At 48.3% G+C, this 137419-nt stretch overlaps 1 protein-coding gene and 2 long non-coding RNA genes across 6 annotated transcripts; 2 read left to right on the top strand and 1 right to left on the bottom strand.

Moving 5' to 3' along the window:
• Positions 1 to 15743: 15743 nt before the first annotated feature.
• On the bottom strand, positions 15744 to 88272 carry TSPAN11 (tetraspanin 11). 4 transcript variants are annotated; one of them, XR_008511886.2, is made up of 9 exons: positions 88173 to 88267; positions 58225 to 58319; positions 48331 to 48522; positions 33711 to 33785; positions 32669 to 32773; positions 29670 to 29828; positions 29210 to 29296; positions 16589 to 20434; positions 15744 to 16480 (listed from the first exon to the last, which is right to left on the bottom strand). XR_008511886.2 is itself a non-coding variant. In XM_054527068.2 (9 exons), exons 3-9 carry the CDS (start codon positions 58306 to 58308, stop codon positions 20375 to 20377), a joined length of 762 nt encoding a protein of 253 aa, XP_054383043.1. In that variant the 5' UTR covers positions 58309 to 58319; positions 85959 to 86066; positions 88173 to 88252; the 3' UTR covers positions 15744 to 20374. The 4 variants fall into 4 exon arrangements, 3 of the variants coding, with proteins under 3 accessions (XP_054383043.1, XP_002823123.3, XP_063568171.1); XM_054527068.2 differs by adding an exon at positions 85959 to 86066 and having other exon boundaries at positions 15744 to 20434; positions 88173 to 88252; XM_002823077.6 differs by having other exon boundaries at positions 15744 to 20434; positions 88173 to 88272.
• On the top strand, positions 23698 to 25587 carry LOC129049095 (uncharacterized). Its single transcript, XR_008511888.1, has 2 exons — positions 23698 to 25294; positions 25434 to 25587. It is a non-coding gene; the product is annotated as an uncharacterized LOC129049095 (long non-coding RNA).
• Positions 31878 to 34279, top strand: LOC129049094 (uncharacterized). The gene is made up of 3 exons (XR_008511887.2): positions 31878 to 32571; positions 32924 to 33049; positions 33671 to 34279. It is a non-coding gene; the product is annotated as an uncharacterized LOC129049094 (long non-coding RNA).
• Positions 88273 to 137419: the final 49147 nt, after the last annotated feature.

The raw sequence follows: 137419 nt of genomic DNA, 5'->3' as shown, positions 1-137419 counted from the left end.
TCACTAGCCACCAGGCACTGTTTCTTATGTTAACTTAGTTTTTCTTTGCAATGATCTTGAAGGGATACATTTAACATATACGAAAAATGAGTTGCAGATGAATTGAGTCGCCAAGGACTCTGTTTACAAGCATGCCTCCTCGCCATCCTGTCCTTAAAATAGTGATTCCAAGTTAGTTTTCATTAATGATCCATGAGTGATGGCCAGCATGCAGCACATAGTTTCACGTGGACATTTCTCTCTCTGGTTTATGACCACTGCATGGGGTGGATGCATCATGCACCATGTGTGTTGACTGTTGAGTGAAATGTGTTTATTGGTTTCCAAGGGGCAGGGGAGAGGCTGGAGGGAGGGCAGCAGCTGTCCCGCCACCAGGAGAGCTGCTCTGGCGCCAGCCTCCGCATCCTGGGGGTTCCCTGCTACAAGTCTTCAGCTCTGCTTTGTACCCCAGAGGCCAAAATAGCGGTGCACAGCCAGGAGAGACAATGAGGAGCAAGGCACATGGCTGGGCCGGAGGGCTGATGGTGCAGGGACAGTCAGCCTTGGGCCCTCAGGCCTGGCTCTGTCTGTCCCTCCAGCTCCGGGCTTTTTATAAAGAGGCTGTGTTAGGTGAGCCTGGAGTGAGCTGTGCATGGACCTCATCTGACTGTGGCATGCCAACCCTTTGCAGAGGTGGTCTAAGGAGACGGGGATCCCGGACTGACCTGGGCTTGAATCTCTCCAGCAGCTGACTGGCCCTGCCCACAGCCCACATCAAGTAATGGGAGAAGCTGATCAGGGCAACTGAAAAAGGAGCCCAACCCAGCTCTGTTAAACTTTTCTCTAGCACTTTCTTCCCTCTCAAGCCTTGGCCACCATATACCTGAGATTGTCCCTGTGCCACCCCAAAGGCTTGTGGCCTTTGTAAGGTGGTATAGGGAGGACAGCATGGGGGCCTGTGTTAGTTTCATGGAATCACCAATGGGTTTTCCTTTTTTTTTTTTGGTGGCACAGGGGTCCTGTGCAGGTGTGGGCAGTGTGACAGAATCCCTGAGGCCAATGCCATAGGCCTGGTGCCTGGCATGCGCTGTGATGGGAGGTGTCTGGTTCCCCGCAGGAGGCGAGTGGGTTGTAAGTAGCTGATGCTGGGCTGCAGTGAGAGTTGCCTGTAGTGTAATTTTTGATTTTGGGAGTGCCTTGGCTAGGGCTGGGAGGGATGGAAGTGGTTAAATGTGGCCTCATTGGCTGATTGGCATTTCTTGAGTTGGATACTAATTCCTTCAGGAGGTCAGAGAAGCTCCCCAGCGGCACCCCTGATCTTGACTTTGGAGGCCAGGTTAAGTCTTTCAGGGGGACTACATAAGTCATGACTGTTCTGCATTGCCTAAAAGACAGCCTACTGAGTAGCTGGGATGACAGGCATGCATCACCACACCTGGCTAATTTTTGTATTTTCAGTAGAGATGGGGTTTCACCATGTTGGCCAGGTTGGTCTCAAACTCCTCACCTCAGAGGGTGATCTGCCCTCCTCGTCCTCCCAAAGTGCTGGCATTACAGGCATGAGCCACAATGCACCTGGCCTGGTTGTTTCTGTTGAATAAGCAAGAGCAAGAACAAATGTATTCCTCAGATCTCATATGAAAATGTATAGTAAGTGTTTCTTTTTGCTGTTGTCAATCTATTTCTGTTCTGTTCATTGAACTTTGTTCTTAGCTCCTCTTGCCAGCTCACAGTTTAACGTAGGTGCTCTCCTGACCCCTCTGTTCAATCTTTATAATACAACATCATTTCCTACCTCCAGGTCTTGGTGGTGGGAGTGCTTATCTTTATCATGAAGGGTTGGAGGAGTGGAAGGAGGGCCTGTTGGGATCTACTTTGATTTTATTTACTTTTTTGAGACAGGGTCTCACTCTGCCACCCAGGCTGGAGTGCATTGGCATAATCATGGCTCATTGCAGCCTTGACCTCCCAGGCTTAAGGGATCCTTCCACCTCAGCCTCTCATGTAGCTGGGGCTACAGGCACGTGCCACCACACCCAGTAAATTAAAAATTTTTTTTCTTTTTAGAGATGGGGTCTCACTATGTTACCCAGCCCGGTTTCAAACACCTGAACTCAAGTGATCCTCCTGCCTCAGCCTCCCAAAGTGCTGAGATTACAGGTGTGAGCCACCGTGCCCAGCCTGAGATCTGCTTTAAAGCTGCCCACCTTGAGCCTACCCCAGCCTACACTTGACCAAAGGCCTCACACGACTCTGTTCACTCCACATATGGGAAGTGCCTGAACTCAGAAGTAATTGATTCTGATTTATATCCAGGTTGGGATATAATTAGCAGTTGTGATTTAATGTCATTGTGGCCTGAAACTTTGCCACCTTCTCCGTCTCTGTTTGTGTGTATTTAAATGGTCAGCTCCCATGGTAGGGTGGTGAATTGGCATCAGACCTTGACCCTGGGGTCCCTGAGCAAGTCACATCTCTGAGCCTTGGTTTCCTGCACCAGGGGATTTGGATCATGATGTCATCTCACAAGGGGGTGAGGGGCAAATAACAGCACTTCTCAGGCCCAGCTCACATAGCACTTTGTGGACATCATTTCTTTCCTGCACCCTTCCCTGAAAGAAGTGGGGCCACTCTTACGGAGGCAGAAGTGCCTGGTTCCAGCTCCTAGCTCTGCGGGCAAGTCACTTAGCCTCAGAGGCCTCAGCCTGCTCATCTGTAAAATAAACTAATAGCAGTTGTCTTGAGCAGTTGTCTATGAGCCCCTATCTCATACAGCTAGAAGGAGGACTAAATAGAAGAGCAGTCATAGGCTCTTAGGGCTGGAAAGGGCTTTGGATATTATTAGTTTCAACTTTTTGTTTTATAGATGGAAAAACCGAGGCTTAGAGGAGTGAATGATGCCCAGGATGACGCGGCCCGTTAGCAGCATGTGGTCAGGGTGCCGTGCTGTTTGGTCTCATGACACTGCTTCGTCTAAAGGCCTACTTGTCTGTGAACTCATCAGCATATGCAGAGGGGCTCACCTCTCTGTGTGTGGCGGTGGACGGACAGATGGCCCCTCTCCTGCCATCTGCTCTGGCCTGTACAAGCCGGGCTGAAGGAGGTCATGTATCATTGCACCAAGGTGGGGAGGCACTTCTGTTGCTGGGCTGAAAACGTGTCTCGCTTGCTGCTGCCCTCTTTCGCGGCTCACACAGCCCGTATCTGGCTGTTTATGAATGAGATTCGCTCTGCGCCCAGCATCATGCTTGATGTTAGGACACTGCACAGAGAAGCCTGAATAGAGGCTCCTGACCTTGTGCAGCCATCTGGAGGCAGAACAGGTACCCAGCAAAATGTCAGTGCTCACAGGGCGGGAGAATGCTCTGAGGCTGATGAGGGGTACAGACAGTCAGAGCCACTGTAGAGCAATAGGGGGTTGGCAGGCCTGGAGGAGGAGGTGGGGCTTCAGCTGGCCTTGAAGGCCGTGGATTGGATTGAGAACAGGGCAGAGAAGACAAAGAAGGCTTTTTGGGTAGGAAGACGTGCTGTGAGCAGGGTCTGGAGGCAGAGGTGTGGAAGGCGCATTTGCGAGAACCAAGGTTCATGCTGAAGAGTGAGGAGGCGCTGGGGGAAGAGCATTTTGATTTGCAGGGAGGTTTTACGGTGTTAGTCATTGGGCAGGCAGTGTCTGAGTGACTTAGCTCGTCTAATACAGCGATTGGGGTCATTATTTTGGCTCAGAGCATTGCTGAAAGCCTGGCTTACCTGTCACTGTGACCTTTGGCTTACCCATCTCAAGTATGTAATGGGGCCAGAGGGAGGCAGGTGACCTTCCGAGTCTCTCCTTCTCTTAGAAGCCTGGGTCGAATGGCGCACAGGGAACTCAGGGAAATGGGTGGGAACCCAGTCTTGCTTTAGATTCGCATTGGCCCCTTCTGTGTTGCAAAATAGCTTCCCATCTCAGTCACTATCTTAATTTATTGATGAAAACTTGTTTTATGGTCCAGAGCACAGATGGCAGCAGCTCCCTGCCAAAAGAAAGCATGCCTGCAAATCGGAAAAGTGGGTGGCCTCCCAGGAATATGGTGGAGGGAGTAGAGCCTGTCTGGCCAGACGCTGCTGCTGGTCCTGGGTGGATGGGGCTCTGGGAGGCCAGCAGAGTGGCCCCCTGGTGTGCAGGCTGGGGCCGGAGCAGCCGGGGCAACTGCAGGACCTCCTCACCTCTCTCCACTACCAGCTCCTGACTCATGGCTGCCCTGCTTCAGCCTGGTCTCTTTAGCCTGGGGCATTTAGCCTGGGGCTGCAGGCACCACCCACAGCAGCACAGCACCAAGGAGGAAGGACAGGGAAGGGGGCTCTGGCTGCGGGGAGCAGGCATGGCTGTACCACGAGGAGCTCTGTGACTTTGGACATGTTTCTCTGGGGAACCTGTGGACAGGCAGCTTTCAGCAGAGGAACCTGAATTGTTCCATGCATACCTTCAAATATTTAAAGGCTTGTTTTACTTGTTCTTGGTAGATTTCTTGGGCAAACTAGGACTGATGTGTGTTAGCCACAGGGAAGTAGATTCTTGAGTTAATAAGAAAGGATTCTTGACTAAAGTTATGCAAAAAAAAAGAAATGGAATAAGTTGTTGGAGGGTGAACACTCAGATCCTGGGAGACCCTGTGTGGCCACCTGCCCCTCTGGAGCTGCGGCCCTTCTGCCTACAGGGTAACTTTGACAAAGATGTCTCTGCCCCTTCATGTCTCTCCATGCGGAAGTGGAAGCACCATCCCGTTCTCCCTCCTCCCTGGCCCCTCCCTCTATGGCTGTGAGAATGAAAGAGCTGTGGGGTCCCTGGGGGCAAGGGGCGCTGAAAGACAAAGCAGGGGCACTTCTGGAACTGACATGTTGTCCCTGCTCCCCGAGATGAAGTTCTTGGCAGGTTCATTACTAGCAGGCATGTCAGGCTGTGAAATTAAAGCCTTAAAAAAAAAAGTCTTCCAATTCACTAATTTATTAAATGTTATTAAATGTTGGGCCTGGCCCTGGCTGACAGAAAGCATCAGGGAGTGCTGAGCCCTAGCATTTGAAAATCTCCTGGAAGCAAAGAGGGGATGAGGGTGGCAGAGGGGCCAAGGGGTCGGGGTGGGGGCCACCAGTGACGCCCAACCCCAGGAGACTGGTTGTCTCCACAGAGAGGCATGAGGCAGTGGGGATTAAAATAGCCAGGGGATATGACGGGCTATGATGGGGTCTGGGGCAGGTAGGGCAGGCGACCTACCCCAGGTCAGTGAGGAGCCAAGGGTGGCTGAAAGGGGAGTAATTTGGGGGCCCTGGGGTTTCTGGGAATGGGGAAAATAGGGTGCACAGAGGGCTTTCTCTGTGGGTTTGTGGGTCTGGGTGTGGCCCTGTTCCTGGGTTGTGGTCTGCTCAGGAACCCCCACCTGTCCCCATCACTCATTTATTCATTCCTCAAGCAAATATTTATCTGGTATTCCAGGCATGTTCTAGACCTTACAGTGGGGAAAAAAATGGGTAAGATATGAACCCAGGTCTTGGAAATGCTTGTGTTTTTAGAGAGGGTGGACAGCGAGTCTACACAGAAGCCTAGGAGGGTTCCTAATGTGCTGCTCTGGGCCCAGCCCCAGTACAAGAGGTCACCCCTGGGGAGGGGCCACCCCTACACCGATGGGAGACTGGTGGCAGCTATGAACGGCTATGGGCAGTGGCTGTCCATGGGTCCTAAGCAGTGTGCAAGTGCGGGTAGAAGCTCAGGAGGGAGGGTAGCTTGAAGGGGAAATTGTGGGCCCCACTCCCAGAGAAATGGGATGTCTGCATGAAATATGCATATGGCAGAAACATATTAAAACTGCAAGTCAATATGGCTCAAACAAAACAAGAAAAAAAATGCCATAGGGATACTAGGCTAATTACAAGAATTAATAAATGAGAAGTCTGAAGCGTGGGCTCACTATACAGCCATAGCCTGACTGGCCTCAGTTTACCTGCTGTGCATGTGTTGAATGGGCCCGTGGTGATGAGGGAGACCTGAGATGCCCATTGGCTCAGGACTCCTCTCTATGCCAGGGGCCTGCACCTTCTCCTTCCTGCAGAGTCAGGCAGGGCCCAGACAGGATCATCCTAGGAGGACAACCCAAAGGCATTGCGAAGGGTAAGGCCCCAGTCCGAGGATTTAACCACAAGTACAACAGACAGAAATCCTGGCCCTTGAGGAGGCCATCAGCAAATGCAAGGATGGGAGTTCATCTTCTCAAATTTTGACGTGGGTCTGTCTGGAGCCCTGAACTAAGGTTAGTTTGAAATGCCCTCAGCTGGGGAAGTGGACAGGGGAGGCTTGATACTCAGGCCGGCCCCTAGGCCTGCCCCTGCTCGGAGAAGGGCACTGATCAGGCCTGGACCACACCGGGGTGGTTGGCGACTTCTGGCTGGTTGGTGCTGACATTGGCTGGGGCCTGATCCCCTGAGTCACCCTGCCTCGCCCTAGATTCTCCTGCCATGGACTAGATGATAGCTCGGCCATGTCCACTGAGACAACTCTGTGGTTTTGAAAGGGAATTTTCCTGAATGCCACCATCTAAGCTCTCTGGCTCTGAGCTTTGGCTGTGCTACCACAGGCCTTGCCTCCTTCCTGTACTGAGCGTCCTCCTGCCCTGTTCCTCCCTCTCCCTTCCTGCCACACCCAGGGTGACCTCTGCTCACCATTTTCTCCATTCCATAGACATTTTCCCACCACACCAGTAGCTACCCCCACTTGCACTAGGAGCCCTGTGACACCCCAACTCGTGGGGCGGAGGTCAGACCCAGAGTGCTGAAGCTCCTGTCCAAGGCCCTTCCGTGTGTCTTTCAGATCCTGGGCTTGGCCTTCTCCATAACCATCACCCAGCACATCCACTGGACTGGTAAGAAGTAGGACGCGTGTGTGGGCTGGCAGGAGTGTCCCCACAAGCCCCTCCCCACTCCCCGCTCCTCTACTGGATGCTCTGTGGAGGCAGAGGATTTGAGCTTTGTGTTGCCAGCCTGCATTCTCCAGATATGACTCCTGCGCCCACCCACCCCTGCCCCAGTCTCAGCCTTCTCCGTGGTGGAGAGGCAGGGAGGAGTTGTCGGCACACGGAGACCTGGGGCACGGGGCACCTGGATGCCTGCATCTGTGTCTGCATATTTGCCAGAGATGATGGGGTGGGCCGGGGGTATGCTCTGGAGGAACCCCCCAGCACTGATGGGTGTCTGTCCCCTGCCCTTCCTCACACTGACACTTTGTCCCCCCATGGGGTAGGGAGCACAGTGCTTCCACCTGTGGAGAGACTACCCTCGTGGAGGCTGCTGCTGTCCGTGGCCACCGTGGGGGAGTTGGTGGGGTGGAGTCTGCCTGCCACCTGGCAAGATCCCTGGAACACCTCGCCAGGCTTTTTATACCTTACAGTGTAACTTGTTAACTTTATTTTACTGTGATTAGTTGTTCAGGAATACTACCTCTGAGGTAAGTTAAGGGTTAGTGCTCTGATTGATAACTTTTTACTGTGTTGACTTCTTTAATGGTTTAATTTCTTTTTTCCCTAAGTGTGGGGGATGGGTGGGAATACAGGACACCCATTCAGTCTCAGTCAGGATAAATCACTATGCAACCCCCACAAGGCTCTCAGATGAGACTCACCAGCCTTCTCTCAGAATGCGTGGAGAGGACACAGGGGTCCTGCCAGTCCTGGCATCTGTGGACAGGAGCCTGGGAGAGGCAGGTGGAGAGAGGAGTGGGAAGGAGGCTGGAGGCAACTCATCACAGGGTGATGGTGTTTGCTAACAGAGCTCAGATGCCAGAGCAGTGGGGGTCCCCTGGGGGCTGGTGAAGCGCTTTGCCAGAAATGCAGCAGAGCTGGCAGGTCCCTGTGCTTTTCACTGAGGAGCAGTTGTTGGGTTTTTCCTTCTTCCTTCCTCCTGCCCTCCACTGCATGGGAGGCGCCCGTTCCACCACATGCGGGCCGTCTCGAGACAGGCTCTGCACGCCCCAGTTCCTTTCACAGACATTCCTGCTAGAAACTCTCAAATTTCTCTCTAGTGTGGATGCTACTCACTTTCTCCCCTTGCTTCTGGGTGGGGAAGCTGTCCTTAAGTTTTGCTACTCGGACAGCGACAGAGGACCCCAGTGGGCAAGTGGAAGTGGCGCCCCTGATTGTTCCTGCCGGCTTCACCGAGCCATAGGTTGCCTTGCTGGGAGGGAGGGAAAGATGTCCAGTTTGGTCCTACGATCTCTATCTCCTTCCCAGCATTCATCGACATCAGCAGTGGGTGGGTGGCAGTCACATCCTCTGTGATCTCAAAGAGAAGAAATACAGAAAGCCCAAGAGAGATCAGACTGGCCCTAGACTACCATAGCCCCAGGAAGAAAGAGCTGCAGTTGTGGCATGCACACAACCGGACGTGTGAGATGAACAGGCAGGGTCACTTTTGATGTGTTCAGGATTCATATTTTTGGCAGGCAGGAGTGGAGAGTAGGCTGGTCTTAGGGTGCTGGATGGGGTAAAGACAGCTTCTCTGAGACAGGAGCCATGGTGCTGATGGAATATGAGAGAGGCACACATTTGAGCAAAACTGCCCTTCCCTAGTCCTCTGGCCGGTCTTCCTGGTAAGGAGTCCTCCCCGGGAACCCCAAAGTGCAGATTCCAGAGAAAACACACTCCTGTAGACAGATGCTCACCAAACAAGTGCTCAAGTCACCCAGTGGGACCTGGAGCATCATGTGTTTCTGATGTGGGTGGGCTGGGTAGGTTTGTTTATGCAATTTTTAGTTTTTGTTAATATCAACAGCAACAGTCCAGTGCATTGGGAGACGTGTGGCCTCCCTGAAAGTCTTGTCTCTGGAGTGCTTTAGGGGTGTCCTCTGGCCCCGGAGCCTTTGCTGCAGTGTCTGCTCCCCCGGCCACCCCCCACCTCATCTGTCTGTTTGCAGAGTCTTGTTCACAGGTCCTCAAACTGCCTTCTTGGCTCACCCAGTGCTTGGCAGTTTCATCATTTGGCCAAGTCTACACTGGGTGGAAGTCTCCATGCACAGAGGAGATGTTCCTCCAAGCTCCTTGCCTGTCCTGCAGAACGGTCCCCACACCTCCCAGAGGGCCACATCCTGTGATGCCAGTGAAGGTGGCTAATGTCTCTCCTCAGTGTCTCCTGACTATTATCTCATTGGGGCAGAATTCCCGAGTGAATTCCCTCACTCTCTGCTTCCCTTGCCAACATCAGAGTTAGTTCAATCAGGTCTGATGCAAGCAATTTACAAACTTGTCTCCGAAAATCCCTTTGAGTTTGTAGATGATCACAGTGGGATGTCTGATGTGGACTCAGCATTTCTTTGCAGCCATCTCACAGAGGGGATGAGCAGGCAGGGGGTGAGAACTGCGTCTGCGCGGCTGGCAATGGGTGTCAGGGTGCAAGTCTCCTCCCCGCAGCCCCCAGCTGGAGTGGTGTCACCGTCTCTCCTTCCAACATGGGCCTGCATCTTGGGCTCTCTGGGGAGGTTGCTGCCCTGCCCTAGAACGTCTTGTGGATGTTCTGGTTTGACTTGAAACTAGATGACCATCCCTCCAGGTTTTGGTGGTCAAAGAGCAGTTCAGGTGGATGGAAGTGACTGTCCCTTCCTCTCCGGCCCCTATATAGGTGGAGGTGCTAACTAGCAGGGACATGGCACAGGATGGGAGCTGGGTGCCGGTGCCTGGGGTCCATTCTTTGTCCCGCAGACCCTCAGAGTCCGGCCTGCCCCTCTGCTGCAGTGAGGCAGTAGTCCAGGATTGGTCCCTGCTCCAAACGGGCACTCTGAGGAGGCGGGGCCTGAGAGGCATCCCACTGCCCTACTGCACTAGAAGTCTCGCAGTGGCCTTGGTTGGGTCCTGGTGTATGGGGTTTCCTTGGCTGTCACAGTCACAGTGACACATGGTAGGTGACAGCAGCTGAGAATTCCCCTTGTCTTGGGTCATTGCTAAGCCATATGTCCCCGGAGAGGAGGCAGGCATAAAGAACGAGTGTGCACGTGGGTCTGACAGCAGTTGGAGGTGGGCATCTTGAAACCCCTCTGCGTGTGGAGGTCTACCTCCTGTCCTCAAGGGGGTGGTCAGGTCCACATGGAATTGTCCCAAGGCATCAGCCTCCAGGGCCCCATCCTGCAGCCGCCATGTCCCAAAGCCTGCAGAGACCACTCTGTGTCTGAAGGGACCCTCTGACACAGGTCCCACTGGAGCAGGGTCCCTGAGAGCCTCCCCAGGAGATCTACCGAGAGAGACTCAGTGGCTGCAGGATGTGGACTGGTTAGAGGGGCAGGTGACCCCCATCATCTGTGGAAGACCAACCAAGTCATGGGAATTTTGGTGGAAGCCACCGTCTCTGCTTGTTCTTGCTTTGGCTCCTGCCACCAGGTCTGTGGACCCACCTGTGTGCTTGTGGCTTGCAGGGCAGTGGAAAACATCGGCCTCTCTCTTAGCACTGGGCCCCAGTCACACAAGCGGAGCCGTGGAACGCAGGCTGCATTGGCTGTATATGAGAGGGTCATCTTCCTTCCCTGGGAACATCTGGTGACTGGGCTAGAGCCTTCTGGGATGGATCCAGGCTCTTCAGTCCATGGGAGTGGCTGGGATGACTCTGGGAGCCCCCTCACTGTTGTGCGATGTGGTGGGGGAACTGCCTCCCCACTGGTGCTCAGCAAAGCACAATTGAGAAAGGGTGGCTCATGAGCTGTGGCAGAACCCTGCCAGCCCTTCAAGTGGCTAACACTGGTGCCGGCACACACAAATGTCTATTGGCTCAGACTTACTGAATACTCAAGTAACTCATGCCAAGCACCTAGACAACAGTCAAGGAAGATGCAGACACAGTCCCTGTGCTTGCAGGGCCAACTGTCCAGTGGGGACCCCCACAAGAGTGAATATGATTGCAGGTCAGTGCTGATGGTTATATTCACAGGATGCTGGCTGGCTGTGTGGGAGAGGCAGTGACTCAACCTGGGGAGAAGGAGGCCCTTCAGAGGAGGTGATGTTGATGCTAAGAGCTGAAGACAGGATGTGTTAATTAACCTGGCAAGGAGTGGAAGGAGATGTGTCCTGTGGATGGACGTGGTCCACAGAGTTGAAGCACAGAGGGTGAAGGGGGACGATCTGGAGACACTGCCAGATCACAACCTTGAAAACCTGGTCAAGGAGCTTGCAGTTTAGGCTGAGAGCAACAGGAGCCATGGAAAGGCTTTCAGCCCAAATGTGATGGGCTCAGATCTGGCCTTTAGAAAGTTGGCTGCAGCTACAGTGTGAAGAGTGGTCAGAGGGACAGGGGAGGCTGCAGGGATATCAGGCACAGGCGCTGCAGTGATTTAGGTGAGACATGATAGAGCCGCAGGGAAGGGCAGTGGAGTGGAGACAAAGCCAGCAGATCTGAGAGATGCACAGCCTTTGTGGTTAACTAGATTTATTGGTGGGAGAGGGAGCATTTTTGCTATTTATCCAGCATAAACAGGAAGATGACTTATTGTTTGTACCCAATGGATGGATGAATGGATTTTCTGGGCTCAGTGCTCCTGTGCAGGAGAGGGCAGAGACCAGCATGGTGTAATTAAACCTCTTCTTTTGTGTGTATTGAGCTCCATAGCTTGCAAAACATTATCGAGGTTCCTCCAGACAAAAACTATCTTATCAGCCGTCACCACCCTTGAACTTTCACCATTAGACATGAACTGTGGTATGGATGGAAAGGGCACTGGTTTGGGAGTTGGAGAACCTGGGTTAAATTCCCACTCTGCCTTTGGTGTCCATGTGAACCTTGGGCAGTCATTGAACTTGTCTTGGTTTTGTCATCTGCAAAATGAGAATAATGCCTATTTTACAGAGTTGCTGTGGGGATTAAATAAAAGCATGTGTATAGAGGCATCCAGCTTGTTCCTAGAACAGGATAGTTCTTGGCAAGACATTGGTTGGACATTGGTTGGACATGAGTCCCTAAAAAATTAAAATCAGGTCCCCAAGGAAGAGCATCCTCCAGGCTGAAAGCCAGGGATACAGGAGAGTGGTGTGGGAAGCGGGTGGTCAGGGAAGGGGAGTTGGTGTATGGAGGTGGGTGAGCTGCTGCCTGCAGGAGCTCAGGGAACAAGCTTCCCCATGCCTCAGTTTGCTCTGGGTTAGCTCAGCAGCAGCACTCAATATTCCACAGAAGCAAGGGGGAAGCCAGATTAAATAAATGCCATTTTGGACTCAAAGATATTGGCATTGGGATGGTCCCTTCTTAAAGCATTCATCAATTGGGAGGCTATTGATTTAGCCATCTTGCTTTTGCTGAGTTTAATGGCAGCCATGAGACAGCCTATTGTCTCCTCAAGCTAACAAAGAGTAACAACACTCCACAGGGCACACTTGAGCCAAGCTCTCCTGATTGATGCTGCTATTCGGAACTTCCCCTTTGTGGCTCCAGAGACTATCAGATAGCGGAGAGCCAGCGGAGACAGACCTGGACACTGCCTGGTTTCCCTTGGCCCTGTGAGAGGAGAGAGGTGAACTTGTAGAGGAAGGCTGCACAGTGGCCTGTGGTTAGTACCTGTTGCTGAGAAATTTTTCTTCTGGTTACTGAGTTCTGGAACTTACCCATGTCCATCATCCAGAGCAGGGCCAGTCCAACCAGTGGGCAAATTTCTGGAATCCCAAGACAGATGGTCCCCTATTTATGATGGTTCAAATTACGATTTTTCAACTTTATGATGGTGTAAAAGCCATATGCATTGAGTAGAAACCGTACTTTCAGTACCCATACAAAAACCATTTCTGTTTTTCACTTTCAAACTAGTATTTAATAAACTACATGAGACATTCAACACTTTGTTATAAAATAGGCTTTGTGTTAGATGACTTTGCTGAAACGTAGGCTAATGTAATTGTTCTGAGCATGTTTAAGGTAGGCCGGGCTAAGCTATGATGTTTGGTAGGTTAGGTGTATTTAACATGCATTTTTGACTTTTCTTTCTTGATATTTTCTTTTCTTTCCTTTCTTTCCTCTTTTTCTTTCTTTCTTTCTTTTTCTTTTTTTCTTTTCTTTTGGTTGACAGGGTCTTGCTCTGTCGTCCAGACTGGAGTACAGTGGCACACAGTACATGGCTCACTGCAGCCTTGAACTCCTGGGCTCAAGCAATCCTCCTACCTCAGCCTCCATAGCAGTTGGGACCACAGGTATGTGCCACCATGCCCCGCCAATTTTGTTTATTTTTTTATAGAGGCGGGGTCTCCCTATATATATGACATGAGTCCTAGATATATATATATATCCCTATATATATATATGACATGGGTCCTAGAACTCCTGGACTTAAGCAATCGTCCCACCTCAGCTTCCAAAGTGTTGGGATTACAGACGTGAGCCACCACGCCTAACTTAGTTACAATATTTTTAACTTACGATGTATTTATCAAGATGTAGCCCCATCATATGTTGAGAAGCATCTGTATATTCTCAATATATTTCTTTTCTCTGGCGAGACACCCCAGTTCCTAAAATGACCCAACCTTCTTATTTGCCAACGGGCAACTTGGGGAGAGGATGTTGAATTTGACCTCTGGCCCCTAACTCAGGGTTCTTTGAAGTAGAATTTGGGCTTCGTGAACTACAGTGTGTTTTAAAAGTCCAGTGGAAGTTGCTCCTCGTCCCCATCACGGGAACATTAATGTTCTTGCCTCTGGCTGGCTTTGTTATGTCCTTACTGCAGTGACATTCCTTGCTGATGGAAAGGGCTGGATTCCCGCTTCACTCTTTCCCTCTTGTCCTCTGGCCTGATGCAAAGGCCCCCACCAGGTGCCTGGCAGGATCCTCCCCTTTCTGCTCAAGTCACTGCCAGACAGGGTTTCAGCTACAGACTGAAGCCAGAGGGAAAAGGAAATAGCGGCTTCTCATGCATTTGCTTTTAAGAAGAAAATGGCTCTTTGCCCCATGTCCTCTCCTTCCCATGGGCAGCCTGTCTCTCTTCAGCCGTGGAGAGGCAGTGGCAACCAGCGTCCCCACCCAGAGGCAGCAATGACAACTTGGTCTTTGGGGCTGACATGAGGCATCAGCACTTGCTGGGAAGTAGTGGCAGCTGGCAGGCCAGCCAGCAGCCACCAAAGGCACAGCTTCAGCAATGGCATCATGCTGCCTGCCTGGCTGACAAGGCTCTTGTTGGCTGTTGGGGCTGTGTAGGCAGCAGTTGTAAGCCAGTAACAGCACTGCCTATTTGCCGCAGGAAAGGGCCTGGAGGTCACCTGTCCCTTCTTGGTACATTCGTGTTGGATGATTTGCACACACACACACATGCACACACTCATAGTGATGGTGGAGGGGAGCAGGCAACTCACTCCAGTGGGACAGATGACCGTGAGCATGCCCTAGGCTGGCTCCATTCCCCTGCCTAACATCTAAACAGTCAGAAGGCCGCTGCTATGACCTTTCAGTGAACAACTGGACCTTGACCAAAGAGCGACTGGAGCTCCCCTGCAAAGTGGGTCCCTGCCTGGGGACCTCCCCGGGTGGATCAATGTGCTTACACCGCAAGTGGCAGGGCCCTGTTGGGTTCACAGCAGCTGTGTGGGTCGGCTCTCAGCTGCCTCCCTGACCACCCCCATCCCTCTGTCTGGGGATCCCCCTGAGCCCAGACTACCTGGGTACTCTTCAGGCTCCTCACTGCCTGATATGGTTTGGTTCTGTGTCCCCCAAATCTCATGTCAAATTGTAATTCTCAATGTTGGGGGAGGAGCCTGGTGGGAGGTGATTGGATCATGGGGGCGGACTTCCCCCTTGTTGTTCTCATGAAGGTGAGTGCTCATGCGATCTGGTTGTTTAAAAGTGTGTGGCACCTATCCCCTCACTCTCTCTCTCCTGCCGCCACGTGAAGAAGGTGCCTGCTTCCCCTTCACCTTTGCCTTCTGCCATGATTACAAGTTTCCTGAGGCCTCCCAGCCATGCTTCCTGTTAAGCCTGTGAAACTGTGAGTCAGTTAAACCTCTTCTCTTTATAAATTACCCATTCTCAGGTAGTTCCTTTTAGCAATGTGAATACAGATGAATACACCACCTCTCAAGCAAGTTTTCTAGACAGAACAGTGAATGAAATAATATGACCGTTTTATATCATAGAAGACAAAAACATGTACTTCCTTTTAGCTCTGGACTGGGCAACTACTGGTCCCCTCAGCAAAGATTCATCTTTCTGCATTTGCAATGAGAATGTGTCCAACTCCAGGTTTGGGGATGAGGACAAATCAGCTGGTCCACGGTGGAGAAACCCTGTCACAGTAGAGTGAGTTGGTCTGGGGGTGCGGCTTGCAGTAGGAGTGTATGTCTCAACAGACAGAGCCCCCTTGCTCCTGACTTTTTGCCACACTCTGCATCTGCTGCAGCCAAGCAGAGGGTGGCGCCTGCAGTGGTAAGAGCTCACTGCAGGTTCATGAACAGATGCTGGTTGTGCGTCATGGTAAATGGTATGAAAACATGGACTGACCGAAGGGAGGAAGCCTGAAGAGGAATACAATTTAAGTACATGTGTTTGAGCCTGGCTGTCCTTTGCAGCCAGGAGCTAATGACACTTGTGAGCAGGAGAAGTCAGTTCAAACACATCAGTGACGAGGGCTGACAAAAAAAGGGTAAGCAGGACCCTATCCAATGTGGCCAATGGTTTACTCATAGGGGAGCCGTGGCTAACACAGCAGCTTCACGATGTAGCAGTGGGTCACAGCGCATTTAATGAACTGATGGCCTGGGGGTTCCTTGCAGAGGAGAAAAAAATTCAACAGAAGGTAGTCCTAGATACAATTCCTTTATTAGCATTATCATGCCCCCTAGCACATGAAGCTGGGCTTCCACCGAGATCAGCTAAGGACAGGGGTATGTTTACAATGAGAACAATTTCTCTATACGCATTAGGTTAAGACATCTTCTCTGTTTCTAGAATACTGTGATGACTCACATCCATGGGCCAGCTGCTTCCAGGAATCCATCTGGCCTCACCAACATTGGGCTGCCTGGAATAACGGCTGGCACTTGCACAGGGCAGGGTATGGGGAGCAGGCCTCAGGTTTATGAGCAGGACTGGGCACTGCTGAAATAGGGGAAGGGGGCAGCCAGAATGTAGCAGGTTCTCCCAAGGCACGTAGAAGTTGGTGGGAAAATGGGGCTGGGGTGTGTAACTTGTCCCATTCCAGGAAGGGACCCAGGCACCTGGTCTCCTGGCCAAGATCACAGGCGATCCAAGAGTCCTCCAGGGAAGAGCAAGAACTGCACAGATGCACAGCAGAGAGGCTTTCCTGGCTGGCCGTGAGCTGACCGTGGTGACATGCTTCACTCCCGGCCCCCAATGGTGGAGTGAGTCGGGAATCTCGGCTGCTGCAGGTGGAGCTCAGCTGGACAGCCCGAGGTACTCGTGAACCCTGAGCGTTGTGACTTATAAAGGAGGGTGGCTGCATCTTCCTTTGGGGTTTGGTCTAAAGCAGTGGTTCTCAAAGTGTGGTTCCAGGGCCAGCAGCTGCAGCTCCTGGGAACTTGTTAGAAATGCAAATGATTGGTCTTGCCCACTCCTGATAAGAAATTCTGAGGGTGGGGCCAGCAATCTGTTTGGAAAAGCCCTTCCAGGTGATTCTGATACTCACCGAAGTTTGAGAACGACTGGTTTAGACGCTTGATCACTATACTCTCAGTGGATGTGAGCCCAGCCCAGCATGGCCAGTATATCAAGAATGTTTTCCAGGTGGGTGACAGGGTGGGCGGTGATGACAGCGACTGTTCCAACTCACTTCTCCAGCCTCAAAACCCTGAAGAGGGCCCAAGTAGCAGATTCTGAAACAAAGCTGGCTCCAGGGCAAAAGGGCCCCGAGGCACATCACAATGATCTACCATATTCCCCCCACACCCCACAGGGCCGTGCTGGGCCCTTCTGGATGTAAGCACCTCTGGCTATGCACAGCACAAGCTCCCTGACAGAAATCACACAGGGTCCACCCCAGAGCCCCAGCAACAGCAGGTGCCCCATGCAGGGGGCTAGAAAGAAGGCAGAAAAGGGCCTCACCTGAAGGGGAGGTGGTCAACACCCCCCCCAGGGTGCCCCTCCCTGCCCTGGGTTGCTCTGGGAGTGGGTGTGACCTGAGGGGTGACCTCCATGTGGACATAAGATTCTGCACCCTGCATGAAGGCCCTGAGGGCTGAGGGACAGTCCCTGCTGTTGCTTTGGGGTTAGTGTTGGTACCTGGGGTGATGGGCTGGGTGGTTGTCATGGGCCTTGGCCCTTTAGGATCCTGGCTGCTGCCTGAGCCCCTGCACCCGGAGGGTCCAGCTGTCAGCCTGAAATGAGCCAGGCTTCTGCACCCCCGTCCCATGTGCCACGGGTGCTGCTTTGTGACAGTGCCCCCTGAGTGACACTCTGTTCCTTAATGACAGCCCGATGTCTCATTACGGAGATGGAGAACTGGGGGACACTGAAGAGAGGGGTTCCAGGCCCAGCTTTCCTTCCTTCTCCCCAGCTGGGGGTGGCAAGACAACAGCCGTGACCACTGACAAGCAAGTCTTAACTTTGCCCAGCCTTAATTTCCTCATTTATAAAATGGGGGAAATAACACCCTCTTGCTGGGGTAACTGTGAGATAAGTATTTATGGTGACAGATTCTAAGTGCATAGCAGGACCTTGGTAAACACAAAAAAATCCCTGGACACACTCCCCACTTACTCTGCCTGAGGGGCTCCTGGAGGTGGGGCTAGGGTGCCAGGGAAGCAGGAGAGAGAAAGAAAAGAACAGGCACAAACATTCCACCCCCTCAGCCAAGGCCACGTTTCATTCTTGCCTGCTGTCCTGACACAGTCACCCGGGGGACTCGGGGACGCGCCCTTCTCTCTTGGTGTCTGCCCCTGCGAGCTTAGGGAAGGGCAGCATGGTGTGTGCAGGGCAAGGAGATGCCCGTGGCAGCTGGCTGGGATCCCAGCACCTGATACTGCTTTCCTGGGGCCCTGGTGTGCAGGAGCCTTTTGCCCGCACAGGACTGATGGTGACATTCCACAGGCGTGTCCTCTCTCTCCAAGGAACTCAAGGCTGTAGCAGCCTCCAAGCAGGGGCCCGGGAGGAACTGACCTGGGTACGGATCTGTACCCTCATCAGCAGGAGGGGCACACCCCGCTAGGGACCGCATCACTGGCTCTGGACTTCAGCCATTGTACACTCCCAGGCAGAACCTGCCCTATCCTGGGTCTCTGTTTCCTCTAACCCTGTCTCATCTCCCAGGCTGTTGGCATGGACAAGGAGGTCAGATTTCCAAGCCCTGGGTTGTTCTACCACTGTCTGCAGCTTGGACAAGCCATCTTTCAAGAGGCATTCTGGCTGGACGACACACAGGGCAGGAATTGCAGCTAATCCTGCCCCAGTCAGGCTGGACCAACCATCCCATGGGGCTAGGGAAGATGGGGCAGGCTGTCCTGGGCCTGCCTTCAATGGTAAGGCTGTGCACAGGGCACTGGCCTGCCACCTGTCTTTCATCCCCACCAGGGCAGACAGGTAAGGCCCCAGCACCCCCTGCCCACTGCCGCCTCCCCCTGGCACCTCGGCAGGAAGAACATGGTTCTAGCCCAGTATCCTCTCTCTCTGTCTCCACTCTCCTTCTGTACTAAGAGTTGTCAGTTGTGATCTCATCCTTCAGAGAGCCTGGGAGTCATAGTCAGTTTTTGATTCTCTGCACGAATCCCAGGAGGTTGGAGGGCAGCAACGCTAATCACGCACTACACCATTTCTCTCGGCCTCCGTGCAGTCTGGGATATCTGGTCTTCCTTTTAATGAATTTGCATTGGCAACTCCAGGGCCTTTTAGGCAGGGGAGATAAACCAGCCTAGGCTCCAAGAAGCCACTGGAGAACACCGAGAAGAGGAGGCAACCGGCCCCGAGGCTGGGCTTCCCTCTGTCCATGTGGGTACTTCCTGTGCTGAGGATGCAGTTTCTGGGCAGTTCAGGGCTCTGCTGGGGTCAGCACTGGGTGCCCTTGAGGCCACTCCTATGTATGGGAGAGAGAGCACCCCTGCCCCAGGACTGGCCTAGGTCAGCAATATGCTCATCACAGTGCATTCTGGATCACGCAGGGAGGTGAGCTGGGACCTCGCTCAGCCTCGGCCTTAGCACAACAAGCTGCCCCCCTTCATAGGGGGGAAGTAAGAGGGTCCCGCTCTGTGGGCTGCCCCCTTGTAACAGCCATTTGGGGGGGTCCCTATGGGTGTTGTACAAAAAGCTGCCAGCATGGATACTCTGTATTTTCTAGTATTTTCTTTCTGTTCTCCCTTATTACTGGGGAAAGTTCTTCCTGAAAATTCTGAAAATTCCCTGCTGAACTTAGTGATGCAAGAGAGAACCCGAGGAAAAAGCTCTGTCCACTCTAGGACGGGTGGAAAGGGAAGCAGAGCGGGACCCCCTGGAAGCAGTGTGGTGGTGGCCATGGGGTCAAGGACAGGGCCCCAGGAAAAGTGAGTTTCAGGCAGATGCCCCTCTATTCAGAGCTGCCCCTTCTCAGCGGCTGCGACTTTGCAGGGTTGAGAGTTGGTCCACTCCAGGAGATGTTTGACACCCACCAACATTAGGAGCTGAAGATGGTCTGAAAACCTGGTGTTCCTGAGAATCAGGCCCCGGAACACGAGATCCCTGAGGGGCATATCACTAGAGGCCAGGGCTTGGGGCCATGGTCTCCCAGGGAGGTTTCTCCCAGGAAGGCAGCTAGGCAGGTGCAGGGCTCTGCTCCTAGTGCAGCATGTGCTGGTATGGCCACCTTACCCCCTGCTTCCTGCCAGGGTGACTCTACCCAGCCTGTGGCTGCCCTACCCAGGCCTCCCCACTCCCAGGCCCTGCAGGAAGGAATGAGGCCAGCAGGACATGGCTTTCCAGGTGAGGCAGTGTGGAGAGTGGGTAGGTCAAAGGGCAAGGTCTTCTGGGGGAAATGCCAGCCCTCCCTGCCCCACCCCATGCTTTTTCCAGAAACAGCAAGGTCAGGGCTTCTGAGCATGGGTGGGGAAATCCCATGCTGAATGCAGGAGGGCTGGCGTTCCTGGGTTTTCTGCCGATTGTTCCAGGTTCAGGAGCTGGGAGGGGGCAGAGAACCCAACCGCCACCCTCCCGTAGTCCACGGGTGCCCCCGTGCCTGGTGAGGGGCTCTGGTTGTCACCTGAAAGGATTTTTCCCTGCCCAGGATCTGGCCATGGGGGCTCAGAAATGGAGGAGAGGGGCTGAGGGTCCCTGCCTGGGTGGGTACAGTAGAAGCTATGGTCTCAGGCACTTGGTGGATTTGCAGGAGCTGGGCACAAAGGAGGGGGCATCTATGGCCCTAGTGGAGTTGGTGCTAACTCTGCAGGCCTTGCAGATGGTATGCGGCCACCTGTTGTCCTGAGGGGCAGTTGGAAGAGGAGGTGGTTGGCCATTAGTAAAAATGCCGCTGGAGCCTCTGGTGCAAGCAGCAGGTGAGAACCATCCCGCAGATCTGCCAGGTGGAGAGAGCAGAGGAGCAAAGAGAAATCAGAACTCCTGGAAGCTGCTGGCTCCCAGGACCCTGGAGCAGTGCTGCTCACTCGAATCCCCTGGGGCCTGGACAAAGGGCAGATTCTTGCTCAAAATGTCAGGGTGAGGCCTGAGGTTCTGCATTTCTGACAAGCTCCCAGGTGATGGTGGTGTGCCTGGGGGAGTCACATTCTGCCATCTACTATCCAAGAGCAGGGCTTTGCACACTTTAATGGGCATGAATCATCTGGGGACCTCCTTATTACAATTCTGCAGGCCTGGTGGTGGCCTGAGAGTCTGCATTCCTAGCAAGCTCCCAGTTGATGCTGCTGGTCTGTGGTCCTAGATCTTCTCCAGAGATGGCCTGATTTAATTAGGCCCTAAGAGTAATGTTTCCACTCCCTCATCAGAGCTGTCTGAAGTGGACTGTCTCTCTAGGAAAGAGTCTGCCTGTGTTTTGCTGTCCTTAAGACTCCAGAGCAAAACTCAGGTCCATCTTCGATGCTCTGGCTGGTGTACAGGAGCCATGGGGGAAACTGAGACTCTGGGAAGAGCACCCTGAGCTGTCACCCTGTCAGCATAGAATAAGAGCTGGTGAGCTCACCCTGTCAATCAGTGTAGAATGCAGCACCAAGCCCAGGCCCCAGGAGTCCTGTCTGCCAGCCCTTCTGTCGGTATCCACAGCTGAACAAGAAGGGGCTGGAGCATCTGGTCCAAAGCAGACACAGGCCTGGGAGGATCACCCTGCACACCCCCTTCTCACTTCTCTCACTTCCAGAATGTAGAGGAGCTTTATTCTCCCTCCTTGCTCTTCATGGGCCCTCCTCTGCCTTCTTCCTCCTCTTCCTCTCCTCCCTCCCACCCAAGGATGCATTGAGGGTAATGTGATTATGATCCTGATAATGACGATGACATGTTGTTGGATCTCGGCTCTCTGCACACAGGAGGGGGCACTGGGCTAGAGCAGCCCCATGACTGTACCGTGATACCTGGGGTGAAGGTGGCTCCCCTAAGTATTGAAACAGTGTCCTGACTTTCCTAGCAGCTGCTGCTGCCCTGACCTTGCCAGTGCAAACCTGGACGCAGGTGGAGCTCTATCCAGTGGGAGGAGAGCAGGCTGGTGGAGATGTGTGTGTCCTGTACCGTCTCTGACAGGCTAGCTGGGGGAGGTAGTGTGGAAGGGGCCCATCCTCTTTCCCTCCCTCCTCCTCTCCATCCCTCCCAACCTGGAGGACAGCGTGGAGCGTGAACACTGCTTTCAGCCTGCAGACTTGGTGTTAATCCACCTGGGGCCTCAGGCTGAAAGGCGGCTTAGGAGGTTATCTCATCTCCCGCTAGCTTTACCCAGGCGGCTGTCATACCGTTCCACCCATGCAGGTGTCCCTACCTCATGGTTTGATGATTTTCCTGTGGGATTTTCTGGATCTTATCTGTGCTAAGAGGGAGGCCAGAAGGGAGCTGTTTGACCAGAACAGGTTTGTGCTGGAAACCATGTCTGCATCGCCTGCAATGTATGTCTCCTGCTTTGGGAGGACTGGAGGGGCCACGCGCCCCCAGCAGACAGGCTCCTGCACGAGCTGGGTGTTCCCAGGGAGCCTCCCAGGACAGGCACAGTAAGGGGCAGAGGTGTGTGGGCCAGACCCTCATCACTGCGTCCACATGCACACACACACTTGCGCACACACACACACACGTGAACACCACGCTGAAGCATGTGGAGGGGTACAGGATGCCACCCCGTCTGGTTCCTGAATAAGCATTGCCATCTCCCTCCTGACAGAGGACACTAAGAAACCAGCACGGATGGCTCCAGCAGCCAGCAGGGGGCACACAGAGACAACACAAGGCCAGCTAACCGCAGGTGCTGGAGGTGGCAGAAGGGGTTGGGCCCGGCTTGGAGGCCCAGCCGCACGGTGCCTGGTGCTATCTTCTGGCAGCTGCCTATGTGTGACACTTGGCCACACATGGAACATTTTTAACAGGGAGGCCGTCCTGCCTTCAGCTTCCTCTGAGGCTTCTGAGTCAGCACCTGGCTGTCAGCAGAGAGCATGAAGGAAGGGCCAGGGAGCTTCCAGGAAGTCATTCTAAAATGATTGTTTGGTTTCCCTTTTAATGACCTGCAGATCCCAGTCTTGACTGTCTTATGTTTTCTATGCTCTGAGACATGTTTCCATCTTGCAAGGTGAGCATGTTGGAGGTGGGCTAGGTTCTACTTGAGGCTGCGCCAATGGCCTGTGTGATCTTGGGTAAAGTCACCTCCCTCTCTAAGCCTCAAATCCCCCTCTGCCAATAGGAAAACATCCGGTCTGTGCACTGGTCTAGGGTCTTCCTTGGCGAGATTCTTTAAAAATTAGAATAACAGGAACCAACAGCACAGCACCCAGTCCTTCCAACACCCCAATCCTTTGAGAGGCCAGGCAGGATAAAGACCCCTACTCTCCGCCTGCAAGCCAGGGCTTTGCACATGCTATTCCCTCACCCTGGCTCTTTCCCCTCTGTCACTGCCTATCGGGCTCCTTCAGGACTTAATGAGATATCACTTTCTCCAGGAAGCCTTCCCTGACCTCCCGTGACTGGTTAGGGCCACTGATGTTTGCTTCTTAAACCCCAGGACTCCTGCTAACACAGCACCTAGCACTGCACTGTGACTGCCATTCACTTACCTGTCCCCTTCCTTCAAGTAAAATCTCCCAGGGAGAAGGGATGGCACCCTGCCTGCAATGGGGCCCTGGCACTGGGGACAGCACCTGGCACACAGCAGCTCTGTTCCAAAGTAAACACAGCCTCCTCTGCCGGCTCCCTGGGCGGAGGCTCCCAGGAAGCTGATGTGAGGAGGGCTGCAGGAAAAGGGCTGGGCTCCTGTGACATTTTTAGTGAAATGTTCCCCAGCCAGAATATTCTAGAAATTAGCTTCTAAAGTTATCTCAAAGTGGAGTGCCTCCAGAGTCCACCCACAAGAGGGGAAGCTGGTGCAGAGGAAGCAGGCCTGTGAGCTGGAGGCCTGGCCAGCTCTGCCACAACGGCTGTGTCACCTTCAGCAGGTGACTTTCTGGTGAGGTTTGATATCTTCAGATGTGGATGAATAAGATGAGCCTGGGGACTCTGAACCCTGAATGTATGTTTGACCCAGCTGGGAGGCTTAAAAATACCCGTGCACAGACCTCAGCCCAGCCCAGACAATCCGAGCCAGTCTGTGGAGGGGGCGTCAGAGCAATGTGTTTTTTTTTTTTTTTTTTTTTTAAATGGAGTCTTGCTCTGTCGCCTGGGGTTGGAGTATAGTGGCACAATCTTGGCTCACTGTAACCTCTGCCTCCCGGGTTCAAGCAATTCTCCTGCCTCAGCCTCCCGAGTAGCTGGGATTACAGGCATGTACCACCATGCCCTGCTAATTTTTTGTATTTTTAGTACAGACGGGGTTTCACTGTGTTAGCCAGGCTGGACTCAATCTCCTGACCTTGTGATCCACCTGCCTCGGCCTCCCAAAGTGCTGGGATTACAGGCGTGAGCCACTGCACCTGGCCACAATGGTATTTAAAAAACTTGATTCTAGCGTGCAGCCAGGGCCGGTGGCACTGGTCCAGGTAGCCTGTAAGGCCTTTCCAGGCGGAAGAGTCTGATTGGGTGGTACCTCAGCACTGTGATGATCCGTCCAGGTCTGAAACTGCCTCTGGTGTGCTGTTCCATGACTGAGGTGGGTGAGAAGCCTGGGGGGCCCCTGCTGAGGGGATAGGTGCACTCCCGGAATGCAGAACCTCAGCGTGGAGGGGCCTCTGCCGATCAAGTGCAGGGGATTCTCCCTTCAGCATCCCTGCTGGCCCCCAGCCTCTGCACCAACCTGCAGCCACAGGGAGTTTAGTACTCTGCAAGGGCCACTGTTTAGCAATTCAAATTGTTAAAAAATTCTCGAATGTGTCTCCTTGAAAATAATTCCACCTACTGTTCCCCTTCTGTCCTCTGGAACCTCCCAGGAATAGCCCCTTCTTTCCCCACATGACTGCCTTGGGCAGTTCAAGACCACGAGGATGCTGCGTCTGCTCCCCATCTCCTGACCTCTCACTTCTGATTTCTGGGCCCCACACTCCCCTTGCCACTCCCTCTGCATCGGGCCGCACAGTGGCATCACTAGAGAGCTTCACAAATACACTGATGCCCAGGTGCCAGCCCCAGACCATTTTGTTTCATTTTGCTGTGGGGAGTCTAGGCCTGGGGTATTTTTTTTTCTTTGAGAGGGAGTCTCTGTCGCCCTGGAGTGCAGTGGTATGATCTAGGCTCACTGCAACCTCCGCCTCCTGGGTTCAAGCGTTTCTCCTGCCTCAGCCTCCCGAGTAGCCGGGATTACAGGCGCGTGCCTCCACGCCCAGCTAATTTTTGTATTTTTAGTAGAGATGGGGTTTCACCATGTTGGCCAGGATGGTCTTGATCTCTTAAGTTCATGATCCACCTGCCTCGGCCTCCCAAGTGCTGGGATTACAGGCCTGGGGTAGTTTTAAAGCTTGTCAGGTGATCCCAATGTGTAGCCAAGGTGGAGGACCACTGCCCTGGGGCTCTGCGGAGGTCTGGTTCCACCTGGAGGGTGGCCTGAGCTGGCACCTCCCACACCCTGGCTCTCTCCATGATTTCTACCAGTGCAGTTCCAGGCCACATCTTTGTGGGCAGCACCCTATCATGTAACTCAGGCAGATGCCCTCTCTCTGTTACAGGCTTAAATGCAAAACAAAACAAAGCTCAAGTGCAAGGACTTTAACTCTATTAAATGTTTTACCCTTCGTTTCAGCACATCTTCACATCCAACAAGCTCTTTTTTCAGTGCTGGCTTTGTCATACAACAGACCAGAAATGCCAGGTAAATAGTTTAGCATGCTTCCTGGGTCTTTGTTGAGATCACCAAGAAAAATGAAGAGACAGATCTGAGGCTGAAGGCCACGGCCCGCTCCTGAAGACTTTTCGCCAAGCTGACGTGAACTCTCATCTCTCTCTCACAGCGTGGCCATCCAGCCTGCCCTGATTTCTCCTGAGCATACAAGTGCCTGGTCCACACGTTCACAAGGCAACAAGGAATGCATTGCCAAATACCTGGCTGAAATCAAGGTGTGCTCCCTTCATTAAATATTCTGCTTAGTTTTCAGTGTTCACAAACCATCTGCTTTAACACTCCAGGTGTTGCAGGACATCAGTCTCAAGGTCACTGGTTCCTGCGATGGGAACCTTACTGAAAAATCATAGAACGCTAGATCCAGAAGGTTCCACAGAAATGGGCTAGACCCACAGCTTTCAAGCTGTATTGGAAACCCTAAGTGTAGCTCAGGGCCACCAAGGGCAATGAGGGGAGGCCGTCATGCTAGGCTTGTCCCTGCCTGAAACAGCTCCACCTCCTATGGTTTATGTACGGGGCTCCTACATGAGATTTCCATTGAAAAGAGGATGCTGCTATTTAAAAAAGGCTCCCAAATATCCAATCTGTCCATTTTACAGGTAAGGACACTAAGGGCTCAGAGAGGGAATGAGATTTCCCTGAGGTCACACAGCAAGAGGTGGGGCTATGTTTAGAAATCAGGCCCTGTAATTCCCAAGCAAGATTTCTTGCAGTAGCTGGGGGCTGGGGAACATTATGACACCATGTTGGACTGATATTTCCTGAGCCTTGGGGGTCTTGGAAGTGCCCGGCTGGGTATGTAGGGGAGATAAATGCCTGGTGTCTGCTCGCTAGGAGGGAAACTATGACCCTGGGGAAGAGACTGATATGAGCCCTTTCTCAAAGCTTAGCACCCACCTGGGACTTGAGCAGTGTAGTGCCCAGTGTCAGCTGGCAGAGGGAGCACTAACCCGAGGCTTGGCCGCTGCAGGGCTGGCTCAGTGGGCCACAGCAGAGAAAACTGGGCAAGAGGTTGAGAGCCACCAAAAGCCATTCCACAGCAACGGCGAAGGAACGGACTACGTGGTGGGGGTTGTGAGTGGGCAGGAGGCGTGGCAGACCTGTAGGTCCACTGCTCAACAAGCTGACCTCTTCAATATCAGACTTATGCAGCAGTGCGGTTTACCCTGACCGTCGGCGCTGGGCATCCGCAGCCCCACTCCCTGCCCTCGGCCTCACTGCCCTCGTCTGCAGCTTCTACAGGCTCTCAAGGCCAGAGAGGTGAAGAAGAAATGGACAGAGTGGCCCAGGCCTGGTCAGTGTCCATACAGAGCAGGCCCCCTCAACACCTGGAGTAACAGGTTTCTGGAAAGTTCAACTGCTCTATGCTGCTGAGCATCCCTTCCCGTTCCCACTGACTACTCCCCTGGGGTTCAGCACACAGGACAGAAGCCCTGCCCTGGGGAAGTGCAATAGAGGGGCAATGCTCATGCCACCTGGGCTCCCTGGCCCTGCAGCTGAGTGAGGATGATGGGGAGCAGGCTGGTCTGGCCAAGGAACAACTAGAGCTTTTTTTTTTGAGAGACAACGTACTAATGCAGAAATCATAAAAATGATGGGTACCATTTATTGAACACCTGCTATCTTCTCAGCCATGAGCCAAGTGACTTACATGGATATTGCTAATTCCCACCACCAGACAAGCAGATAAGGTATAACTAGCTCCATTTTACAAATGAGTAACTGAGGCTCAGAGGTGAAAGAACTAGCCCTAGGTCACACAGCTGTAGGTGCCAGAACCAAGATGGGTGTCCCTCCAGAGGCGACGGACCCTCCTCCCAGTGTGTTAGGCTGCAGCTAGACCCTCCAGGCCCACAGATGATGTGAGTAGGTGGCACCATGGTCTCCAAGGACCCTGCACTGGAAGTCTCTCCAAGCCAGCCAAGGCCACTGTCCCCTGCTTCTCTTTCCCACAGACCTCTGTGTCATGGTAGGGAGTTCGGGAAAGCAAAGAACCATAGCCAGGAGACCTGGGTGCTGGTTCAGGTTCAGGGTGTGAGGCCCTGGGTAAGTCACCTCTCTGGGTCTCAACTTTCTGATCTGTAAAATGTGGAGAACAGCTGGGTGCCATGGCTCATGCCTGTAATCCCAGCACTTTGGGAGACCGGGGCGGGCAGATCACCTGGGGTCAAGAGTTCGAGACCAGCCTGGCCAACATGGTGAAACCTCAGCCTCTACTAAAAATACAAAACTAGCTGGCGTGGTGGTGTGCGCCTGTAATCCCAGCTACTTGGGAGGCTGAGGCAGCAGAATTGCTTGAATCTGGGAGGCGGAGGTTGCAGTGAGCTGAGATTGCACCACTGCACTTCAGCCTGGGCGACAGAGGAAGACTCTGTCGCAAAAAAAAAAAAAAAAAAAAAAGCGAAGAACACTGCTCCTTGTCTGGCCTGGGTCTCAGGTTGTTGTGTGGACCCAATGAGAGGAAGTATCAGAAATCCTCTGAAGTCTACGGAAAACTGGAGAAAGACAGCTTCCACTTCCGGAGGCCTTCCTATGTGCTTCCTATGTACTTCGTAAGTGGGTCACAGGCATCGCCTCATTCTTAGACCTTAAGAGCTGGGGAAATGGTCCACATTTTGCAGATGAAGAAGTCAATGGACAGGGAAGTTAAGTAGCTCAAGGTTACCTAGGAGCAAAGCCAGGACTGGACCCGGGCCTTCTGAGGCCAAAGCCTCTGCTCCTCCCCTTCTCTAGACAGTGCTTAGCCCTGGAGTGGGAAGGGCTGCGCAGGACAGCAAGACTCCTAGAAGGACAGCCCACACTTAGCTCCTGCTGAGCGGAAGCAGGCGTGTCCATGAGCTGGGGACTGCAGAGGCCCTTGCCGCTGAGGAGGCCTTCCTGGCTCCCCTCCGTCAGACCCTTGACTAGAGTAACCTGAGAGAGTCACCCTGACTTCCTGGGTGGCAGCTAGGGGAGAGGGTACAGGGAGAAATGGGAGCTAAGGGCATTGCTCATCCTCAGGGAGACAGCTGGATGAGGACGTGCGCGCGCGCGCGCACACACACACACACACACACACACACACACACACACACACACACACACACACACACACACACACACACACACACACACACACAGAGTCACTGCCCTGGACACCAAAATCCACAGATGCTCAATTCCTGATATAAAATGGTGCAATATTTGCATATAACCTATGCACATTCTCCCCTATATAATACCTTAACTCATCTCTAGACTACTTATACTACCTCATACAGTGTGAATGCTAAGTAAACAGTAGGTATATCGCATTACTCAGGGAATGATGACAAGGTTGTTCAGTACAGATGCAATCATCCATTTTTTGGAATATTTTTGATCTACAGTTGGTTGAATTCACGGATGCAGAACCCATGGACGTGGAGGACTGACTATACACACACACAAACACACATGCACACACAAAGGAATGAATGCAGATACGTGCACACTCACACACACATGCACAAGCACCCCTAAACACATATACGTGCATACAACCCCAACCACATGGACCCAGAAGCATGCAGACACACGTACCACAGATGGCTTGCACGCTCGCCCCCACGTGCACACACATGGGGTGCATGCACATACCTGAGCCCACACTCACACTCCGCCCAGGTCCCTGTTCCTGACAAGTTCATGTTGTCCCCCAGCTATTTTCCTTCATGTTCTCTGGGGGAGAGACTGACCGTGGGATTCAGCCTTGGTTGCAGAGGGAAGGGGAGAGAAGAGAGCAGGGTAGGGCGCGGGTGTGCAAAGGGTCAGTTATTTCAGCCCAGGTGGTTACTGAAGACCTGTGTCAATGGGAGAGGGGTTCAGAGCCCTTCCACCCCCGCCAGTTCCCGCACTGCAACTCACCTGCAGGCAGGCCACCCCGATGCCCACCGCCCCCATGAGCAGCAGGTGGTCGGCCAGGAACTGCTCCAGCTTGGTGAGGCAGCCTCCCTGTAAGAGATGGGCAGGTGATGCGGCCATGGCCCAGGAGCAGGCATGGGTGGGGACGGAGGGCAGGCTGTCACTGCAGCAGAGGCTGAGGACAAGCCAGAGGACTCACAGGCTGGACCCAACCTTGAATTGCTCACTGGCTACTTGAGTGGCCCCAGGGGCATGCCATGGTGTCCTAGACTCTCCGGTATGAGCTGCTTGTCCCAGGGCTTTGTAGAGACTCTGGAAAGCCCCAGGCATTGTGGGCTCGTGGCCAAGGAGCACATGTGTCCTGCTTTTCCCACACCCACCTGCCTGACCCAGCCTTTCTGGGGCTCCTGAACGGCCAGGCCAGGGCCCTCTCCTCACCCCCAGCTTGAGCTTGGGTGCTCACCTCCACCTTATAGATGTTGGAGGGGTGGGCCCGCTGGCCGCAGCGCGCCACCACTGTCTTGCAGCAGCTGTCAGGCACCTGGCGGCCCTCGGCCTCCCGCGACAGGATGTACGTGCTGTGCTGCCAGTCGGCTGAGCTGTTGCTTCCGCAGCACTTGAACTGGAGGCAGAGGCAGAGGCTGGAGGTGAGAGGCCTGTGTAGGGTTCCAGGCTGCAGGACACATTATTCAAATACTAACCCAACCCCTATTTGTCTACCCGAACCATGGTTAGTTAGTATTTGCATCATGTGTTTCCCCTTCCCATGCTTTGAGCAGAGAGCTGGTCATGCCAGGGCCCTTTCCAGACTCATTGCTGAATGGCCTGCAGGATACCTGCTTGCCAGCTTTTTAGCCACCCGAGTCCTTTAAGGAGATTATGCTGGGTGTCTTGGGGGCAGGCTGGGTCTGCGAGGTGGGTCCCCAGAGAGTGAGGCTGTGTACCACTGGGTGGCAGAGCCCAGGGTGGACAAAAGCACAAGGCAGGGGAGTTTCCTGGTCACCCAGGGGTCAGGACGTGGGGACAGAGATCTAGCCTGGCCAGAGGCTCCCAGGCCCCCATTCAGGCTTTGAAGTCTCAGAGCCCCAGACCCGCCCATGGCACTGGGAGACCAGTGTCAACCAGAGGGGTTGTCATGAGTGCTAAGACCTGGGGTCATCTGCACCACCCCAGGACAGGGAAGCGCCAGCCCAGATATAAAATGATTCCAAGACAGTGGACATGGGTTGCTTCTTGCCTTTCCCACTTGCGGCACTGAGATTCAAAGTTCCTACACAAGACAGAGAACAGGGCTGCTGTGAGGCTGCCGCTGGTGTATGTCTGGAGGTGGGTGGGGTGGAGGTATGTTTAGCTCAGCTAACGAGAGTTTGCTAGGCAGCTACTATGTGCCTGGAGCGAAGAAACTTGAGTTAGGCATGGGGCCTACCTTTGGGTAGCTTAGCATCCACTGTCACGTAGTAGATGACAGAAGCTTGTGTGTGGCACAGAGGAGGAAGGGGTTAATGCTCTGTCCAGGGCCAGGAACAATCCACAGGGATGAACAGGGGCCCCAGGAGTTGAGGAGAGCATGACAGCACACAGAGCAGGGACTGGCACAGCGCGCAGAAGGAGTCACGCGGGAACTGCACATTCCACGTGACTGCCGGTCTGTGCTGGTGCCACCTGATGGCTGTGTCATTTGTAAAATGCGGACAACAAAAGTACCTCCATGCCATGCTGTTGTGAGGACTGAAAGAGGTGATTCATATAAAGCACTTAGAAGAGAGCCCAGCGCCGAGTCAGTGGTGAAGGAGAGACACCTGCTTCCACCATCACGCTTGTGTGAATACAGCTTTGTGTGTCTCTGTCATTTATATCCATGTGCTGCTGCTGGAGGGCCGGATGCTGGCCCTGGCTCTGCAGCCACTGCTTTCTCAGGGCTCAGTCTCCTGCCTGAGACGTGGCCTGGGGTTCTAAGTGTTTCTGGCCTGTGTGAGGGCCGTGTCCGCATGCACAGACACCCTGCAGGTCTTCGTCAGCGACACAGCCTTCGCTCTTAGCTGTACCTTTCCTCATCTGCCCCTCGCCCTGACCTGCCGCTCCTCTTCACTTAAGCAAACCCCGCCTCTGCCCATGGAACCCTCCCAACCTCCGCTGCTCTCTCTTCTGAGGGTGGCCCAGCCTTGCACTGCATGCACATCGCCTGCTGTGTGTCCAGCTTCCCCGAGGGCAGGGAAGCTGCCTCTTTGTCTAGCACAGTTCCTCACAGGTGAGGCCCAGTGAGTGGAGTGCACACTTAGTTTTGCACAGGGCTGGCCACCAGTGTGTGCTGCCTCCTCCTGGTCCTGAGCTAAGCCCATGGGGTGCAAGTGTGTCTGTGGGTGTGCATTTGTGTGTACACGCGTGTCCTGGGCCACTATTTCAGAGAAGAGACTCCTCCCTGAAGCACCCACTGGGAGCTGGACCTGAGTCTTGGAGAGATGGGGAGGGGCCTTCCAGTTGATCCATGACACCCCTGGGGCTCACAGCTCCCCACATCTACTTCCTCTACTTGCCTGACATTCCGGGGCCAAGACCAAGCCAGGTCCAGGGGGTGGGGTTGGGGAGTGGGGTGGCAGAGAGAAGGGGGACCAGAGTGGGCAGGTGGCGCTGCCTTGAATTTTCTGACATGGACACATCCGGATCCTAGAGCAGTGCTGTCCAGGAGAACTTTCTGCAATGAAGGCAGCGTCCTACATCTGTGCTGTCTGATCGGAGCTCACTAGACACATGGGCTAATGGCACTAGAAACGTGGTTGGTGTGACTGAGGAACTGAATGTTGTATTTAATTGAGCTGGAAATAGCCACATGTGGGTGGTGACTACCGTATTGAACAGGACAGCTCTGAGGTCCATTTGCCCATCCCTTATGTCTGGTCAGGCCAGTGGGTGTCCCTGGAGGGATTTGCTGCATCTCTTCTTAGGAGAAAACCTTTCTGTCCCCCAGCATTCTGTCTGATGGCTCACGCTGGAGGGTTCTTGCGGCAGCTTAACTGAAATACCTCTGCTGGTTACAGCTCGCTCTTACGGAGCCGCAGCAGCCAGCTCCCCGGGGAAGGAGGAAGGCAGCCCCACGGATATAAGCAGCCTGGAGAGGAGCTTCCTGGCCCAGATCCTGGCAGGAGATGGAGTTCTCCTGGCACAGCCGGCTTCCTGGCCCCAGAGGCCCCAGAACGGGAAGGCAGCAGGGGTGGGGCCTGGAGGAGGTGGTCGGGGAAGGAGAGGAACCAGGCTTCAACAGGTACTTTTCATGGCAGGGGGGACATCTACAGATGTGACCGTGTTTAATGCTCCTATGCCCTAAAGAGGTTTCATTTCAAGGATGTGACATCTGAAGCTCAGAGAGGGTAAGTAACTTGCCTAGGGTCACCCAGAAAGGAAAGAACAGTCGGGATTTGAACCCATGTGGGCTTGGCCTTCAAGGCTATATGGGGCATGGCTTACATCCTGCTGGAGCCGGTCTACTGAGGCGGTGATCTGCGTGGCTCCGGGCTGCCCGTAGTTCTCAGCCAGAGTCCGGTTCAAGTGCTGCTTCAGTTCATCACTCAGCTGAGGAGGGTAGGAGCGAAGGCCCCATCAGCGGGACCAGCCCCACCCCTGCCCTGGCACCGGGCCCACTTCCAACCCCCCGCCGCCCACCCCAGCTAATTCTAGAACACTGCAGACTGTGGATGGTGTGATGCGGAGGTTTCTCAACAGCATAAGGGACCATCAGTCAGAGACAGTGCAGAAGACGGCTATGGAGAGGAAGACACAAAAACTGAGCCCCAACTTAGGGCAGAGGTGTGATGGGCAGAGCTGAGAGAGGCTGGGGAGGTGGCTCAGGTAAAGGGTCACATCCAGAAGCTGGTGGGAGACGGTGGTGAGGCCAGACACAGGGTGCTTTGAAATGTCTGTGGATCTTAACTGTGATCATGAGGTGATGTTGAAAATATTTATAATTGTTACCCTGTGGGCATCATAGCAGCACTGGCTTGAAACAACCAGCAGGGTCGCACTGTCTCTACCAGCCAAACATCACCGTGGTCATGACCTCGAATCCCCGGTTCAGAGGGCTCAAGGGTGGGAGTGGATAGGACGGACTCTAGGACTCACTCCATCCTTGCTCAATCCAGGCAGGCAAGGCCTGATCCTGTTTCGGGGTCTGGCATGTGACCCTGGCCCAGGCCTTTCTTCTTGGATGTGTCTGACAGATGGATTCATCCTCTAGACCATTGGAAGGGGAGAGGGATGACCCAATGTCCCATGGGAAGCCCCGGTCCCCAGCTCCCATGTGGAAGACATCAGCATCCACAGATGCAGCACAGAACTGCTGGAGCCAGGACCAGCAGCTGGGATGCAGACGTGTAGGGGGATTGCCAGGGCCTGGGAAACAGGACCACCCCTGTGCCTTCCTCAGCTTCCCTCATCACAGTGCAAACCTCCCTACACCCACTGCTTCTTCAGGGCACTGACAGAGGATGCAGGAGGAGAAAACGTCACTTACCCTCTGGTAATACACATGGGCCAGGACTCCCGCCACCAGCTCAACCAGGAAGATGACGAGCAACAGGCAGAAATACTAGCAGCAAAGAGAGAGGACTGTCACCACTGGGATCGGGATGCTGCTATGACAAATGTTTCCCCACAGTGGTGGCGGTGGTAGAGATACCTGCTGGGACCCCTATCATCCATGCCATCTTCCTCCTGGATGTACCAGCCTCACTGGCTGCTGGCACCAAGTTCCCCACTTACTCCTTCCCTCTTTGGTCTGCTGACAATTCAGTACCGCATGTACCCATCCAATATGTATTAAATACCTGCCATATGCCAGATGCCAGGTAGCGTAAGTGAGACAACTATTGCTCTCAAAGTTATTGATGGTGGGAAGACAGACGAGTGACTGCAATGCTGTGTTACAAATGCAACTATAGGGTAAGCTCTAGAAATGGTGGGAGGCTCCTGGTAGGGTGGGCAGTCAGAGAAGGCTTCCTGGAGGTGGTGACACCTAAGTAACATCTTTAAGGACTGAATAGGCATTTGCTAAGTGAAGGAGGGAAGCACATTCCAGGAAGAGGGGAGGACAAGTGAAAAGCCTGGAGCCTGCAGGAAGCATGGGGCATTTGTGTTCAGGGAGTGGAGAGAGCCCTCGTAGTTGGAGTGCAGGGACCAGCGTGGACTGTGACAACCAAGGCTCAGGAAGAAGCAAATCAGAGATCCAGGGGAAGGTGATTCCTGTGTTGTCTTTCAGCCCTGATGCCCATTTCCTGTTCTTCATGGCCCTGCAGGGGTTCTCATTCCCCTAACCACTGCTCCTCCCACCTCACAGCCCTGCTGCTGCTGCTGGCTTCCCAGCCCTGCACTCAGTGTCACCTGTAGAAGGACGTGGGCCCTGCTTCCTTCTCACTCCCACCTGGTTTGCACAGTCAGGGGGGCTCCTGAGACCCTACTTGACCAACTCTGCTTGCAGGAGCCAACAGGCCTAGAAGGCATGTTGGGCCTCCCTCTCTCCCCACCCTGGAGGAGCACGGAGAGGGGGATGAAGCTGGCTACAGGCAGCCACGGAGCTCACAGGCGGGGACAAGGAGACAGAAGAGAGAAGAGAGGGGAGAGGGGGAGAGAGGGGGAGCACTACTGATGGAAATCGGCCCCACTGTGGGGAAGCTCAGCCAGACTCATGAGCACCTGCCACCCAGGCTGCCCCCAGGCATTGCCCGCCCACCTGGCCACAGCAGGGCAGCTACCCATGGTCACTGGGATGGCTGGATTCTAGGGAAGGCCCAGCCTGTGGGTGAGACTGAGACTCTAGGGCTCACCCAGCAGGGAAAGGAGTGTGGGCAGGAGGGATACGGTGGCGGGTGGCGGGGGTGGGTGGTGGGCAGAATAGACAGAGCATTTCAGAGGCAATGCTAATCCATGGGCCCATGGGCCTTGCCCAACCGTCTCCTGCACCACTCAGCAGGGAGCCTGGCATGGGCAGGGGATTAAGGAATACAGAAGAGGGGCCATTTCTTTTCGCAGGAAAAGAACTGTGGTCCAAGAGCAAGGTTTCCTTTCAAATGAAGTGCATTACCCACCTCCTCATTGCAATTTTACTGTGTTCTATAGGCTCCCAGCATCAGGGACACAGAGTTTCCAGTCTCAGAATAACAGTGTCAGGCCTAGCCCCATCATTTGTGGGGCCTGAGGCCAAGAGCACAAATGCAAGGTCCCTGCCCCTTCCTTTCCTACCCCAGGCTCTTTGCTGCATCAGGAAAAACCTCCAGCTCTGTCTGCCCCTCCCCCAGGGTCAGATGCCCCTTGCGGGATGGGGGGTGTGTGGAGAGGGCTGGGTGTGGTGCAGGCTAGGGGCACACATGCCAGGGGTCTAGTCAGCCTCAGGACATGCTTGCAGATGCTGCTTGCAGGCACAGGTTGTCTGGACAGAGGATTCACTCTCCTGGGTCCCTGGGAGGAGGTCAGGAAGTGGCGGGAGGGAGTTGCAGATTCCACAAGGGCACATTCCCTCTGCCCTATGGACTTTCCACTCCCTAGGGAGGAGTGTGGTTGAAGAGGGCCTCAGGACAGGGGCCTGAGTCTGTGTGTGGTACTGAGTGGTATGCAGGGTAAGCTGAGGCAGGAGGCTGAAGAGAGCATCTGTGGATGGTCCCCCTGCTTGAGGAGCCTCTGAGAAGCAGGGCTCAAACACTGAGGAAGGCTGGGGGAAATGTCAGTGGACTTGGGTTGGGTCCAGGCTCCACCACATGCTGGCTTTAGCTGGATGGCTGCTAGTGCTTAGGTGCAAATTAGAAAAACGTGGCTCAGCAAGAGTTGCATGGGCTGGATTTCAACCTTCTTTGGTCCCCTCGTGTAGGACGCAAAGTTTAGGGCCAATGAGGACCCAACGAGAGGGGAAATGTACTTTCCAGTGATCTGACCTGCCTCCTGCCCTCCCAGAGCTCCAGGTCCCACAGCATGAGGGGTGCGGTCCTTGTCAGCCAGTGGCAGGCGCAGCCAGCCCAAGCCAGAGTGTGATCCCCCTGGGAGCGGCCCGGCCCATCAGACAGAGCATGGCTACACATTCACCCTCACCCCACCCAGGGTGAGGCATCCTTGTTTCTGAGTCTCCTTGACTCAGGGGCTCTCCCCTGCCATGCGCTGCTGGGCCCTGCGGCTCCTCTCTGACATGCATGCCCTTCCTGCCTGCTCCAAACTTCCCTCCACCATCCCCAGCTATGGTGCTGAGGCCAGCTCCTTCCTGCTGCACAGGACCTGAAGGCATTGATGCCAGTGGCTCCCAGAGACCTCTGGGGCATGGGAGGAAGAGGTGATGGAGTGCCCCTAACTGACAGGAGCAGCCAGGCTGCTGGCAGCTAGGAGAGCCGTATCCTGGCATCTCTCCACCTTCCTTCCCTCCATCACCACTGTGAGCTGTGAGTCAGGCCTGTAGGATACTCCTGGATAGCTGGCAGTGTCACGCCGCTTCTCGGGGGAAGCCACTGCCCCAGTTACTGTTGAAGACAGGGTGGGGAACAGGGAGGATGGGGAGGTAGAGATACTGAACCTCACCCCTTGGTTTAGTGGCTGGCTAAATTAGTACATGCTACCCCTGCACAGGCTGGTTCAGAGGCATCAAACAGGCTATCTGACCTGCTGGAGTGATCAGGAGGAGGGGAGAGTGCTTGGCAGGGGCGATGGTGTGTGGGGATAGCCTTCTCGAGCTCCAGTGTGTTAAGATGCCTGGGAGGGGAGTGAGGGCCTGGCCTGGGGCTTCGAGGGGACTGAGGCCGGGTGCTGGTGGGCACAGGCGCTGGCTCCAGGCAGCAGCTTCCACAGCAGGGAGGCTCCAGGTGTGTGACTCACCTGGGCAGGTGTGTGACAGGCCAGAAGGCAGGCGAAGGGCCCCTCATCAAGATGCTGGGGCTTCAGCCGTGTGAGGTCATGGGCTCAGACAGACCTGTCACCTCTGCCCCTCCACCCTGTACCTTACCCAGCCTTTCCTGACTCCCTGGGTCTGGTGCGATTGTCTCAGGGCCCCGGTGGCACACGCTGGCTCTGTGTGCAAAGCTGAAAAGTGTTCCTGGTGTTGCTGCACACAGTTCTCTTCACACAGGCCAAGCGTCCACCCTTCGGGCCTTTGCCCTGCCTGTCCGCCTGCCTGGAATGCTGGTGCCTACCCGTCCTTCCACACCCGGCTTGGCTCAGTCTTGGCTCCACCAGGCTATCCTTGGGCAGGAGCAAATGCCACTCCCCACCGTCTGAATGCCTGCAGCGCGTCATCTGCTGTCTCCTGACACCTGCACTCTCTGCTTTGCCCTTCTCTCCTCAGCTGGACTGGGCTTCACCTCTGTGTCCCTCCCCTTTGCCTGCCGTGCGGTTCCTCAGTGTAGGTCATCACCGGATGAGTGACACAACTTTACCCATTGCTCTGTAGCACTGCTCTTGCTTCAGGTGTTACCACTCTGTCCCCTAGAATGACTGTGAGCTTCGGAGAAAGAGGGACCACATCTGAGGTTGCTTCTGGCTCCTCCACAGTGCCTGGTATGGTGCTGGGTCTAGACATACGCTCAGCAGACATCCCTTGATAAAGACGCAGGAGTGCACTTTCTAATAAAGTACGCCTATGAGACAGCAGAAACTGGCTGGAGCATAACCAGCCCCATGCTGGGGGCAGTAGCTTAATCTTTTTCTGATCTGAGAGTAGCATAGCACAGTTACCTTAGTTAAATTTACACCAGTGGTTCTCAACCTGGCACAATTTTGCACCCAGTGGGTATTTGGCAAAAGGAGTATCTAGAGGGTCGAGACCCGGATGCTAAGCACCCCACTGGGTGCAGGGCCGTCTTCCGCAGTGAAGAATTATCTGGCACAAAATGCCTGCAGTGCCGAGGTTGCAAAACCCTGGGTCACACATTTACCTTCAGGTTCTCAGGCTGATGCTGGGACTTGATTTGCTTATGTGTCCCTATGCACTGTGGGAGCCACAAAAATAAGATCCAAGGAATGTTACCTAGCTCCCGAGGAGCTGGAAACGGAACATGGACAGAAGCATGTGCAGCACCGTACCTGCCTGGAAGGGCACCTCTGTGACAGAAGGCTGCTTGCCTTGACAAAAGGAAGGATCAGGAAGCCTATATTGCTTCAGCTCACATCCACATGGGACCCCGGGGCTGGAATTCCACGAGGCCAGGTATAACCCAAGACTTCTCAATGTTTCCTTGGGGATCATCTGTTTTCTGATGCAGCTGTGGATTCCTCCGGTAGCCTCAGTGAGCTGGGGAGGGGTGTGACGCCATAAGGTTTGTGTTAGGGGTTGACTCTAGGAAGCATCAAGAAGGTTCTGGAAACACCTTTTGCCTTAAGTTGGGTTTGGTATTGCTTTTTGAATTATTATACAAAAGTCAGTAATAAGAAATTCTCAGCCCATATTTCCATGTGGTTAGAATTCACAGGACCTCATGGTGTCCTGCTTTTCCTAGCTCATTGTGCCAGAGAGGGCCCCCGCTCCACCAATAGAGCCCAGAATTCTCTGTAGGGAGCCTCCAGGATCACTGGCCCATAGCTTAGGAGGCAATACCCCAATTCAGGGCAGGCTGGCCTTGCTTCTCAAAACTTAGTAGAGGAGCAGAGGGCAGGCAGGTTTTCTGTAGTGGGAGCAATAGACAGGCATCCCTTCCAGCAAAAGAAAAAAAATAACCCTTTCTTGGCAGAGGCAGTGACTTTCTCATCTGCACAGCCCTGGAGCACCAAGCCTAGCCTAGCACATGGTACCCACATGTAACAGTAACAGCCCACATGTACAAGCTTTCCCAGGTGCCAGCCCCCCTTGCAAGCACATTGCATGGTGTCTCCTGTCCACTCTTGGAGATGAGTACTAAGCATTGCTCATCACATTGCCACATGGGCACGAGCATCAGCCTCGCTTTATAGATGAGGACAGGAGCTTGGAGACTCTAAGTAGCTTGCTGGAGGTCACACAGCAAGTACGTGGTGAGCGAGGAACAGAACCCAGGAGTTCCAGCTGCAGAACCTGTGCTCTGACCTGCTGCATGGTACTGTCCCCACTAAATGGGGGAGGGATGGATGGATGAGCTCACTGGGCTCACTTAGGGTAGATTCAGCATTTTAGGGCAGGTGTGGTTCAGGTGAACACAGGGGTGTCAGTGCTCCTCTGCAAAGGACAGAGTGTCAGGAGAGGTGAGGAATGAGTAGGTGAAGATGGAGAGAATAGAAGGAAGCCCAGGGAAGCCCTCCCTGGGCGCATAAGCATCTGTCACTGCCCTGTGCTCAGTCCCCTGCCAGCTGTCCTGGGCACCAGTGGGGCAGGCAAGAGATAATCTAGGTGGCCCTCTCCCCACCTCCCCCCTGCGCAGCCGGCCTTCCTCTTTGCCAAGAATGGCACAATAGCAACTTTTACCTGCTCCTCCCTGCTACTCCACCCCTTGGCTCATCCTGGGTTCGTGGCCATGGATTCTAATGCCTGTCTCTGCCCCCTCTGCCCTTCACTTTATTCAACCCAGCCTGCTCTTACCTCAGAAGCTAGACAAGGCACTGTTGTACAAGCCTGAGAATCACTCCTGTGTGTGCACACAGAGCCGTGCACAGTGAAGCCTCCAGCCTCTGTGCCTTATGCTCTCGCTGTTCCTCCTGCCCGGAATTCCCTACCCCGACCCCATTTGTGTTCTACTTATTGGCTGCTCAGCCACCAACACTCTCAGCTCAGGCACAGCCTCCATGAAGCCCTCCCTGAGCCAGAAGTTTCTGAGCCATGGTCTCACTGTTAGCATCCTTGTTTCTGAGCCTCCCTGACTCTGGGGCCTCCCTGCTTGTCTTGCTCCCTGGGACTGTGTACACGCGGATCCCTGCTTGCCCTCCTGGCTCTGATCTTTACCTGGTTCTGCCTTCATGGTCCCTGTGCCCTTGGTGTGACGTGAACCGACCCCACTGACCTCCAGCTCCACTCTGGTTTCTGTGACTGGTCTGCCCCCTGCAGGTCCAGGGCTGCTGGTCCTTCCAAAATCGATCCCCTATGCTCTGACAGAAACAGGTAACGAGAATTCCAAAGAAAGCTCCTGTAGCATCTGCCCCAGAGTCCTCCATAAGAACTATCCCATTTCAAAATATGCCAAGCTGGAGCAGTGTGTTAAGCATAGAATGGGATCCAAACATTCATCTTTCCCTGTGTAGCAAAGCGATTTTACTTCCTATTAATTCTTTAATGGAACAGTTTAAACTAGAAGCAAAACTGGGTATTTTCTAAAACTATAGATCCAAAATGAAACTAGAACAGCATAGCACTCTCTGAACCAAACCAATGTTTTTTTGTTTTTTTTTTTTTACACGAGGCCTTGCAGGAAATATGCAGAAATATTTCACTGTGACATTAAGGTGAGTAATTAGATAGTGAGTCCTTTTTAATTTTTTTTGAGATAGGGTCTTGCTTTGCCACCCTGGCTGGGGTACAGTGGTACAATCATGGCTCACTGCAGCCTCGAACTCCTGGGCTCAAGCGATCCTCCCACCTCAGCCTCCTAAGTAGCTGGGACTACAGGTGCATACCACCATGCCTGGCTAATTAAATTTATTTATTTATTTATTTGTAGAGATAGGGTCTCACCATATCGCTCAGGCTGGTCACAAACTCCTGGCCTCAAGCAATCCTCCCAGCTTGGCCTCCCAAAGTGCTGGGATCATAGGCATGAGCCACCATGTCCTGCCAGAAATTAAGGGTTGGACTTACATCGCTTGGGGGCAAGCTGAGCCCCAGATAGAGATTTTGGGGCAGATTCACTGGTGCATAACAGATAGGGCAGCTCAGTATCAGCTGGTGCCATCTTTGAGGTAAGTTTGAAGAACTTTATAAAACTGGAATTTCAAAATTTCTCCATTGGATTGATTCTGCCACAAAGAAGGGAACCTCACTGAAGCATTCCTCTTCTGTATCTCCAGCCATTCTGCATAATTAGAGAGAGGGTTTGTGAAGCTTCCTGCCAAGCCATATCCAGTCAAGGCAGTCCAGGCAGGTTGGGATGAGAGGCAGGTACTAGCCTATTCTCAGAACAGGGCGGCAACAGCCAAAGAAAACCCAAGACCCTGCCAAGGTTAAGTTGCAGGGAGGAGAGCCCAGCCCGAGGCTCCCAGCTGGCTGTGTGTGTGAGAGGATTACAGAGGAAGCCGGAGGAAGGGTCAGGGAGCTCAGAACCACCCACCAAACAGGAAAAGTGAAGCCAGCTGTTTCAGTGGCAACGGCCTCAGGGTGAATTATTTTCTGGCAATTAACCATTAACTGCAGCGGGCTCAGAGGTGCAGCTGCCCGGCCCATTTGTGCAGAAAAGAGAGGATGTGGATTTGGGAGCCTTCAGCCATTCCCGTAACCAAGTGTCACTGTTAGAAGGATGGAGGTAACCTCTACCCCTCCTGGCCCCAGCCCAGGGCTCAACGCCTGGGTTGTCCAGCTGCAACCACGCCAAAGGTTGGGATTCAGCCATTCCACCTGGAAGTGGCTTTACAGTGAGGGCTCAAGAATGTGCTCTGGCCAATGTCTGATACTGACATGTGGTTCTGGGAGCAGAAAAGGGGGCCAGGGCTAGGGTGCAGAGAGCCGGTGGACAGAGAGAGGGCATGCTGGAAGAGGCAGGGAGGGAAAAAACTGGGTCTTGGGGAGGCAGCAAGTCTCCTAGAGGCACATCAAGAAAATGTGGCTGAGGCCCTTCAATGTCCCAGCCCAAATGTTGGGGGTCTAAGGAGATCACACTGTGTGTGTTCCAGTGGGCGGGGAGGATCATGGAAGGAGAACATAGTTTCAGAACTCCAAGCCAAAGACAGGCATTTACTAGGATTCAAGCTGGGACTACTGAGAGCCCAGTCTGAACAGGCTGAGTGAGAGCAGCCCCCAGATTGGGCATTAGGGTCTGGCCAGCTGGCTGGGGCAATGAGGGCCAGACCCCCCACAGGGAGACACGGCGCAGGGAACTCAGAGGATGCTGGTGTTCAGTGGATTCAGGCATGAGGAAAGTGACCAATTGCTACTTCCTCCCAGTGCCCTGGAATTACCCAGACTTTCCCGTTGGCTGTCTTCTTGCAGGCTGTGGGAGAGATAGTACAGCCTGAAGGCACCCGTGCAATGGGCAAGGGTAGGACAAAGAGCAGAGGGTAGGACAAAGAAGAAGAAGGAAACACCAGGCTCCAGGGAACAGGGCAGCCTGGAAGTTAGGGAAAGCCCAGAGAGGTCAGAGCCTCTGACCAAATCTAATACAAATTTAAACTGCCCGCATGGTCCTTTGCCTTTTAATACAGGCGCCTCGTGTTCCTCACTAGACTCTAAGCCTAGAACTGGGTCAGAGTCCCTTTTTCCCTCCTCCCCTTCTCACCCTGCCTTGTGCCCAGCAGAGCAGGACATGCCAGGAATGTGCTGGAAATGCTTGTTGATGCTGACGAATTAGGCAGTCCCATCAATGCAATATGGAGCATCCACTGCAGAAAACTGGAGGGAGGTGGTGGTGGAAGCTAACTGGCCATAGAACCACCCCATCAAGACAATGCTGCTGGATTGTGGTGATCAGGTACACCTGCTGCACCCCGAGAAGGGTGGATGTCAACACAGACCCTATGAGTCTCTTGAGTGGTCAGCTTTTGGGGATGTTTGCATCCTGCTTCCCAAGGAGCCTTCAGGGTTCTGAGGTCCCCTGGTCCATTCCCCTGCCTGCACTGCATAAGCCATGCTGGATGAGGAAAGGACTCATGCTGGAGAGGGGTCGGGGTTCCCCAAGCCCTGGCTATAGAATGCTCCCTTTGGAGCATGGTGGGGGCAGCTGACTCAAAGGTTAAAGAGCCACCAAACAGATGAGGCAAGGCCCACCCTGGAGCTGGGTGCCTGGTGGAGCAACATAACAGAGCACGTCGGTAAGAAACGAGCCAGGGAGGACACAGTCCAGTTCCCAGGCATGGGGACCCAGGCTCTCCTCACCCTGAACTTCCCACCAGCACCAGCTACTTCAGAGGATGTGGCCCAGCTCAGGCTGCAGGGCCCTGCGGGCCATGGCCCTCAGAATAACTCTTATTTATTTAGGTTCCTTCTTAAGGGAGCTTGGTCATGCTGATGGCAATAGTGATGTGAACGTCCATTAGAGCCACATTTTTACCATCTTTTTATAATGTGGTGACTTGCTTCCCAGGACCTGAAAATACTTCTTCGTTATCCTCACACATCATCCTGTATAAAATGGCAACACAAGGAGGCAGGCAGAAGCTGAGTGACTTCCCCGAGGTCCCAGAGCAAGCTAGGCAAGGTACCCGAAAACCAGCTTTTGAACCCGAGCCCATATATTTTCACCTTTGATTGTGGACTTTAGTGCCCTGGTTGACCACGTCTTGGCCTATTGGATGGAGGTGTGGCAATTCTGGAGCCCCTTGTTTTCAGAAATTGGTTTTTAGAACTTCTTACTTTTCTATCCATCCCCTAAATAGAAAAGAACCCCCAATAAAGACCCAGTTTAGTCTGAATCATCCACCATGATCTTCATTGGCTTAGCATATAGAAGTTTTCAGAGCCCGCATTCACAACTCCAAAAACATCCCTTTCTTTTGATCTAGGTGGCCTCTGTTCCGGTTACTGACCGTAGCTCAGATGGCCTGAATTATCTCTCTCATGCAGTCTTTGCTAAAAAAGATCTGGTGTGAATAATTTAAGCCCCACTCCTGTTCCTGCTCGGCAGATTTCCAATGCCAAGCTGATCCTCATTTCAGCACCAGCAGAGATGTGCTATTTCTGTTCCCGATGGCCACATCCTTCTTGGGAAAGTGACCTTGAGGGGTTTCAGATGAGCTAGGAGGAAGGGCTGTGCCAGGACAGACATCGTGCCTGTGTGGAAGCTGGATGGTCCCCCTCTGGGTCATTCTTTGGGAGCTCCTCCCCCGCTCCTCCCGATCCAAGGTAGATGCACATCATTCAGATGCCTGGTCTTCCATATTTCCCTCTCCTCCTCAAGGATCACTTTGTCTAGTGATAGACTCACTGCCCTTCTCCTTTGGAGCTTCCCTCACCTGTCAGCTGATTCAAGATTTCAAATGGAAGTTAGACATGGAGGGGACAAAATGAAATGAAACCAAGAAGGAACTGCTAAGAGCTATAGAGAGCACTTTTACACTGCCTTAACCACACCACTTGACTCTAAACGGGAGCCTGGGTTTTAAAATTCCTACTTGTGTTAGCCCAAGAAAGGTTGCACAGGCACCTTCTTGGTTTAAACAATCAAGTGCTCGATGTTTAAGGGGCTGTTGGGCCAGGATGTGGATTACTCAGGATCCCCAGCTTTACCTCCTACTCTGTCCTTGGGCCAGTTCTGTCATTGGTTCTTTCATAGAGGGCAGATAAAGCAAAGAAAGCAGATTCTAGGCCATGGAGATTGCTGTTTGCTAGCGCCCTGGCAGAGATGCCTGTCTCCACAGTCTTGCGTTGGTGGCTGAGTGCATGTGAGGTGCATATGCATGTGTGTGCATGAATGTGTGTGCGTGCATGCACACTTTTTTCTGACCTCAGTTTCAAGCTGTTGCCTCCTTGATGTGTCTGTTTAGTGACTTGGACCAGAGAGATCGCCAGTTCTGTGTGGGATGGGAGTGAACACGGGCAAGTCTCTACAGAAGAGGGTAAAGTGGAGCTAAGAAGAGGCAGGGAATCTTGCACCAACCTGTCCAACAGCTGCTGTGCCCCTCCCTGCCTCAAGCCCCAGAGGGATAAGGCTCACTGTCTGTTGACTCCCCGAAGTGCAGAAGGGTAGGGCAAGAGGTGCCCAGCAAGCCTTTGGGCAAGCACAAGGCCCTGACCTTCACTGACTCTCCACATCTCTCCCACACGCCCTGGGCAAGGGCTTGGTTCCCTCTGGGCAGGCCATCCAGACTAAGTGACAGCCAGGTTGAGATGCAGAGGCTGAAGACATTCATTCTTCATGGATCAGCCTGGATGTATGGACAGATCTCATGAATAGATGGTGTAAGAGGAAGTGTGGAATGGCAGGCTGTGATCAGTGGCTTGGAGAGCACAGTGTGGTCAGGTGCTAAAGCTTAGGCTTCCCTTCTGGCCTTTGAGATGGCCAAGGGGAAGCACTCCTATGATTACACTATTCTCCAAAAAATCCAATAATTCTGAGTGTCTCCCACTAATGCCTGGGTGACCCACACACTCACCCACCCAGTGTCTTTCAGCCTGTAACCTTTGGATGGAGCACTGGAATCTGTGACCCTCAAGGTCCCTTCTAAGCTGAATATGCTCTGACCCAGGTGTGCTGTTCTTTCCTTACTATAATGGGAGCAATGAGGCACTGAGATGCCTGAGGCTTCTAGGGTCCCCTCACCACACCCCTGTCTCCTGCCCTAGGGTTCTGGGCTAGGTGCTGGAGGGAGCCTTCCCTTGTTACCAGCCAGATCTTCAAAAGCCACTGCTCCATGAAGACCTCTCCAGAGATGGAGGGCAGGGTGTGCCCTGCACACATCCTCCCCCTTGGCCTCTGGTCCCTCTTCCTCCCATCAGGCTTGTCCTCCTCCCCAGGGAAGCAGACTCTTAGAGGTGATTCCAACAGACTGCAATGCATAGCCCAGCTCTAGCCATTACTTGCTCCACATCTCAGCCCAGTTTCTTCATCTGGAAAATGGGGGTGAATATGACCTCTTTGGTTGCAGAAGAGTGTGGTGGGTCAGAGCGTGGGCTTGGAGGCAGACCGCATGCCACTCACCAGCAGTGTGTATCATGCATTTTAAAATTTCGCATTTTTCTTCTGCCTCCATAGCTCTACATGCAGGCTGTGCGCACCTGCTGGGGTGACCAGGTGCACCAGTGTGATAGGGCTGGCTCTGCTACAAGTTCCCCTTGCTACCCTCCCCTGAGTGTGACCTAGTGACATTTAAATGCACCAGTGGAATCCCCTCCTGCCTTTTCTTATGGCTCTACCCTGACCCCCAGTGAAAGGGTCTCACCCACTCTCTGTTCCTTGCCTGCTTGGGGAAGCCCTAGTCTTTGGCTCTCTGCCCGTGTGACCCCAGCCTCCTGGTGGAGTGTGCAGTGAATCTGTCTAGGACAGGGCGTCTGATCTTTTGGCTTCCCTGGGCCACACATAAAACACAGTAACGACAGCTGATGAGCTAAAAAAAGAAATCACAAAAAAAATCTCATAATGTTTTGAGAAAGTTTACGGATTTGTGTTGGGCCACATTCAAAGCTGTCCTGGGCTGCATGCAGCCCGTGGGCTACGGGTTGGACAAGCTTGGTCTAGGACCTGTGAATCTGGTAAACTCTGTTGTCCTGTGCCTCTCCTGTACCCCCTCTTGTGGCCACACCTGACTGACCGTCACCTAAAAGAACACAACTGCCAGGTGACTCTGGGCAAATTGCTTCACCTGCCTCTGCTCTCCGTTTCTTCCCCGTCCGTACACAGAGTAAGAGTTGCTGCTCTTTGGGGCAGGGCGAGGACTGAGTGAGTTGATGCGCAAGAATGTCGAGCACAGTGCTTGCTCGGCACAGAGTTCAGATTACCGGGACTTTGCAGGTTGCCGTAGTGAGGATAGAGGGAGGTGGCTCTAGTGAATAGTGGCCATTTGTGTTCTAATTGGGTTCTGGGAGGAATGCAGAGCCTGTTTCCCAGTGCTGCAGGGGATCGCTGGCCTTTAGTGGCTCCACAGAAGCAGGACAAATGGCTCTGGGTCAGAGGAAGGCGCTTGGTGGGGGCTTCTGTATTCCTTCTTGGGCTGTCCAGAGGTGAGTCCTGTCCTCTCTAAACAAGATGACCCGACGGAAGGAAGGAGGCAGGTGAGAGCACGTGGCTCGGCAGCCTGCTCATGGGCAGACCTCCAGGCGTTAGGGCCAGAGGCTCAGCCTGAAGCCTGAGGCTAGGCTGAAGGCCTTGCTTGCTAACGGGTGCAGAGCTGGACAGGACACAAACAGGCTTGCCGACACTGCAGAGGAGAGGGGTTCTCTCTCTGGGCCCAACTGCACTGATCCCCGTAAGCCTCATGGCTGGTCAGTGCCACACAAAGGGAACATCCCCAGGCTGCGCTACATGCCTGGTTTTATTCAGTCACGTCACGTGCCTTCATCCAGCTATGTTGGTCAGACCTGGGATGTGCTACGTGGCTCTCAAGGATCTCAGCTGACCGACCTGCATCGCCCTGCTGGAAATCCTCATGGTAGGCCCCATGTGGGGGTGGGTGGTGGCGTGGTTGGCTCTCAGCACACCTATCCCACCTGCTGGAAAAGAGCTCAAAACCCAAACTCTGGGGGCCTTCACTTTAGGAGACATAGGAGATAAGCAACCAATTTTAACACATGAGCCTAATTTAGATTCTAACTCAAACGTAAACACAACAACAACAGTTTATGGTTCAATTGGGAAGATGTGAAACTGCTTGGTTATTTCATATTAAGGAATGACTCTTAATTGTTTTAAAGTGTGATAATGGTAATGTTATCATGTTTTCTAGAAGAGGGTCCTTAAGTTTTAGAGATACACACTGAAACACTAACAGATGACATGCTGTCTGGGACTGTTTCAGAATCCCCCTGGGGTTAGGAAGTGGGCAGGATGCAGGTGAGAGAGTGGATGGAACTAAGATCAGCTATGAGATGGTAATTGTTGAACTCTGGGTGAAGGGAAGATGGAGCTTCATGAAAAACACTCTTTATTTCTGCATATCTTTGAAAATTGCCATAAAAAAACCTAGAAAGAGGAAGAGGAAGAGGAGGAGGAAGAGGAGGGAGGAGGGAGAGGGAGAGGAGAAGGGGAAGTAGGAGGAGAAAGAGAATAAGAAGGAAAAGGGATAAGGAGGATGGGAAGGGTAGAGAATAGGTGAAGGAGAAGGAGACGACCAGGAAGAATAGGAGAAGAAATGGAGGAGGAGGCAGAAGGGGAGTGGGAGAAGGAGACAGAGATGGAGATGCAGAGAAGGAGCTGCCACTGCAGCTACTGAGATGCCTGCTTGCTTGGGTCCTAAGAACCTGGAGACTGTGGCAAACACCAGACCCAGGAGCAGCCACCCCCTCTCTGGCTCTCCCACAGCCTCAGCCCCTCCCACTCCAGGGCTGGGGCCCCTCTCACTTGCTGGAAACCTGACTGGGTGGTGCAGGGCTCCCCCTCCCTGCAGAGCACAGGGTGGGCACTGACCGTGGAGAGGCAGCCCTTCTGCTCCCAGAGGATGGCACCGAAGCCCAGGAAGCCGGTCACCATGACAAGTACGCCCGCAAAGATGAGGATGTAGGCGGAGGCGGCAAAGGTGCTGGAGGCCAGGACGCTGAGGTAGCCACTCTTCTCCACCAGGGTCCAGATGCCCACAGCCAGGACGGCTGCTCCCCCGACCTGCAGGAGACCACCGGGTTAGAGCAGGGGGTGGCGGGGGCCTCGGCAGCTGCCATCCATTCAGTGCCCACAGGGTGCCAGGCACTTCTCTTGCACTGGCTCATTCAGTCCTCCAAAGGAGGCGAGAATGGTATGGTTACCCAATTTTATAGATGAGGAAATCGAGGCCGAGAGAGGTTAGACTTGTCCAAGGTAAGCAACCTGCAGAGCCAGGTTTTGAATCCAGGTCTGACTGTGAATTCAGTGCTTTTTACCATGGTGGCCTATTGAGTATCAGGCCGGGGGAGAGGACTGCAGTTTCAGGGATGACCAACGTATCTGAGTCCCTTTTCCTCCCCAACTTTTCACCTCACCACCCCTGGCTCCTCTCCCCTCAGAGCACTCCTTCCCTCTGTCCACACTTCTCCAGTGGGGCTCGTTCGAGCACTGCCCCTTGTTTAATCCTTATGTTTGCCCATTGGGGAAGCACAGCTGGGCTTTTTATCCCTACTCTATGAGGAAGAAACTGAGACCCACGGAGGAAAGGTAAATTGCCCGAGGTCCTGCCTCTAGTTGGGAGCAGGGTTGGGGCAGAGACGGGAGGAGAACTCAGAGCCCAGGGCCTGCCCACTCAGTCACGCTGCCTCCATGATTGAAGAGTCAGGGTGCTTGACAGGCTGGAGCTGCCTGGGACTGCAGGAGGAGAAACTTTTTTGCTAATTGTCTGATTCCCCTTTGGTCCTGAGAAGAGGGGAGGGATAGGACCCTCCTGATTTGCAGATGGGGGGATGCCTCCTTAGAAACTGGAGTACTTGGGAAATATAGCAGGGATGGCTCGGCTTGGCTGGTTCTATTTGCAATGAAGCCAAGTAACTCTTTCTGTGACTGTTGGACCCAGAAGGGCATAATGTGTGTGTATGCACACACACACACACATCATCTTCAGGGTGCCAGATGGGCAGTATGAGGGTGTTTGCCCAGGATTTGGAGACAGGACCCCTGGGACCTCTGACCGTCTCTGCCATCTGCTCCTGGGAAGGTGGACTTCTGCCCGCTAGTCTCCCTGCCCCCATTTAAGGATGGGTCTCTTTCCTCTAATGGGTGATGCTTCCTCAAGGGGTCCTGGGTGTGGTCAAAGCTAGAGAAGTGCCCTGGGCTCTGTCCATGCCCCCTGAGCCTTGTCACTGAAAGGAGCTCCCCATCTGCCCCAGGAAGACTCCATATAACCTACCCTGTCATTTCCCAGTTCTCTGTTCTGGGCAGTCACAGATATCCGTTGAGCAAACGAACATGTATTTACCATTTTCTCTTCTGAGCTTTGCAACAGCTCTGTGAGCATGAGGCAGGGTGGCAGGGCACATATTCTGCATTTTGCAGATGAGGAAATTGAGGCTTGAAGAGAATAAGACTGTGCCCAAGATGACACCATGAGTTTTAGAATTGAGATTCAACCCCATGTCTCCTGAGGGCAAATCCAGGACTCTGTCCCCAGATCCCACAGACTCTGCTGGGCCTGCTCCTCTACTCTGCATTTTTAATAGATACTATTTCTTCAAAGTGCCATTTTATCTCCATTGGCACCTCCACCAGGTGGAAGGACACCATCTGGGCTATAGCAAACAGAATGGGAGTGGCTATCATGCAGATTTCTTCAGTTCCATGATGCACACATTTTTCTCTCACATTTTAACATCTCTAAAATTGGGATGTATCTTATGACTGATGGTATTTTATAATTATACTTGACAGTAGTTTTTCTTAGTGGTACAAAAAACAATAGTGTATCTTACCACTGATGATATCTTAGATTCAGTGAAATCCTAGAATAGGGTTTAAAATTATCTGTGGGTATAGGTTATCTGTGGCTCACACAACCTCCACGACCAGTGAGGGATTTCCTGAGTTTAGGTCAACAAAATTGTGTAAAGTGAGGGTTTGCAGCCAAATATCCTGCACAGAATTCCTTCTGCCCCCTTCAGCATGCCTAGAAGGCTTGGGTGAGGGTCCCAACTTTGCATAACTAGCGGTGTGACCTAAACATAGTCCCTTAACCTCTCTGGACCTCAGCTTCATCATCTCTTAAATAAGGGAGTTGTATTAGACCAGTGGTTCCCAACCTGTAACTACTGGGAACCCCTTTGATTACTTTTCCCCAGGATCTAATGTTTTGAGGGCCTCCACCCCCGCCCAGTCCTTAGGCTTAGCTGTAAGGAATCAGAGGGTTTCATTCCTTTGGAAGACCTGCTTGGGACATGGTCATCTCTTTAGAAAACAAGCTTTTCTCTGGACAGGAAAATTAACACTGCTCACTGTTGGATGGGTCACCAGAGGGGGTCATGGGAGGGCAGAAGTCAGCAGCCTGGGTTCTAGTTCTGACTGTGCCCCTGACTAACCACATGATTGTGAGACAGACATGCAGCCCCTCTAAGCCTCAGTTTCTTCATCTGTAAACTGGGGGCACTGGATGGGAACATATCTGAGGTCCCTTCCATATGGTTAAACTGTCCCTGCTGGTACCGGAGGTCAAGCTTCTGTCAAAGAACCTCTGGCAAGATGGTTCTGAATCAGTGGCTCATGGCTGTCACTCAAGCTGCCTGGAAACTGCCTAAGTCAGCAGAAAGCAGCAGAAGAGGCAGGAAGAGGGACTTGATGGGGAGGGGAGAGATCTGACCCCAGTGAACTATTCAACAACCATTGGCATACAGTTGATTCAACAGTATTTGGCTCTTTACAGAATCTAGCGTGGTTTTCCATGAGGGTAATAACTACATTTTTCTTTTTTTTTTTTTCCTCGCTCTGTCGCCCAGTCTGGAGTACAGTGGTGCGATCTTGGCTCACTGCAACCTCCACCTCCCAGGTTCAAGCAATTCTCCCACCTCAGCCTTCTGAGTAGCTGGGATTACAGGCATGCACCACCACGCCTGGCTAATTTTTGTATCCTTAGTAGAAATGGGGTTTCACCAAGTCGGTCAGGCTGGTCTTGAACTCTTGACCTCAGGTGATCCACCTGCCTCGGCCTCCCAAAGTGCTGGGATTACAGGCGTGAGCCAGCGCGCCTGGGCAATAACTACATCTTTCAAAGCCATAGCCTGTGGCCGACTAGCCAGCAAGCCCTGCAGAGGGTGAAGCCAGGCGACAAGGATGCAAGCCGGCCAGGAGGGGCGGAGCAGGTCACCTCTGTTGTGTAATTTTAGGAACTTTCTATTCATAGGAAAGAAACATGATGGGGTGAAGCATTAACCTGAGTGGCTGCACATGCCTGAGGGGCTGAGAGAAATAAGGCAGCAGACCTGGAGGAAAGCAGGCAGAGGATATAAAAGTAATTGTAGGCGTTTTTCTTTGTCTCGCTACCATAGGGCTTCTGCAATGAGGGAAGGAAAGGGATGGGGCAGGAGCCAGGAACACTTGAATTCCAATAAGGAAGGATCCTGTGCGGAGGGGAGTTCTCCACCCTCAGTGAGGAGGAGCCCATGGCTCAGGACGCGGGAAATGCACAGGGTGACGGGAAGTGTACAGGGTGATAGTAGACTTTGTGTTTACTGGCCACCTGCTACATGCCAAGTCCCACACTGGACTGAAAAGCCTCTGGGTTGGACAGGAGCTCACCCATGGGAACCACACTCATCATCTCTGCTCCTCCTCCCTGCTCAGTCTCATACATGGTGCCATCACCCACCCACCCACCCAGACACCACAGGGTCACTATAGGCTCCTCCTTCTCTCAACGACAACCATGTGCCAATTCCCCTCTGCCCTCAAACCTGTCTCCATCTCACCGCCACACTGTCCACCTCGGTTCCCCACCACAGTTGGCTCCCGGATCCTGGCTCCTGTTCTGCCCACAGGCTGATCCCCCAAGGTACCCCTGGCTGAGAAGTCCCCACCAGCTCCCATGCCCAGGGCACCAAGCCCAAAAACTCTTTCGCATGGCCTCGGTGCTCTTACTGTCTGGCCTTAACCTGACTTTTTGGCATCATCTTCTGGTACTTTCTTCCCCCAACACCTGGGTTTTTTTTTTTGTTTTTTTTTGAGACAGAGTCTCACTCGGTCGCCCAGGCTGGAGCACAGTGGCACGATCTCGGCTCACTGCAACCTCCGCCTCCCAGGTTCAAGCGATTCTCCTGCCTCAGCCTCCTGAGTAGCTAGGATTACAGGCATCTGCCACCATGCCCGGCTAATTTTTGTATTTTTTTCCTGGGTTTTAATCACTTTGAACTAAGTAGTTGCTTTTTCTTGAAAACAGTGTGGTTACCTAGTAACTCAGGCACTATTAGCAGAGTGGTAAACAGGGTGAACTCCGGAGCGCGGCGCGGTGTCCGAGTCCAAGCCTCTCTGTTTACTGGCTGTGTGGATTTGGATAAGCAACGCAGCCTCTGTGGGCCTCAGGGAGGCTCTCTCTTTTCCCTGCCCACCTTTCACGCATTGTTCTGTCTGCCCTTTCTCTTCCGTTGAACTCCTACACACCCTCTAAGGCCCACTTTGAGATTTTGAGTGTGGCACCTGCTCTGTCCTGGGCAGGTGAGTTCATCCCTCTCCTGCATGCCTGCGGTGCTGCCCGCCTCACAGCAGCCCTCGGCACTTGGGGCAGGGGGAATTCCCCTCACTCCCCTCAGAAAATGGCCCAGCACATGGCCTGGCACCCGGGAGGTGCCCCAGTGAGCGTGGGACTCAGTGGATGAGGCTCTGTAGAGGCCTGTGGAAATGGCATCTGCTCCCCTACCTGCCTCTGTCTGCTGAGCTCCTGGAGCAACAGCTAGTGTTTCTCTTTCCTGCTTTATGGCTGTTTTGATTTTTAAAGGGGCAGTCCACAAAGTCCCAGCAGTCCCAGAGAGGAATAGGCTTTTTCTCTGGTCATTAAGAAGAGGCTCCTGGAAAGGCTGGGGTTGCGCCCTAGGTATCTTAAGGTCAGAATGATGCTTGGTTACTCTCATTCTTTCTTTCAACCAATACCCACTGTGCACCTGCTACAATGATGCCAGGCTCTTGGGCCATCATGGGGCCCATGCCTGACACTGCCACTGCCCCTGCCCCAGGATCACTTGTAGGACACTGGGTCAAAAGACCTGACTTAGTATCCACCAGGGTGACTTCTGCTGTGAAGGAGAAGTGAATGGGTCTAATTTGGGGAGCAAACACAGCATGGGGGCTCAGGAAGAGGACTGGGAGACCAGGTCTGAACAAGACTCAGTTTCTTTTACAGAATGGCTTCCCATTCCCACATCGGAAGAGTCAGCTGAACCTCAGGCTGCAGCCCCGATAGAGCACGGCTGAGCCCTATACCCACATGCAGGCAGGGTGACGGCACCCCAGTCCCACACCTGAAATGCCGAGCTCTCCAGGAGGGCACACGAAAGCGTGCATCAGGTGCTGCTGCTCACCCTCCTCATGAACGACCTTCTCTGAGTGCCAGGCATGCAGTTCTCCCCGGCTCTGCCCATGCTCCTGCTGCCTTGGTTTATGGAATCTTCAAGGATAGGCTTCTTATGCTAAGGGCTATTTCCCACTTTGAGGCATCCTTGTTTTTGGCTCTCTGGCTTTAAAGAGCCCTTGATAAAATAAATCAGAACACTACCTCCTCTGCTGTCTTCCCCAGTCCCATCTACCCCTATAACAAGAGCAAAATCTCATGAGTCTTACTGAGGGGTGGAGCTGGGAGGGAACAAGAGATCACCTGTTCATCTTCCAAACTCAGCTCAGAGCCCAGAGGAAGCCTTCCTTGGAGCTGTCCCTGCCCCTCTCCCAGCAAATCATTCTGTCCTATGTACCAACTCCAGGTCTTGCACGTTGCAAATCATTCTGTCCTATGTACCAACTCCAGGTCTTGCACGTTTCCATAATTACAGTCATAGTCTATTTATTTTATTGGTTACCTTGTGTGCCTCCTCTTTTAGCCTCTTGATTAAACCTCATTCATCTTAATATCCCTAGCAAAGGGCTACACATATAAGGAAGCAAGGAAGGAAGGAAGGAAGGAGGGAGGGAGGGAGGGAAGGAGGGAGGGAGGGAGGGAAAGAAGGAAGGAGGAAAGCAGGGAAGGAAGGAAGGGAAGAAAGGAAAGGAAGGAAGGAGGGAAGGAGGGAAGGAAGGAAGGAGGGAAGGAAGGAAGGAAAGGAGGGAGGGAGGGAGGCAGGATGGGAGGACGGAAGGAAGCGGGGGAGGAAGGGAGGGAGGGAGGGATTGATTGACTTCAACCCCTTTTATATTCTGGATGGAGAAACCAAGGCCTGGAGAGAAGTGACTTTTCCATAGTCACACAAGAAAGCCAAAGGAAGCGTGGAGGGCGGAAATTAAGAATCCTAATGCTCAGTTTAGTGCCCATTTAACCAACTGGGCTGCTGACCCACAATGAAGCTGCTTGGCCTGGGAAGCAAGTTATTGGTGTCTGGGCTACAGCAGGCCTAGAGTCCTGAGCTACAGCAGAGCAGCTAGAAGGGGTTACCCTAGGCTTCATCCTGACTTGTCTCACCCGCCATGGCACTGTGCAGACCAAATGCACATCCCCCTCGACTGTGACCCTGTCTCCCAGAAGATCCTGACAGCACAGAGGGGCAGAAGACCATGTGGGGGGGAGTCCCAGGTCATTCAGCATCTCAAAAAGGGGTGCAGCAGAAAAGCCATCACCTGTTCTTTCTTAGATGGCAAGCCTGGAAGGTGGGCAGCGGCCATGTTCAGTGGGATGTCGATGTACGAAGAGAAGGGCTTTGAGCCTTGGCAGAAGGTGCTTCCCTCCCACGGCCTCCCTGACTCCTGAAGTGATGCTCTCAAGTCATCTCACTCCCCTGCTGGGGCTCGAGTCCTCCGTCTTCTCTGCCACCTGTCTTAGCCCCATGTATCCCTGTTCCCCGGGGAAATACCAAGGCCTCAGCTAATGCTCAAGGGCGGGGCACAGCTTCTGGAGCAGAGGCAGCCTCTCCAGGCAAGGGAGCAGCTGCTTCCTCAGTGCTCCCCATAGCCTGGCAGAGTGCCTGGGAGGCTAGAAAAGTTTTGATTATTAACACAGCCAAGCAGCTGAGTAAAATAATAAGTTAGAGAACACCATTGCAGGGGCGATGGGAACTGCAGGGAGCGATGGAAGAAAAGGGAGGGGAAAGAAACATCTCCTGGGTGGCCACAGAGGAAACCCTGGACCACATTTTCTTTTATGGTCCCAAAGGAGGCATGAAAGTGTCAGCGTTTTTGGTTCCTTCCCTGCTCTGTAGGATCATCCAATCGACATCAGCTTAACTGAAATTCTAGGTGGCAGGGGCCGGGGGGAGGTGGGAGTGAGGGACAGGGTGATGGGGAAGGATTGCCACCTGAAGTCTGCCCTCATTCAGGTGGAGGTGAAGACGGCTCTGAATTTTTCAAACTTTGGAATGTGACCCATTAGGGTTGTGGTATAAGTTTAGTGGCTTGTAAGCTGCACTAAAAATGAAAAGAAGGAAAGAATCAAAATAGAAAAAAAAATCTGAGTGCATCACACACCATAAGGGTAAAGCTTACTTTGGTGAACAATGTTCCACGTAACTATTTCTTATGCTTCAGTGTATATCTTACACGGGACATGATCCCAAAAGTCTTAAAGCCAGCGCTATTGGAGACTGAGGCTGAACCTTGGTCTCTTGTTTACAATGAAGAGCTCTACCATCCACCATCCACATGTCCCAGATGCCTTTTTAGGTTAAGGACCCAATCTTGACAATTTCACCTTATAAATCCCTTCACTCTCTGCAAATATTTAGATCCCCATTGACACTCTCACAGTGCAAGTCACCACCATCTCCTGCCCTGATCAAAGCAAAGCCTAGAGGGAATGTCAACAGAGGCTGTTCCTGGGGTGGCCAGTGGTTTGGGTTGGACTGGGTCCCCCCAAAAGATATGTCAAGATCCTTACCCTTGGTACCTGTGAATGTGGCCTTATTCGGAAATATGATATTCACAGATGTAATCAAGTTAAGATGAGGTCATTAGGGTGGGCCCTAATCCAATATGACTGGTGTCCCTGTAAGAAGAAAATGTCATGTGAAGACAGAGACACACAGGGACAACAGTGTGTGATGACAGAGGCCTTGGAGACTGTAGTGATGCAGCCACAAGCCAAGGAGTGCCAAGAATCACCAGCCACAACCAGAAGCTGGGATGAGGCAAGGAAAGATTCTATCCAAGTCTTATAGGGAGCTTGGCCCTGTGACACCTTGATTTTTTACTTTTAGCCTCCAGAACTGTGAGAGAATAAATTTTTGTTGTTTGAAGCCATCCAGTTTATGGCATTTTGAAATGAACTTAGTGAGATAAGAACAATTTTCATTTTATGATACTTTTTAATATTTTAGAGGTTATCTGTAGTGGATACATAAGACTTTTATAATCAGGAAATAAATAGTTATCCTTAAAAAGAAATGCTTACTTAGCAAGAATCCTAATCATCCTATTGGATTTGTCTCTCAGAATGGAAACCATCTCTACCACACAGTTTACTATCCACATCAACACAGCTTTATTATTGCACCATCTTCACCATCACAACTTCACTATTGCAGGAAACTCTTGCCCAGGAAGATAAAAGTGACAAATTATTTTATTATTCCTTTCAGGAACTTTGCAAACAACATTTAAACAAATAGCAGATGCACAACTTTTTAATAGATAGCATCTAATGACTGGTGTATTCTCCAAGACTCTTCAAAACTCTTGCCTTGCCATGTCTACCCATCCTAAACTCTCACATCACGGTCTTTTCCAATCTTAAGCAAGCCCCTGCAAGAAAGACCCTGAAAACTCAGACATGTCCCCCACTTTTGCATTTGCCTTTCTGAGATGCTTCTAAGACTCTGTCAAGTGTCTTCTCCCTTACCATGGTAGCAGGACGCCCAGCTATGCCTTATCATGGCTTGATTTGGTGGTATTTTCAGACATTTGACATCTAATATATTCAAAATACTGCATTTATTGAATGCAACCCCAACAGGCAAGAAATTATCATTGAATTGTAGCTGGGGAAGCAGATTCCTTGAAGTTAGGTAAGTTGCCCAAGGCTCCACCATTAGTAGTCAGCGGAGCATGGGTCCAGCTGCCTGCAAAGCCTGCACACTTGTCACTCTTCTACCTTCTCAAATTTAGTGAGACTGTAATAACAAATATATATATTCCAGTGTCTATTTTTAGGAACTGATGGTATTCTGCTCCCAATTACCCAGATGATTGCTTCAAGTGGACAGACTACACTCCTCTGGAAGACCTCACCCAGGCAGGCTCCTGAGGAGAGTTGCCATAGAGATTATTTTCATCACAGGCAGCAGTAGTCGGAGCCTCCAGGACTTCTGTTTCTCTGCCCTGGGCCTGGAGAATGTTAACCATGAAAGGCAAATGGACTTCAGTGGAAAACAAGTTATTATTTCAGGCAGTCACATTTTCCAAAAGGCACTGGTGCAACAAGTTAATGGGGAAGAAAGAACTGGACCCTTTGTACAGCAGGGCTAGAACACAAAGCCTATTGTTATGTTTGTGCCTCTATTTAGATGCCATGTGGTATGAACTCCATGCCAGACTGCAGACCCAATTCTTTTCTTCCTTCTCAGTAGCAAATGTACATATTTGCTTTAAAGTGGGAAGAGTTCACCCACGGTTGATCGTTGATCTTTGATTTGGAAGATATTAACCTCAAAGTGGTGACACAAAAAAACAAAAGGTGGCTTGACTCATTCAGTGCTCGGGGAAGAGGATGTGTGTGCAGAATTCACTCACCCAGAAGAAGAAGTTGAAGACAAAGAGTAAATACTTCAAGTAGATGATCAGCCAGTCATCCTGCTCAGTCTTATAGTGGGCCATGGCTGCTGGGCCTGCAGAGAAGACACATATGCTGGGCCGGGGAATCACCAAGAACCACCTTGTCCTTCCCAGAGCCAAAGCATCTTGGCAAGGTTCCCTTCAAAGGGCTCATTAACCTATCTGCTGGGGGCTTTGAGGCTCTGCGTGTGCAGCATGGAGCAAAGATGTGGGAATTGCTAAGGACACCAAATAGAGGTGAACTGGGGCAGAATCTTCCAGACCTTTAGATGTCAGTTTTGTCCTCTTGACAAAGGTCTAACCTACAAGTCTCCCACAGACTTTGCGCTGATCTTACTGTGTTCTTAATCTCTTTTCCTGTCTCCTCAGGGTTGCAGGACACAAGTTTACCTGTCCTACACACACACACACACACACACACACACACACACACATTCAGCATCACTACTTTGCATAGGAAACTTGCACTCTGCATCATTTGAACAGGACTCTGCATCCACAGGTGTGGCCTGAGCCCCAGAGCAGAGCACCTGTGTTGGAAAGGGCCCCAGTGATCACCGAGTCCACCCCACCTGGCCGCTGCAGCTTGACTTTTCAGATGAGGAAGCAGGCCCAGACAGGCCTGGTGGTTTGGCAGGAAGAAGTACAAGAACCTCTGGAGTCTGACTCCCTGGGTTCACACCCTGATCTGTCACAAGATGTGTGATACTTTGGGCAAGTTACATGACTTCCCATCCCTCAGCATTCTCATCTGTACATGGGGATGATAATGACACATATATCGTAGGGTTGTTTTGAAGATTAAATGAAATAATCGATGTGAAGTGTTTAACATAGTCCTTGGCATGTAGTAAGTGTTCAATGTTAGCTATTGTTACATGTCAAAGAACTGGGACTAGAGCCTAAGACTCCAGTCCTAAAACTCCTGTCTTTACCCCAGCACCATGCTGTCCCTCGCTCTGATGCCCACTGATGGACTCTCTGGGAAGTGTGACATCAATGGTGGTGATAAAGGCAGAGAGGGCCTACTGTGCCTGGTAATCCTGTTTGCTTCTCAGTCTGAACCTCAGCAAGTCTGAAGCCTTTGTAGTTTCCTCTTCTCCTCGAGCTACATGTGCCCCTGGGCACCTGCACACCCACACTCACAGAGTAGTTGCTCTTTAAGAAATTACCCCCATTTTGGGAACCTCTTTTTATTTCAGAACCATAAGCAATGAGGCATGGCTTATGCTTATGCAGGCAGACGATCAGCCAGTCGTCCTGTTCAGTCTTATAATGGACCATGGCTGCTGGGCCTGCAGAGAAGACACACATGCTGGGCCAGGGGAATTTAGCATTTCCATCTCTTCCTCCATTATTTCCAACCCCCAATTGGACCATCCTTTCATCCTATACTTGCCTCCTGGGCTGGTGCTTGACCACGCCCCAATTATTTCCTCTGAGCCACTGTTCTGCCCCTTATTTCAAGCTCATGGGCTCACTGACACAGGAAGAAAGGAAGAGGGAAAAGACAATGTGGCTGACTTATTTGTGATTTCTATTTGCAGACGTTGAAGAAGGTAATTTAAGACTGCTAATCTTCTCGTTAAGAAAAGACAAAACTCATTTTTCTCCAATTCAGTTTTCGAGGTAGTGTGGTGGAATAAATATAGAAGGAGGAAAAAAAGGAAGACTGTAAGAAATGGCCGTGGATGGGGTCGGCCAGGGGATCTAATGGGAGCGATTTCACGGTCATTATGCAGTCAGTCCAGACAAGAGACCAGGTGCAGCGTCTCCTGGGCCAACGCAGACCCTTAGCGAGTGGCAGAGTTTGTGGGGCCTGGCCGCTCCTGTCTGCAGTCTCTCTCCCCTCCCAGGCAGGGCCACTGGACTTCTGCCCCAGAACTTTCTCTCTACTTGCGGCAAAGGGGACTGATTCACTCACACAAACCACAGTGTCAGGGCCCTGCCCTCTAAAGGAAAATTGTATTTTTGAAAAAGAACTTCAGGCAGAAGACAAGGCTTAAGGAAAAGAAACCATTCTAATGGTAAAATTTCAGTCATTAGTGGTGGGGAAAATAGAACCACAAAATGTCAGGGTCAGGGGAAACCTTTGGGCTCACTTAATTCAATCTTCTGCAGAAAGAATGAGGAATTTTACATATTTAAGATGCATATTTAAAAATGACTTTTCTAAGGTCACAGGGCTAATTTGTAGTTGAGTTTCCTATTCTCCACCGTTCAGTGCTCCTTTCCCCTAACACCATATGTGGCGCCCCGTGCTGGGGGTGGCAGAGGCCCCAGAGAAGTGTCAGTACCAGCCTGCAGCCAGATGACTGGATCTGAAAGCTAGCTTTGCCATTTTACTGGCTGTGTGAACTTGGGCAAGTTATTTAACCTCCCTGTGTAGCTAATATTTGTGGAACACTTACTATGTGCCAGGCACAGAACTAAGTGCTTTACACTCATTATTTTGGTCCATCTTCCCAATACCCCTATGAAATAGGGTTATTCCCATTTCATAATATAATCAAGGTTTAGACAGGTTAAATAATTCATCCAAAGTCACACAGCAAGTAAGTGACAAAGCCAGAGCTGAATAAAGAATCTCTGTCTCTGGACTCAAGCTTTTACCCACTGTGCAGTACTCTCAGGACCAGCTCTACCAGGGCAAAGGAGGAAGAGGAGGGACCAGAGACTGCTGGTTCCCCTAATATTTGTTAGAATATTTGTTAGAATAGAACCTCTCAATTTTAGTTAGATACTTAGTCACCTGGAACAGACAACATTTCCCAGCCTGCTGTCCTGCTAGCTATAGCCAGGATTCACTGCTGGCCAGTAAATGGTATGTAAGAAGTGGTATAGGCAACTTCTTACAAGGATCATTTTTTGAAATATGTTTCAAACGCATTTGAAAAGAATGAGAATCCTGTCATTATAGGGTACAGAATTCTGTATGTGTCAGTTAGATCAAATTTGTTAATTGTACTTTTCACGTCTTCTATATCCTTACTGATATGTTCTACTGGCTATTGAAAAAGGTATATTACAGACTGCCACTATGATTGTAAATTTATCTATCCCTCACTTAATACTGTTAATTTTTGCTTCATATATTTTGTAGATATTTTATAGGTTGTAAAGAAATTTGGAGTTGTGATATCATTCTGGTAGATCAAATTCTTAATCATTAATAAATGCCATTCTTTATCTCTAATAATCAGAGGTATCCTCAATGTGTGTGTGTAGGGGATGTCTCTCTTCACCCTTTCTTTCTGTTGGTCGGAATGCTGATGTTATAGCTGGAGCTCAAGCAGCCATCCTGGGCCATGAGCTGGAAACCATGGGTTGAAAAGGGCAGGTCAATAAGTTCAAGGAGTCTGGGTCTCAGATGATTTTAGAGCTGCCATACCATCCCTGAGCTGCTTACCTCCACACTGAGTTTACATGAGAGAAAGACAAACTTGTAGTTTCTTTCAGCTACGTGTTTGAATATGCTATTGCTCACAGCTAACATCACCCTGATACAGCAGAGGAAGCAGTGGGTACTTAGGGGTGTGAGAGCATCCCATGCTGAGGCATGGCAGGTCTTACACAGCAAGACCAGAGACAATGCCGTGCAGTGGTGGCCAAGCAATTCTGACTGTACAACTGCCCCCACTAATTTATTGATAAATATTATTCATGTACTATTGTCAATCCATAGTGCAGATATTCAAAGTTTAATTCTGCATTGTTTAAAGGAAAAAATAATTAGGGATACAGATTCTAGTAAGTCCTCTCTGCACCCCAGTGTACTGTCTGTCTCCACTTTGGAGACCACTGGTACAGAGTATGAGTGGAGGGAGTGAGAGCTGAAGGGTATGTAGGGGGCCAAGTCAAGAGCGACCTTACATGCCAAACTCAGCGACTTGGATTCACATCCTGAAGGTGATGCCGACCCCAGAATGGTGGTGCTTAAGTCCAAGAAAGAGAAGGGGGTGGGGGGAATGGAGAGTAGGGGACAGACGCCCGAACAGCATAGAGAGGAGGTCCCATCAGGCAGGCAGTGTGTGTAAGAGGCAGGGGAGGAAAGATTCTGAGGAGGAGCCCTGCTGTCTAAAAAGAGAGCCAGTGGAGGAAGAAGAAACCAGGCAGCAAAATGATGTGCGAGGGAGAGGGTAGGAGAACCAGGGGAGTGCAGGGTCCTGGAAGCCAGGGAAGACAGGGTGGCCCACAATGCCACATGCAGTCAAGAGGTCTCAGTCAAATGAGGACTAGCAAGGGCTCACTTTCATCTGTGGAGGACAGGTGGAGGGTTAGGGGTGCCCCATGAGGTGGCAGGAAATGAGACCTGGAGGTGGATATTTTCAAATGACAAGGCCAGGAGGGAAGCAGCTAGGAGGCCTGGGAAAGGAAGCTGATACGGTTTGGCTGTGTCTCCACTCAAATCTCAACTTGAATTTATCTCTCAGAATTCCCATGTGCTGTGGGAGGGACTCAGGGGGAGGTAATTGAATCATGGGGGCCAGTCTTTCATATACTATTCTCATGTACTATTCTCATGATAGTGAATAAGTCTCACGAGATCTGATGGGTTTATCATGAGTTTCCGCTTTTGCATCTTTCTCATTTTCTCTTGCTGCCACCATGTAAGAAGTGCTTTTTACCTCCCACCATGATTCTGAGGCCTCCCCAGCCATGTGGAACTGTAAGTCCAATTAAACCTCTTTTTCCTCCCAGTCTTGGGTACGTCTTTATCAGCAGTGTGAAAATGGACTAATATAGTAAATTAGTACCAGTAGAGTGGGATGTTGCTGAAAAGATACCAGAAAATGTGAAAGCAACTTTGGAACTGGGTAACAGGCAGAGGTTGGAATAGTTTGGAGAGCTCAGAAGAAGACAGGAAAATGTGGGAAAATTTGGAACTTCCTAGAGATTTGTTGAATGGCGTTGACAAAAATGCTGATGGTGATATGAACAATAAGGTCCAGGCTGAGGGTCTCAGATGGAGATGAGGAACTTGTTGGGAACTGGAGCAAAGGTGACTCTTGTATGTTTTACCAAAGAGACTGCCGGCATTTTGTCCCTGCCCTAGAGATCTGTGAAACTTTGAACTTGAGAGAGATGATTTAGGGTATCCAGTGGAAGAACTTTCTAAGCAGCAAAGCATTCAAGAGATGACTTGGGTGTTATTAAAGGCATTCAGTGTTATAAGGGAAGCAGAGCATAAGAGTTTGGAAAATTTGCAGCCTGACAATGCAGTAGAAAATTTCATTTTCTGAGGAGAAATCCAAGCCAGCTGCAGAAATTTGCATAAGTAATGAGGAGCCAAATGTTAATCCCCAAGACAATGGGGAAAATATCTCCAGGGCATGTCAGAGGTCTTCATGGCAGCCCCTCCCATCACACGCCCAGAAGTCTAGAAGGAAAAAGTGGTTTTGTGGGACCAGTCCAGGGTCCCTCTGCTGTGTGCAGCCTAGGGACTTGGTGCCCTGTGTTCCAGCTGTTCCAGCTATAACTAAAAGGGGCCAACATAAAGCTCGGGCTGTGGCTTCAGAGGGTGGAAGCCCCAAGCCTTGGCAGCTTCCACGTGGTGTTGAGCCTGTGGGTGCACAGAAGTCAAGAACTGAGGTTTGAGAACCTCTGCCTAGATTTCAGAAGATACATGGAAACACCTGGATGCCCAGGCAAAAGTTTGCTGCAGGGGCGGGGCCCTCATGGAGAACCTCTGCTAGGGCAGTGTGGAAGGGAAATGCAGGGTTAGAGCCCCCACACAGTGTCCCTACTGGGGCACTGCCTAGTAGAGCTGTGAGAAGAGGGCCACTGTCCTCCAGACCCCAGAATGGTAGATCCACCAACAGCTTGCACCATGCGCCTGGAAAAGCTGCAGACACTCAATGCCAGCCTGTGAAAGCAGCTGTACCCTGCAAAGCCACAGAAGCAGAGCTGCCTAAGACCATGGGAACCCACCTCTTACATCAACATGACCTGGATGTGAGAGCTGGAGTCAAAGGAGATCATTTTGGAGCTTTAAAATTTGACTGCCCTGCTGGATTTTGGACTTGCATGGGCCCTGTAACCCTTTTGTTTTGGCCAATTTCTCCCATTTGGAATGGCTTTATTTACCCAATACCTGTACCACCATTGTACCTAGGAAGTAACTAGCTCACTTTTGATTTTACAGGCTCATAGGCGGAAGGGACTTGCCTTGTCTCAGATGAGACTTTGGAGTGTGGACCTTTGGGTTAATGCTGAAATAAGACTTTGGGGGATGGATGGGAAGGCATGATTGGTTTCGAAATGTGAGGACATGAGATTTGGAGGGGCCAGGGGCAGAATGATAAGGTTTGGCTGTGTCCTCACCCAAATCTCAACTTGAATTGTATCTCCCAGAATTCCCATGTGTTGTGGGAGGGACCCAGGGGGAGGTAATTGAATCATGGGGACCAGTCTTTCACGTACTATTCTCGTGACAGTGAATAAGTCTCATGAGATCTGATGGGTTTATCGGGGTTTCTGCTCTTGCTTCTCCCTCATTTTCTTTTGCCACCACCATGTAGGAAGTGCCTTTTGCCTCCTGCCATGATTCTGAGGCCTCCTCAGCCATGTGGAACTGTAAGTCCAATTAAACCTCTTTTTCTTCCTAGTCTCAGGTATGTGATTATCAGCAGCATGAAAACGGACTAATACAGAAGCACTTTTGTGTTGTAAGGGAGGGAGGCTGGAGCATGCCTAGTGCACTGGGAAAGGCTCCAAAACCCACTTAGCTCTGCTGCCTCCAGGGAAAGGGGACAGGGCTGAAGGAGGAGCTACTATTTCTAGCAACCACTTCCAGCCCTCCTCCTGGCTGTCCTAATGGACTCCCCTGTCTAGGACCTTGTTGTACCCCACAGTTTTTCTTTGCCTAGAGAGTGACACACGAGATGAGCATGGTAATGGCTGCAGTAGCCCCTGGACGGAAGCAAACATATGCCACTTGATGTGGGCTTATCTGCCCCCGCCAGTGAACAGAGGGACCTGGGCTTTGGATAATCCCCTGAAATTGTTTTCACTGAGCTTTGGGGAGTGTATTCTGATTTCTGGGAAGCAGACGGGCCTTCCTAAGTAGGTTATTTCTGTACACAGGAATTGGGCTTCTTGAACCAATGGGAGGAGGTGTCCCTAAGGGGCAAGAGCCAGACAGTAGGGGGCAGGCAGGGCAGAGACTCCCACCTAGGGGTGGTAATCAACACTGGACACAGAATCATGGACAGGCCCAGGAGGACAAAGGAGAGGGACCGTACCCCCAGACCCTCCACCTCCGTGAAGCTGGTCTTTTCTTTGGCCTCTGAAAGGCCCTGCTGCATCCTTGCTCCGGGCTTTCATTCATGCTGTGATCTGAATCAGAAACACCTGCTCCTCTCTGCCTGTCTGAATGCTCCAGGGCTCAGAGGAATCCCATCCTCTCTGAAGGTGGCTGTCCCCACCTTCCCAGATCCCCAGAGCAGCACCCAGTGCCCAGGAACCACAGCAAGTGATCTGGGTCCTTTTCAGTACCATATTTACTTAGCAGGCTGATGGAGTTTGATTGGGTAACCCTCTGAGCCTGTTGGCTTGAGCTGGGGCAGCTGAACCACATGGTGCAGTCAGGACCCTTTCTCTGGGTCTGCCCTTCTTTGCTGCCTGTGCTTGGTAAGGCATGTTACTGTCTTCTCGGGGTGTTTGTTTTCCCAGCTATCAGTAGAGTGGTTCTCCTGAGCAAGTCTCAGAATTATCTGGAGTGCTTGTTAAAACACAAATTGCTGGGTCTACCCCCAAAGTTTCTGATTCATTAGGTTTAAGGTGAGACACTGGAGAATTTGCTCTCAGAAGGGTGACTAATGATACCCATTTGCCCAGGACAGAGGGATTTCTTGGAATATGGTAGTGCTGTTCAGTGTTAAACCAGGATGGCTGGCCACTGCTCCCAGATGCTGCTGGTCTCGGAACCACACTTTGAATCAATTTTCTTCAAGGCCCCTTCCAGTTCTGAAAGTTCAGGATCCTGCAGTGTAAGTATCCTTCACATCTGAAACAAACTAACTGAGTGGGGCGGAGCACAAGGGTGGCCCTGTCCTCTCATGCAAACTCACATTTAGGACACAGTTCCTGTTGAAATGTCAAGGATTTCCCAGATATCCTGGTAATGGGCCTCAGCGGGCCTTCTTCCAGGCTGAGGTTCTGACTGCAGAACAAAGCTGGGATTCAGGGGGAGCCAGCAGGCCCTGGGGGCCGTTAATGTCATAGGCAGGACCCATGCCATAGGACATCTCAGAAAAGCAACCGCAGATGCCTTGATGGTGAGGTGATGGATTTTGGCAACTTTCTTCAGGGCCGGATGTGTAATGTCATGGGCTGTGAGACTTGGGGATTATTGTGTCTTCGGCTGCATCCCCTCTTCCCTAAGTGAATGAGGCTCAAGCACCGAGAAGACAAGGGACATGTAGAAAGGGCCCAGCTGGCCGGCCAGATGTGCTGGGAGTCCTAGTGAACAGGGGAAGGCTCCATCCAGGGCCAGCGACCAGGAGCAGAGGGACCACAACTGTCGGCTGAGGGGCAGAGCTGAGTCCTTTAATGGTGATGGGTGGCAGAGAGTTGGGGAGTGCTTAGGAGCTGATTTTTATAAATCAGACATAAATACAAGGCATTTTCAGGCCCTGGGCCAGCTGCATCCTTTACACACTCAAACATGTATGGAGGCCCCAGCAGGTGCCAGGCCTGGTACTTAGAATCACTGGACTTACTCCTTCAGGAGCTGACAGAAGCCATGGAGGGTGGGCCATAGGCATATAAACAACTTCCAGACACTGGGGAGCGCTTTCAAGATGCTGGCCTGTGTTGATAATGGGAACACAGAGAAAGGGGTGTTCATTCATGCCAGACAGGGGTGGTGGGGGCAGGGGGATGGCAAAAGGAAGGGGCATTTAATCTGGTCCTTCTGAGGGCAGAAAAGGAGGAGGGGCTGCCCAGTCAGAGGGGGCAGTGTGAGCAAAGGCCTGGGGGAATGGCTGGGCAGCATGGGCCAGTGCAACAGGAAGCACTGGGAAGTCAGGTTCGGGTTAGGGCCTGGAACAGTCTGGTTGGCCTCACTTAGTTGTGACTTTCCTCCCTTTCTCCACATCCTCTACTCTTAGGATCCTACCAGCTTTTTAGCAAAAGCTCCCATTAACAAAAGCTCAGGTTGGGGGACTCTCTGTATTCCCTAAGAGGGGAGCACCCCATACTCAGGGAGCACCCCATACTCAGGGGAGGGCTTCTGGGGAACTTGGTGCTTCTAAAATAAAAACAAAGTTGGCATATTTCACTTTAAATAATGTCTTCCAGGTTCAACCATATTGTCACAAGCAACAGGATTTCCTTCTTTTAAAAGACCAAACAGTCTTCCATTGTGTATATACACACATTCTCTTTATCCATTCATCTGTTGATGGACACTTAGGTTGATTCCATATCTTGGCTATTGTGAACAGTGCTGACATGGACATGGGAGTGCAGATATCTCTTTCACATACTGACTTCACTTCCTTTGGATATAGACACAGAAGTGGCTTATGTTAAGCGAAATAAGCCAGGCACAGGAAGACAAATAACTCACATGTGAAATCTAAAATCGTTGATCCCATGGAAATAGAATGGTGGTTCCTAGGGGCTGGGGGATTGTGAGGGGGATTAGGGAGATGATGGTCAAAGGGTACAGAATTTTTAGACAAGAGGAATGAGTTCAAGAGATCCATTGTACAACATGATAACTACAGTTAATAATATATTGTATTCCTGAAAAATACTAAGAGAGTGAATGTTTGCTCTCACCACAAAATGATAATTATATGAAGTACTACCTTTGTTATTTAGACTTAAGTCATTCCACAACGTATATATGCTTCAAAAATCATGTTGTACATGGTAAATACATACAGTTTTATCTGTCATTTAAAAAAAAAAGAAAAATCCCCACAAAACTAGTGCGTTTGCTATGGGGGTAAGCCAGACCCCACTCCCCACCCCTTCAGTTAAATAAGTGCCAGTTTCTACCTCTGAGTTCTTGGCCAACAAGAGGTCATGCCTGCTCGATGGCCAAAGACAGCTGGAAAGGAAAAAACAGTCTAAATGGTTTTTAGGCCTCTAATGAAACTTGGTTACAGCCCCTGCATGGTGGATATTCACACCCCATGCCAACAGCCTTGTCCTTCTGTGCCTGTTTCCCTCTTATTTAATTTTCACTTTCCTGCTCCATTCCCGATGAGTGGACACTGTGACTATCCATCTTCCTGAAGCAGTCATAGAAGTGAGACTTCCTCACACTCTTGAAATGGGGAAGCTGGAAGGAGCCAAAAGGATCCCGAGCTCAGCTCCTTTGTGTAAGAATCAAGCAAGCTTGGTGGAGCTTGGGGTAGGGGAACAGGAGGTCACACTGTGGCCAAAGTGCAGATGAGTGGCAGGGCAGGATCTGGTTTCCTGTCTCCCAGGCCAGTGTTCTTTCCATAGCTACCAACAAGATTTTGATTGGCGGATACAGTAATTATAAACATAAACATTTACTAAATGCTAACTACATGCTAGGCAGTAAACCAAGTGATGCATGTGCATTAATTAATTTAATCCTTAAAATAATCCCATGATGGAATTATCATCCCTTTTTATAGAGGAGAAAACTGAGGCACAGAACAGTAAGTGGAGACCCAGACACATGAGAGCAGATGTTTGAGACCCAGTAAGTGAGACCCAGACACCCAGAGCAGATGTTTGACTTCTCCTTGTGCAGATCTAGTTTGGGTTTCTTGTAGCTTCTTCTAGCTTGGTGGTCTCTGGTGGAAGCTAAGAATGAGGGCATCTGCCCTGGGCAGAGACCCCAGTTGGGGCTGTGGGAGGCAGCAGGGCCAGTGTTCTCTGACCCTTAAGAGAACCTGAGTCAGCAGTGCCATGATGGCTGTCACTGCAAAGAAACCAACTGCTTGGAGAACCCTCTGGAGGGAATCACACCTTCTCCCTGGTCCTCTGTCTCCTTGACTGAGGCCAAGAGATCCAGTGGCTGCCAGTGCCACAGTGAGGCACAGGCTGGGCTGGGGTCTCTGAGCAACCGCTGGCCTTTTCTATCACCATGTTCATTGTGTGCAGGTAAATGAATTCAGGCAACCCTTCTGGACCACACTTAGGGTCAGATTGCTAACTAGAGTCACGTGGATGGTGCGGTAGGCAGAACTCGAATGAAAACCCTAGCACTAAGAATTCTTTGTCTCTATGCCCTGAGAGACATGTTTTCCTAAGTACATGACTTCTGTACATGACTTTTTTTTTTTTTTTACTTCATTTGCAAGTAACAAATTGCATTCCATGTCTTAGTCAGGACTCTGCTCCTATCATTAGGCAAGTGGTTTGGCTTGTCCTTATTCTCCAGATGCAGACATACACACAGAGTCCCTGGATGGTTTGCTATGTGTGTTTCTTTTTCTTTTTTTGTTACATTCCAATGCCACATGCATGCTATGTTTTTCCTAGATCCTTTTTTCTTTTTTAAAAGCTGTAGTCTGACCTACGAAATGAGAACTTCTTCAGTGCTTGTGACAAAAATCAGTGACGAAGCAAACAGCAAACAGCCCCCAGTTGGCAGGTTTGAAGATCTGGGTGTGAGTACCAGCTGCCACCTACAGCAGTTTGACCCTGGACAAATCCCATGACCCCCGGAGCCTCCCTTCCTCCTCTGTAAGATGGAGATGATGCTGGGCCGGCTTTGTCTCCCTTGCATGGTGGCTGTGAGGACCAAATGGGATGGAGGATTTGTAAGAACAGTGTGCACTTCAATTTTACGGCGTCAGTGCCAGACAAGGGTAAAGGAATGATTAGACCCAACTCTCTAAGAGCTTCTCGATGAAGGACAATGGGAAAAGGTTGGGTAACCCTAAAAATACATCATCCAGAGCCTGAATCTGATGGCTGGGATGCAGTCTCAGCACCTCTGCCCCTCAGCCCACCGGCCTGCTAGTGCACTCTATTCCGATGGTTGTGAGGGAAGGCCCTGTTCCCAAGTGGCCATGAAAAATCTACTTGGAGAAAACCAAGACCTCAGTTTAACAAAGCAAATTGGTTCCGACAGGAAAGTCTTTTAAAAGAAGTGGGAAGAAGGCAATGGCTATAGTGATAAGCTCTGTAGAGTGAGAGAAGCCCCTCATCTCTGTTTTCAACATAGCAGCAAGGCGCAGCAAAAGGAGAACCCTTGGTGGGGTTGGAAGAGGTGCCCCCAGGCAGGACTACATCTGGGGTGCCCCGTGGGTGGGGTTCCAGGAGGCAGCACCAGCAGGGCCTCTGCCATCCCAGCAGGGCTAGTGAGGTCAAGTCCAGAAGGTGACAGCTGTCTTGGTGCTTGGGTCACCTCTACACATTCCTTCCCTTCTCAATAGGCCCCCAAACACTATTGCAACTTAAGGGAGGCTAGGCCTATACCTAGGGACCTGGGTTCTAGTCCCAGTTCTGTTTCTAACTTGCTCATTGCCTTTGGGCCTCAGTTCTTCTCACCTATAAAACTGGAGTGACCACCTTCCTTACTGGGTTGGGTAAAACTGTGGCCTGATTCCAAGACTTACTACTGGCACAGTAGTTTTGGACCATTTTTGCATTGCCTAAGGCTCTGTGTATTTTGTGTGCCTAGGAATAACCGTGGCTAGTGTTTATCATGTACCATGCATCAGGCATGGTATTAAGAGCAGTTGTCCTGCAGTATATGCAGGGGATTGGTTCCAAGATCCCCAAGTATAGCAAAATCCACGCATACTCAAGGTTGGCAGTTGGTCTCGCAGAACCCTTGCATGTGAAAAGTCGGCCCTCTATATATATGGGTTTTGCATCCTGCAAATACTGTATTTTTGATCTGTATTTGGTTGAAAAATATGCACAAATAGATGGACATACACAGTTTAAACACATGCTGTTCAAGGATCAACTGTACCTTGTAACAGTGGTCCCTAACTTTTTTGGCACCAGGGACTGGTTTCATGGAAGACAGTTTTTCCACGGATGGTGGAGGTAGGGGGAGGATGGTTTTGGGATGAAACTGTTCCACCTCTGATCATCAGGCATGATATTCTCACAAGGAGTGTGTAACTGAGATCTCTCACATGTGAATTCATAATAGGGTTCGTGCTCCTATGAGAATCTAATGCCACCACTTATCTGACAGGTGGCGGAGCTCAGGAGGTAATGCTCGTTCACCTGCCACTCACCTCTTGCTGTGAGGCTGGTTCCTACTGGGGCATGATCTGGGGGTCAGGGACCCCTGCCTTGTAAGCATTATCTCTTTTAATCCTCACAACCCCATGAGGTAGGCATGCGCATTGTCCGCATGTTACAGAAGAGGAAAGGGAGACAGAGGTTAACTCTGGTTTACTGTGGACATAATTATGAGCAGTGCTTCTATTCATTTAAAAAACATCCCGAGTTGGCTCTTTACCACCATGTTATGCTGCTTGTCAACAACATTCAATACTCCTCAAGCCTCCAAATCTGTCGGATTCCCTCCACACTGTATGTATTTCTCCAACCCACTTCCTGCTCTTACATCCCAGGGTCAACAATCCCCATTAATGAAGCCTGAGGCATGCCCCTTAGCTATATTATCTGATAAAATATGAGTTGAGTTCTGGGACCTGAACACCCAACAGAGTACCTGATGTATGGGTGTCGGATGCTGAATGAATGAATGAAGGAAGGAATGCACTAAGGAGCCATGTGAACGCTCATGAACTCTTTGAGAATCACATAAATATTTCTCATCCCACTCAGGCTCTCACGTGGTTCCCCAAGGAACCTAAGTCAAAGGTATTGGAAAGGAGAGAAGTGAAACTCAGGCCATTGCTTCTATGGCGTGCACCTGTGGGAATGTGCAGGATGCATTTCTGTGTATGGCTTTAGTGCAGGCACCAGCCAGTTCTCCCAACAGGGCCCTTTGGGAGTCTTTCACAAGCCAGCCCAGGGATTTCCCCTGTCTTTTTCTCCCTGAATTTTCTCTGCACTCTCCACAGTGTCTTCTCTTTTCTCTCGCTTTCCAATTTCAGCCTCAGATGAGAGATACAGACCTATGTCCATTGTACATCAAAGTAAAAAATCCTTTTGAAAATAATCCAAACAAGGCACCAATCTGAACAGGACAGTTCCATTGATGGGAAACACCTGAGGGCATAATCAGGCCCCTTGCTTAGAGGAGTGAGACCTCAGAAGAAACCCACAGCAGAAGGGGGCAGCTCTGACAGGGACTGAAAATGAATAAGCAGTCTCCTCACTTCTCCTAACCCTTGGCCCTCTTTTTCTTGCCTTTGCTCCAGCCCTTAAAAACGGACCCACAGCAGAGGCTGGGAAAGCCCAGAGCCCCTAAAACCCACCACTAGTGTGATCTCAGTGTCGACAGACACAAGTGGCTCCCTTCTCCTGCTGTAGAACCCAGAGTCCCAAGTGGCAGAACTGTTAGAGATGGAGCGCGTGCATGTGGTTGAATTAGAAGGTAGATCATTACATAAACAAATGCCAGATCTGAGGAAGGCGCGTCATCCTGCCTCTGTTTCAGAAACTATGATTTCCTAGTTATGAAGACAGGTGTTTTATGGCCTCGAGAAACCACCTCTGGCCACTGGCACCTCTCCCAGACTCTGGCCAGTAGTAAAAAACCTAGCCCCCCACAGCTTCAGCACAGTGGTCGGGCCCTCATCTGGCCCAGGTTTCTTACTTGTCTCAATAACTCAGTGAGGCAGGTGACATTCCTTCTGGATTTTTTTTTTTTTTTTTTTTGATGGAGTCTCGCTCTGTCGCCCAGGCTGCAGTGCAGTGATGCAATCTTGGCTCAATAGAACCTTCACCTCCCAGGTTCAAGCAATTCTTCTGCCTCAGCCTCATGAGTAGTTGGGACTACAGGCATGCACCACCATGCCCACCACACCTAGCTAATTTTTGTATTTTTAGTAGAGACAGGGTTCACCATGTTGGCCAGGCTGGTCTCGAACTCCTGGTGTCAAGTGATCCACCCACCTCGGCCTCCCAAAGTGCTGGGATTATAGGCGTGAGCCACCACACCCAGCCCGCTTCTGTTTTATAAACAAGGAGGCTGAGGCTCCTTTGGCAGACCTGGGAATCGAGCCCAGGTGTTGCTGATGCCAAAGTCAAGGTCTCTCAGGGTTGGGCTTTTAGTAGGCTTTGAGGAGGGAAGATAAGCTGTCCCCATCCAGAATTTATTTCTCTGTCCAGGCTTGGTCCTTGTAGCACTGAGATGCTTCCTGAGAAGCTGCCCAGAGCAAGGATGGAAGCTTCAGGGGTGACCCATTCAGGGTGAGCTCAGGATCTGTAAGGCAAAGAGCAGCAGCAGCAGAAGGCCCAAGACCCCAGGGTGCTGGGGTTCCCCTGAGGGTAGGCCATGGTTGAGACACATGAGAATGGCTGCCCCTGGAATTGTGCAAGGCACAGTCTGTGCAGGTGTGAACAGCTGCCCTGCAAGTGCCCAGCTGCTCATTGGACAAGCAGCTTATCTTCTTTCTAGCTCTCATTTCTAGTAAACCAGCACCCCTTCTAACTACCCATCCTTCCCTGCCCAGCCTGGGTGCCTTCCTTCTAATGGGGTCAGCTGGGGAAATCCTGTTTATTGGAAGTTACCAACCAGGGACTTGGCAGCACAGTATATAGTGGGTCAGCAGTTGAGGCAGGTGTCTAAGGGCTGGGCTGCTCATGTCCAGTGAGGGTGGACAGACATTTGGGGGGGTGGTACATCCAATAAAAGATCCCCATGGATCTCTTTAAACAGACAAGCCATAGTGATCTGTAGGTAGATATCTTTTCTTCCTTCTAGAGGATGGGATGTGGCATTAAACTTCCTTCAGTTTGATTCATAAGGGAGCCAAGACTACTAATGGTCTCCCAGAAGATTTTCTCCCCTTCTTCCATTAAAATGGAGTCACAGCTGGGTATGTGTCCACCTAACAAGTGACTGCATTCCCCAACCCTTCTAGCAGCTAGCTCTGGCCATATAGTATTCTTGACAATGGATGAGTGGAAGTAGTACTCCACCCCTGGACCTTAAAATACTGCCCATGCACATTGCCACAATCCTTCCCTTTCCAGTCTTTCCCTTGCCATGGATGTGTCTGAAATCAGCTTCAACCATGCAGACAAGGACAGCACCTCAGAGCGGTGGTTCTCAAAATCAAGGGTACATTAGAATCACCTGGAGGGCTTTCAAAACTACAGTGCTCCCCTATTAGAGATTCTGAGTAAGTCTGGGGTGATGCCTGAGACTGCATTTATTTTATTTTATTTTATTTTATTATTATTATACTTTAAGTTTTAGGGTACATGTGCACAATGTGCAGGTTAGTTACATATGTATACATGGGCCATGCTGGTGTGCTGCACCCATTAACTCGTCATTTAGCATTAGGTATATCTCCTAATGCTATCCCTCCCCCCTCCCCCTACCCCACGACAGTCCGCAGAGTGTGATGTTCCCCTTCCTGTGTCCATGTGTTCTCATTGTTCAATTGCCACCTATGAGTGAGAACATGCGGTGTTTGGTTTTTGTCCTTGCGATAGTTTACTGAGAATGATGATTTCCAGTTTCATCCATGTCCCTACAAAGGACATGAACTCATCATTTTTTATGGCTGCATAGTATTCCATGGTACATATGTGCCACATTTTCTTTTTTTTAAATTAATTATTATTATAATACTTTAGGTTTTAGGGTACATGTGCACAATGTGCAGGTTAGTTACATATGTATACATGAGCCATGCTGGTGTGCTGCACCCACTAACTCGTCTTCTAGCATTAGGTATAACTCCCAATGCCGTCCCTCCCCCCTCCCCCCACCCCACAACAGTCCCCGAAGTGTGATGTTCCCCTTCCTGTGTCCATGTGTTCTCATTGTTCAATTCCCACCTATGAGTGAGAATATGCAGTATTTGGTTTTTTGTCCTTGCAATAGTTTACTGAGAATGATGATTTCCAATTTCATCCATGTCCCTACAAAGGACATGAACTCATCATTTTTTATGGCTGCATAGTATTCCATGGTGTATATGTGCCACATTTTCTTAATCCAGTCTACCATTCTTGGACATTTGGGTTGGTTCCAAGTCTTTGCTATTGTGAATAGTGCCGCAATAAACATATGTGTGCATGTGTCTTTATAGCAGCATGATTTATAGTCCTTTGGGTATATACCCAGTAATGGGATGGCTGGGTCAAATGGTATTTCTAGTTCTAGATCCCTGAGGAATCGCCACACTGACTTCCACAAGGGTTGAACTAGTTTACAGTCCCACCAACAGTGTAAAAGTGTTCCTATTTCTCCACATCCTCTCCAGCACCTGTTGTTTCCTGACTTTTTAATGATCGCCATTCTAACTGGTGTGAGATGGTATCTCATTGTGGTTTTGATTTGCATTTCTCTGATGGCCAGTGATGGTGAGCATTTTTTCATGTGTTTTTTGGCTGCATAAACGTCTTCTTTTGAGAAGTGTCTGTTCATGTCCTTCGCCCACTTCTTGATGGGGTTGTTTCTTAAATTCAACAATGCTTCATGCTAAAAACTCAAATTAGGTATTGATGGGACGTATCTCAAAATAATAAGAGCTATCTATGACAAACCCACAGCCAATATCATACTGAATGGGCAAAAACTGGAAGCATTCCCTTTGAAAACTGGCACAAGACAGGGATGGCTCTCTCACCACTCCTATTCAACATAGTGTTGGAAGTTCTGGCTAGGGCAATTAGGCAGGAGAAGGAAATAAAGGGTATTCAATTAGGAAAAGAGGAAGTCAAATTGTACCTGTTTGCAGATGACATGATTGTATATCTAGAAAGCCCCATTGTCTCAGCCCAAAATCTCCTTAAGCTGATAAGCAACTTCAGCAAAGTCTCAGGATACAAAATCAATGTACAAAAATCACAAGCATTCTTATATACCAACAACAGACAAACAGAGAGCCAAATCATGAGTGAACTCCCATTCACAATTGCTTCAAAGAGAATAAAATATCTAGGAATCCAACTTACAAGGGATGTGAAGGACCTCTTCAAGGAGAACTACAAACCACTGCTCAGTGAAATAAAAGAGGATACAAACAAATGGAAGAACATTCCATGATCATGGGTAGGAAGAATCAATGTTGTGAAAATGGCCATACTGCCCAAGGTAATTTATAGATTCAATGCCATCCCCATCAAGCTACCAATGACTTTCTTCACAGAATTGGAAAAAACTACTTTAAAGTTCATATGGCACCAAAAAAGAGCCCGCATCGCCAAGTCAATCCTAAGCCAAAAGAACAAAGCTGGAGGCATCACGCTACCTAACTTCAAACTATACTACAAGGCCACAGTAACCAAAACAGCATGGTACTGGTACCAAAACAGAGATATAGATCAATGGAACAGAACAGAGCCCTCAGAAATAATGCCACATATCTACAACTATCTGATCTTTGACAAACCTGAGAAAAACAAGCAATGGCGAAAGGACTCCCTATTTAATAAATGGTGCTGGGAAAACTGGCTAGCCATATGTAGAAAGCTGAACTGGATCCCTTCCTTACACCCTATACAAAAATTAATTTAAGATGGATTAAAGACTTAAACATTAGACCTAAAACCATAAAAACCCTAGAAGAAAATCTAGGCATTACCATTCAGGACATAGGCATGGGCAAGGACTTCATGTCTAAAACACCAAAAGCAATGGCAACAAAAGCCAAAATTGACAAATGGGATCTCATTACACTAAAGAGCTTCTGCACAGCAAAAGAAACTACCATCAGAGTGAACAGGCAACCTATAAAATGGGAGAAAATTTTTGCAACCTACTTATCTGACAAAGGGCTAATATCCAGAATCTACAATGAACTCAAACAAATTTACAAGAGACTCTGCATTTCTAACAAGTTTCCAGGTGAGGCTGATGCTGCTGGTCTGGGGACCACACTTTGAGACCATGCACTGCCCTTGGGGATGGTAGAGAAAAAGGGCAGGAAGCTGGCTCCCTGTATGACTGTGTGGAGCAGAACAGCTTGCCTAGCGTGAATTGTTACATGAAAGAAAAAGAAGCTTCTTTGTTCTTTAAGCCACAGTCCTGTTGGGTTTCTGACATGGCAGCTCAGCCTTTGTTTTAATTGACTCCTATCCCTGGGGGTCAGGGTCTTTGTACAAATGTCCCTGCCCCACTGCACCCCCACCGCCCCCTGCCAAAAAGTACTGCTTTAGCTCCACTTCCAGAAGCAACAAATTAGTCCTGTATAAGACTAGTATAGTCAGCCAGGACACAATCTCAGCTGTTAAGATGCAACAGTTCAACCTAATGACCATGCATACTGTTTCTCAAGTCACATTTTCCTAGATCCTGTTTCCCTCAAGTTATTGCCAGATCTTTCTTCCTCTGAAGCTTCACTTCTTCATCCATTCATCCTGCACCCCACCATTGTCTGACCTCCTCCACCGCCCACTCATCCCAAAGTCACTTCCAATTGCCAGAGCCAAAGGCGGCTTTTCCTATCTCCTCCTGCTTCATCTCTGCTGAATTTGAAAAGTTGGTCACACCTTCTTTTGAAGCCTTCTCTCCCCACTGCTGGTTTCATGTTACCACTCTCTCATTGTATTCTTCTCCAAGTTTCCAATTTGCCTTGATCTGAACATCATGACCAAATCTCCAAAACTGTCCGCTCTTCCTTGGCCTCATTGACTCGTCCTCTTCCTGGTTTACACCTTTAAGGCTGGCATTCCTTCCAGGGTGAGGTGGGGAACATTTTGTGCTTTGCCTCTTGTCTCCTCTTTGCTACCCCCATTCATGCCCAACTCCATCCACCTCCAACAAGCTGATGACTCTCAAAGCCTGCTGGGCTCCAGGCTCATGCCCATGACCACAGGCTCCCTAACATCCAGCACGCCCAAAACTAAGTCAGTATCTTCCCACTGCAACCCATCCATCTTGTATTCCTAATCTCAGTAAGTGACACTCCATCCACCTATGCAGTGCTCACTCCTTTTTCTCAGCGTTATCACTTTCCCACCCCAACACTAAGCCATCCCCTTCTGCAGCTCTCCTCAATGAACATCTTGCGAACCCACCATTCCACTCTTCTCCCTTCTGCTGCCCTGTCTGAGGCTGCCCTCCTCATTTATCATTGTAGGGGTGTGTTTGGTGGTTCATGTATCTGTTTTCTCCCTCGAAATTAACCAGTTAATTATTAATTCATTGAACATCTGAGGCCTCACTATGTGGCACACAATGTGCTAGGTGCTAGAGATTCCCAAAGAAAAAGAATGAAGAAAAGAGAATGAATGAAGCTGTCCCTGACCTCAAAGAGCTCACAGCTGGGAAGATAGACACATTAATATCACTGTAGCACAATGTATGCAGCTCAGGAAGAAAAATGTGTGCAGGAGTACTGAAGAGGGAGCTGTGGGCAAGGGTTTTGAAGGAAGAGTAGGAATTAAGCAAAGAAGGTGACAGAGAAAGTATGTACCAGGCTCAAGATTTCAGGATTTTATTTTGTAAGCAATAGGAAACCACTGGATTTTCTGATCCAGGGAATGAGACTTAGAGTCACCCACCACTTATGAGGTTAAATTAAAGGAACCCAAATGGTTCAGCAGGTTATAAACCAGAGCTGGCATTAGGGAATAAGCATCCATTTAGATGAGTTCTAAAAATACACTCAGGAGCCTGGTTCTCTACATGGATAACTGGGCATGTGTTAATCGATTTCCTGTGATTCTGCAAGACCATGGCAGAGACCATGTCACCTAGGACAGTCAAGGGCTGTCCAGCCTGGCCTATGGTCAGTCCATGGCAGCTGACCCAGGCTGCCTAACTGCACCAATGGACCCAGCTAGGGGAGCGGAGGAGGCTGCCGGTGACCCTAAGCCCATGCAGGAAAATCACTGCCTCTCGGCATTAAGAGCACAGGGTTTTAATTTTCACACAATGGGTCGCAAAAATACTTTTCCAAAAGAACAACGCTATATAATAGCACTTTAGGAGGCTGAGGTGGGCAGATCACCTGAAGTCAGGACTTCAAGACCAGCCTGGCCAACATGGTGAAACCCCATCTCTACTAAAAATACAAAAACTAGCCGGGCATGTTCGTGGATGCCTGTAATCCCAGCTACTCAGGAGGCTGAGGCAGGAGAATTGCTTGAATCCAGTAGGTGGAAGTTGCAGTAAGCTGAGTCACGCCACTGCACTCCAGCCTGGGCGACAAGAGTGAAACTCCATCTCCCAAAACAAAACAAAACAAAACAAAACAAAACGAATCAAAGCATTGGCTAACATACTCACTGCTCCCTTGAAGCCCAGCTTAATTGTAGTGAAGGATACAGTCTGTACTTTTTCCCACACTCAGAGAATGATTTCTGTGATAATTTCCCCAGTCTTCTTGACTGAATGGATGTATGATTTCTGTGGAGAAGAGCCAATCTTTTCTTCACCCCATGGAGACATGTTGCATGAGGCCCTGTCTGGGTGGGAGCTGCTTGCTCACCTCCCCACAGGGAAGACCGGTGCTTGGCACAAGGGGAATTTGGCTGGGGAGAGTGTGTGTTCTTGGATCACAGGAGAGGGGCAGGGGCTGAGGGAGTCCTTGCTTCCCATGATGACCAAAGAAAGGGGAATTGCCAAAGTGATCCAAGGGACATCTGCTGACAGCTGTGTTGTGTTTATAAAGGCAATGGCACACAGATGGGGGTGGGGACAGGCAGAGGCCTAGGTTTCAGGGAGCAGAGGTCTTAGATTCAGGAGGTCCCTCTCTACTTGCCAGCATCTCAGGCAAGTCACTGACCCTCTCTGTGACTCAGTTTCTTTACCTGTATACTGAGAAAGTTATTGTAGCAGTAGATTCTTTCAAATAAATTTTTATGTAGAGCAGGGTTGTCTAATGTTTTGGCTTCCCTGGGCCTCATTGGAAGAATTGTCTTGGGCCACACATAAAATACCCTAACACTAATGACAGCTAATTAGCTAAAAGAAAAAAATTGAAAAAAAAAATTCTCATAATATTTTAAGTTTCTGAACTTGTGTTGGGCCGCATTCAAAGCTGTCCTGGGCCACATGCAGGACGGAGGTTTGACAAGCTTGATGTAGAACCTCAGTATATAAGGCAGATAGAGCAGGACCTCTTTTGTTGAAGGGGTGTGTTAAGCCTCCCCAGCCATGTGGAACAGTAAGTCCAATTAAACCTCTTTTCCTTCCCAGTCTCAGGTATGTCTTTATCAGCAGTGTGAAAATGGACTAAGACGCCAGAGAAGCTGAGCCTGGATGGACTTTTTGGAGCCTGTATCCAGGCCTTGGGATCTGAGTCCATGTGACCACAACAAGGCAGACATGGCTGCCAATTCCAGCAGGTGCAGAGCAGGAGTCCTCTGTGGTTGGCTGTGCTCTGCCCCTCAGGCATGGAGCCAAGACAGAAACATCTGAAGTGGGTCTTCCCAGTCACCCCTGTCCACCTGGACCTGGCCCACCCAACAGCTGGGGGCTAGTGCCTTGCAGAAATTTGAGAAGGCTAGAGAGTTGGGTAATCATGACTCTGAAAGCCAGCATCCACAGTCCCCCAGAGAGCTGGGCCAAAGTGGATGACACCTCCAGGTTCTGAGGACTCCCAGGTTTGGATTTAGGACGGGGACTGGAGCTAGAGGCCCATAGGCATCTCTATTCATGGGGGCCCTGGTGTGTGTTCACTGCTGGGTGTAGGTGTGAAGGGAAGGGCTATAGGACATGGCTCCTCATGGCTGTCTAGAGGACATGGGAAGCATTCCAGGCCCCAAATCAACAATGATCCCAATTCCATCTGAACCAAGAGCTCACCATCAGGCTTGACACAGGGGACCCAGAGTCTAAGACACAGGGGCCTCAACAACACTGCTGTCCCTTCCACTGGACAGGGTCCCCAGAGCAGCCCCTCCTAGGTCCACAGCTGCAGCCACTAGAGCTGCAGCCACTGTTTGCTTGACCTGACAATTTCTGAGAGCTGGATGGGCAATGACTCTGGTTGGATGCTGCAGAGGACACCCATGAGCTTCAGGGAGAGGTCTTCAGTGGAGAGGCTCCTGCACCATCCTGGGCAGAGGCAGGGGGTGGCTTTCCCCCACTTCCCCATCCCCAGTGCTGAGAGGAGGGAGCTGGAAGGGGGAACATAAATGTGAGCCTGGTTCTCTGATGTTTGGTTTAGGGGTTGGGCTGTCACATACAAGATTAATGTCTTACTGGCTGCAGGACCTTGGGCAGGTCACCTAACCTACCTGAGCCAGTGTCCTCCTGGTTTGGGGGTTGGGCTGTCACATACATGGAGGGACGATTAATGTCACTCTTACTGGCTGGGGGACCTTGTGCAGGTCACCTAACCTACCTGAGCCAGTGTCCTCCTCTGCCCAGTGAAATTAGAGGACCAGGATCACCCAGAGAGTGACCGTGATGCCCCAGCCTGTGCCTGAATTCAGTCAGTGTTGGTTGGATGTGCAGCTGCCTCTCCCCGCTAGAGGAGCAGCTGCAGCCCAGCAAGGGGATGGTGGCAGTTTTGTCATCCTGCGGCTCTGGCAGGGGTCAGCCAGGCTGGAGGACAGTCCAGCCTGTGGGGTGGAAAGAGGGGCTCTCCCACAAAAGCCTTCATTGTGGACCACGTCATTTCATGCTTAAGGACATTTACAACCTGCCCACTGGGAATCAGAAAGGCAGCGTCATTCCCTTCCAGGCATCAGGAATTGAATTTAAAAAGCCAAATGACTTAAAATCTCATCTCCTTTCCCAGATAGGAGGATTTGAACAATTTCTCATTTGCTTTCAAAATAGTCTCTATCTTGTCTCCGGAACAGGATACCATGGCGTAGCAGTAAGCCTAAAAGACAGTTCCTTCCATGGAGTTATAACTTGGGGGCCCCTGAAATTGTATAAAACATTTTTACCATCTATGTGCTGCGGTTCCATAGGTTTTAGTAGATCTCCAAAGAAGTCTGTGACTCCCTCACACAAACAGGGTATGAATCACTGATGTCCAACCCTTCCTTCTTTTTTGTGTAGGCACAGACAAGGCCTGAATTATCAACTCTTGAGAGAAGGACCATATGCCCAGCACAGTCGCAGAGACCTAGTGAGCCCCAGGGATGCTACTAGAGGAATAAAAACAGTTGAGTTAGTGATGTTGAGTGCATTGATGAGTAGTTGAGAGCAGCAATGACACTGCTCCGGTAAGAACAAAATACATGTGCATATATGCGCTATGAAATCGGAATTGTGTAGTTTGGTGATTCTACACACGTTAAATGCTCAAAGTCTTTTAAACTGGCATTGCACAATATAAGGATGAACAGTAAAATTCATACTAATAATTTAAAATTTTAATTTTTCTTTACTTAGAATACCATTAAATAGTAAATAAAAATACCACATGACAAGTTGAGAGAAAGACCATGGAAAAAAGGAAAGGGCTTATATTTATAAAGGTATAAAAATACCTTTAATGGTATCTTTTCCTGCATTTTGAGCTAGGGTTCCATGTTTTCATTTTGCACTGGGTCCCACAAATTACCTATCTGGCTCTGGTTAAGGAGCCTCTCCCTGAGGCACAGTCTCGGGGATGACTCGTGAGCTCCTTCCTGAAATGTCCATTCAATGAACATTTATTGAATTCCTACTGTTTGCCAAGCTTTGCACTCGTTGCTAGGGAGAAAAAGTCAATAAACAATTCTATTCTCAAGTAGGATAGGATGAGGACTCTAGTTCTTTTTTTTTTTTTTTTTTTTTTTTTTTGATACAGAGTCTCACTCTGTCACCCAGGCTGGAGTGCAGTGGCATGAGCTCAGCTCACTGCAACCTCCATCTCCCAGATTCAAACGATTTTCCTGCCTCAGCTTCCCAAGTAGCTGGGATTACAGGCACCTACCACCACACACAGCTAATTTTTGTATTTTTAATAGAGACGGGGTTTCACCATGTTGGCCAGGCTGGTCTTGAACTCCTGACCTCAGGTGATCTGCCTGCCTTGACCTCCCAAAGTGCTGGGATTACAGGTGTGAGCCACCGCGCCCAGCCTAGTACTCTAATTCTAAAAGCACAGTATAGGACCGTGGTTTCCAACTATCAAAACCCTAGTGCTTATCTATAAAAGGCACCTCTGGGAGAGAAATCTCTTTGGCATTTCAAGAACACTCATAGAAATTTGAATTTCTACCTGACAAAAAGGCTTCAGTCAAGCTACCATAACAGCTATGTGATTAAATGTTTGCTAACTGTGCCAGACCTCAGACAAACCAGACAACATCAGTCTGCTTCTGTCCTTTGTCCTTTTTTCTTCTGAGCTTTTTAAACACACTAGAATCTGCTAACAAATGACCTATACTGATATGTATCAAGCAGAAAGGAATCAAACTATCAGTTATAGGGTCTTTGGTTATTAATCTTTTTAAGATAGAGAAACACATTCTCATTTATATTGAAGTTTGGCTGACAAAACCCTTTCAAAACACGAAGTACATATTAAAAAAAAAAAAAAATGAATGCCTAAGCCGGGACAGGGCTGAGAACCACTGGGGGGTTTATCCCACTCTACCATCAAGGAGGGTCCCCTACTCCCTTTCAAAACAGACCAGGGAACCATCAGAGCAATTCTCATTTCCTGAACCTCTGTAACATCCTCAATTCTTGGTATTTTACAGCAAAAATCCTTAAGCCTCTAAGCAGGGCCATGTGTTTGTACATGTGCTTGTACATTGTGCAGAGCAGTGAGAGAGGGAGGGTGAGGCTGCCAGGATGCAGCCACTTCCCTCTCCATAGCTGTGAGTGGAAGTCGCATGGCCAGCTGGAAAAGCATCCCAGGGAGAAAGGGAGTGCTTGACTGGCCTGGGGCCTACCCAGCAAAACGCCACAGACCCTCTGACTACTACAGGGGAGACCAGCATTAGACAAGGTCCCACAGTAGTCGCCACCCTTCAAGCCCCCTCCTTGCCATGAGCCCCTTTTTCAAACTCCTTCATTGTGGTCATCAGACACCTGGGCACTCTGTACCCCTCTTCTGAGTTCAGCTTAGGCAGGCACCCATGCACCCTGCTAGGAGTTGAGGTCATTTCCTTGATTTACAGATGAGGAAATTGAAGCTTAGCAAGGTCACATAACATACGGAAGGTCACACGGAGAGGAAGGGGCAGAGCCGGGATCTGCGCCTGAAACATCTGGCCCTAGAGCTGGGCTCTCCGGCCACCCTTGCTGCCGGCGGCCTCTGCCTGCCCTCTCTGCACACCTTTCCTTCTCAGAGCTCCAGCTGGGGCTTGGGTGAGTGCCACTTAGTCTGCACTCAGCTGTTTTCTCATCCCTTCCTAGGAATGAGTTTAATGTCGTCAACAACGAGTGCTGAGAGGTCAGGGGCTGGGTCCTTAATGCATATCTCATGGCCTGGAGGTTCAAAGCTCACAGCAGGCACTTGGAAATCATACATGTACAGTGTATATTTGCTGCCCCCTCCCCAACTCCCTCTACCCTATGGAGTGCCATCTTGTGAGTATAAACCTATGAACCCAGAAACCCACCAGAGTCAGCCAGAGCAGGGCATCTACATGAAGCAAGGGCAGTATCAGTGGAATGAACAGAGGGTCCAGTTCTCTATTCCCGACCCTCCTCTCCACAGTCTCCATCCTCAACAACCCACCTAAACCAACCAAACAGAACACCACCACCTCCTCTATCATGGGCACAGTCATTAATGCTCCTCCTATGGAGCTTAGAAAAGAGTGGTAAATCTAGATTCTGTGCCCCAAACCCGGGGATGGTGTTGGACACAGCAGCTGTGCTGCCACTTCCAAGTGTATTTCCAGGAAAAGGCAGCACAAGAGACTGTTTTACATGGAGGAGAGCTTGGAAACCCCAGGAAGCATGGCTGCTGTAAATACAGGTCAGGCTCATCACATGTAAATATAGCCAGGTTTCGTCACGTGGCTGTCGTCTACCCTCAGTAATCGCTCAGAGACCAGAGTTCCTCAGCACTGCCAACTACTCAAGAAAAACAATGCTGAGTGGACATCTACTGGGGGTGAGGCACATCTGGGCAAGTATGCCTGGGAATACCCTCAACAGAGGACGATAACAGACAGAGTCACCCTAGATAGGTAGCTCTCAAATATCTGTGCACAGCTTGTCCACCTTGCAGATGTTTCGTGTCCTCTGTCTAGTGCCTGTCTCAGATATAGACGGGTTAGAGTTCTCACATAGCCCTTGTTGCTGTGTTGTAAGCAAAATCATTTCCATATTAACTCTGACCAAAATTCAGGAAACTAAACCACTAGCATAAAAATAGCCATAGGATGAATTCCATGGCGAAGCAGAAATGGTTTGTGGAATAACCACTTTGTACGTCTGAATCCTGCCTATAATCCTCGTTGAGGCTCAAGTGCCGATTTCTTCCAGTTGCGGTACGATTATTTCTACTTGGAGTTGAAAAGACCCCTCTAAGTCTTCTGGTGTAACAGTTTTCTAGTTTTATTTTAGTGAGAGAGGCTTTTCTTCAAAGGAGATCCTGTCTGAAAGCTGACATGTAACTTAGATTGACCCCGAGCTGCTGGTGTGAGGGACCTGGGGCCCTGCCAGTGGAGCCTGCTCTTCCCTTCCAGAGCTCCTGGGAGGACAATTTGAAAAACACACATGCACACCCCCTTACTAATTTATTCACTCACTTGTTCACAAACAATAATATCTCTTGAGCACCTACTGTGTTGCAGGTGGAGCCAGCAGGTAACGGCACAAAGGCAGTCTCGCTTTTGGTGAGCTCACATTGTAGTAGGATGTGGCAAAGCTAAGTTCAGACAGGTCGCAAGTGCTAGGAAGGAACAATGATGTGATCATGGCTGGGAGGTGGCTACTTTAGATGGGGGATCAGGAAAGGCCTCTCTGAGGAAGCAAAACACAGTTGAGAACAGAATGATAATCTGGAAAGATGCCCTGATTTGGACCAAAGAGGAAGCAGACCCAGAGAGGTGATGTGACCGTCCCCAGGCAGGGAGTTGAGCCGGGACCTGACCTGGGTTGCCGGCATCTCCCACCCAAGGATCTTTCCTTTTACAAACACTACTAAACAGCTACCACATGCAAAGAAGTCTCAGTGACAGGTGACATCCAAGGGTGGACAAACCACCCAACTACATCCTGGAATTCGGTGCCGTCTGTGCATGACTTTTGATGCCTCCCTTCTTCTTCAGCCCAGTCCAGGGTTGGCCCTGGGTCTGAAGGCACTGTAACCCAAGAAATAGAACTTGGTGGTGGACACCCCAGACCTGTGACCTTGGCTGGGAAAGCTTCTTCATCTCCTATCTCCCTGGCTGCAAACTGTGAAGGGTGCTCCTTACTGCTTCATTTCGCAGCATAAACAGAAAAGCAAGTTGGTGGTTATAAATGTCCTGGGCTCATCTGAAGGAAGGCTCTCTGGAAAGTCAAGGTGCTCTAGGGAGACTTAAAGACATCAAAGCCAGTTTTCCTCTTGTTCTGCAGCAGGCACTCACACAAGAACTATGGGGAATCACACAGGCCTGTACATATTTTACACGAGTCCAAAGGTGGGTGTAAAATTCCTACTATGCTGAATATAGTGGGAAGCAGCACGCAAATGCCTCCCTTGCTACCCACAAACCAAACAGCTGTGGGCCACCTAAGCCCTCGCCAGACCACCGACTTGGCCCCTGCAGGCCAGTAGTGCCCCTTACCCTAGGAGTCTTAACTACCATCAAAGCATTTCCAGACATTAACTGGAGCCTCCAGTCCCTTGGGAGACAGGTGGGGCCAGTGGTTATTAGTCCTATTTTGCACACAAAGCAACTGAGCCCCAGATGACCTATCTGTCCAGGGAACAATGCTATTGACACAGTGACAGCCCTTAAGTTCTGATTCAAACCTGTCTCCAGACTCTAACTGCTGCTTTCCACTGCAATCCAGCTGCCCACAAATTGAACACAGACTATTCATTTTGGCCTAATACCACCCTCATTCTCTTCTTCACGCTCCCCCGCACACACCCTATGCCCCAGAGTGCACTTATGAGTTTTTCCAGAAGCTGCCTCTTCTCCTCACCCCCCACCCCCACCCCACAATACTTGCCACGAACTGGAGACCTCAGGAACACTTATTCCTCCTGCACACGGCAGCTTAGACTCAAGATGCTGTCCCGCCAAGCCCAACTGGGTTGCCTCCCTTTCATACTTTCCACCAATTCACACATGTGCACAGTGCACATATGGCTGGTGAAAAGGATACACCCCAGAACCTTCCATGCCTTCTTTCCACATGGAGCCGGCCAACTGCACGTGCAGGAATGGGCACGAAAACACAGGTGACAGGGCCTACACAGCCATGTTGTCACAAATACACAGACGTGCCCAGAACACGAGGACATCCCTGCACAGGCAGACAGGCCCTCTGAAAGCAATGTGCACCAGACACAGCAGCTGCCAGGACTTAGCAACCCCTGCGTTGCATGGGGTATGCTGCCAAGGCCTGTCCGCGACTCTGGGTCTGTCATTTTGGTGTAGGCACGAGAGGCAGCTACTCGAATTCAGGGTGGACAAAGAATGACATTTTCAAGAGGAACAGACATGCCCCGGGCACGATGGACGGCACGAGGCCCTCAGAGGCCCAGAGCTCTCTCCCAAGGCACAAGTGCGGAAAGGCACACTCATGCGCGTAGTTTTGGACGCCGTGTTGCGTGTCCCATGCAGACACCAATACCTGCTCACATGCCCCGCGAGTGTCCCTGGCATTCCTGCCTCCTCCACTCCTCATCCCCAGCCGGCTTCCCTCTGCCCGCCCGGGGAAAGCTCGGGACAGTCTTGCTCGGGACTGCCGGCGGGACGGGCAGCGGAGGTGGAGGCGCCTCTCCTGGACCCCCAGACCCTCCCGCGGCGCCCCCACTCCCCGGGCGCGCTTCTGCACTTACCCGGCCAGGGGCTCCAGACGCGGCGACAGGGACTGCGCCTAGAGAGACGGAGAGCGGCGGCTCCCGGGGCCGCCCAGCCGCCCACCGCCCGCAGCCAGCGCTCCTCCCTCCCAGCCAGGGAAGGTCAGCGTGCGGGCAGCCCGGCCCGCGCCCCCGCGCCCACGGAGGCTTCCTGCCGGCCCTAGCGTCCCCGCCCGCCCCGCGCTCCGCCGCGACGCCCCGGCGCCGGCTCTCCCAGCCCAGCCGGCAGGACGCGCCCAGGAGCCCCGCACGCGAGCTGCCGGCTCTTTGTTTGGGAGTTTGCCTCTCTACGATTCAGAGCACGCGGAGGGAATTAAGTCAGAGTCCGAGGCAGCTGTGCGGTTGCCGGGGGGATCCCTGCGGGAGGCGGGGCAAAAGGACGGACTAGTGGGGCGGTGGAGCTGCTTTCAAACTCCCCGCGCTCCGCAGCTCCCCGCTTAGGTCCCCCTGCCCTTTACGTTTGTCGGCCCCTGGGAGAGGTTGGCCTTTGGGAGTTTCCAGGGACCCTACGGACAAGCCTGTCTGATAAGAGAGAGGCTCTCCATCCCCCTTCCTCACCAGCCCCCATCACTGCCCTGTCCCTCTCAGAGTCCTGTGGAGCATCAGCTTTACGTTTCCTGGGCCCCGGGGAGAATCAAGGTTTCTCTAATCTGAAGCAAAAAGGAATAACAGAGAGTAGAGCCCATCTGTTCCTGCTGAGTCCCTGTGAAGGTGCAAAGCTGGCCCTAACGGGACTGGCCCTAACAGTGGGGCATGGATTATGTATTTCCCAAAGTAACAAGGGCCTTGTGCTTATCCAACCGTGTTCTTTTGAAACTTAGCTGCAGTGAGGCAGATTACCCATTTACCAGGTTGCTAGATCCAGGGAGGCCACTGGAGGCAGGGGACGCTGACAAAGCCACTGTACCAGGAGCACCAGTGTTCTAAATACCCCAGCTGGCTGCTGAGAAGGGCTTCGCGGGGGGCCACACGGGAAGGAGATGATTCCAATAGTCCCGTGAGATGAAGACCTTAAACTGGGGGATGAATGCGGAAGCTGCAGCAAAGGAGAGTCTACAGACTGTGTGGTGCAGGAGGAGTACACTGGGGCTGTAACATTGTGGAAGTCTGGAGGAGAACCTGGAGTGATGTGACTGAGTTTAGTGTGGAGCAAGTTGGCTTGGAGAAGCAGGCCACCTTCTTCCAGGGGCAGATATCCAGCAAATGCAATTGGAAGGGTGATTCTGGAGTTCATAGGAGAGGCCGAGGCAAGGGATGTGAATTTTGGAATCATCTGGAAAGAAGTTGGGCCGACACAAGAGGTGGAGGGAGAGGGTAGACAAGGTACAGAGAACAGGGCTGAAGACAGAATCTAGGTCTACCGAGAAGGAGCCCATGAAAGGAACGGAAACCATCAAGAGAAACCATGAGGTAGGGTCAGGACTGTGCGGGGTGACAGGACTCAGGAGAAGAGGGAGGTTCAATGGGGGCCCGGGCCCGGGCTGCAGGGACACCAAGGAGGAGGGCGCCCAAGAAAACAGGTTTAGATTTAGAAATTAGGAGATCTCTGGGCTAGTTCAAGGTAACTATTTGAGTGGTGGGTTATATAAATCAGGTTGCCACTCCTTGTGGGGGGCATCTGTATCTCAGATCCAATTGGTTGATGGGGAGATACAAAGGTTCACCTCTTTGCTTCCATTACAGAGGGACCTGAAGGGCCACCCCAGCTCCATAGCTTCCCAAGGGATCCGCCGAGGCCTCTGTGGAAAGCAGCACAGTTCAAGTTCATTCTCTGCTGAATCCTGTTTCCCTCACTCTCTCAAGGTGTTGTTCCCAAGAGCACCTCCCAGGAGACCTCCCACATACCATCTCCATCTCTGTGCAGAGTCTGTTTCCTAGAAATCCAACCGGAGGTACAGGGACACGAGAAAGGGCGCAGGAAACAAAACTTGGCCTCTAACGGGGCAGTTTAAACAGACAGGGATGGTTAGAAAGACTCAGAGAAGGTGGTGTGAAGGAAAGAGCCTGGGGAATGGGGAGCGAAGAGGAAGCTTATTCATAGTAGAAGATGGATTTTCAAAAGCCGGATGGAAGAGAGAAGAGTGGAGTAGGCCCGAGGAGGGGAGGAATGCTGGAAGAGGGTAAGGGTGAGGGGAGGTCAGCATTCACCAAAGTTAATAACATTAAAACAGCAATGAGGAAAGAGAGGGTTGGAAAACGGCCTGGAGTGACTTTTTAGCAGTAGGAGAGGGTGAGTGATGAATGAAGCTCTGGGCTAGGGTATTCCCTCTCCAGCAGTATCCCCAGTAACATTAAACGTCTACAGTGGAGAACCAATGGAAATATAATATGTAATTAAAAATTTTCCGTGAGCCACGTTTAAAAATGAATATAAAGAAACAGGTGAAAGTAATTGTAATGATATATTTTATTTAACACAGTATATCTAAAATATCAGTTCAACGTGTGTCAATATGAAAAATCAATGATAAGATATTTTACATTTTTTCCTACTAAGTCTTCCAACTCTGGTTATATTTTGTGTGTATTGCACATCTACATGCAGACACTACATTTTCAGTGGAAATATTCAATGTGTATTTAGATTTCATAACATTTTGGTAGAGGAAATAGATTTACAAGCCTATGTTGCTACATACATACTTACGCTTTCCAACCATGAAATCAAATGATCAGTTTTTAAATTTGTTTATATTAATTAAAATTAAATGAAATAAAGAATCCAGCCCTTCAGTTGCATGTGGCACATCTCAAGTGTTCAGTAGCCACATGTGGCTAGTGGCTACCATATCAGACCACACAGGCCTAGAATTCTAATTCCTAGACTTGTTGATTTTGGCTTTCTTTTGTCCTTACCTTTTATGAAGAAATTGGCCTCTTCAACCAGCACTGCACCACTAACAAGATCCTAACCTATTCCATCTTATTTCACAAAACATTGAAGAAGGTGAGGGGGAAGAATGAGAATCCACCATCTATGAAAATGGAGATGGGAATTCAGCTTGGACTAGAAAAGGTATGAAGAAGATGAGATAGGAGTTGGAAATATTCCATTTTGATTCTTATTCTGTGGTTGTATGAGGAGGGAGGTTTCTCTGCCAGGTTGGGTACTCCAGAGATTGAATGGACGGTGCTGTGAGAATGAACAGGACAACTCCTGTTTGTACAGGCTCCCATTTTAGCAGCTTCCCATGAGCATGGAGCATTGGTGGAATCACGAACGCTAGGATGTTGTTAAGTATTTGGAAAAAAACCAGAAGGGGCTAAGTGAAATCCTCCAAAGGAGAGTTTTAATCCCAGATCTGGAGACCTGTGCCCCTGCTATGGTTTGGATATGGTTTGTTTGTCCCCTCCAAGTCTCATGTTGAAATTTACTCCCCAGTGTTGGAGGTGGGGCCTGGTGGGAGGTGTTCAAGTCAGGGGGTGGATCCCTCATAAATGGCTTGGTGCTTCTTGCAAGAGTGAGTTCTTGCTGTTAGTTCCTGTGAGAACTGGTTGTTGAAAAGAGCCTGGCACCTCCTCCACACTCTCTGCCACCTCTGCCAACTTGTGATCTGCATATGCGGCTCCCCTTCACCATCCCCCATGAGTAGAAGCTTCCTGAGGCCCTTGTCAGAAGCAGATGTTATCACCATGCCTCCTATACAGCCTGTAGAACCATGAGCCAAATAAACTCCTTTTCTTTATAAACTACCCAGCCTCAGATGTTCCCTTATAGCAACACAAATTGACTAAGACAGCCCCATATTCAGGCCTGTAGCTCATCTTCTGTCCCCAGCGGGGTGCTGGCAGCTTCTGCTTTTAGGCCATGCTCTGGCACCATTTCCCTGCCTTTATATCTGATAGGGAGATCTGTCAATGGATGCAGTGGTAATGGAGTTTGTAGAGACTCCTTTAGAAATTTAGGAAAAAACCCCCCAAAAACCCAACTTAGACTTCCTTGTTTGTTATCTGAAATGACCTACATCTATTGCTACTTGGTGATATAGTGTAGATCTTGTGAGACCCTGCTCCATGCCAGCACAGGGCCTGATAGCCTCTCTACTCAACAACAGTGTCTATATCCATTCCTAGAAATGGAGTCACAGAAAATACCATTTTTTGTTTTGTGGATGGCTACACACACACACACACACATACACACACACACACACACATACACACACACACACACGACAGTGAGGAGTATGTTCTGTTATTGTTGGCATCCCCAGGATATATGGCACGTTAACTTGGCATTCAGGTTGTACAGTAAAGCCTCATCGGTCAGGAACTGTAAAACTTGCTTTTCTCCATCCTCTGAGCATAAGGTTATCTTTCTTTTTCTTTTTTTGAGACGGAGTCTCGCTCTGTCGCCCAGGCTGGAGTGCAGTGGCGTGATCTCGGCTCACTGCAAGCTCCGCCTCCCGGGTTCACGCCATTCTCCTGCCTCAGCCTCCCGAGTAGCTGGGACCACAGGCACCTGCCACCACGGCTGGCTAATTCTTTGTATTTTTAGTAGAGACGGGGTTTCACCGTGTTAGCCAGGATGGTCTCAATCTCCTGACCTCGTGATCCGCCCGCCTCGGCCTCCCAAAGTGCCGGGATTACAGGCAAGAGCCACTGCGCCGGGCCAAGCTTGTCTTTCAAAACAATTTCTAGTCACTACCTAGGAGGACTGCAAGGTAATGAAGCTACTTCTGCCTCCCTGACATCCATGCTTGGTTAAGCGGCTGTCCTGATATGGCCCTAATGAGTACTCTTTGTATAAACTCCTGACTGAGCCATTCTGAGGAAGATCAGTTAGGTTCTTGGAGATATTAATAGAAAACATTCACTTCAGGAACCCATCAGAAACAGCTAATCTGACTCAGCCTGCTTCTCCATCTTTAAAATGGGGAGAAACTCCTAAGATTATTTCTACTCTCTTAGAAAGTGGAAACTAGCCTTGGTTTTTTAATCCATGTGAAAAATAGAGCTAAAAAGCCTTTTGTTAGCATCTGTCTTTCTTCTAGAAGGACTAGGGAATGACCAGATGTTAAATACTGGTCCTTTAGGCTTAGCTTTAATTCAGCCTGCATTTGGCTATGAACTTGATGACTGACCCTTCTGATTTTTGCAATAGTATCTGCTGCTTAATTGGTAAATAAATGACTGTGGAATTGAACCTCACAGTCTCAGGTGTAATTCCCACGAGAAAGATGTTACAAGTAGGAATTTTTCAACTGTTTTCAGGCATACTTCCAATCACAACAAGAACATTAGTTGCACTAATTAGTGCTTGAAATATTGATCTTCATTAGCAGTGTCAAAAGCATTGCTCAAATGTCCGTGCTCTCTTGGCATTCTACATGAAGGAACTTCAGCTTGGTTCTTTCCCAGGAGAAAATTAGTGAGGGCAAAACAGAAAAACATAGCTAGCATACAGGAAACATAAGTAGAGACAGCTGAGCAAATATATAAATATCATACAAAATGATAATTATTTACAACTGTATTTTTTTTTTTTTTTTTTTTTTTTTGCTACATGCAGCACACTGCTAATCCTCTCTCATCTTCTCCAGGAAGCTTTCTAAAGCCTGCTTCTGTAAGGACACAGGTTCTCTGGACCCAAAGTCACATACTGGGAAGGAAGAGAAGCCTTTAGATAAACTTCATGAATTTTCCTGGAGCAACTGTTCTATTTAAGATTTTATATAAGATTTTTTGGAAAGAAGGGAATAGGTTTTAAAAAAAATGTTCAAAAGTGTAACATCTGTCTATGCTCATTTTAGACAATTTGATCAGTATAAAATATTAAATAAGAAAGTAAAAACCACTTGGACTCTTACTTATCATAAATAACCACTGTATTACTGGATTTTGGTGAATATCTTTTAATCGTGTGTGTTTGTGAGTATGTGCTTGTAATCAGACTTTTTAAAATTTGAGGCTATATTCTAGTCAGCTTTTTATGTCAATGGATTTAAGAATATGTTACATCATTTTAAATGTAATATATGGATATACCACAATTTATTTAACTAATACGCTATTAATGAATATTTAAGATGTTTTCTTTTCTTTTTTTTTTGAGACAAAGTCTCACTCTGTTGCCCAGGCTGGAGTGCAGTGGTGTGATCTGGGCTCACTACAACCTCCACCTCCTAAGTTCAAGTTGATCCTCCTGCTCAGCCTCCCGAGTAGCTGGGATTACAGACACGTGCCACCATGCCCAGCTAATTTTTGTATTTTTAGTAGAGATGGGGTTTCCCCATGTTGGCCAGGCTGAGCTTGAACTCCTGACCTCAGATGATCTGCCCACCTAGGCTTCCCAAAGTGCTGGGATTACAGGCATGAGCCACGCTTCCAGCCAGGATGTTTTCAATTAAAAAAAAATTTTGATGATGTTGTTATGAAACATTCTTTAATATATATACTTGCTTACTTATTCAATTATTTCTTTATGGCAAATTCCTACAAAATGAGTCACAGAAAGTATTTCTTTTGGTAGCTGAACACACACACACGTTTGTATAGATATATTCACACATACACATACACACATGTATACATACATACGTATGTATGCGTATATATAGACATATTCAGATGTACACACATGTATACATATATATACATAAAAAGTCAAAAATGTTTTAAACTTAAATATAGTTGTTACTTCTTGAGAAGAGACTGGGATTGGGGATGCAGTCAGAGGAATTTGACCAAACCTATAATGTTTTAGTTTTTTCACAGGGAGAAAATATATGTATAACTTAAAATTAGTTAAAATTAAGGGTAACAATAACCAAAAATGGACAAGATAAAGTAGGTATCCAGTGGCAATCACACATCATTGCAAATAAAATGATCTGCTTCCTTTTGCTGAAAAAACTTAACGGTAAGTACTGGAAGAATAGAAATAGGATGTGTAAATGTTAAACTGCTAAAAGAAAAAAAAAAAAGGAACCAGGACACCTAAAACCTTGATTAATCCAACAAAAGTAAGAAATGAAAAAATTAAAAGAAACAACAAGAAAGCGCAGTAACTAAAAAGTACAAGCATATGGACAAATATGTCCAAATATGCCAATATTTAGAATTAATATGATTTGGTTAATGTGTCTATTAAAAGATGGCAACTCTCTGGATAACAAAACCAAATGCAGTTATATGTTGCTTAAAGGGACACACATGAAAAAATGACACAGCAAGTTTCAAAATAAAGGAGTGGAAAAGATATATTAACTAAGGAAATGCTGGCACCAAGAAGTAGACATGCCAATATTAATATAACATAAAATGAATCCAAAGCCCAAAGAATTAATGGTCACAGAAGACTATTTATTTCTTTCTTTATTTAGAGATGGGGTCTTTCTCTGTCACCCAGGCTGGAGTGCAGTGGCATGATCTTGGCTCACTGCAACCTCCGTCTCCCAGGTTCAAGCAATTCTCCTGCCTCAGCCTCCCAAGTAGCTGGGATTACAGGTGTATGCCACCATGCCCGGCTAATTTTGTATTTTTAGTAGAGACGGGGTTTTGCCATGTTGGCCAGGCTGGCCTTGAACTCCTGACCTCAAATGATCTGCCTGCCTTGGCCTCCCAAAGTGCTGGGACTACAGGCATGAGCCACCGTGCCTGGCCAAAGAAGACTTTTTTGATTTTGTTCGTGTCCACCCATGAACCTTTGTGCATAGCTCCAAAATGTATAAAGCAAAAGTGATAGGACAAGTAGACAAAAAATAACCAAGGATCGAGAGGTGCACTTTCCAATAATGTAGCCCCTAGCCACACAGTATAGCCAATAGTCACTAGGTTATTTAATACTTCAAATACGGCTAATCCACGCTGAAATGTGCTATAAAGTGTAAAACATACATTGGATTTCAAAGACTTGGTATGAAAAAATAAAGTAAAATAGCCCTAATATTTTAAATATTGATTATATTTTGAAAAGATCATACTTTAGATATGAGTTAAATAAAATCTATTAAAATTATGAGAACTTATGAACACAAAGAAGGAAACAACAGACACTGGGGTCTTTTTGAGGGTGGAGGTTGGCAGGAGGGAGAGGAGAAGAAAAGATAAATATTGGGTACTGAGCTTAATTCCTGGGTGATGAAATGATCTGTATGACAAACCTCTGTGACATGAGTTTACATATGTAACACACCTTCACAAGTACCCTCAAATCTACAATAAAAGTTAAAAAAGATTGCAACCTAAAATAAATGGATAAATAAAATCTGTTAAAATTAATCTCATCAGTTTATTTTTGCTTATTTTAAAGTGGTGACTAGAAAATTTAAAATAACGTACGTGTTTCTCATTGTATTTTTATTGGACAGCACTGAAGAGGATTTAAATGAACACAAATAACAAATATGGTATAATAATTATAGAAAAGAAACATTTTGACTTATCAGATTTTATGTTCTTTTCAGTCATGCAATATTTATAAATTGATCAATCACCTGACCATAGGAAGATCTCAAAAATATGTGAAAACTAGCTTTGGCAGAGGCTGTGATATCCAAACACAATGCTTTTCCCAACTCAAATGGAAATCACTATTGCCTATACCAACTTTTGTTGCCCTTCCCAGTGATTATGGGGAGGTGTCTATGCAGGTGGGGTCTGCAGATAGCATGACCCAGATGGCAGGGATTCTCTATCCCTCTCAGGAGTCCATGGCACCAGAGGTCCTACTCTGCCTGTTGGCCCCAGCTCACAAGATTTATTGAGTCAGAACTCCCCTTTCAGAGCGCAGTGACAACAGCTTGAACCTAGGAGGAAATGCTTTATCTACAAATTGCTCCATGTTAATGGAGGCCTGAAGGGGACAGGCCTGACTGGCTCAGCTGTTCTGAAGTATTCACCTGATGACATTGAGATCCCAGGCTCTCTTCCCCACATGGATCTCATCACTCTTAACTGGGGGTGCTCTGGAACTATTCTTGCATTGTGTAGTCCCTCCTACTCATTTTGGCTTGGTGGTTTTTTTTTTTCTTACCTTCTCTTGTTTTTGTTTTTGTTTTTAATCAATTCAGTCCTATCTTTATAAAAAAATCATACTTCAATATTTCTAGTCTGCAAGTAGCATTCTTCCTTGATTTCCAGCCACATTATAAATCTATTTTTTTTAAAATATAATTTCTGTTATTTCATGGTACTTTGTATAGGTGAAGATGTAGAAGATGGTACGCACTCTGACCTCCTGATCCATGATGATATAAGTTTTTGTATATTTATCTCATAACCAGTCACCTTACTAAAGACACTTTTCATATTAAAGTAAACACTATGTATCATTGCAAAGAATTCATGCAAAATATTTTTCAGTGACATAAGAACTCAAATAAATTATATGGTTGTGGAGGGTTGCTATACTGCAGATCCTTGTTACTAGGGATATTTTGAGGACAAAATTTTGGAAGCTTGATTAAAAAAAAGGATTTTGACTGCCTTGAATTAGCATCTCAATCTCTCTTTCTCTCTCCCTCTCCCTCTCTTTCTATCTCCCCACTGCCCAACCCTTTCTTTCTTCCTTTTTCCTGGTTGCCCTCAACTGCAGACAAAACCTACTTTATGGGCGTGCAATCTGTGCAGTTATACAAGGCCCCACACTTTGATGGGCCTAGCACTTCATTAAATGCTCTACTGTTGCTATCTTGAAATTCTTAATAATTTTTGAAAAAGAGTCTCCACGTTTTCATTTTGTACTAGTCCTTGGTATTTCTGCAAAACACCTAGCTAGTGTTATACATTTTCTACCCAAGTTAAAGGATTATAGCTTGTGGCATTTTGCTGAGCCCAAAGCAAAAATACATCATATGTATCTTGGGAAAATTCTTACCTTTACTTTAGGATTGGTGGCAGTGGTGGGAGGTTTGAATTTTGGGGAAGGATTAGGACCAGAGCCACATGCATTAGGACTATTTTGTGAGCTGGCTTCACCTTCACCTCTTGATGCTTTTATTCATGCCTTCCTTTCCAGTCCATATCACAGCTTGCAGTTCAGTACGCACAATTTGTCCTTTCTTCCACACATTTGCCCAAGTGGTTTCCATTGCTCTCAGTGCCCTTTCCCACCCTGTCTGCTTGGTGAATTACTATTTAATCTTCAAATTTTGCTTTATTTATCACCTCCTTTAGGAAGCCCTCCCCTGGCCTCTCTAGGTAGAGTTAAGTGACTTGTTTTTATCTCAAATCTCTAAGAAGAACTTAATCATGGAACAGAATTTGTTTTATATACTTCTTTTCCACTGGAACCACTAGAGTGATGGTTTCCAACTTTTGTTGTGTGTGTGTGCAACATCACAGCATTAAAATACTAAAACACACTAAACAAGTCAGGAATCATTACAATGCAATTACTACTGCAGTATAAATGATTTTCAAAGCAACCATAAAAGCACCCAACTATTACCACACTATAATTTGGTCTCCCTTTAATACTAGTTTTCTGTTCTGTTACATTTTTTTATGTTCCAATAAACACCAAGTTGGCCAGATTTTACATTTCTCACCTCACATCATAGCCAGCTTACCCCACGCTCCACTGTGATATGACGTTTTGGGGTCTGTGCTCCATTTGACAGGCATTGCTAGCATGTCTATCCCATTAGAATGAAAATATATGTTAGATGTTAATTGAAATTTGGCAGCCCACCATAACCACCAGGATCAGTTGCACAGATTGTTGACTACACCAGGGTGCTCAGTTGAGGGGAAAAAGGGGGACCAATGGTCAGTTTAATGTGCTCACCTGGCTGTGTGCACCCTGGACTGCATCTGTTCCAAAGGCAGGCCTTTTAAAAATTTGTACAAAAGGTATCATTGGGACTAATGGTGGGGGCTCTGGCTTGGGCAATCCTGGGTGCCACAGCAGGTTCTTTGGGAACTGCTAGAGAGCAAGGGCTGGATTCTATTCATCTTTACTTCCCTAGCACTTAGTATAGTGCTGGACAATAACAGAACTGAATACATGTAGAATAAATTATAAAACCATCAAGAGACTCTGCTAATGGTGTGCAACATGATTTTGGCCTAGTCTATAGCCTTGCTAACATAAATTTTCCAATCCGGTCTGCTGGTGCAGATTTAAGTGGCTCTTAAATGTGGTGTCCAATACACTAGTGTGATATGGTAAAAATTTAGCTGTCACCCCAACCCCTAATCCCCAGCCTCCAAGAATCATGCATAGCCCTGGACCCTTTGCATCTGTGCTGAAGTCCACAAAAATCCCTGGGGGTATGTTAAACTCTCAATTAGCCTTCATCAAGTGTGCTGTCGTGGAAAGAAAGGCCGGAGTCTGCTGACCAATGCACTTCCTTCTTATAGGACAGGAATTCCTGCGGTCTCTCTCCCTGCCCCATTTCCTGCATAGCACATATGTGATGACTGCGGTTTTAGAAATTAGCACTTACTGAGAACTTGAAAATTCTAGCACTGGGAGATGGCTTAGAGGTCACCTAGTCTGATCTCACGATCAGGAGACTGATCCCCAGAGAGGGAGGTGATGTCACATGGTCAGGTATTGGCAGAATAGCCTTTGGAGCCTCCGCCTCCCTCCTGTGGTCCTGTGTGTGCCTTACTCCTTCCTTTCATTCAGGTCTGCAGCAGTTTCTCTTCCCACCTACCCCGAACTGCCCTCTGGTCATTCCCTAGTCCTACTCTAAGAGGTGGCAGAGCCGAACCCAGGAGGGTGGGGAGAGGAAATGGCAGCAAGTTCTATCTGCTCCCCAGTCGGCAGTGCCGAGGGCCAGCTTGGCCTCTGTCTGGAGATACCACATTGGCACTGCTGGATTTGTGCTAATGAAGAGTCAGAAAATCAGCCAGACTCTCATAGGGTACAGGCTGAGAGTGGAGGCCAGCAACTGAGGCAGTGGGAGACCCACTCACATCGGGCTGAATGTTGAGTACAGTGCCCAAAAGTCAAACCAACACACTCTCTTCAATCACAGAGTTCCCATCACGTTCCTCATTTTGTCTCAAGCACCTGTTTTTGAAGCCTTGGGGGAGGGACCAGCACACAGGCTTTGCAAATGTGTCTTCTTGGGAGCCTGTGTATGGGGTCTGGCCCCACCCCAGGCTCAGGGCTGCAGTGGCTCCGGAGAGTTAGGGACTTGGCTACCCCAATGACTCCGCCCTCTGACCTCAGAGACCTCCCAATCCAATTGCCTCGCAGGTCACATGAGGAAATGGAAGTCCTGAGAGAGAGTGAGAGCGAGCATGAGTGAGAGCGAGCATGAGCGAGAGCGAGAGAGAGAGAGAAAGAGGCTAATGGCTGCAACAAGAAAAGGCAGTAGACTCAGGCCTCTTGGTTTCTTGACTCTTTCCAGCACAACAGGCTCCTGTTGGTTCTCGAGTCCTCAGATGGACTCCACCAGTTGGTCAGCAAGCCAGGCTGGAGACCACCACTACCAAGTCTCCTTGTGGATTTTCATTCCTCCATTTAATAAATGTTTCAAGGGCACTTACCATGGACCTGGCACTGTTGTCAGCACTGGAAATGCAGCAAAGAACAACATAGATAATGCCCCAGCTCTCACTGAGCTTAAAGTCTAGTGGAGCACACAGATAATTAGTGAATGAACATAGAGAAACAAGGACATATCAGATAGGGATGAGTTCTGTGGAGAGAAGAGACACAGAGATGTCATGGAGGGTGACTGAGGAGTGCAGAATCGGAGTCAGGGAAGAGCTCTCCTGGGGATGAGATCCAAGTGATGAGAAGAAAATAGCCAGTTGATATGGTTTGGCTTTGTGTCCCCACCCAAATCTCATCTCGAATTGTAATCCTCACATGTAAAGGAGGGACCTGGTGGGAAGTGATTGGATCATGTGGGCGGTTTCCCCCATGATGTTCTTGTTCTAGTGAGTTCTCATGAGATCTGATGGTTTAAGTATGTGATGGTTCACCCCCATCTCACTCTTTTTCTTCTGCTACTATGTAAGACGTGCCTTGCTTCTTCTTTGCCTTCTATCATGATTGTAAGTTTCCTGAGGCCTCCCCAGGCATGTGGAACTGTGAGTCAATTAAACCTTTTTTCTTGATAAATTACCCAGTCTCAGGTAGTTCTTTTATAGCAGTGTGAAAGCAGACTAATACACCAATGAAGATTGGCCAAAAGTAGGAAGCCAGGTAGGAGACCAAGTTCAGGCAGAAGTCACGCATACCCTGAGTCAGGTATGAATTTGGCTAACCGAGGACCGGAGTTTGGAGTTCAGCGAGCAAAGGAGAAAGGGAAGGTAAGAAACATGCAGGAGATACAGGCGAAGGGCAGATCCTACGGGGCCCGAGGGCCAGGGAGAGGGGTTTTGTTTTTGTTTTCAATACAATGAGAGGTCACTGGAGGATTTTAAGGAGACAAATCCCATGCTCTCACTTAAATTTTGAAAAGATCATTCTGGATGTCATGGGAAGAACAGAAAGGGGCAAGAGTGAAAACAGGGAGATGAGCTGTCAAGCCTGGATTTTCACAAGGCTGCTCCTGCAAGGCTGTGCAGGTTGCACACTGCCCAACTCCAGGTGTGCCTTTCACCTGAACAGCAGTAGGAACAGTACCCTCTGAGGCTGTGTGTAGTGGGCCGGGGGATTTTTGGTCCCTTATGAGGTCCAAAGATACATTCTACCCTATGTTCTCATGTCAAAGGAGCAAAATAAAAATCCCTTTAATATCATTTTCTACACAAAAGTAAGACTACAAACCATTATGTGCCAGACTTGATCATTATACCGTGAAGTAAATATGAGAAATAATAAGATCAAAAATAATCTTTTAATTAACTCCTGTCTATTGGAAAATATATTAATCTTAATTTTTTTTTGTAGAAACAGGGTCTTGCCAAGTTGCCCAGGCTGGTCTCAAACTCCTGAGCTCAAGTGATCCTCCTGCCTTAGGCTCCCGAAGTGCTGAGATTGCAGGCATGAACCACAATACCCAGCCTAATCTTTTGTTATCTGCCTCAGCACTAAAAAAAAATCACAGATGATCAAAAAAGTATTTTTATAATAAATTACATTTGTTTTAAACTTGTACCTAATCGTGAGTACTCACAGACACAAGTTGCAGCTATTCAATGGTCATGTATTTTGGATCGTATCAATGTTCAAGCTGAATCAGGAATGTTTAAAAAAAAACCACTTTCTCTTTACATATTTGTTGAGCATTTACTATATGCCAGGCACTGCTGAGTCCTGGGCAAATGGATAGCCAACGTCTTTCCTGCCTTCACGGACTCTAGAGTCTAGTGGCCTGGACAGACTCAAACAAGAAAAGACATACAAAGAAATAGGCAGTCAAAAATTGTAGTAAGTGCTATAATGGAAAAGAACAGAGGAAATAATGAAGTAGAAGGCTCATTTAGATCATGAGGGTCAGGGTAGGCCTCCCTGATGAAGTCTCAAAAACGGCCAGGGACCATGGCTGTTTGCACACTTCCGCTGCTTCCCCACTTCATTCCCTTCTCCTGTCACTCTTCGAACAAATACTTGCCCAGGGACTCACTGTCTTACCTCAGCATCCCTCCCTCCCAACCCATCCCCTCTAAGCTCAGCCCTACTGTCTGTGACCCTGAGAAGCCTGAGAGCTGGTATCTCTAATCAAGGACAAAACAGGAGCCAGTACAGCCCTGGGCCCCAGAGAGAGGGCAGCATGAAGCCCTTGGTCTGGTCCTCACACAGGCTCTCACTCCTGTTATGACCTTGGGCATCACCTCCTCTTTGCAGAAGTCTCAGTGTCTCCCATCTATTGAGTAGAAGGAAGCACACAGTCCCTGGAGTTCCTAGATGAGCCCCCAGGGATTGACTCTGCTGCCCAGATGTCTTTGGAGAGTCTCAAGGAGGCTGCCAGACCCCCAGGCCTGCCTGGGAGCATGGACAGAGAAAACCCTAGAGCGCCTCCACTTTCTATCATCACTATGACAACCCTTCCATGGGATCCTGATGTTGGGGTGATGCCTGACTTTTCTGGCCTAAAACTGAGAGTTAAACAGAAAGCAATCCTTCGGGGGGCAAGGAGATGTACAAGGAGATGTACAAGGAAGGCACCAGAACAACCGCAGTTTGTCTTAGCTCCTCACTTACCAGTTGGATGACCTTGAACATGTTCCTGATTTCTCTGAGATGCAATTTTGGCAGATAGAAATGCTTATCCCCTGCTCACAGATTTGAAGTGAGGATGGCTCATAGATGCCAGCTTTTAAATGCTTCCCACTGAGACCAAGCAGGGGCTGCAGGGCTGTGGCTGCTGCAGAGCTGAAGTGAGAGATAGCCTCAGCTTGGTGGATGGAAACCAAAATACCCTCACGTGTGAGAAAAGCAAAACAGTTTGTTTATTTATTTTGCGCCAGAATCTTCTGGTGCATGAGCCTACGGAAACGGCTCTGCAGAATTGGAAAGGATAGAAGTGTGTTTATCACTCTTTCTTGGGTAAACCTCATTTGCATTCCTACAGAGTGTTGATTGTAGTGTTCCAAGAAATGAAGTTGTTTGGCGGGCTGGCTTCCCTCATCTTCAAAAGAAATCGTGTGTGTGCGTGTGTGTGTGTGTGTGTCTGTGTGTATAGTAGGTACAGGATTTCTCTCTCTTGAGCATCTGCTATATGCCAGATACTTGTGCTAGGTACTTTCAATACTGTGGCAGACACAATAGATGGGCTCACTCAGTACCCAAGCAAGCACCTACTTCCTCCCTTGCCTTCCTCTTTTAGACAGCCTGGAAATCTAAACACTCAACTTCCCAGAACTCTGTAGGTGGCCATGTGACATAGTTCTGCCCAATAATATGTAAGTGAAAGTTGGTAGAGAGGGCATCTCTTTCTAACTAAAAGAAAAAAAATGTCAAGAAAAGAAAACCCTTTGTCTTCTTCCCACTTCTCTCTCCTTCCTGCCTGTAATATGGATGTGATTCTTGGAGATGCAGCAGCTGTGTTGCAACCATGAGGCAAGGCATGAGGTTTTGAGGATGCAGGAAGTCACCCACAGACTAAGGATGGAGGAGATAAACGCTAGAAAGAGTCTTAGCCCCTGATATTGTCTTCATTGGATACGTAAGCAATATTATAAGACACAGCAGTATTTAAGTATCATTAGGAAAGATAAAATGCTCTTAATTAAACTACAACTTGAAATGTTTTTAAGACACAACCAGATTCCCAAGATGTTCAAATGTGAAAAAAAGTGGGTTTTAGAATCAATGAGAATTGCACAGGTATCTGAGCCCTGGAATATCTAGCCTTGGACTTCTCATGTGAGAACGACAAACTCCTAATTTGTTCAGGTGTAGTTGTTGAGCTTTCTGTTACTTGCAGCAGAACACATTCCTAACACTGACTCCTCACAATCATTTCCTGAGGTGGGTATCAACATTTGAATCCTACCAATGAGGAAACTGAGGCACAGGACAATAGGCTTACCCTAGCATATAATCACATAGCTGAGCCCACAGTGAGAACCTCCAACTTGAGTGTTCTTGGCCCCACACCTCATCTGCTCCATGGCTTTTCCTGTCTTGCATGTGACCTTCACAGTATGGCGATGAAGGGTGATGAGCAGCCACACCTCTGCCCCATTCACCTGCTCAGGAAGACACTCCCCACAACTCACTGGGACATGAGATTGGCTCCTGTGAGCCGGGAGCCAGGACTTCAGAATTCAGCAACCATTCTGGTATGAGGTTTCTTAGTCATTTGGGCAGTTTGCTTTCTTGATCCTGTTTTGTGCTTTCCTTCTCTCTGTACCCTTCCCCATCCCCTGTTGAAGAAAAACATAGGAAATGAGAAAGATCAATTTACATGTAGAAGATGTGCATATTCATACTCTCCCTATAATCCTATAGACTTCCAGTTTGGGGGGCTGGAGCGGCCACCGATAAGTTAGGAATCCCTGGTCAAGAGCCTCTTGCCAAATTAGTCAGTCAATTTTCTTTTGCCCCTGGCCTTTGAGTACAGCCCTTTGGAGACCGAGGCATGAGGGCTTAGGACTCCTGATCAAAGGCCACAGACAGAGACAGTGTTTGTGTCTATAATTTAAGGAAATGTTCCCTTCAAACTCAGAGTTTTATTTCCTGCAGCAGAAGGAGGAGATGAAATTGTTAAAAGGTTGTTCGTATTCAGTACGAAAGAATGAACTTTTCCAGATCTTTGTGTTTGGTAGAATAAATTGAGAGCAGTAGGGGCGTATTCGATGGGATATTAGTCAAATTAATACATGAGAACATTACTTTTTTTGGTATGTGGTTTACAGAATCACTTGAAATGCCTAAGGAGGACACTGGGAAGAGAATTGTTCCTTTGGGAGTGACTCATGTAAAATAGGCCCTGTGCAAAAGCCAGGATGAGCAGGGTGCAGCAGGTCTCCAAGGGGCTGGGAGTGTAGTGGGATTTTTTAAGGAATTAGAGAGACCGATGGGGTTGAGGAGGATATTTATTATTTAGGTGTACTGGCCCAGTCAGAGGAGAGGCTGTGGCTTTGCTTAACGTAGGACCCAGTGTGCTAGCATTTCTCTCAGGGCTGGACTGGGAGAACTGGGGTTGAATGGAGGGGGGGGGCGGTGCTGGCTTTGTACCATCTCCTCTGCCTCCCATCAGATGCAGAAGCAAAGTGGAAAAGTCCTGTGGGTTTTTTTCTGCTCTGGTACGAGGAAACACATGCAAATGATCTTTTTATGAGAAAACCCATTGAGGACAGTTTCCCACCCACCGTCAAGGTCCACAGAGTCCAGCCTCCTGGCTGGAGAACTGACCTTTAAAACTCTTGTTTACATCTAACCACATCTTCAACTCCAGTCTGGCCTGGCATCCAAAACCAGAAAGTTCCCGTAAAAAAATGTCATTATGGCTCTGTGTACCTCACAGGAAGCCCTCAGATTGCAAACATATGTCCGAACTGCTGACTTGGAGTAAATGGATCAAATTACTCATGTGAGTAGGAGAGTCTGATTTCTGTACCAGGCAGACTTGCTATCTGAATGTGTGCCAGGTTGAATGGAATCTCTGGCTTCAGATGGATTTGGGTTGAAAGAAGATTCTTTTGTAAATCAGCTCATATGGTGATTTCTTTCTTTTCTTCTTTCTGCAAATGTAATATCAATGAACATTTATCTTGACCCCATGTGGGGCTGTTGGCTTCTTCCCTCTTATTCACCCGCAGGGCCTGTTTTTGTCTTTGTTTCTAAGTCCATGCCACACAGTGCTGGGCTTCATGGCTCCACGGACTAGTGGATTGTGGTGCGGAGTTTTCTTTCAATTAAACTTTTAATTTTGAAATAATTGTAGATTCACATGCAGTTGTAAGAAATAATACAGAGAGATTTCACATACCTTTTACCCAGTTTCCCTCAATGGTAATGTCTTATAAAACTATAGTACAGTACCACAACCAGTATATCGACATTGATGCATTCAAGATAGAGAACGTTTCCATCACTGTTGCCCTTTTATAGCCACACTCACTTCCCTTCTTCCTACAAGCCCCCTTCTTTACCCTTGGCAACCACGAATCTGTTTTCCATTTCTTTAATTTTGTCATTTCAAGAAAGCTATATAAATGGAATCATGCAGTATGTAACCTTTTGTGACTAACTTTGTTTCACTCAGCATAATTCTCTGGAGATTCAAGAAGTTGTTGCATGTATCAACAGTATTTCAGTGTATGGCTGTACCATAGATTGTTTAACCATTCGCTCATTGAAGGACATCAGGTCTGTCTCCAGTTTTTGGCTTTTATGCATAAAGGTGCTATGAACAATTGTGTGCAGCGTTTTTTGGTTTGTCTGTCTGTTTGCTTGAGACAGGGTTTTGCTCTGTCACCTAAGCTAAAGTGCAGTGGCAAGACCATGGGTCACTGCAGCCTCGACCTCCTGGGCTCAAGTGATCCTCTCACCTCAGCCTCCTGAGTAGCCGGGACTACTGGCATGCACCGCAACAGTTGGCTAATTAAAAAAAATTTTTTTTTGGTAGAGATGGGGATCTCACTATGTTGTCCAGGCTGGCCTTGAATCCTGGGCTCAAGCAATCCTCCCACCTCAGTCTCCCAAAGTGCTGGAATTACAGGTGTGAGCCGCCATGCCTGGCCTCTGTACAGGTTTTTGTGTAAACATAAGTTTTCATTTCTCTGGGATAAGTGCCCAGGAGTACAATTGCTGGGTCATATGGTAGCTGCACATTTAGTTTTTAGAGAGTGGCTATACCATTGTAATTTTCATTAGCAATGCATGAGAGATCCAGTTTCTGTATGTCCTCAGCTGCATTCATTGGAACTACCTTTCATTTTAGTCACTCTGATAAGTGTGTATGATATCTTAATGGTTTAAATTTACATTTCCTTAATCGCTAGTGATGTTGAATGTCTTTTCATGTTCTTATTTGTCATCTGTATAGCCTCTTTGGTGAAATATTTGTTCATATCTTTTGTTTATTTTCTATTTTTTTTAACAGTTGAGTTTTAAGAATTCTTATATATTACAAATACTCATTCTTTGTCAGATATGTGGTTTACAAGTAACTTCTTTCTGTTTGTGGGTTGTTTTTCATCCTCTTGACAGGGTTTTTCATGGAGCAAAAGTTCTAAATTTTGATGAAGTCCAATTTATCAAATTTTCCTTTTATGGATCATGCTTTTGATGTTAAGTCTAACAACACTTTGCCTAACCCTATATGATGATTTTCTCCTGTGCTTTTTTCTAAAAGTTTTATAGTTGTACATAAGTCCATGATACATTTTGAGTTAATTTTTGTGTACCAAATAGTAGTTAGGGCAAGGTATTTTCTCCCCTGTAAATGTCCATTTCCTCTAGTACCATTTGTTGAAAAGGTTCTCTTTTCTCCATCAAATTACTTCTGTACCTTTTCTAAAAATCACTCATGCATATTTGCGCAAGTCTATTTCTGGGTTCTTTATTCTGTTCCAGTGAGCTATGTGTCTATCCCTCCATCAATACCATCCAGTCTTGGTCACTGTAGCTATATATTTCAAAATAATAAGTCTTGAAATTGAGTAGACTAATTCCACTCACTTTATTCCTCTATTTCAAATTTGTTTTAGCTATTCTAGTTCCTTTGCCTTCCCATGTAAATTTTAAAATAGGCTATATTTATAAAAACCTTGCTCAGATTTTGATAGAGATTGTATTAAACCTGTATATACATTTGAGGAACAATGAACATCTTTCCACTGTTGAATCTTTTAAACCACAAGCACAGTGTATCTCTAAATTATTTAGATCTTTGATTCTTCCAACAGTGTTTTGTAGCTTTTAGCATGCAAGTCAGCTATGGGCTGAATGTTTGTGTCCCCTCAAAATTCATATGTGTTGGTATCCCCAACGTGGCGGCATTAAGAACTGATTAGGTGATGAGGGCAGCACCTTAATTAATGGGATTAGAGCTATCATCATATGATTTTTTTCCCCTTTCATCTTCTTTAGGCCAAACAATATACTATTCAGAATGCATCACGCTGCAAATAATGGATTAAATCAGATTAAAATTTGATTATATTAAAAGAAATGATTTTTTTTTGCCCTGCAAGACACCTGGAGGTAGGTAGTTAAAGACTGGTTAATTCAGCATCTCAGGAATGTCAGGGCTGTGGGTGTTCTCTGTGTCTCTGGGCTTTCCCCTCATGGTTGCAAGTCAGCCGCGGAGGCCCCAAGTTCCCCTAGTCGGGGATGTGCTTTTATTTTAATCACAAGAAAAGGTTTTCTCAGAATCCCAACAGGCTTTTATGTCTTGTTGGCCAAAATAGGCCCATGTCCAAGCCTAGAGCAATCCGGCCAGGGGAATGGAAATGGAAATTCAGAGAGCATTATTCTGTCCTCTGGCCCCCCTCACTCTGTCTCCAGGGCTGGAGTGCAGTGGAGGGTCCCAGCTTGGAGAACCCACATACAATTTGGGTGGGGATACAGCCAAACATATCAGGGGACTTGAGGAAACCTGCAGATGGGAGTGGGGTTCTAAGCTGGGACCATGTATATATTCCCAGTGCTGAGCACAGTGATGGCACATAGTAGATGTTACAATACATGACCACCAAAAGAAGGAACACTTGAAAAATACAGAACAGAATGGAACAAGCTGAATTGGGGTGCAGATGGGGGGCCAGAGGACAGACTAATGCTCTCTGAATTATGGAACGAGGAGTGTTTTATGGAGCAAGTGCCTTTTCATTGAGGCCTAGAAGAATGAGAAGACTTTCCACAGATAGAGGAAGAGGAAAAAGTATATTAGGCTGAGCAAAGAACACAAGCAAAGGTTTGGCAGCATCAAGGTGCAGGACATATTAAGAACATACTGAATCTACAAATGTTTTGGGTACACAGGTTGAGAGGAGGCACACAGTGGTACTGGAGGCCAGAATCAGCCCGGGGCCAGATCTGGAATGTCTTGCATGTCATGCTTAGGAGTTTGGATTTCATACCGCAGGCAATGGGGGGCCACTGCAGTATTCTACAAGTTGGGGGCAGTTTTGGGAGGGATTCAGCCCATTAGGCTTTGGCTTGAGGCCAATGAGGACAGCAGGGAGAGCCAAGAATGGTGCTGCATAAGGGAGGCAGTGCCTCACAGTGTGGCCTCAAGGCAACACTGTTCACTGTGTCAGTTATGCATGTAGAAATACTGTCACATTCAGAAGGAAAGAGTTGATGTAATACTTCACAGCAGCCTTTGGGCATTCCCCTTCGTGGAGCCCTCTGACTTTGGACAATGAAAGATTTAGCAGTTTACTCAGATGCATTCCAATGGACGCCTGTGTCCAGCTCGGGAGCAGTGATGATTTCATTACACTGCTCATCCAGCCCATCTAGCCCTTATGTAAAATCAACCAGCCATAAGGTCCTGGGTTCATTTCATTTATTTTTCTGTGCTGGAGGAGACTGGTGGACAGTCAAGACATGACCTGTTCTGCCCCTGGGTGACATGTAACTCAGTTATTATCTAGCCTGGAAGACAAGAATTAGTCACGATGACCTTAGGAGGCTTCTATGGCTCACCAGGCAGGGGGAATGAAAAGGTAGCCATCTGATAGATCTGGCTTCTAAGTATGGGGGAGAAGTGCTGCTTCTGGTGGTGGTAGGGGAAATGGCCTTGGGAGGCCCTTTGAAAATGGAGATGGAAGTCCATGTTAGGGTGAAAGCTGTCAGCCATTCCTTTGAGGGAATGGGCTTGTTCCCAGGCTGGAGCCTAAGGGTCCCACCTTCCTACCCTGTTTCTGTACCACGGAGGCTGCCTTACCCTGTCATCTTTCACTCCAACCTAGTCTACAACTGAAAGGGCTTATTGGCTCCCCCTGCCAAACTTCCCCTGTTTCATCGTAGAGCAGGCCTGAGCACAGCTTACCAGTGACTTTTCAACCTACGGTGTGGTCTCTGTAATGGTCCCTGGATGTACACAGGTCTCATGGACCCACAGGACACAGATGCAGATGAGCAACACTTTTCACTATTACATAGCTTTCACTGTTGGGGAGTCAGGGAGCTGGGGCATGGACAAGAATTGAGTGGCTCAGAGAACCCCCAGTGTCAAGTTTTCAGGGAGTTTAAATAAAGAGTCAGCAATTTGGGGAGTAGAGGAAGAAACTTCTCCCTGTAATCACCAGTTTCTTTTCAACTCATTCAGGGCAGAAAAACTAGTATTCCTCTGCTGAGAAGTAGCAGGTTTGCCTGTAATTTACTAAAATAACATTATGGAAGAGAGTTGGGGCCCTGACTCCATGAAATTCCCATGTACCTCCATATAAGGAGTAGAACTCTACCTGAAATGCTGTGCTTGGTTGAGTCAAGGTTGTGGATTGTGTTCTCTTTCACATTGAAGTTAGGGGCAACCACCACAGCATCTCCTCCCTCATTCCCTTAGGAGGTTGCTTAATGACCGAGGCTCATTATCTACATGCCATTTGTACACTTTGAAGACTAGTTTAAGCTGGCCCACCAGTAGAACCTTCATCATGAATTCAGAGTATGAAGATTAGCTCTAAGAATTTGGGGAAGGGCACAGGCTAGAGTGGGCATGTGAGTCTGGTGGAGAGTGGATCTCTGACTACACCCCAAGGCCAGATAGAAAAGAGTGTTTTGGTTTCCAGGGTTAATAAATAACAGTGTTATGACAATTGGCATTGAACCATTCTGACTTCTAAGTATTGGGGAGGAGGGCTGGTGGTGGTGGTAGGGGAAATATTGATTAAAGACTTTAAATATGCTCCTAAGAATCCCACATCTAGAAATATCTCTTAAGAAATTACAGACTAGGAACAGCTCTGGTCTGCAGCTCCCAGTGTGACTGTCGCAGAAGACAGGTGATTTCTGCATTTCCAACTGAGGTACCTGGTTCATTTCACAGGGACTGATCAGACAGTGGGTGCAGCCCATGGAGGGCAAGCCAAAGCAGAGTGGGGTGTTGCCTCACCCGGGAAGCACGAGGGGTCAGGGGATTTCCCTTTCTTAGCCAAGAGAAGCTATGATGGACTGTACCTGGAAAAATGGGACACTCCCACCCAAATACTGCATTATTCCCATGGTCTTAGCAACTGGCAGACCAGGAGATTCTCTCCCGTGCCTGGCTGGATGGGTCCCACACCCACAGAGACTTGCTCACTGCTAGTGCAGCAGTCTGAGATCGACCTGCAAGGCTGCAGCCTGGCGGGGGGAGGGGCTTCCGCCATTGCTGAGGCTTGAGTAGGTAAACAAAGTGGCTGGGAAGCTCAAACTGGGAGGAGCTCAGCAAGGCCTACTGCCTCTATAAACTCTACCTCTGGGGGCAGGGCGTAGCTGAACAAAAGGCAGCAGAAACTTCTACAGACTTAAAAGTCCCTGTCTGACAGCTCTGAAGAGAGCAGTGGTTCTCCCACCATGGTGTTTGAGCTCTGAGAATGGACAGATTGCCTCCTCAAGTGGGTCCCTGACCCCTGTGTAGCCTAACTGGGAGACACCTCCCAGTAGGGGCCAACTGACACCTCATACAGGCAGGTGCCCCTCTGGGATGAAGCTTCCAGAGGAAGAATCAGGCAGCAATATTTGCTGTTCTGCAATATTTGCTGTTCTGCAGTTTCTGCTGGTGATACCCAGGCAAACAGAGTCTGGAGTGGACCTCCAGCAAACTCCAACAGACCTGCAGCTGAGGGATCTGACTGTTAGAGGAAAACTAACAAACAGAAAGGAATAGCATCAACATCAACAAAAAGGACATCCACACCAAAAGCCCATCTGTAGATCACTAACATCAAAGACCAAAGGTAGATAAAACCACAAAGATGGGGAGAAACCAGAGCAGAAAAGCTGAAAATTTTAAAAACTAGAGTGCCTCTTCTCCTCCAAAGGATCGCAGCTCCTCGCCAGCAACGGAACAAAGCTGGACAGAGAATGACTTTGATGAGTTGACAGAAGTAGGCTTCAGAAGGTCAGTAATAGCAAAATTCTCTGAGCTAAAGGAGCATGTCCTAACCCATCGCAAGGATGCTAAGAACCTTGAAAAAAGGTTAGCCGAATGGCTAACTAGAATAAACAGTGTAGAGAAGACCTTAAATCACTCGATGGAGCTGAAAACCATGACACGAGAACTACGTGATGCATGCACAAGCTTCAATAGCCAATTTGATCAAGTGGAAGAAAGAATATCAGTGTTTGAAGATCAAATTAATGAAATAAAGTGAGAAGACAAGATTAGAGAAAAAAGAGTAAAAAGAAACAAACAAAGCCTCCAAGAAATATGTGACTATGTGAAAAGACCAAATCTACATTTAATTGGTGTATCTGAAAGTGACAGGGAGAATGGAACCAAGTTGGAAACCACTCTTCAGGATATCATCCAGGAGGACTTCCCTAACCCAGGAAGGCAGGCCAATATTCAAATTCAGGAAATACAGAGAACACCACAAAGATACTCCTCGAGAAGAACAACCCCAAGACACATAATTGTCAGATTCACCAAGGTTGAAATGAAGGAAAAAATGTTAAGGGCAGCCAGAGAGAAAGGTCGGGTTACCCACAAAGGGAAGCCCATCAGACTAACAGCGCATCTCTTGGCAGAAACCCTACAAGCCAGAAGAGAGTGGAGGCCAATATTCAACATTCTTAAAGAAAAGAAAAGAATTTTCAACCCAGCATTTCATATCCAGCCAAACTAAGCTTCATAAGTGAAGGAGAAATAAAATCCTTTACAGACAAGCAAATGCTGAAAGATTGTGTCACCACCAGGCCTGCCTTACACGAGCTCCTGAAGGAAGCACTAAACATGGAAAGGAACAACCAGTACCAGCCACTACAAAAGCATGCCAAATTGTAAAGACCATCTATGCTATGAAGAAACTGCATTAATTCATTGGCAAAATAACCAGCTAATATCATAATGACAATATCGAATTCACACATAACAATATTAATCTTAAATGTAAATGGGCTAAATGCCCCGGTTAAAAGACACAGACTGGCAAATTGGATAAAGAGTCAAGACCCATCAGTGTGCTGTATTCAGGAGACCCATCTCATGTGCGGAGACACACACAGGCTCAAAATAAAGGGATGGAGGAAGATCTACCAAGCAAATGGAAAGCCAGAAAAAGCAGGGGTTGCAATCCTAGTCTCTGATAAAACAGACTTTAAACCAACAAAGATCAAAAGAGACAAAGAAGGCCATTACATAATGGTAAAGGGATCAATTCAACAAGAAGAGCTATCTTAAATATATATGCACCCAATACAGGAGCACCCAGATTCATAAAGCAAGTTCTTAGAGACCTACAAAGAGACTTAGACTCCCACACAATAATAATGGGAGACTTTAACACCCCACTGTCCATGTTAGACAGATCAACATGACAGAAGGTTAACAAGGATATCCAGGACTTGAACTCAGCTCTGCACCAAGCGGACCTAATAAACATCTACAGAACTCTCCACCCCAATCAACAGAATATACATTCTTCTCAGCACCACATCGCACTTATTCTAAAATTGACCACATAATTGGAAGTAAAGCATCCCTTAGCAAATGTAAAAGAACAGAAATCACAACAAACTGTCTCTCAGACCACAGTTCAATCAAATTAGAACTCAGGATTAAGAAACTCACTCAAAACCACACAACTACATGGAAATTGAACAACCTGCTCCTGAATGACTACTGGGTAAATAACGAAAAGAAGGCAGAGATAAAGATGTTCTTTGAAACCAATGAGAACAAAGACACAACATACCAGAATCTCTGGGACACATTTAAAGCAGTGTGTAGAGAGAAATTTATAGCACTAAATGCCCACAAGAGAAAGCAGGAAAGATCTAAAATTGACACCCTAACATCACAATTAAAAGAACTAGAGAAGCAAAAACAAACAAATACAAAAGCTAGCAGAATGCAAGAAATAACTAAGATCAGAGCAGAACTGAAGGAGATAGAGACACAAAAAAACCTTCAAAAAATCAATGAATCCAGGAGCTGGTGTTTTGAAAAGATCAACAAAATTGATAGACTGCTGGCAAGACTAATAAAGAAGAAAAGAGAGAAGAATCAAATAGACGCAATAAAAAATGATAAAGGGGATATCTTCACCGATCCCACAGAAATACAAACTACCATCAGAGAATACTATAAACACCTCTATGCAAATAAACTAGAAACTCTAGAAGAAATGGATAAATTCCTGGACACATACACCCTCCCAAGACTAAACCAGGAAGAAGTTGAATCTCTAAATAGACCAATAACAGGCTCTGAAATTGAGGCAATAATTAATAGCCTACCAACCAAAAAAAGTCCAGGACCAGACGGAATCACAGCCAAATTCTACCAGAGGTACAAAGAGGAGCTGGTACCATTCCTTCTGAAACTATTCCAATCAATAGAAAAAGAGGAAATCCTCCCTAACTTATTTTATGAGCTCATCATCATCCTGATACCAAAGCCTGGCAGAAGAAAGAGAATTTTAGACCAATATCCCTGATGAATGTCAATGCGAAAATCCTCAAAAAAATACTGGCAAACCGAATCCAGCAGCACATCAAAAAGCTTATCCACCACGATCAATTTGGCTTCATCCAAACAAGGCTGGTTCAACATGCAAATCAATGAATGTAATCCATCACATAAACAGAACCAATGACTAAAACCATGATTATCTCAATAGATGCAGAGGCACAGGTATACATATGTAACAAACCTGCATGTTGTGCACAAGTACCCTAGAACTTAAAGTATAATAAAAAAAGAAGAAAAGGCCTTTGACAAAATTCAACAGCCCTTCATGCTAAAAACTCTCAATAAATTAGGTATTGATGGAATGTATCTCAAAATAATAAGAGCTATTTATGGCATACCCACAACCAATATCATACTGAATGGGCAAGAACTGGAAGCATTCCCTTTGAAAACCAGCACAAGACAAGGATGCCCTCTTACCTACCACTCCTAGTCAACATAGTGTTGGAAGTTCTGGCCAGGGCAATCAGGCAGGAGAAAGAAATAAAGGGTATTCAATTAGGAAAAGAGGAAGTCAAATTGTCCCTGTTTGCAGATGACATGATTGTATATCTAGAAAACCCCATCGTCTCAGCCCTAAATCTCCTTAAGCTGATAAGCAACTTCAGCAAAGTCTTAGGATACAAAATCAATGTACAAAAATCACAAGCATTCCTATACACCAATAACAGACAGAGAGCCAAATCATGAGTGAACTCCCATTCACAATTGCCACAAAGAGAATAAAATACCTAGGCATCCAACTTACAAGGGATGCGAAGGACCTTTTCAAGGAGAACTACAAACCACTTCTCAATGAACTAAAAGGGGACACAAACAAATGGAAGAACATTCCATGCTCATGGGTAGGAAGAATCAATATCGTGAAAATGACCATATTGCCCAAGGTAATTTATAGATCCAATGCTATCCCCATCAATCTACCACTGACTTTCTTCACAGAATTGGAAAAAACCACTTTAAAGTTCATATGGAACTTAAAAAAGAACCTGTATTGCAAACACAATCCTAAGCAAAAAGAACAAAGCTGGAGGCGTCACGCTACCTGACTACAAGGCTACAGTAACCAAAGCAGCATGGTACTGGTACCAAAACAGATATATAGACCAATGAAACAGAACAGAGGCCTCAGAAATAACACCACACATCTACAACCATCTGATCTTTGACAAACCTGACAAAAACAAGAAATGGGGAAACTATTCCCTATTTAATAAATGTTGCTGGGGAAACTGGCTAGCCATATGTAGAAAGCTGAAATTGAAAGCCTTCCTTACACCTTATACAAAAATTAATTCAAGATGGACTAAAGACTTAAATCTTAGACCTAAAAACCATAACAACCCTAGAAGAAAGCCTAGGCAATACCATTCAGGACACAGGCATGGGCAAGGACTTCATGACTAAAACACCAAAAGCAATGGCAACAAAAGCCAAAATAGACAAATGGGATCTAATTAAACTAAAGAGCTTCTGCACGGCAAAAGAAAGTACCATTGGAGTGAATAGGCAACCTATAGAATGGGAGAAAAGTTTTGCAATCTACTCATCTGACAAAGGGCTAATATCCAGAATCTACAAAGAACTCAAATTTACAAGAAAAAAACAAACAACCCTATCAAAAAGTGGGCAAAGAATATGAACAGACACTACTAAAAAAAAAGACATTTATGCAGCCAACAGACACATCAAAAAATGCTCATCATCCCTGGTCATCAGAGAAATGCAAATCAAAACCACAATGAGATACTATCTCACACCAGTTAGAATGGTGGTCATTAAAAAGTCAGAAAGGTCAGGTGTGGTGGCTCATGCCTGTAATCCTAGCACTTTGGGAGGCTGACGTGGGCAGATCACGAGGTCAGGAGATCGAGACCATCCTGGCTAACATGGTGAAATCCCGTCTCTACTAAAAAAACAAAAAAATTGGCTAGGCGTGGTGGCAGGCACCTGTAATCTCAGCTACTTGGGAGGCTGAGGCAGGAGAATGGTGTGAACCTGGGAGGCAGAGCTTGCAGTGGGCCAAGATCGCACCACTGCACTTCAGCCTGGGTGACAGTGTGAGACTCCAACTCAAAAAAAAAAAAAAAAGTCAGGAAACAACAGATGCTGGAGAGGATGTGGAGAAATAGGAATGCTTTTACACTGTTGGGAGTGTAAATTAGTTCAACCATTGTGGAAGATGGTGTGGCAATTCCTCAAGGAACTCGAACTAGAAATACCATTTGACCCAGCAATTCCATTACTGGGTATATACCCAAAGGATTATAAATCATGCTACTATAAAGACACATGCATATGTTTATTGTGGCACTATTCACAATAGCAAAGACTTGGAACCAACCCAAATGTCCATCAATGATAGGCTGGATTAAGAAAATGTGGCACATATACACCATGGAATACTATGCAGCCATAAAAAAGGTGAGTTCATGTCCTTTGCAGAGACACGGATGAAGCTGGAAACCATCATTCTCAGCAAACCATCACAAGGACAGAAAACCCAACACTGCATGTTTTCACTCATAGGTGGAACTGAATAATGGGAACACTTGGACACAGGGCAGGGAACATCACACACCGGGGTCTGTTGTGGGGTAGGGAGCTGGGGGAGGGATAGCATTAGGAGAAATACCTAATGTAAATGACGAGTTGATGGGTGCAGCAAACCAACATGGCACATGTATACCTGTGTAACAAACCTGCATGTTGTGCACATGTACCCTAGAACTTTAAGTATAATAATAAAAAAAGAAATTACAGATACAGTAAGTATTTAAGATAAGGATGTTTATTATAGTAATGTTTATAATAGTAAAAATAAGTCTTTAAAATTTGCTATTTCAGAATATCTGATGACATGAGAACATATTTGCAGTATTAAAAACAAATAATTATGAAATCTTTTATATAGAAAATTACAGCAAATATAACAAACATCCATATACCCTCCAGCCAAATTTAACAAATGTTGACAGTTTGCCATATTTACTTAAGAATGTTTTAAGAAATAAAAGGTTGCATATATCATTGAGTCCTCTTTTATAGTCTTCCGTTCCCTACTGCTCCATAGATAACTATGGAGTTATCTGAAATTGGTACATACTCTTCTTATTCAGAAGTTATACCTTTACTACATATATTTATCTATATAAAAATATATAGCATTTTAAAATAACTTACAAAAATTTTTAACCTCTATCCATGTGTTTTCATTCAACACAATTTCCAAGATTTACCCAGTTTGATATGTGGATGAAATTGTTTTTTATTGCTATGTGTAGTGTTTGAACTACACAAATATATTTAATACACATTTGAAATTGAATTACACCAGTTCAATGATTATCTCTAAATGAACATACTCATCTAAGTACAACCCGGCTGAAGGAATAGAACATTATAGAATGTTGCCTGTACCCCAAAAACTCTCCTTTATGTTCATTTCCAACAACTATGCTTTTTTTCCCCCTAAAAAGTAGCCACTGGCATGATTTTAATGACATAATTTTGCCAGTTTTTGAACATTATGTAAAAGAAATCATGTGGTGCTGTACATTTGCCAATTATGTGTTTCATTCTTCTCATTCCTGGCTGATTTTATTGGGTCCATTATCAGCTATGGAGAGAGATTTATTAAACTCTTCTGCTATGAATGTGAATTTGTCATCTTTCCTTTTAATTCTGTCAATTTTTGCTTTTTTAAATAAATATTTTGAAACTATGTTGTTGCACGCATATAGATTTAGAATTGTGATAGCTTTCTGGTGAATTAACATTTATGAGTATGAAATACGCCTCTTTAACTTTAGTAACTTTTTGCTTTAAGGTCTATTTTTCTGCTACTAGGATGGCCATTCCAGTTTTCATTTGGTTAGACTTTGGATATCTTTTCCACTCTGATTTTCTTTCTATATCTTTTCCACTCTTTGATTTATGAAGAGCAGTTTACTTGATATAGTATTCTTGGCTGACAGTTTTTTTTTTTTTTTTTTTTTTTTTCTTTCAGCACTTTGAATATATCATCCCATTCTCATGCCATTCCCTCCTGGCTTGCAAGGTTTCTCTTGAGAAATCTATTGATAGCCTAATAGTGATTCTTTTATATGTGACTTGATGCTTTTCCCTTGCTGCTTTCAAAATGCTCATTTTGTTACTTTTGACAGTTTAGTTATAATATGTCTTTTTTATTTTATTTTATTTATTTTTATTATTATTATACTTTAAGTTTTAGGGTACATGTGCACAATGTGCATGTTAGTTACATATGTATACATGTGCCATGCTGGTGTGCTGCACCCGTTAACTTGCCATTTAGCATTAGGTGTATCTCCTAATGCTATCTCTCCCCCCTCCCCCCACCCCACAACTGTCCCCAGAGTGTGATGTTCCCCTTCCTGTGTCCATGTGTTCTCATTGTTCAGTTTCCATCTATGAGTGAGAACATGCAGTGTTTGGTTTTTTGTCCTTGCAATAGTTTACTGAGAATGATGATTTCCAATTTCATCCATGTCCCTACAAAGGACATGAACTCATCATTTTTTATGGCTGCATAGTATTCCATGGCGTATATGTGCCACATTTTCTTAATCCAGTCTATCATTGTTGGACATTTGGGTTGATTCCAAGTCTTTGCTATTGTGAATAGTGCCGCACTAAACATATGTGTGCATGTGTCTTTATAGCAGCATGATTTATAGTCCTTTGGGTATATACCCAGTAATGGGATGGCTGGGTCAAATGGTATTTCTAGTTCTACATCCCTGAGGAATCGCCACACTGACTTCCACAATGATTATCTCAATAGATGCAGAAAAGGCCTTTGACAAAATTCAACAACGCTTCTTGCTAAAAACTCTCAATAAATTAGGTATTGATGCGATGTATCTCAAAATAATAAGAGCTATCTATGACAAACCCACAGCCAATATCATACTGAATGGGCAAAAACTGGAAGCATTCCCTTCGAAAACTGGCACAAGACAGGGATGCCCTCTCTCACCACTCCTATTCAACATAGTGTTGGAAGTTCTGGCCAGAGCAATTAGGCAGGAGAGGGAAATAAAGGGTATTCAATTAGGAAAAGAGGAAGTCAAATTGTCCCTGTTTGCAGATGACATGATTGTATATCTAGAAAGCCCCATTGTCTCAGCCCAAAATCTCCTTAAGCTGATAAGCAACTTTAGCAAAGTCTCAGGATACAAAATCAATGTACAAAAATCACAAGCATTCTTATACACCAAGAACAGACAAACAGAGAGCCAAATCATGAGTGAACTCCCATTCACAATTGCTTCAAAGAGAATAAAATACTTAGGAATCCAACTTATAATATGTCTTGGGGAGGACTTCTTTTGGTTGAACCTCTTTGAGCTTCATGGATCTGGATGTCTATATCTCTTCCAAGACTTGGGAAGTTTTCAGCAATTATTTAATTAAAGAAGTTTTTATCCCTTTCTCTGTCTCTTCTTCTGGAACATAAGTAATGCAAGAGTTAGTTTGCTTAATGGCATCCAATGAGTCATGTAGGCCATCTTACTTTTTTATTTTCTTTCCTTTTCCCCTACCCCGAGTAATTTCAAAAAACCTATTATCAAGTTCACAGATTCTTCTGCATGATTTAGTCTGCTATTGAATCTCTCTACTCTATTTTTTGTTTCATTTATTCAATTTTTCAGCTACAAGATTTCTGTTTAGTTCTCTTTTATAATATCTATCTCTTGGTTGAATTTCTCAGTCAGATCATGAATTGTTTCCTTGAGTTTTTTGAGTTGTCCATCTGTATCCTGAATCTCATATCTTGCCGAGTTTTCTTAAAAATATTATTTTGAACTCCTTTTCAGGCAATTGATAAATTTTCTTTTCTTTGAGGTCAGTCACTAGAGAATTATTGTGTTCATTTGGTGGTGTCATGTTTTCTTGCTTTTTCATGTTTCTTTCATCCTTGTATTGATGTCTGTGCATCTGGTAGAACAGTCACCTCTTCCAAAATTTACAGAGTGTCTTTTGTAGGTAAAGACTTTCACCTGCAGGTAGGTCTTAAGGTGCTGTTTGGGCAGGGTGTGGTGGCCCTGATTCCAAGTGGAGGCAGTGGTATAGTCCCTGTGCAGCTTCTTCAGCTGCAGTCAAGGTCAAGAACGACTGTGGGCACCTCACTGGCCTAGACTGCTGGAGTTTGTGACAGCAGTGGCAGAAGTGTGTGCTGTTAGAGTTCTCAGTAGCAAGAGCTTTTAGGGTCCTCCCATTCTCATTTCCTCCACAAGAGGAGTCTTAGGTGAGGGCATCTCTCCTCATGTTGGGTCTGGCATGGCCCACAAGTGGCTGCAGTGGTGCTAGGTTCCAGGGCACAGGTGCTCAGAGTGGCTTTAAAACCTGAGTTTGGACTCACGGTCTCACAAACCTACTGTGGCAGCTGGCACTTGGAGTGAAGGTTCACTCTCTGAGGCATAGGTAGATGCAGATGGTCAATAAAGCTGGTGTCTGTGGCTTTGAGGTACACTCCAGCAGCTCGGGCTCAGTGGGCTGGATGGTAGCTCTGACTCTGACCCTGAAGGGCAGGGCACAGCACTGGCTCAGCTCCAGGAAAGAAGGGGTGCTCTGGAGATTCAGGTCCATGAGCAGAGAACAGCTATAATTTGGGAACTGGAGCCAATAGGGCACAGCAGTAACTCAGGTCCTGGAGGATAAGGCACTGTGTAGTGGTGACTCTGGACCCAGGGATGATGAGACAACACAGCAGTGTCCCTGGCTCCATGACACAGCAAGGACCAGGAATGGCAGAGTTCAGCTGTGGCTTGGGCCCCAGGGGACATGCAACAGCACAGCAATGGCTCCACTTTCCAAGGAGGCAGGGTGCCTCAGCAGCTCAGAATCTTGTGGTGGCAAGGGTGAGAGGTAGTCCAGTTCCAAGAAGACAGGGTTCTACAGTTGTTTGGCCTGGAGGGTGGGGTGTCTCAGCTCACTCAATGCTGTTTTCCTGGGATGCGAGGTGCCATGTCGATTCAGCCCTGGGAGGTACAGCTGCTAGGCTCATCCAAGGCACTGATTCCCTGGGAGGTAGGGCACAACTTCAGCTCAGGTGCTGGGGGTGTGACTACCCTGAGTAGCCAAGGCAAGAATTCCCTGGAAAACACAGTGCCACTTCAGCTCCAGCACCAGGGAGTGTGACTGCTCTGGGTAGCCAAGGCATTGATGCCCTGGGAGATGGGTGCTGCTTCAGCTCAGGGCCTGAGAGGCAGGGTGTAGCAGCAACTGGGAGGGTGGATGGAGTCGTTCTGGTTCCAGTGCAGCTTGTTGCCTCTGGTTAGCTCCTGATCCTGGGGCATAGACCTCCAGGGTTTCTAACTGATTCTCTGAAATGTTCACTGAGACATGTTTCCCGGGCAGGCCCTAATTCTAATCTTTCTCTCCTCAACACCATAAAACTGCCCAAAATTCTCTGCTTGAAATTTTAGCCATATTCCTTGTACAGTTACAGAATTTAGCCAACTTATTGAGGCAAAACAAACCACATTTTTGAGAGTCCTCAAGTCTCCAATTTTAATCAATTACACCTCATAAGACTTCTGAAGCTCTGATGGTTTCTCAGTCCCCTGGGAGTGACTCACTGCCTGGGCAAAGTTTCTCAGCTTTTTACCTACTCACAGAATTGACAGAGATCCCCAGCTTCCTCTCTGCAGATTCCCCTCCCCAGAGTCTGATCCTGTATAGTCCTCATTGGCTCCTAGGCTCTGTGATGCCTTTAACTATGGCTGTTGCATATTGATCTGCTTTTCTAATTACATTCTGTGGTGCAATGATCTGCCACAGCTATTTCCCCAGTAAAGACAGCTCTCTAGGCTTCTCTATTATCTACCTTTTTGAGGGTCAAACCTTGTGTTTGAAAAATGTAGGGATAATTTGAGGTTTTAGGTGATGTTATCTTTCACCAGAGGAAGGTTTGCTTCTGGCTGTTAGGTAGTCAAAGGTTAGATCAAATTGACATGATTTGAAGCTTGGCTTCATTCTTTGTGAGGGTGGATTTACTTTTATAACTAGAGCACAGGCCTTTGGGGTCCCAGCAGAATTCCTGGGGTGTTACCAGGATCCCTCCTCCTGAGTGAATCCTGACCTCCATTTTGGTTACATTGCCTCACCAGACAGCTGAAAGCTCATTGATTTGTCAGTCCCCAGTCACTCTTCTTGCTTATGGAATCTACCTGTCGCTTTGAGGGGCAGAGAGGCCCCAAATTCCAGGCTCATTTCTCTTGATTCCTTTCTCTTTCAGATTCTAACACCACAAAGTTTCATTGCTTTGACCATTTTTCAGAAGCCTTCAAACAGATTTTGTTATATGTTATCCAGCTTTTCTAGTTCTCGGGGAGGGTTGGTCCAAAACCAACCTAGTCTGTCTGTACAGGAAGTGGAATTGTCAACAATGTATAATTTATGTGCTGTATGGTACTAACTTGGGTAAAACTAAAAGCATGTGCTATGGTTTCAATGTTTTGGAAACTTTAATCGCCAAATTCATATGTTGATGGTATTTAGAGGTGGGGCCTTTGGGAGGTAACTAGGATGAGATAAAGTCATCAGGGTGGGCCCATGATGGGACTGGTAGCTTTATAAGAGAAGGGAGATCTGAACTGGCATGCTCTTGCCTTCTTGCCACATAATGACTTCTGTCATTATAATGCAGGAAGTAGGCTCTCACCAGATGCTGACACCTTCATGTTAGACTCCCCAGCCTCCAGAACTTAAGAAATAAATGTCTTTTCTTGATAAATTACCTGGTATCAGGTATTCAGTTATAGCAACAGAAAATGGACTAAGACAGTATGTATGTACAGTCAGCCCTCTGTATCCATGGGTTCTGCATCCATGGATTCAACCAACTGAGGATGGAAAATACAGTCATGCATTACTTAACAATAGGGATACATTCTGAGAAATGCATTGTTAGACAATTTCATCATTGTGCAAACATCAGAATATCCTTACACAAACCTAGATGGTAGAGCCTACTCCACACCTAGGCTATATGGGATAACCTATTGCTCCTAGGCTACAAACCTGTAAAGTATGTGACTGTACTGAACATTGTAGGCAGTTGTAACACCATGGTAAGTATTTGTGTATCTAAACACAGAAAAGGTGAAATAAAAATACAATATAAAAGATACAAAGTGGTATACGTGTATAGGGTACTTTTCATGAATGGAGCTTGCAGGACTGAAATTGCTCTGGGTGAGTCAGTGAGTGAGTGGTGAGTGAATGGGAAGGCCTAGGACATTGCTGTATGCTACAGTAGACTTCGTAAACACTGTAGACTTAGGCTACACTGTTTATTTCTAAAAGTTATTCTTCCTTCAATAATAAATTAACCTTAGCCTACTGTAACTCTTTTACTTTATAAACTTTAAAATTTTTAAAAACTTTTTGACTTTTTTGTAATAACACTTAGCTTAAAACACAAATATATTTTACAGCTCTACAAAATATTTTTTGTTTCTTATTCTATTAATATAAGCTTTTTCTATTCTTTAATTCTTTAATTTTAATTTTGACTTCTTAAACCTTATTATTAAAAACAAAGATACAAATCACACATTAGCTTAGGCTTACACAAGCTCAGGATAATCAACATCACCGTCTTCCACCTCCACGTCTTGTCCCATTGGAAGGTCTTTAGAAGCAATAACACGCATTGAGCTGTCATCTCCTATGATGACAATGCCTCCTTCTGGAATACCTCTGAAAGGACCACCACAAACACATGAGTAATGTATTGCCCTACAATGTTATGAGAGCTATGATGTTACTAGGTGACTGGAAATTTTTAGCTGCATTATAATCTTATGGAACCATCATTACATATGCAGTTTGTCATTGACCAAAATGTCATTATGCAGTGCATGACTATTCAGAAAAAAACACAATACAATAAAAAATAATATAAATAAAAAATACAGTATAACTATTTACATAGCATTTACATTATATTATAATCTAGAGATGATTTAAAGTATACAGGAGGGCACATGTAGGTTATATGCAAATACTACACCATTTTATATAAGGGACTTGAGCATCCACAGATTTTGGTATGCACAGGGGTCCTGGAACCAGTTCCCCTCAGGCTACTGAGGGACAACTGTCTATGAGAAAGATATAGGTCAAATAGTTAACGGTGGTTGTCTTTGAATGACTGAATTATAGATGATTTCCATATTGTCTCTGTGTTTCCTGTATCTTCCAAATTTTCTATAATAAATATGAGTCTTTTCATATTTAAAAAGTGCAAATTTTGAAAAAGATGACAGCCAGGAAATAGCAAGCAGAGGAAGAAAGCTGGCAAAAAGGATGATACCTTCAGAGCATACAGGAGTAACAAGCCCAGTTTCTTCCTACTGCACTCTCCTAATAGTCACACAGTACTTCTGACACCAGACATGTGTTTGTGGGGTGGAGTTTCTTCCCACCAGGCAGCAAGAAATCCTCCAGCAGCGGACACCAGCTGTGTGTCCTCCACTTTAGTTCAATTCCAACACTATCTACCTGGAGCTAGCATCAGAGCCCACAGGTGACTGCTCAGTCCTATGAGAATGTCCTCCACTTCTGATGCCAATCACAAGTTCCAGGTTGTTTTACCTGTGCTTCTGACCCACTGGCTATAGATCAGTGTTCCCACAGCCCCCTCCTTGTGTGCAGTTAGTTTGCTAGAGTGGCTCACAGAGCTAAGGGAAATACTGAGTTTATTGTAAAGGCTATTACAAAGGGTACAGATGAAGAGATGCTAGGGAAAGGCAGGTGAGCAGGGGTGTGGAGCATCAATGCCCTCCTTGGGTGCCACCCTACAGGAATCTTCACGTGTTCAGCTATCTGGAAGCTCTTCAAACCCTGTTGGAGTTGGTATGGAAGTCATTTTGGGTGTTTATAGAGGCTTTATTATGTAGGCATGACTGATTAAATCATTGGTCATTGGTGATCAGCTTAAGCTTCAGCTCCTCTCCTTTCTCTGGAGGCTGGGGAATGGGGCTGAAAGTCCCAATCCTCTCATCCAGCCTGGGTCTTGATGACCAGCCCCCAATTCTGAAGCTACTTAGGGGCTGTCAGCCACCAGTCAACTCCTTGGCATACAAAAAGACATCACTATGGAGACTTGGAGTTGTATGCCAGGAAACTGGATAAAGACCAAATATATATATTTCACCATATCACAATACCCCAGGAACTGAAAAATAAGATCTCCCATGAGACCCATTGAGTAATGGATGATGGAAGGTGGGCTACAGAAATGATTTCAAAATAACACCTAAGAGCTAGAAAGGACTTAGTACATCTTCTCCAAACTCTACATTGTCATTGTACGCATGCAGACATGGAGGCTCATGAGGCTGTGCGGCTTGCCATCTAGTTAGTGAAAATGCTGGGTCAGGAACCAGGTTCCCTGATTCCCAGGCTGGTGCTCTTTCCAGAGGAATTTGTGGAGTAAGTGCGGGCTGGGGGAAGTCACAGGGCTCTCCTTCCCAGGACTGGGACCATAGCTTTGGGCTAGAACTGCCAGTGAAGGGTCACCTGGTCTAGCTGGACCTTCCCAGGCAGAAGCACCACCAGGGCCATGCCTGTTGGTGGGAAGCCCTGCCCCCTCTACCCCTTATTTTATTTCCATTTTCTTGAAGAGAGGTTAGCTTCAACAAGGGATGGCAGTGTCTATGAGACACCTTTCCAGCGTAGCATTCAAAAACTTCCTCAGAGCTGGGCGTGGTGGCTCACGCCTGTGATCCCAGTACTTTGAGAGGCTGAGGCAGTTGGATCACTTGAGGAGTTTGAGACTAGCCTAGGCAACATGGTGAAACCCTATCTCTACTAAAAATACAAAAATTAGCCAGGTGTGGTGCACGTGCCTATAGTTCCAGCTACTCGGGAGGCTGAGGCATAAGAACCACTTGAACCCAGGGAGGAGGGGGGTGCAGTGAGCCGAGATGGTACCACTGCACTCCAGCCTGGACAACGGAGCAAGATCCTGTCTCAAAAAAAAAAAAAAAGTCTCCTTGGCCTGCCCAGGTCATGGACTTACTGCCCCAAATACGTTTGTGTCTTTGCCCACTTGATCTTCTATCAAGAGCATCTTTCCCCCTCCCTTTCTCCTACCTACCCCTCAAGGTTTCATTCTAATCTTCAACTTCATCAGCTAGCAGAGCCTGTGCCTCTCATTTGGAAAGAGTTCTCCAGGCTTTGCATTTTCTTTGGCTGATGTCGCATTTCCTTGCAGAGGCCATGAGGTCTGGAAGGCAGGAATCAATTCTCTCACGTGGGGACATGCTCCCGGGCGTGGAGGACAATGTCTCTCATGAGGCGGGCACTAAGTAAACACTCATGGAGTGATTGATGGGCTGTTTGAAAGAAATGTGCTCGTGAGAGTCTGGGGCACATCTGGAAAGAGCTGAGAGAGGATTTTCAAGAGGAGCAGGCAGCACAGAACTTGCTACAGGAGCCTGTCAAAGGCTTTATGCTGCCTGGTTTTTCCTCCCTTGATCCTGGTGTCAGTTTCAGAAAGACTTAAGAGGATCCTGAGTTAGGAGGGAGCAGACACTGGAAAAAGAAAAACAAGTTGTGCTGTTTGAGGTAAAGAGAATGTCAGGGGGAAGCACTGTAATGGGAACCCACGTCTGGAGAGACTGGAAATTGCCTGGAGAGAGATTGGGCCCCTGCAGGTTTCAACCCCTTTTCTCAGGTGAAGGGTGGGCTGGCCTTGAGAACAAATAACTGGAATATGAATTTGGGCAGAGAACAAACAGCCTGTGAGATTTCTGGTGGCAAATAATAATGATAAACCAATGTGCTTGGTATGGAGAAGGGGATACTTCCAGTTCTTTAGCAGAAGGAGCCTTTTCAAGGGAACTATTACATGGATCTGAAGCCAGAGTTTTTCAAGTTTTCAGTGGCTTCCATTAGGTACCTGGGCAGAGGCATGTAATGGAGTAGAGAGGTCTAGGAGATTTATAAACCAAGGATGTTTGAATGAGAGACGTGGAGTACATAGATCTTGGAGTTTCTTCCTTACAGCACAGAGGTTTACTGGGGGGAAAGGATTTCAAGTCTATCCTATTAGAATTAGCTGGTGTAACAATCAAATATCAAAGAGCAACATAGGGATGGGGTGAGAGGACGAGTCTTGTCTTCACCTTGTCTGGGAGATTTTTGGCAGATTTTTAGAGGTTAAGCTCAAGGAATTAACTTTCATAAAAGCTAGTCACTCAATGTGAGCTAATTCAAGAAATTGCTGGGAATGCAGAGACATGTCCAGTTCTCACGTTATTCACAAAAGAATAAAAACCCTCAGGTTTTGGAAGTAGCTTTTTTTTTTTTTTTTTTTTTTTGTGATGGAGTCTTTGCTCTGTCACCCAGGCTGGCGTGCAGTGGTGCAATCTCAGCTCACTGCAGTCTCCACTTCCCTGGTTCAAGGGATTCTCATGCCTCAGCCTCTCAAGTAGCTGGGACTACACGCATGCGCCACCACACTTGGCTAATTTTTGTATTTTTAGTAGAGACACGGTTTCACCATGTTGACCAGACTGGTCCTGAACTCCTCACCTCAAGTGATCCGCACGTCTTGGCCTCCCAAAGTGTTAGGATTACAAACGTGACCCAGCGCACCCGGCTGGAAGTAGCTTTTAAAGGGCTTCCAGAGCATCTCATTTTGATGTTATAAATGTTTAGGGAGGGTGAGGAAGAGGAGCTGGGCAGGGTAGGAGAAACTTTATGTATCATCGAAGTAGCATGACATAATTTAAAGGGGGTTGGTAATTTCACCTCAGCTTAACATATGAACCACTCTCAGGAACTAGTTTCTGAAACTTCACCATCAGGCCTTCATTCCATATTGTCACTCACACATCTCTCTAGTGAGGCTTCGAGAATTATTCTTCTCATCACTGAAGGGGCTTAGAATGGCACCTGGGAAGAGAAGAAGAAGAAGAGATCAAAATCTCACCTACTCAACTTGTTTTTCCTTGAGTAACTTTGGATGCGCTTTATCTTCAGAGAGGCCTTATTTGAAGCCACCTGCCTGGTTTCACATCCCAGCTCTGCTGCTTACCAGCTGGGGAACTTGGGGCCAGATATTTAGCCTCTTTGTACCTGGATTTCCCTACCTGTAAAATGAAGAAAAATAATGGTTGCTACTTCATGCAGTTGTTGTGAGGAGTAAATGAGTTAACGCATGCAGATGCTTAGAACAGTTCCTGGCACATAGTAAGTGCTTAATAAACATTTTCTATCATTCTTATTAGCTTTCGCGATGGTGGCACCTGTTGCTCTGGAAGAATTTCCCATCTAAGCCCCAGCCAACTGCAGAAGAGCCCATAGCTGAGGCTGCCAGAGGAGGCAAACATTTCTGAGTTTTCCATTTCTCAAGTGCAAACACTTTGAAAGGCTCTTCAGCCCTTTCTTAAGCAACCTTCATAGCTTATTCTAAGCCCTGCATTTAAGGGAATTGCTAGATATTTCAGAGGCAATTTTTGCTCTTTTTTTTTTTTTTTAAAGGTGACTATGGACTGAGAGTGGCTAAGGAAAATGCTTCTGGCAGGACAGTGCCAGCCTTGGTTCTAGCCATACCTTGAGCAGATAATGGTCCATATAAGCGATAGAACGGGCTAAGATTCCAAGCTGGTCCACCCGATGGCTGCTGATGCCAGTGAACAGAAAGTCTTAAAATGGATGCTGCTGTTGGCATCCTGTGGCAATCTTCCCCCATCCTGTGCCTTCAAAGCTGCCGTGTGTGTAGGTGGAAATTATTTTAATTGCCAATCTTACCTTGCACCTATTCACTGACTGCTAACTTCCCCTCTCTCCCACTCCTTTGCCCTGCTTTCCCTGCCCCTGCCTGAGTTGCTCTGCCGGTTTCTCTTTTAGGACATGGCTGGAGCAGACCCAGCAAGGCAGAGTCTCCAGTGCTTTTTGTCTCCTCTGGAGAAAGCATGGGTGGGGCTGGGCTGGTTGCTTCAAGAGGAAAAGGATGAGGGTGTGCTGGGTACCAGGTATGCAGAAATGGTGAAGTGGCATTTAAACAATGGAGGATTTAAAGGGTAAGAGGTGGGTAGAAAATGTACCAAGACACTTTGAGGGCTAAATTTGTTCTGGAAGTTAAATGCGTAGAACGTGATGAATCAGAAGAACAAGAGCCACTTAAGATTTTTAAAGCCGTTGGGTTGCCCAGGTAATTCACAGGTGTTTTGTGGATGGTTGGTTACTAACAGTAAACATTTACGTAGCAGTTCACCTCCTCACATTTCATTCATAAACCCCTGGAATGTTAGTGATGGCCAGGAAGCCAAGACCCAGATTTGCTCAAGGCCACAAAATTAGTTTGCAGCTGAACCAATGGGAGAGCCCAGGTCTCCTGGCTTTGTGTTGCTACCTGCTAGGGGCTTCTGCCTTGCTCAGTTAACTTGCTTTGTAACACCTGGTGATGAAGTCAGACGCTGACTGGACACAGCCTTCAGCTGGAGGAACAGAGAGGCAGGAAGGGGAGTGATCCACACTGACCAAGCAAGAGGCTGTATTTGACCTTTCCATTTCCCGACATCCTTCCTGAGCCCTCAACCCCGGAAGCAACACACTTTCTTTTACCTGTTTATCTACTAGGGTTGTCTCTCTTAGAGCTCTCAGCTGTCCAAGCAGCTTGACTTTTCCCCTTTGCCCCCTCCCTACCCACCTTGTGTCTAATCAATCACCGAGACCTAGAATTCCACCTGTTTAGTACTTGACTCGCTCACTTTCCTCCATCTGTACTATGACCCCCTGCCTACCATAAGCCTATTAATAAGCCTCTTCACATCCACTCTTTATTCCCTCCTATCCATTCTCCCACTTCCTAAAAGGTTACTCCCCTGCTGAAAACCCTTCCAAGCTCCCAGCGGCCTCTGGTTAAATGAAGCCCCCTCACCTTAGCACAAGGCTCCTGCCCCTCTCCCAACTTGTCCATTGCTCGGCCTCGTACAGCTCCCCAGCCAGAAGGTTGCTCAGTTCCCTGACCTCATCATGCTGTGGATACTTTGGTGATGGGGCCAGAGGGAGCCAGAGAAAGATCACAGGGATGGGGAGACGGGGAAAGGCTGAGCCTGACTGTACCGAACTGTCTGCCAGCATGGAAATACCTGCTTTGTATGGGATATTCTCAACCTAGAGGGCCCTGTCTTCAGGTTCAGAGGTGGGTGGCACCTATCAAAGCAAGGCTGCAAATGAAGGTCTCTCTCTCTCCATATAGCTTGTCTTGATTTGATGAGCAAAGCACAGCGACCCATGAGAGGCATGATATTTCTTAGTGGCTGTGTGACACTGAGCAAGTCACTTAATATAATGAAGCTGTGGGCTTCAGTCTCCTTATCTGTAAAATGGGGATAACAGTTGACCTACTGTGTGGCTGTCTTTTGTTTGTTTTGGCTGCACAGCCTATGAACACGCTTCCGTGTTGGTGATCCACTACTGTGTGAGCTTCCATGGCAGGGTCTGTCTCCCACTGGGAAGCTGAAAAAGCCAGGTGCTGTGACTGACTCCTGGCAGAGAGGGAGTGAGGTGCTCATGCCTAGGTCTTCAAGTCTTAAGAATAATGCAAAGATGCAGGCCCAATTGAGAGTGATTCTAGTAGAGGTGGTGGGGTGGGGGGTTGCACCGACAATGACAGAAGTGGTGGTCACCATGCTGTCCAGATCCCTTCCCACGGCATGAACTTGCTTGCTTTCTTCCATGCCTTCTTGTCAGGTCTGGGAGCAGCCTGATTTCCTCCAATGCATTCCATTTATGCTCGTAAGGGGACCAGAGTCAGTTTCTGTGGATGGGACCACAAGTCTCAGCTCACCTGCTTGGTCCTCAGGTACTTCACAGGGTGCTTAGGATGCAGCTGCTCCAGTGCTGTTGGAGTGCAGCTCAGTAGGGAGGGGGGAAACCCCGGGGCTGGGAGTGTAGCATCTGCTGCACACACCTTATTAATAAAGCTGAAATAATAATGCTCAAAATGACTGATTCAAAAATTATATTGAATAGCAGTTGTTCCATCGTGAGGATGAGATATTGTGACTGTGTTTTGGAATGGACAGGGATGGAAGACATTCTCCTTATCTTACCAATACAGAGCCTTTCCACTCCTCCTCCTCCATGTCTTAAATTTAGCTTAAAAATATATATTTAAAAACAAATGGGGAAAGGCACATGTCCATCTCCATAGACTGTCAGCATCTAGAAGGAGACATTTATTTCTGCAGTGAGTCTGTCAGGTCTTGAGTCTGGCTTTGGCAGCCTCTCTGGTAAGGAAGAAGGAAAGAAAGACACTTCTGCTACCCGTGGCCCAGGCTTCCCTCCAGGAGTGGACACCTTCCCAGCTGAGTTGGGCCTCACTTGGCCACAGCAGCAGCGGCAGCAGCAGATTAATGTGATCTCCAGCCCTCGCCTCCCTGCCTGGGAGGATCCATGAGCTCGCCTCTGTTTGCTTAGATCCCTGGTCCTCAGGAAGCAGGCGCCAGGGCCCACAGGAGGCCAGGCTCCCACCAGTTTGTCACATTAACTGTTCTGGGCTGGATATAAAAGATATGGAGTTCTCCTACCCCATTGCCCAGGTTCTGTTGTTTTGGCCACTTTGGAAAACACTGAGGCACAAGAGCCTGAAATGTGCCCCTGGGGACAAAAAGAACTTGCGTTTGAGCTTTCATCCTGACTCCCCTCCAGCTTACCTGCCATCTCAGGGAAAGAGGCACTTTGAAGACACAGTATTTAATTACAGCATTTTTTGTTTGTTTGTTTTCTTTTAATGCTTCAAAGAGCAGGCTGTCAGGCTGACTTGTATGAAAGCAGAATCATTAACCTCATGAATAACTCAGTGCAATGACCAAGGAGATTGAGGCCAAGGTGGCTGCTGAGGTGGGGTTGCAAGGTCTCTCTGTGCCTCTGCAGGGAAACAAACACACAGCCACACTGCCGGCCTGCCATGGGGGTGGGCTCCAGCTCAGGGCTGCACGACTTCCCTCCTCAGTTTTTCCCAGGGCAGTGCATACAAAGGCTTCCAGTTGTTGGGGGCAGTGAGTGGGGTGGGGCTGTGGGGAGAGGACTCTGATCTGGGAATTTGGAAGGGGTGCATGTCCACCTGGAGGTACGGAGCAGCCCAGCAGCCCACATTTCCTTCAGCTCTTTGGGCCTCAGTTTCCTCACCTGTGAAATGATCCCAAGCTCATTTCTAAGTCTAGCTTTTCTTTGGTGCTTCAATATTTCCCACAAGCCTCTGAGGTGTCAGGTGGCTGGGCTATGGCTTTGGGGTCCCAGCCACTGCCATTCTCTCTTTTATCAACCATTTCAGCTGGCAAAAGCTTCAGTCCCACAAGGGCCACTGGATAAATGTCCCACTATTTCAGGGAAACTGCCTCTCTGGAACTGCAAGGGCTGATCTTGGTAATAAGCAAGGAAAGCTGGGGTAGAGCTCCCTGGTTGTCTGAACTGAAAACTGGCCACTTGCTATTTCCTAAGACCAAACTGATGAGGGCCCCTGGGGACAATCAGACTGTCTATGGATCCCAGACATCAGACCATCAAAGTGCAAAGCAGTGAAAAGGGGACATCTGATTGCTTAAAAAATATCTGTACCAAAAACATTCCATTTTAACCAAATAAGTTTATTTGATTATACAGAGAGTACTATTGAATTTAAAGGAAGTTAATATGAAAGTTCATGTGTTTCCTTCTAAGCTAAAAGCTGGTGTTAGTACCAAACAGACAGTGGCTGTGAAGGGAGACAAAGCCATGGCAGATTTACCTATTTGGTAAATTTTTTTTTTTTTTTTTTTTTTTTGTGGCAGGATCTCCTCTGTCACTCAGGCTGGAGTGCAGTGATGCGATATCGGCTCACTGCAACCTCTGCCTCCCAGGTTCATGCAATTCTCCTGCCTCAGCCTCCAAAGTAGCTGTGTTACAGGCACCTGCCACCATGCCCAGCTAATTTTTGTATTTTTAGTAGAGACAGGGTTTCACCATGTTGGCCAGGCTGGTCTTGAACTCCTGATCTCAAGTGATCCACCTGCCTCAGCCTCCCAAAGTGCTGGGATTACAGGCATGAGCCACCACACCCAGCCTGGTAAATCTTTTTAAAAGTTCAACTTTTAAATCCATCCTCTCAAACCACTCTTAAAAAACCCCATTCTTGTCACCTTGAGAAAAAGCTAAAGAAAAAGCATTGCTTTTGCTACTCATTCAATACTATTTGAGTGAATCAGAGCCACGGGCTTGAAGGCCATGCCTGTGGAGGCCTATCCGCTCTATCACTCACCTTCTGGAGCCTGCACTCTGCTGTCCACTGTCCCAGCCAAGGCGTGATGAGTTGGTGCTGTCTCCCTCTACTTCTACAGGCATCTCTTTTATTCTGACCAGAAAGTCCTTCTTTGTAGAGAGCAGAAATCTGACTCCCTGTAACGTCCCTGCAGAGTGCATGGAAAACACATCTCTTTGAAATGGCACCTTCATCTGTCCAGTTGTCCCAAAATTCACTCTCACCCTTCCTTCTCTCTCCTTCATATCCAACTGTACATTGACCTGGGTAATGCTGCCTCATAGGAGCCCATAAACTCTGTCTGTCTCAGAGTCCCATTGCCATTGTCCTGTTGAGATTTCGAACTCTTACTAGGACATCCCATTAGTCTTGTCACTGGTCTCTTTGCCTCCTCCCCCTGTCTGTCAACCTTCATGGTTGCCTGAGCAGAACTTTGGCATAAGGTAGTAGAAAGAGCATGGGTTTTGGAATCAGACAGGGACCTGTGCTTAAATTTGGGCTTTGCCACTTAGCTGCATAACCTCAGCCAAGTTTGTATTTTCATGCCTTATTTCCAGATCTATAAAATGAAGATAATATTGATTCAGGGTATTCTTATGGTGATTAAATGAGATAACATCTTTAAAAATGCCTAATAAGATGTCATAAGTAGCTATCCAATAAATATTAGGTCCTTTTCCCTTACCCTATTCTCTACCCCTTTTAAACTTGTCAAGCAACATAGTTTCAAGCCACTTAATTGCACTGTTTGACATTATCTAAACGTTTTTAGTTTGTTTGACTCCAAGAACTAACCATAATATACTTGAGGCAGGGCTTGAGACCACAGAGTAGAACATTCATCCATCCATCCATCCATCCATCCATCCATCCATCCATCCATCCATCCATCAATCCATTCATCCATCCAACATTTCTGGAGCAATTGCTAAGGCCCAGGCACTATGATAGTTGCTGGAAACACAGAAGCAAAAGGCAAGGAGTATATAGCCTAGTGGCCTGGTGAGGGGTAATCTAATACAGCATCAGCAGGAGCAGAGATCAGTGAGCCCAGGGGGCCTCATGGAGTGTAAGGGAAGAGCTCCTAGCCAGAAGCTGGGGCAGTGCGGGGTGGGTGCCCTGAAGGTGGGGCTGTCCGACTCTGGAGAGATGAGATGAGTTACCCAGAGAGACTTGTGGCTTTAGAGACAAGGAGTGTCCGGATCCTTCAGGGCCTTATGTGACATGCTAGGGAATTTAGACTTGATTTTGAAGTCAATGGGTAACCTCAAAAAGACAGTTGCAGAGATTTTTGTTTTAGAAATACCCTTTTGCTTGCATTTCAGGGAATGGGTTGGGAAAAGGCAAGACTGAGACCAATAGGGAAGGGACATCAGTGGTTCTGCTTGACCAGGGTGAGGGTCCGATCCAAAGCAGTGACAGTGGGCACAGAGAGAGAGCCCAGTAGCAGAGAGGGCACCAAGCTGGAGCCGCTAGCACTTGGGGACCACTTGAATGTGGGGCTTAAGGTAGAGCAGACTCAGAAAGGCCTCCAGAAGGCAGAGGCCTCCAAGTATGGGAGGCCAGTGATGTCATTCACCATGATGGGGAGCTTGGGAAGTCGGGATCAAGAGTCAGAATGGGCAGACCAAGTTTTGGGCTTGGGGACACTCCTATTTCAGGGTTAATGGAGGGAGGGGCCTGGAGAGGCTTAAAAACCACCAGAGGATGGCATCCCAGAGATCAAGGAAAGATGGAGTGGGAGGCAGAAGGATCACTTGAGCACAGGAGTTCAAGACCAGCCTGCACAACAGAGAGAGACCCTATGTCTACAAAAAATAAAAATTTAGCCAGGTGTGACAGCGCATGCCTATAGAACTAGCTACTTGGGAGGCTGAGGCAGGAGGATCACTTGAGCCAGGGAGGCCAAGGCTGCAGTGAGTTGTGATTGCACCACTCTCCTCCAGCTTGGGCAACAGAGTGAGACCTTGTCTCCAAAAAAAAAAAAAAAAAAAAAAGAAAGAGAGAGAGAGATGGAGAGAGATGTACTGCAGTCTGCAGTCAAACAAGATAATGGCTGAAAAAATGTCAGTTAAATTATCAAAATAGAAGGTCACTTCCAGAGACATTGGCCCAAACTATTTCCCTGGAGAGTCTGAGCCAAGGGTTGTAAAGTGAATGGGAGATGAGTGAATGGCAAAGTTTACAGTCCGCTCTTTGAAGAAGCTTGTCTCTCTAGAGAAAGTGAGACATGGGTGGCATCAGAGGAGCTGGCTGAGGCTTGAGCATATTTACATACTTGGGGAGGAACCAAGAGAGATTGAAGGTGAGCAGTAAGTAGGTCGCAGTCTTGCATATGTCTTTATTAGCAGTGTGAGAATGGACTAATACACCCCCCTCCAGTACCTTATTCCTCTTGGTCGTGAGACAAGGACCCAGAACTCACTGAACTGTGATAATAAAAGAGCTGTGACACTCCTGTCAGCTGAACTACCGGAATGAAAAAAGCTGCAACAGGGGGACTGTTGTAAATTGTACATCCTGGAGTGCAGTCTGGCATTTTCTATAAAGTAATTTACATGCTCTGTAATTCAGCAGTTCCACTGCTTGGTATATGTCCCAGATAAATTCACAGACAATTATAAGAAGAAACATGAGCAAGGATGCCCATTTCAGCATTGTTTGTTGTAGCAGAGAGCTGTCTAACCAACACTTCTTTCATCAGGGGAATAGGGAAGTAACAATAATGTTAACTAAGGTGTTTTTTCCTCTGCACTTATCATGTGCCAAGTGCTTCTCGAAGCTCTTCAGATACATCCAGTCCAAAACTCAGTTAATCATCATAACCACCCTGTGATGTAGGCACTAGTACCATCCCATTTTATATATTAGGAACCTGAGGTACAGAGCACTTAAGTAATTTGCCAAAGACAACACAGCTAGTAACAGAGACAGCGGGATATGGTGGGGTGCATACAGTGAAATATTCTGCAGTAGTCAGAAACTATGAATCAGATTTAGTG

The sequence above is a fragment of the Pongo abelii genome, chromosome 10, assembly GCF_028885655.2.
Source record: "Pongo abelii isolate AG06213 chromosome 10, NHGRI_mPonAbe1-v2.0_pri, whole genome shotgun sequence".
NCBI classification, from domain to species: Eukaryota; Metazoa; Chordata; class Mammalia; order Primates; family Hominidae; genus Pongo; species Pongo abelii.
The sequence above is the reverse complement of the archived record's forward strand: the minus strand, read 5'-3'. Positions and strand labels throughout refer to the sequence as shown.

Bases quoted from the DNA above. Each gene is read 5' to 3' on its own strand.
- TSPAN11 (XM_002823077.6), bottom strand. From the start codon at position 58,308: ATGGCCCACTATAAGACTGAGCAGGATGACTGGCTGATCATCTACTTG. The intron at 33,786-48,330 runs GTCAGTGCCCAC...CTTTGCTGCTAG, and splicing joins AGAAGGGCTGCCTCTCCACG to TATTTCTGCCTGTTGCTCGT. The intron at 29,829-32,668 runs GTAAGCCATGCC...CTCTGCCTCCAG, and splicing joins TAGACCGGCTCCAGCAGGAT to TTCAAGTGCTGCGGAAGCAA.